The sequence below is a fragment of the Silurus meridionalis genome, chromosome 23 (assembly GCF_014805685.1).
Source record: "Silurus meridionalis isolate SWU-2019-XX chromosome 23, ASM1480568v1, whole genome shotgun sequence".
NCBI classification, from domain to species: domain Eukaryota; kingdom Metazoa; phylum Chordata; class Actinopteri; order Siluriformes; family Siluridae; genus Silurus; species Silurus meridionalis.
Genome location: NC_060906.1, coordinates 24719949 through 24826145, shown reverse-complemented (window position 1 = coordinate 24826145; position 106197 = coordinate 24719949). Strand labels below are relative to the sequence as shown.

The 106197-nt window shown below is 41.1% G+C and overlaps 6 protein-coding genes, 1 long non-coding RNA gene, 1 other non-coding gene and 1 gene segment (V, D, J or C); 5 read left to right on the top strand and 4 right to left on the bottom strand.

Moving 5' to 3' along the window:
• The first annotated feature begins 9651 nt into the window (after positions 1-9651).
• Positions 9652-10984, top strand: LOC124376712. Its single transcript, XM_046835926.1, has 3 exons — positions 9652-9807; positions 9907-10329; positions 10596-10984. The coding sequence occupies exons 1-3, from the start codon at positions 9756-9758 to the stop codon at positions 10799-10801; spliced, it is 681 nt and encodes a 226-aa protein (XP_046691882.1). The 5' UTR covers positions 9652-9755; the 3' UTR covers positions 10802-10984.
• Positions 10985-21941: 10957 nt separating this feature from the next.
• LOC124376635 lies at positions 21942-25398 on the top strand. 4 transcript variants are annotated; one of them, XM_046835841.1, is made up of 6 exons: positions 21942-22102; positions 22202-22528; positions 22680-22763; positions 22896-22997; positions 23117-23154; positions 25204-25398. In XM_046835841.1, exons 1-6 carry the CDS (start codon positions 22051-22053, stop codon positions 25285-25287), a joined length of 687 nt encoding a protein of 228 aa, XP_046691797.1. In that variant the 5' UTR covers positions 21942-22050; the 3' UTR covers positions 25288-25398. The 4 variants fall into 4 exon arrangements, with proteins under 4 accessions (XP_046691797.1, XP_046691799.1, XP_046691796.1 ...); XM_046835843.1 differs by lacking the exon at positions 22896-22997; XM_046835840.1 differs by lacking the exon at positions 25204-25398 and having other exon boundaries at positions 23117-23288.
• Positions 25399-31533: 6135 nt separating this feature from the next.
• trnag-ccc lies at positions 31534-31606 on the bottom strand. The gene has a single exon. It is a non-coding gene; the product is annotated as a tRNA-Gly (tRNA).
• Positions 31607-34791: 3185 nt separating this feature from the next.
• LOC124376645 lies at positions 34792-36017 on the top strand. The segment is given in 3 exon segments: positions 34792-34911; positions 35011-35359; positions 35774-36017. Coding segments are annotated over 3 exon segments (546 nt in total).
• Positions 36018-48395: 12378 nt separating this feature from the next.
• LOC124376627 lies at positions 48396-50218 on the bottom strand. Of its 2 annotated transcripts, none has more exons than XM_046835831.1 (4): positions 49908-50218; positions 49467-49793; positions 49007-49336; positions 48396-48856 (listed from the first exon to the last, which is right to left on the bottom strand). In XM_046835831.1, exons 1-4 carry the CDS (start codon positions 49945-49947, stop codon positions 48738-48740), a joined length of 816 nt encoding a protein of 271 aa, XP_046691787.1. In that variant the 5' UTR covers positions 49948-50218; the 3' UTR covers positions 48396-48737. The 2 variants fall into 2 exon arrangements, with proteins under 2 accessions (XP_046691787.1, XP_046691786.1); XM_046835830.1 differs by having other exon boundaries at positions 48995-49336; positions 49908-50216.
• Positions 50219-52700: 2482 nt separating this feature from the next.
• LOC124376658 lies at positions 52701-71543 on the top strand. Its single transcript, XR_006923876.1, has 3 exons — positions 52701-52818; positions 53784-53874; positions 71462-71543. It is a non-coding gene; the product is annotated as an uncharacterized LOC124376658 (long non-coding RNA).
• Positions 64382-65368, bottom strand: LOC124376642. Its single transcript, XM_046835847.1, has 4 exons — positions 65263-65368; positions 64822-65163; positions 64590-64676; positions 64382-64506 (listed from the first exon to the last, which is right to left on the bottom strand). The coding sequence occupies exons 1-4, from the start codon at positions 65312-65314 to the stop codon at positions 64382-64384; spliced, it is 606 nt and encodes a 201-aa protein (XP_046691803.1). The 5' UTR covers positions 65315-65368.
• Positions 71544-77331: 5788 nt separating the features above from the next.
• LOC124376639 lies at positions 77332-78660 on the bottom strand. Its single transcript, XM_046835845.1, has 4 exons — positions 78515-78660; positions 78074-78415; positions 77830-77922; positions 77332-77641 (listed from the first exon to the last, which is right to left on the bottom strand). Exons 1-4 carry the CDS (start codon positions 78564-78566, stop codon positions 77520-77522), a joined length of 609 nt encoding a protein of 202 aa, XP_046691801.1. The 5' UTR covers positions 78567-78660; the 3' UTR covers positions 77332-77519.
• A 13392-nt stretch (positions 78661-92052) lies between these two features.
• Positions 92053-99892, top strand: LOC124376603 (G-protein coupled receptor family C group 6 member A-like). Its single transcript, XM_046835773.1, has 7 exons — positions 92053-92308; positions 93276-93567; positions 95201-95681; positions 95790-95989; positions 96857-97063; positions 97650-97767; positions 97920-99892. Exons 1-7 carry the CDS (start codon positions 92118-92120, stop codon positions 99254-99256), a joined length of 2826 nt encoding a protein of 941 aa, XP_046691729.1. The 5' UTR covers positions 92053-92117; the 3' UTR covers positions 99257-99892.
• Positions 99893-106197: the final 6305 nt, after the last annotated feature.

Sequence of the window (106197 nt, the reverse complement as noted above, 5' to 3'; positions counted from 1 at the left end):
TTGATGTGGGCGGAGCATGAACTCTTAAAGGAACAGTCACGTGGGTTTAACATTAGCTTCTTTTTCTTGATGTCTTACTATAGAGAAAAACGTGTAAAAAGTGTGGTGTGTGTCTATATGTGTGTAAGAGCGTGTGCACGTGTGTGTGTGTATATATGAGCATGCATGTGAGCGGGGGGGGGGGTGTTTGCTGTCATTTGTATGTGCAGGAAAATTTCCATTGTATGATAAAGATCTCTGCTACTGGTGTGAATGTGCAGGTCACTACAACACACTCGTTACAGGAAATGAAAATTCCAATGCTAACACTCATTGTGTGGAGGTGATGAGCTGTATTCATTCTGGATTCTGCAGTTGAAATTCTTCTCATTATAGTCACTAATGAAGTTTGCATGAAGCAGGTCAGTGTGAGGTGCTGAAACACTCCGTCTCAGAAACTCAGAAACCACAATGCTGTTTTTATTAAACTGAAACACCTGCATATGAGAGACACTGCTGCAGCCACTAACACTTCTATTAATGTCTTAAGAACATTTTCACACTCGGCCTCAACTCTCGAGTCCAAACTCATGACTGCTTGTAGACTGGTTTGGGGGCGGAGCTTATAATAATAGGTTTATTAGTGCAGCATTTAAGGGTCATGTCATCATTAAAGAATACCATTACGAGGAGACCAAATGTTCTACTGTAAAGAGAGTTTAGATTCCAACGTGAACTTTAGAGATTGATGAATAAGTGTGGCGCGAGGGGTGGTGTGGGGGCCTAGGGGCGAGAGCAGAATGGCTCGTCACACCCAAGCTCAACTTTATATACTTAACCTACTCGACTATGCCACCTGGGAGGGTTACACCCAGGAATTAGAAGTAAACCCCAGAGTTTATTAGATCACACAAGTTCGATTCCCTTATTAATAAGTGTAGGCAGGAAACGTGGGCATCGTATAAAAAATACAAAAAGTTTATTGAAAACTTGACTTTAAAAAAATAAAACAGAAAATGTTCTCGCTGGTGAATACGGTCCGGTGACAATTACACAAATAACAAAAATAAACAGACACAAAATATTAAACAACAAATTTACACAATTTCCAAATAAGCCAAACAAAATAAAATCATTATATACAGGGCTGGGGTTACCCACCGGAGTGATCAGCACTAATCATCAAAAAGCACACTTCCACACACACACACACCTCACCGTGAACTCAGAGCACCCACTCATACACGTCAAAAGTGTCGCACGGCAAATGTAGAAATAGCACCACTAAAGACCTTTCACCCGTGGGACCCCAGCTCCTGAAAGCAACCAAAAGCAAAATAAATCTCAGACAAAGATGAAGGAAAAAGCGAATTAAGGTCACAATTCCACCGTAATTTGATGGATGATCACCAAAGCACAATATGATTCACCATATACACCGCTTAAAAGAAAAACAATGAAAAACTTTATTAAAAGTTTGAGGGAAGCAAAACTCAAAAGGAGCGGCCGCGTCGTCCTTAAGCCAGCCCCGATACGTGCACGTTGCTCGACCTCACAGTAGACCAGACAATACCGGTTAAAACAAATCACAAAATCCAAACGGCAGCAGCAGAATTCCCCTTTTAAATAGTTGTAAGCCGAGGTTGTTCACTCGGCGCGCAGCGAGGAAAAGTCGATTCGCCGCAATAATCACCCAGGACGAAAAAGGAGGATCCTATAATACAAACAATGATACAAGATATAAATGACACAAGTAATTGCGCAACTACATGCTGTAATTCCCCCTAACAAACAACTTACCAAACGCGGATAGATAAATTCCTGAGAATCAATTCACCGCTCAGGATACGCAGCCTTCAAATAACCTGCTGTTAAACTGAAGTTCAAGGACTGCACATTACTCATGCCACCTGACACGCGTTAAAGCTAAACATTGCTAAACAACTTCCTCATACCTGCAGGGAGGGCAATAAACAGATCCAAAACAGCACCCAACAAAGACACACACACTGAAAAGACAGGCTAAGGATACACAAATGAGCCATTAGTGCAATGAGCAAAGAAAAACTTATTAGCCAACACTACATACTAGCAGCACATACCTGAAATCACTTTAGCAACCGCAAAAGGGGAGGATACGGGCATGCCAGGCTCAAACCTGCCTGCTCGCTACTGATTGGTGGTCAGGAGTGTCAATCACCACCTGAACCTCATTCATTCTGTCACATAAGCATAATAATGTGAGCAACTTTACCAGGTGGCAGCTTGTGATGTCTTGAAAACTGGGTCAAAGCATCTCCGAAAAAGCAGGTTTTGTGGGGTGTTCCAGAATACAGAGGTAAGTATCAGGGTCTAAGAGAAAGAGAGGTCAGACCAGGCCACCTTCCTCCATGGAGGAATAGAGGAAGGTGGCCTAGTCTTAACAATCTTCATTTGGACGGTCAAGTGTGTAAGTCCACATTCTGCTTGAAAACTCCTGTTCATATGGATGTTACTTTCACATGTACCACCTACAAGGTATGAGAAAGTTTTGAGACCAATGCACCACAGATCCAGTTTCATTGCAGAATTTCTCTCCATCAGACGCCTTAAAACCTGGCAGTAGAACTCGTTATTGATGGTCTGGTCCCTGGGGATGAATTATAAATGCACAATAAATGAATGTGGAAAAAGGCGATGAAGATGCACTTGGTCAAGCTGCAGACCTGCCTCACCTTTTCGGTCGTGGAGATGATGTGTGAAGACTGTTGCTTCATCTCAGGGTCGTAGTCGTACACCCAAGTTTTGTCACTGGTCATCATCCTCAACATGAATGATGAGTTCTTGACAGACTTTGACTGTAGTGTTCACAATTCAACAAATTTTCAGGGATGGTTTGAGGACAATGACAAAGAGATTGAAGGTGATGAATCAGCCTTCAAATTCCCCAAATCACAAACAGCTGTGGGACATTCAGGTCCATCTAAGTAACATCTTTCATCTGCAGCTCAGATTTTGGTGTCAGATACAACAACACACTTTCAGAGTTCTTGTGGAGTCTGTAAGGATGGTCAGATCTCTCCATGAGGTCAGACCGAAAACTGCAATGCAACAAAACAATAAACATTCTAATATGAGGAGAGGATCTCTTTATTCTGAGGAGAAAAAGCCATCTGTTCAGCTGCCCTCTCACCCATCCTTAAATCCCCTCTTTCCCTTCTGGGGATATGGCCAGGTCATGGAAAGGTTATTTAGAAGTTCCCGGACTTCAAGCTACTATAATTGCATAATGTAATAATTACGTTTCAGGAATGTATGAATTTTACCTTTACATTTTTGGTATCATTTCAAAGGTTTCGGTGTGTCAGAGCGCAGGGTCAGCCATTATACGGCACCCCTGGAGCAAAGACGGTTAAGGGCCTTGCTCAAGGGCCCAAATGTGGCAGCTTGGTGATACCGAGGCATGAACCCCTGACCTTCGGGTCAGTAACCCAGAGCCTTAAACACTGAGCTCCCACTCCCCCTTTATAGAATATTAGTTTACAGTTTTATCCTCCGACTAAGATTTAGACTGGCGAGTTTGTGTCCGTGAGCAGGTTTATTTGGCCAATCACAAGGCTCTAAGTGACTTAGTCCATAATGAATGATTAATTGAAAAGACAGAATGCTTAAATAATCTATTAAAATTAAAGAAGACTTTTACAGCAGCACGAGAACTAACACACAGCAAACCCTCACCCACACCAGTGGATTCCGTCTGTGGGCCATTTGGTGGACACCCAACAAGTCCATGCTGTGACGGGGCAGAACTGTTTGGCAGCACAAGGAGAAACTACACAATATTAGCGTATGGATTTAAAGTTATGGCTAATTTGTGTGTATACAAATTAATGAGGAAATATTTGGAGATGCAGAAGTACGACATGAAATATCACTGAACATTAAAGTGCATCGCTTTAGTTAGAAATATATTTCTAAACCTCAGACGCCGTGTCCATTAACTTGAAAGTTGTAATATGTGTGGTAGTAGTGCAGGGGTGGCCCACCCGCGGCTCTCGAGCCACATGCGTCTTTGGCTGGTTTCATGCGGCTCTTACGTTCATATCGAAGTTTGTGTTTGTTTGTTTTTTAATGTGCGCGTTCGCTTCGCTTGAGTTCAATACGGTATTTTAAGACTTAAATGAGCTTGCCCCTACTGGGAAACTTTGCGGTATATCAGACCTGGGCAAACTACGGCCTCGCAGGCCACATCCGGCTTTTTGTACTTCCCTGTCCGGACCGCGTGAGGCCAATCATTAATTACAGGGATGCACCGGAACTTTTCGGCCGAAATACCTAAATCACCGAAACAGCACGGCAAAAACACAATTATAATGACGCAATAAAAAAGCGCAGCAGCACACGGTTATCTGGATGAGAGCAACATGTCTGCGGTGTGCGGAGAGCGATTTGCAGAACATGCAATGCTGAAATTTCAAGAGGGGGTGTATCTGCAAAGCGTTTCTACACGTCAGGTTTAATTTATCACCTGAAATCCAAACATCCCGATTGCCATTCTAAATATGAGAAGAACGCGGTGCAGAAAAGTCAATCCGAGCATGCGCACTCCGTCTGTAGAGGACGTTTTTGAAAAGGCGGGAAAGTTTTCCAGTAATGGTGCCAAGGCAAAAGGCATAACACAAAAAATTATGGATTTCATTGCCTTTTGAATTTAATTTTCATTTCGGTGCATCCCTAAAATATTATCGTTGGTGTGGCCCTCTGACACAATTCAGCTTTCTTATGTGGCCCCTTGTAAAATTAATTGCCCACCCCTGTGGTATATTCATCTCACACACACACACACACACACACACACACACACACACACACACACACACACACACACACACACACACACACACACACACACACACACACACACACACACACACACACACACACACACACACACACACACACACACACACACACACACACACACACACACACACACACACACACACACACACACACACACACACACACACACACACACACACACACACACACACACACACACACACACACACACACACACACACACACACACACACACACACACACACACACACACACACACACACACACACACACACACACACACACACACACACACACACACACACACACACACACACACACACACACACACACACACACACACACACACACACACACACACACACACACACACACACACACACACACACACACACACACACACACACACACACACACACACACACACACACACACACACACACACACACACACACACACACACACACACACACACACACACACACACACACACACACACACACACACACACACACACACACACACACACACACACACACACACACACACACACACACACACACACACACACACACACACACACACACACACACACACACACACACACACACACACACACACACACACACACACACACACACACACACACACACACACACACACACACACACTCACACACGGCAGTCTTTGGGTAAATAGAGTCCGAGGTGTGATTGGGGAGAAGCGTAGATGATCCGAGATGCGCTGAAAGGAAGCGCGTAGCCGGTGCAGGATATCGGGAGTCCGGATGAAACGGAACATAAAGAGTCCTACATGAAGCCATAAACACATGCAGTATGGGAAGTCCAACATAAACAATAACGAACAAGGAGTGAATGTGAGTGAGGGGTTTATGTAGGAGCGGGGTGGAGTGATGATGGGCTTCAGGTGTGCCTCGTTAACCCTGGAGCTTCAGAGAGAGTGGAGGCATGAGTGATGATGAGCTCCTGGTGTGCGTGGTTAAACCTGGAGCCCTATGGAGAGTGGAGGCATAGAGAGCCACCAAAGGGGCAGGTGGTTCCCTGACATTACCCCCCCCCCCCCTGAGGGGCGGCACCTGACGCCCCAAACCCACAGACGCTCGGAGGGCCAGGGCACTCAGAGGAGGATCCCGGTGTCCGTCCAGGGTCGAACGGGACCTGGTCAGAACCACTGCAGAACCGGAAAAGGCCAGGAAGGACCCGAGGCAGGGCGACAGCCCAGGGGAAGCGCAGGACCCAGAGGATGCCCATCCCGAAGGCACAGGACAGAACCATGCCTCCCATGGAGGTCCGAGACGGCGCATAGCTCATGGCGGAGGCCAGAATTGGAGCGAAAACCCTGGTGAAGATCGGAGCCAGGACGAAGGCCGGAGAAATGGTTCCAGCGGCGACCGGGGACGGAGAGCTGCCTGTAGCGGAGACCAGGGATGAAGGGACGTCTTCAGCGGAGCTAGGAGGCAGAGAGACAGCTCCAGCGTCAGATAGGGACCAAGCTGCGCCCGCAGCGGAGTCCCGAGGTTGAGCGACCTCCACAGCAGATACCCGAGACCAAGTGAGGCCCTAGGCGGCAATCAGGGCCGGATAGACGCCCAATGGGGAGGTCTGGATCGGAGCTACGTCCGTAGCGGAGATCGGAGTACTAGTGACGCACCCGGTGGAGACCGGAATTAGAAAAACGACCCCGGTGGTGTCCAGAGGCCAAGTGACGTCCACGGTGGAGTTCAGAGGTGGAACGCCGCCATCGGAGGAGCCCGGAGGCGAGACGTCGCCATCGGAGGAGCCCAGAGGCGAGACGTCGCCATCGAAGGAGCTCGGAGGCGAGACGTCGCCATCGAAGGAGTCCGGAGGCGAGACGTCGCCATCGGAGGAACCCTGAGGCGAGACGTCGTCGAAGGAGGAGCCCTGGGGCGAGACGTCGCCTTTCAGGATGCCCGGGAGCGAGGCGTCGTCAAAGGAGGAGCTCTGGGGTGAGACGTCGCCTTCCAGGAAGCTTGGGAGCGAGACGTCATCGAAGGAGGAGCTCTGGGGCGGGACGTCGCCTTCCAGGAAGCTCGGGAGCGAGACGTCATCGAAGGAGGAGCTCTGGGGCGAGACGTCGCCTTCCAGGAAGCTCGGGAGCGAGACGTCGTCAAAGGAGGAGCTCAGAGGCGTGACGTCGCCCTCGGAGTCGCACGGAGGCAAGACATCGCCATCAGAGGAGCTCGGAAGCGAGGCATGCTGGAGCTAAGAGGAGCTCTGGAGCTGGAGCTAAGAGGAGCTCTCGGAGGCATGCTGGAGCGGAGAGAAGCTCTTGGAGGCATGCTGGAGCTGAGAGGTGCTCTCAGGGACACACTGGAGCAGAGCTGGGCTCTCCTGGAGGTCCAGCAGCGGAGAGGAGCTCGCCTGGAGGTCCTGGAGCGGAGAGGAGCTCGCCTGGAGATCCTGGAGTGGAGCCGAGCTCTCTTCAGGATCCTGGAGCGGAAAGGAGCTGTCCCGGAAACTCTGGAGCGGAAAGGTGCTCTCGGGGACGCACTGGAGTGGAGCTGTGCTCTCTTGGAGGTCCTGAGGCAGAGCTGCGCTTTCCTGGATGACCTGGAACGGAGCTGAGCTCTCCTGGATGACCTGGACTGGAGCTGAGCTCTCCTGGAGGTCCTGGGGCAGAGCTGCGCTCTCCTGGATGACCTGGAACGGAGCTGAGCTCTCCTGGAGGTCCTGGGGCGGAGCTGTGCTCTCTTGAAGGTCTTGGAGCAGGCTGAGGATCTCCTGGAGACCTTGGGGCGGAGTGGAGCCCCCCTGAAGGGCCTGGAGCAGGGCGGAGATCTCATGGAGGTCCTGGAATGGAGCCGAGCCATTTTGAAGGGCCTGGTGTAGGGCCTGGAGCAGGGTGGAAATCCCCCGGAGGTCCTGGGATGGAGTGGCGTTCTCTGGGAAGCTCTGGGGCGGAACGGAGCTCTTCGGGAAACACTGGAGTGGAATCGTGCATCTGGTAGCGGGAGAGAGATGGTGGAGATCTGCGGTGACCATCCCTAGTTCCCGAGTGAGAAGTTGGATAAACCGGGTGCACGAGCCGAATTCGCCACCAGAGGCGCTCCACAACTCACTGGCCAGAGAAAGGGATTCTCCAGACAGCAGAGAAATGTGGAGTGCGATCTTGTCTGCTTCCTTGGGGTAAGAGGACGAATAAAAGTCCATATATCCACCGACGCTCTGTAGAAATCCGTCCCACTCAGCTCTGTCTCATCAAACATCACATGTTGCTTCTCCATCCGTGTCTTTTTCACTATTATTGCACTATAATACTGAATAATTTTATAATTAATGATTTAAAAACTTTATTCTATGTTTCATCAACCGGGTTCTCCCACTGCTCCCTCACCTCCTGAGAGTGTGACTTTACATTTTTTCTGGTTCCACCAGCAGAAAAGCTTTAATTCTATCTGGAAAATAAGTGAATTGTGACCCATTAAATTTCTTTTCATCAATAAGGGTTAAGATTGTATTTTGCTTATTGTGGAGCTCAACCTGATCCCAATGTTGACTAATGATTTCTACGGTTGTGCGACATTACCACTTTACCTCTATATTAGCAATCTTCAAACTAAATAGAAAGTGACAAGCAAAGACACAAATATTACCGACCTCACAATTTTATTATACATAGAGTTTTAAACCATGGAGCTCAACATCAGAAATAAAACTTTTTAATGTAAAACACAGAAACAAAAGAGAACTTACAATAAGCACAATTAACAACAACAAAATACAAAAGAAATTTGTTTGTTATTAAGTTGTTGTTTTGTTTCTTCTTGGGAAAAACTGTTTAGCTCAACATTGGATGTGGCACATTTTAAAAATACAAAACCCATTTCGAATTATAATAAACCAAACTTCCCACAAAATACACAACCAAAATACACAACCAAAATACACAACCAAAATCAAACCAAACGGCTCCTATATCTGGTGGCTCCTATATTTCTTTCTTTGGGTATTAAGTGTTTATTTTGCTGTTTTCTGTAAGAGACTTTTTGATATTTACTCTTGGCGTTATGCGGACGGCATTTTTAATTAAGTGCACGTGCCTCGTCAGTTTGCACTGCACATGCTGGAGAGAGGTAGGTGTTTGTGTGAGCTCTTCAATTAATGAGATAATTAAACTCCTTAAGTGTAAGTTTGATTTGATTTCACTTTGTGAACAGTTCTGTTCTACTGTATGTTTTATGTGCAAGTGGATTTAGAATGTGGGGATTTATCATGTGGGCCGTATGTATTCAGTGTTAATGTGCTTCTGAGTTGTTAGCCAGCTAACAAGTTTTGTACTATTACAGGGATACGTTGTCACATGGTGCCCACGAGTGATTTCTCCCTATTGACATTAATCCACAGGTATTTCTTTCTTGATCTCTTTTATTATTTTTCTATCATCTTTTGTAAGAATGTCTAGTGTTTAAATGTTAATGTATTTTGTTCAATTGTTGCATATGATGGTGTTTTCATTGCATATGCTGGAGAGAAGGAATACAATGTCACATGGTGCCCATGAGTGATTTCTCCTTATTGACATTAATCCACAGAGAGATGAGGAGTGTTGATTGGTGGGTGAAACTGCTAATAAACCTTCTCTGGTGAACTGAATGAAAGTGTCCTGAGCCTTTCTTGAACTCAACGCAGACAAGAGTAGCAGCGGTTAGCAGTAGACGGGCAACACTCACACGATTGATAAAGCTGTAGTAGATCATATCCGCATAGTCATGTGACTCGTCACAGCATCAGAAGAGACGAGAACACAAGGAGAGCTTCACATATCATTAGAGCGAATAAACCAATCAGATCAGTCCACAGCTTCAAATCATCCAATCAGGTGTGAGTGAGAGCTGCTTTTCTACTGAACACACAAGTTGATTTCCTCACTATCACTGTGTCTGAACAGGAACGATGATCTCACTCTTTGTGGCGCTTTACTCTCTGCTTTGTCTCTGCACAGCTGGTGAGAACATTTTCAAATCTTTCATTTCAAATAGTAATATTACATATTTACCTCATTTACTGACATCATTAACCATTAAATATCACACACTTTTTACAGTAAAAACATCTGACATCAAGGAGCTTCACGTGAGAACAGTAAAGAGTGGAGAAGATGTAACTATAGCGTGTGATCTCAGTCTGATCAGAGACAAAAGTAAAGTAGTCTGGTACAGACAGAGTTTTGGAAAAGTGCCTCATTATTTAGCAAAATATTACGGGATAAAAGGTTACAAATTTGCTGAAGGATTTAATAATAGTCGCTTTAGTTTTACTGTAAATGATCATCAGTTTGATCTCAACATTACGAACCTGAGAGAAGACGATGGAGGAGAATATTTCTGTGGTGAAATAGAGATATCACACTTTTATACAATAAAGTTCACATCTGGAACACGTCTGCAATTTGAAGGTAAACAGTTTGACTCTGATAAGCTGCTAATTCCAGATCAACACTTTAACCAGTATTATGTGTACATATGCAGTAAATGTTGAGGATTTCACTTTATTCATATTTACTATCATTTCTGTTCATCTGCTGCTTTTCTAATTGATTTATAAAGATAAAGAGATGAAACTCTGTCCTTCACCTGGACCAGAAATCAAAATCACAGGTTCTGTTATACAACAGGATTTAAACAACACCAGTGGTAAGAGTTTTAATCAAATTATTTTCTTTATGATTTCTAGAGCAATTTTCTTCTGGAGTTTAACATTGTTTTTATTATATATGTTTGTTTTCTTTTTTATTTAGAAGTTTAGTGTTCAGTGAACTCCATTATATATTTCAGCTCCTGAAATGTTTTAATAGAATGTTATTTTTCCATCCAGATTCCAGTTGTACTGATCAGATGCATGTGCTCTTCTTGCTCTCTATTGTTAGAGTTGGAGTTCTTGCCTTCATGATTATTATCTTTCCAATCCTCCTGATTGTTTGTAAATTCAGATCAAATTAGAAATTTAATATAGAAATAGAAGAAATAGTGAAATAAGGACAAAAGCATGTGTTGGATTCAGTTCATGATAATTGATGATGTTGGTTATATACTGGAATGATTTTGGTCTGACTGCAATGTGGAGATATTTACAGCTGTATGTAGAAAAAGATTAAAACAAATGCATTTAATAAAATTTAAATATAAAGTAAATGCACAATGCAGTTTTTCTCTTTATTTCTGAGATTTTATTGTATATACTTTAAAATGTAACTTTGTATTTTCCACATCACATAATGCACAAGTTTGAGACTCCAATGAGGTGTATTAATAATATCACACATATTTACTGACTATAACTGGGATAAATGTAATCACTTCTCTGGGTTTTGCTTCACCTGAACCCGAGTCCAGTCGAGCCCAAACCCCAAACAATCCCAGAATCATTCCTGGTACAGACTTAATTAACCACCTCAATTAATCAAATCTCCTTCTCAATCAATTCACACCAATAACTAATATAGAAACATTTTTTGTGCAACATAGAAATAAAATGTAAATTAAATGTACTTCCACCTGAGCAGCACACTGTAGTTTATCAACCAGGATGTGATTAAAGGAAGCGTAAGAACATGATGAAAACCTGCTGATATGCTGTAGACCAATTTCACAGTTTCTACCATACACTGACCGATCCAGTGCATAATGATGGTGAAGAGAACTTCACACTAAACAACATTTAGTAACCGACTCATCAGTGTTCCAACTTCTTGATCAAAGTAGGCATGACAGATCATAAAAGATCAGAAGTCCATTTAAGTTCTCAGTGTGAGACAATTCAGGGTTTGTAGGTCAAAAGTAATATTTTATAACCAATGTGTAATTGGGAGAAAATCCAGTGTGAATAAGAATGGAGAGATGTGTTCATATCTTTTCTTTCTGTTAAAGACTTAAGTTTCTGCATTCTGCATACTAACTGAGTTTAGTTTATTCACCTACTGGAGCATCCAACCAGTACGAGCAATAATCCAACATAGAGGTAACAACTGTCATGTTTCAGTGACACACACACACACACACACACACACACACACACACACACACAGAGATGTGAGATGGAAACTAGAAGATACATGTCTCAAACCAAACACCAGCGTGAGGCCATTAAGGGTTTTACCACATCAGAGGTGTGAAACTGCTGGACTCATAGACTGCAGCAGCACTTTGTCTAAATGTTCTGCATGAATAAGTTTGGACGTGTTTTCTACAGGATCGTCATTAAATGATTCATATCCACCAAAAGGTGTGAGATTATACTTTAAATAATAACAATTCTTGGACTGTTGAAGTGACACACAATAATTCAGTGAGATCTGATTTTTAAAACACTCAGTCTCAGAAAAGCAAAAACCACAATGTGTATTTTTATTAGACTGAAACACCTGCATGTGACAGAGTGCTGCTGCAGCCACTAACACTTCTACAAACGTGTTAAGAACCTTCTCATACTTGCCCTAAACCCTGGAGTTGCTTTTAGACTTGTTTATGAGTGGGGCTCATAATCACAGGTTTACTTTAACATAGAATAGTAGATCATTTCTTATTCATATTTAACAATAACAATAAACTCTGACTATTTATACTTGACGCCTCAGTGTTTTTACTTTACTTTATAAGTGAATGACTTATATCCTGTCACAGTCCCCCAAGAGAGACAATGTCTGCTGTTCTTACTATTTCCAGATGTGCTCTATGGACAGGTAGTTTGGGTGTGAATCTACATTACCTCGTATTGTATTACTCTGTATAGACACACTAGAGTAGAGGTACAGGATCTACAGGATTTAACATAGAATAGTAGATCATTTCTTATTAATATTTAACAATAACAATAAACTCTGAATATTTATACTTGATGTCTCACTGTTTTTACTTTACTTTATAAGTGAAAGGCTTATAAAATGGCTCCTGTCACAGTCCCCCAAGAGAGACAATGTCTGCTGTCCTTACCATTTCCAGATGTGCTGTATAGACAGGTAATTTGGGTGTGAATTTACATTACCTTTTATTGTATTACTCTGTATAGACACACAAGGTTAAAGGTGTCAGGGAACCACCACACACGTCTGCCTCCTACACTCACACAACTTCGCCCTCCTATTAATCACCTTCACCTGTTTCCAATCTACTCTTCCATTTATAAGGAGCCCAGTTCCACTCGCTCACCGTCCAATCTACGGTTTACACTGGCGATCATCCCTGGAGTACCCGCATTACGGATTATACCGACTCTCCGGTTTTTGCTTTTCCTCTGCCTTGTGTATTCAAACTAATAAAGTGCCTAACCATACTCTGGTTTCCAACTCTTGGTCCACGCGTGACAGGCGATCAGACCGGTACCGACCGTTTACCTCGATGGATCCACAGACGGGTTCCTCCTTGGATGTCATCAAGGAACTCATTGCCGCTGTCCGGGAGGCCCGCCAGGTTTCCCCTTCCACCTTCAGCGGCCTGATGGCTCTTCCGGGTTTATATTTCAGAGACGTGGCTGAGTGCAGTGGCTTCCTTATGCAAGTCAACCTCTATATAGAGAAGCAACAGCACAAGTTTACCACCGACCGATCCCAGATAGCATTCCTCATCTTCTTACTCACCGGGAGTAAGAAAGGGAGTAACAAAAAAAGCTCCTGTGTTATCGAATGAGTTTGTGTTGACACACAAAAACAATGTTTAGTACCCCGTCTTCCCATTACAGTGTCTCTGTGCATGCAGGTTCTTAAGGAACATCTACGAACATGCTTCTCCACCGGGTTTCCTCCTAAAAGTTGCAAGGGACTGTGTATATGTTAGTGTGTGTATGTTGTGTTTACCAGTAGTAGGGGTGTGGCTGCAATTTTTGTTGGGTTTGAGTTTATTTGCTGTTTGTTGAGGGACTTCAGGAAAGTGTCTTGTCTTTCTTTTTGTGTTAATTTTTGTAGGTAATTTAGATTTTGTATAAAGAGTGTTTCTGATTGTTATTTTGGCTTTGGTCCACCCTGAAGTACACAGTACATGGGAAATATTGAGATGCGACCTAGAGATCCACAGCCACTAAAACTCTCTGCTTCCTGCACCAGTCTTTTCCTCACACCTTCCAGCAGTAGTATTCCTACAAATTCATGCTGTTGTTAGATTGAGAGCAACAGTTTACATAAAAATACACACATTGGAAGTCTGTCAGCGATGGTATATAAGCCTGTAGATTTTGCCCCACAGGATGCATCATAGTCAAAAGCCCGCCCCCTTTTCTCCATTGCCGTAGATAGCAGAGGTATGTGGGTCTTTAGCTGTTTAGCTAGTTGTCTGCCTGTAGGTTTAATTTTGTGAATTTTGCGATTTTACTCGTTTAATGTAACATCAGATCACTGAGATCCCCAGCGTGATGTGCTGCTTACTCTCAGCTAAATTTAATGTTTTGTGCGTGGGGTATTGCAGGAGTTGGTTTTAGTTTAACAGGGAATACAGTTGTGTGTTTTAATGTGGTGTGTCTTCAGTGTGTACAAATAAATCATTAAATGAACTGAGGTTCCTCTATTGTGTAAACCTGCTTACTAAGTAGTGATGTATGGAATTCCACCATCAATTCATGGTTCAGAACAAATCCACTTTAATGAAAGCAAAACACCAATGATGACAATCTGTCACTCACAACATCTCAGCTCTTGGTTAGAGAAGGTGCTGCACGCTGAGCTGCACTTGTGCATGAGATCATCTGTGCTTTAACTCTCAATTTATCACAACCTGGTAGAAATATTTCTGTTTTCAAAACTGCATTGCCTCTGGATCCATGTTCAATGAAAGTGTGTGTTCTGGTTTTACTTCACTCATATTTAACTAAACTTGATTGGTTGGAGAGTTGATGTGGGCGGAGCATGAACTCTTAAAGGAACAGTCATGTGGGTTTAACATTAGCTTGTTCTTCTGAAAAAAAGTGTGAAAAAAGTGTGGTGTGTGTCTATATGTGTGTATGAGCGTGTGCACGTGTGTGTGTGTGTGTGTGTGTGTGTATGAGCATGCATGTGAGTGTGTGTGTGTGTGTGTGTGGGGGTGTTTGTGGTCCTCTTTATGTGCATGAAATTTTCCATTGTATGATAAAGATCTCTGCTACTGGTGTGAATGTGCAGGTCACTACAACACACTCGTTACAGGAAATGAAAAGTCCAAAGCTAACACTCATTGTGTGGAGGTGATGAACTGTATTCATTCTGGATTCTGCAGTTGAAATTCTTCTCATTATAGTCACTAATGAAGTTTGCATGAAGCAGGTCAGTGTGAGGTGCTGAAACACTCCGTCTCAGAAACTCAGAAACCACAATGCTGTTTTTATTAAACTGAAACACCTGCATATGAGAGACACTGCTGCAGCCACTAACACTTCTATTAATGTCTTAAGAACATTTTCACACTCAGCCTCAACTCTCAAGTCCAAACCTATAACCACTTGTAAACTGGTTAGGGGGTGGAGCTAATAATAATTTCTCACATGCAACATTGCTGAGGCTTTTTTTATAGATGTTTATAACTTTTTTTATTAGTGCAGCATTTAAGCTTCATGTCCTAATTAAAGAATACCGTGTTGAGGAGACCATATGAGATGTTCTATTGTCAAGAAATTTTAGATTCCTGCATAAAATGTAAAAATGTAAAGGTTGATGAATAAGCATAAGGATCTGAGCAAATTTAACCGGTGGCCGCTTGTGATGTCTTGAAAACTGGGTCACACCATTTCCCAAAAAGCAGGTTTTGTGGTGTGTTCCAGAATACAGAGGTAAGTATCAGGGTCTAATGAGATCAGAACAAACAGACTACACAGCTGGTGGTCAGAAAGCCCATGCTGTCAAAGTTCAGGTTATAGGATCCAAGGCAGATGCAAAAAGAGCAGGAAAGAAAAGCTGTGCAGAGTCATTTCAGGGAGCCGTTTCAGGGAGCCGTTTCAGGGAGCCGATTCCGCGGAGGGTGATGATGGCAAGCCGGAAGTCGGGGCGCGTTCAGCGCGAGCCAAGCCAAGCCGGAAACCGGAGGACATATTGTTCAGGTCAGAAACAAAAGAACAAACAAAACCAAGAATATGCTGGAGAGTGATCAGGGCAAGCCTAAAGACAATCTGGCACTGTCTGGAGGATTCAGGCATCCTTATAAGTGCCAGAAAATTAGACGCCATTTCTGTGAAGCTGGTTGGGAGGGGGCGTTTCCTCTGTGATTGAGGCGGTAATGCCTGAAGTGCTCAAGCGGGCTGACAGTACCCCCCTGTACAGGGCGGCCCCAAACGCCCCAACAGGCTGCCCCGAGTGGGCCCGATGAAAGCCAGCAATCAGGTCAGGTAAAGGTCATGACCTTTACCAACGAGCCTTGCCTTTTACTGGGCAGGATGCGGCCATGTTCCCTTTACCTCCGCAGTAGAGGCATAGACCTAGAGACCAACGTTTCTCCTTCTCAGCGGGGGTCAGGTGGTGGCGTCCTATCTCCATGGCTTGCGGCAGAGAGAAAGAACAGGTGCCACAACCCGAAACACAATGTGGGGAACCGCTCGCAGTTAAAGGACTGTGAGGATCTAGGCTCTGAGCGGGGTAACCACGCTCCCGGCGGCGTTCCTTTATGCGCCGATCGATGCGTGTCGCCAATGAGATCAGTGAATCCAGATCCTGGGGTGGATCACGAGCGGCAAGTTCGTACTTAACGGCAGAGGAGAGGCCCTGGAGGAAAGTATCATAAAGCGCAGTGCCAACCTATCCGCTGTCAGTGACCTGGGTCCGGAACTCAGTCGCGAACTCTGCAACAGAGCGATGTAATGGGAGCGGGCGGCATCTTGGCGTGGTGTAGATGTGCCGAAGACCTTCCGGAGTTCGGCAGAAAAGGCGGCAAACGATCTGCAGTAATGCCTGAAGTGCTCAAGCGGGCTGACACATGCTAACTCTCGTACACCACAGAAAGCTCCCACAATGGACATGTTAGTGTCTATTGAGGAATGGAGGAAGGTGGCCTGGTCTGAAGAATCATTATTTGGATGCCCAATTGTGTGGCATCACATTTTGCTTGCAAACTTTGCATCCTGCTGTTCTCTTTCAGGAACTCAAGCTGTGTCATCAAGGCTTTGAGAATGCTACCACGTTGTCCATGCTCTAAATCACGTGTGCAATCTGTTCAACGGAGAGGCGCGCCATCACCGCAGGGTGACATCACAACCAGGAAGCTATAAAACTCGGTGGAGCCGACGCTATCCTCAATTTGTTTAGGAAGCTCTCTCTGTGTGTGTGTGTGTAAGAGAAATAAGAAAGTCATAAAAAAAAGAAAAAAAATCTTATTTTTTCGGCTGCTCCCATTAGGGTTCACCACAGCGGATCATCTGTCTCCAAACTACTCTGTCATCTACATCTGCCTCTTTCAAACCAACTACCGGCATGTCTTCCCTCACCACATCCATAAACCTCCTAATTGGTCTTCGTCTTTTCCCTCTTCCTGGTGGCTCCATCCTCAGCATTCTTCTACCGATGTACCCCATGTCCCTCCTCTGCATATGTCCAAACCATCTCAATCGGGCTTCTCTCACTTTGTCCCCAAAACGTCCTACATGTGCTGTCCCTCTAATAAACGAATTTCTAATCCTGTCCATCCTCGTCACCACCAATGAAAATCTCAACATCTTCAGCTTTGCTACCTCCAGCTCCACCTCCTGTCTTTTAGTTAATCCCACTTTCTCTTAACCATACAAAATCGCAGGTCTCACCACAATCCTATAAACCTATGACCCTTTCACTTTTACAGATAATCTTCTATCACAAATCATTCTATTTTCTTCACTTCTTTATCACCCTATCCATTACTTTGCACTGTTGACCCCAGGTACCTAAACTCCTATTGTCCACAAACATCATAGTCCACGGAGACTCCGTCTGACTTCATCTGTCAACCTGTCCCTTACCACTGCAAACAAGAAATGTCTCAGAGCCGATACTTGATGCAGTCCAAGCTCCACCTTAAACCAGTCTGTCGTTCCTACTGCACACGTCACTGCTGTCACACTGGTCTCATACATGTCCTGCACCACCCTCACATCTGACACACCTGACATCCTCATACAATACTACAGCTCCTCTCTCTAGGTACCCTGTCGTACACTTTCTTTAGATCGACAAACACACTATACAACTTCTTCTAGCCTTCTCTCAGATAATGCATCTGTAGTGTTCTTCCTCTGCATTATACCATACTGTTGCTCACAGATGTTCACCACTTCTCTCAGCCTGGCTTCCACTATTCTTTCCCATAACTTAATGGTGTGACTAATCAACTTTATATCCCTTTTTACCTACTGCCACATCTCCTTTTATTCATCTCTCTGCCGATCCCAATACTGTTTCTCCAACCTCTTTCTCCTTATGCTCTCCCTCACTTCCTCATTTCACCACCATGTCTCTTTGTCTTCCTTTCTATTTCCAGATGTCACACCAAGTACCTTTCTAGCTGTTTACCTTATCACTTCTGCAGTAGTTGCCCAATCATCCAGCACCTCTTCACCAACACCGAGCCCCTGTCTGACCTCTTCCCTGAACCTCACACTACAGTCTTCCTCCTTACACCATCTTATTATTTTTTTTAGTCCTCACTCTCCTCCACTTCTTCTTCACCTCCAAAGCCATCCTATAGACCACCATTGGATGCTGTCTAGCTACACTGTCCTCTGCCAACACCTTACAGTCTCCAATCTCCTTCAAGTTGCATCTCCTACATAGAACATTGTCTACCTGTGTGCAACTTCCTCCACTCTTATACGTCATCCTATGCTCCTCCTTCTTCTTAAAATTTCATCCTTTTAGCAAAATCTACCACCATCTGCCCTTCCACATTTCTCTCCTTTAAACCGTACCTACTATCACCTCCTCATCACCTCTGTTCCTTTCACCAAAATGGCCCTTGATGTCTGCCCCAATCACCAATCAGTCTTTCCTAGGTTCACCCTCTACCATCATCTAACTTACTCCAGAATATTTTCTTCTCACAACCCAGTTAACTGCCTGGTTTGTTCAGTACTGGAGTTTCTACGTAAGCAATTCACCCCAGGGTTGTTTTCTTTCACCCTGAAAGGTTACGTGTCTGCTATCACGGCTTACTGTGCTATGCTTGCTGAGAAGTCGCTGGGCAAGCATTCCTTGGTGACACGTTTCCTTCATGGCACCCGGGAGGCTGATGCCTGGGATGTGACCCAGAGTGCCTGTGTGGGACCTGGCCATTGTGCTGGATGCTCTCTCTAACCCCCTCTGAGCCCTTGGAAGAGGTGGCTATTAGGAGCTACCCCAGACCCCAGGGGGTTGTCCCTAAAGTGCCCTCTGCTCCCCCACGATTCATGCTGCAGGCATCCTATCCTCCTCATTTCCAGGCCCCCAACCAGGAGAAACTAAACTGACTCTGTCTGGTGTGAGCACTGGACACATACATCCACAGTACAAAACTGTGGAGGAAGTCGGAGCAGCTATTTGTCTGCTAAGGTCCCCCCAAAAAGGGCTAACAAACAGACACTTCATCCTGCTATGAGTCCTCTGTTCTCCCTGCTTCTTTTGTGGTTAAAGCTCACTCTGCCCAGAGTGTGGCGGCCTCTACGGCTTGGTCCTCTGGAGTCCCTTTCTATGACATTCGCAATTCTGCCTTTCTTCAGATTTTATAGCCTTGACCTTAGAGCCACTCCTGGCTCCTCCGTCCTTCGGTTAAGCTGTGCCCATACACACTAGGCCGGGACTGGTCAGTATGGCGTGATTGGACACTTATTCCCAAAGCGTTGTAGATGCAGCTCGAGTTCCTGAAAGGGAACGTCTCTAGGTTACATATGTAACCCTGGTTCCCTGAGGGAACTAGACGCTGCGTCTCCAGGTGACACTCTCTGGACCCCTGCTTCCTTCCCTTTTCAGAAGCTATCATCAGCTCGACCGCATGCGCGTTTTAAAGTTTCCTGGTCATGAAATCACCCCGCCTGCATTGATGTCACACCTCACCGTTGGACAGACTGCACACGTGATTCAGAGTGTGGACAATGTGGAGTTATTCCGAAAGCATTGTTGACTCAGTGTATTGTTCCCTCAGGGAGCCAGGGTTACATAAATAACCTAGAGACATTCATATGGATGATGCTTTGTATGTTTGGATGTACCACCTATGAGTTAACAAAAAGTTTCGAGACCAGTGCACCACATATGCATTTTTAATGCACAATGCCATGAATGCGAAAAAGGACGAGCATGCACTTGCTCATGCTGTAGACCTGCCTCGCCTTTTTCAGTTGTGGAGATGATGGGCTCCTCCTCTGTGAAGACTGTTGCTTCATTTTCAATTTTTTTCTTCTTCACATACACATTCATCCAGAGTACGACAATGTAGGGATAAAAAAAATTAAGTAGATAAAGAAAAAAATATATATAAAGTAAATGAAGATATATGTATGTACAAATGAATTCCAGAAAGAGAATGATGAGTATGGCAGATATTGACAGAGTATACAATCTTCCTGGTCCGGCACCGAGTTCGGTAGATGTCCTGCAGGTTAGGGAGCAGATGGTACGTTTGGCTAAAAGCATCCCCCTCTAGAGGGTTCACCTGTCCTGCATGGTGCTGTTCCTGAACCTGGAATTGATGCTACCCATAAGAATGCTCTTAATAGTTCAAGTGTAAAAGGTCCTTAGCAACTGAGAGGGTAGTTGAACGTCCCTTAGGTGTCTGAGATGGTGCAGACACTGCCGGGCCCTTTTCACCAGGGTGTTGTTAGAAGACAGGTCCTGTGTGAAGTGAAGACATAGGTATTGGAAACTATCCACTCTCTTCACTGGGGTCCCATTGATGTTTAGCGGTTGGTATGACTTTCCTGCTTCATGATGAAGAACATTATCAACTCCTTAGTCTAGCTGACATTCAGGAGAAGATTGTTCTCCTGGCAGCATCTCTCCAGGTTTTTAATCTCCTGTAGGTAGGGCGTCTAATTGTTGTTGGAGATCAGGCCCACCACAACAGTGTCGTGAATAAACTTGATGATGGTAGTGGAGTTGGAAGTGGACACACAGTCATGTGTGTACAGGGAGAAACACAACCCTGAAAAGCTCCAGTGCTGAGGATAACAGTGGATGACGTGTATGCCCACCCATAGGAATTGTAGTCTGTCTGCCAGGAAGTTGTAGATCCATTGACACAGTGACAGATTAAGTCCCAGGACCTCCAATTTAGAGCATTTTTGCATAAATCCCTTTTCTGTAGTCCAGGTGGATCATCGTTGTGTGAAGAAGTTTCCCTCTCCGGTTCTCTGAACATGCGTGCCGCTGGCACTGCTAGCGTGGTTAGCTGCAGCCTTGAAGTGAGCATAAAAGGTTTTTAGCTTGTCTGGCAAGCTAAAAACCCATTCGGGAAGGTAATGTTTTATAACCTGTGATGGTTCTTAGTCCCTGCCACAGGCTCCCAGAGTCACCATGTTGAAACTGTGACTCTAGTTTCATCCCGTAGCGCTGTTTTACTTCCTTCACCGTTCTGCACACACTGTAAGATGCAGCCTTGTACTCGTCCATGTCCCCGTTGTCGAGCCCTGTGTTGTAGGCAGCAGAGGTATTTTAGAGCATCTCAAATAGTTTTATCCACCCACGGCTTCTGGTTGGAAAACGTTCTGATGGTATTTTTCTGTACCATATCATCTGCTAGTTTCCAGATTAATGCAACAACCGCTTTCATAAACATGTTAACTTCATCAGAGCTGCGCCTGAATATGTCCCAGTCTGCTTCATCTAAAGCATCCAGCAGAGCGGCCACCAATTGGTCAGTCCAGTGTGCGACCTCGCTCTGAACCGGAGCTTACTGTTATAGCCTTTGTTAATTCTATCTGGAAAATGTGTGAGCTGGGACCCATTCATTTTCTATCTATTCCTAATGGTTAACTTTGTATTTTGCTTATGAACAGACACAAGATCAGTGACCTCTGAACTGCCTTTGGGTACACAATCTGCTGAAAACTTCTTAGTGTAATCGTAAATAATACTAATGACCTTTTCCCCCTAAAAATCTAATATTTACCCTAAAACCCTCTATATAGGCTCACATAATTAATGTAACAAGGACACAAGGAGAGCTTCGCATATCTTTAGAGTGAATGGACCAATCAGATCAGTCCACAGCTTCAAATCATCCAATCAGGTGTGAGTGAGAGCTGCTTTTCTACTGAACACACAAGTTGATTTCCTCACTATCACTGTGTCTGAACAGGAACGATGATCTCACTCTTTGTGGCGCTTTACTCTCTGCTTTGTCTCTGCACAGCTGGTGAGAACATTTTCAAATCTTTCATTTCAAATAGTAATATTACATATTTACCTCATTTACTGACATCATTAACCATTAAATATCACACACTTTTTACAGTAAAAACATCTGACATCAAGGAGCTTCACGTGAGAACAGTAAAGAGTGGAGAAGATGTAATTATAGCGTGTGATCTCAGTCTGATCAGAGACAAAAGTAAAGTAGTCTGGTACAGACAGAGTTTTGGAAAAGTGCCTCAGTTTTTTGCAAAATATTACGGGACAAATAGTTACACATTTACTGATGGATTTAATGATAATCGTTTCGGTGTTACTGTAAATGAGCATCAGTTTGATCTTAACATTAAGAATCTGAGAGAAGATTTCTGTGGAGAAATGGAGAAAACTACAATAAAGTTCACATCTGGAGCACGTCTGCAATTTGAAGGTAAACAGTTTGACTCTGATAAGCTGCTAATTCCAGATCAACACTTTAACCAGTTTTATGTGTACATATGCAGTAAATGTTGAGGAATTTACTTTATTCATATTTACTATCATTTCTGTTCATCTGCTGCTTTTCTAATTGATTTATAAAGATAAAGAGATGAAACTCTGTCCTTCACCTGGACCAGGAAACAAAACCACAGGTTCTGTTACACACCAGAATTCAACCAGCAGAGGTGAATAACATAAATGTTTTATGAAATAATCTTATATTCCGTTTCTATAACAAAATTGTTCTTTTGTAATGACATTTCCCATTTAGAAATAATAATTTCATATTAATATATAAATGTTTTACCTTTTTATAGGAGGTGATTCTTGGGTGATTTACACTTTAACGACCTTCAGTATAATATCTGTTATTGTAATCATGGTTCTGGTTGGTGTTTTATTTAAAAGTCAAAGAAAAGGTTTGTTTAATTTTATTATTATTATTAGTTTTTATTATTATTATTTATAGAGTTAGTGTATACATTTCTCAAAAAATCAGAATCTTTTTACATGCTAACATTTGTGTTTTATTGTTCAGGTGCTTCATCACGAAAGCCTGAAATCAGCAGCAATCAGGTAATCCAGTCTTCTATTCACTGTGATTCTATTCTGATAAAGAAATCCACATCTGACCTACAATCCACAATGTACAGAGAATTTTACTAAACCATTTACTAAATATCAATGGACTCATTCTTTTTAGTCTTTAATCCACTCTGGTGTATAAACACCTTTTGTTCAAGATCCAAGAATCAAAGTTGCTTTATTGACATTGCAAAAATGGACATTTGTTGTGCCAAAATATAGAATATACAGAGACATAAAAGAAATAATTCAATCAGAAATAAGAATAAACTACACTAAAAATAAAGTATAATATAACTACAGTAACAATATAATACAAATGATAGGAATAGTACACATGGAATAGTAAGAATAAATAAGTAGTTTTAATAATAATAAAACAATAAATAAGTAAATGTATAAACGTGTGTGTGTGTGTGTGTGTGTGTGTGTGTGTGTGTGTGTGTGTGTGTGTTGCATATACTCTGTGCCCCCCAGTAGGTGGTGCAGTTTGTCAGGGACTAAGAGGAAGTTAAAATTGGGAATGATTTGGTTATTTTGGTGAAGAATCAGGTTTAAATGTGGTTGTATTTGGTGCATTCAGTGAGGAAGTGCAGTTCTGTCTGTGTTCAGTAAACACTGCTGGCAAAGTCTCTGCTCTTGGGGCAGACAGGACTGTGTCTGTCTCCAAGTCTGTCATGTCCACTGTGTCTGGACTTCATCAAGGTGTGTCTTAGTTTCAGATCAGACATGGTGCTCGGGTTCTCTGCCATGCTGTAGTGTCTGTTCAGAGCCACATAACACTTAATTCTACTCTGGATTTGGTTTGTGTTTCCCAGTAGCTCAGATACTTCACTTTCAGGGTTTGTGTCACTGGTTTGTGTCAGGGTTTCCTCTGATCCTGAGTCACTGGTGTGTTAGTGTGTGTTGGTGGTATGTGCGTGTGTGTTGATGGTGTGTGAGTGTATGTGTGTGTGTGTTAGTGAATATGACTGTGGGATATCTACCGTAATTCTGCTTGCATGCATTGTTGGTGGTGTTTCTGTGCACCTTTAGGATCATTTTGCAGAACTCCACAAGCAGGACCTCAATTGGATGTTGGTCTGGTAAAGATTTCATGTCAATAGCACCTTAGGAAATATATTTACTGAAAAAAATAGTGATGTGTTCAAAACTTGTTTTACCCGCTGTACTGTATATGTGTGTGTGCGTATTTAGTGTTCAGTTTTCATTTTTTTATGTCTGTTGCAGATGTTATGCAGTAACGTCTGTAGGTTACGACAGTAACCCTAGTTCCCCGAGAGAATAAGAAGCTGCGTCGTAACGCTTTGGGAACGCCCAAAGCATTAAGATGCAGCTCGAGTTCCCGAAGAGGAACGTCTCTAGGTTATGACCTTAACCCCAGTTCCCCGAGGGAACGAGACGCTGCGTCGTAACGCTTTGGGAACGCCCACAGCTTTACGACGCAGCGTCTCCTTCTCTCGGGTTCCCGAAGGGGAATTGTCTGATCTCATCCATCTGGTTACTGTGCTATGGGTGTCTGAGAGCTTCAACGTAGCTGCGTGGTGGTTGTCGGGTTTAAGTGCTGGCCAGTGGTGCCGGTGAGCTGGTGTGGTTGGCCGGACTGGACAGTGTTAAGAACTGTTTAAGAACAGATTAGTAAAATCAACAGTTATAGTTTGAAGTTGCAGGGTGGTTTATTCTGGGTTTATGATTTGTGTCCTTTAATCTTATTCCTATTTGTTTGTTTGAAATCCACTCTGTAATTATCTTGTAGAGTTTTCTTTCTCTGTCCCAGTTTTATTTTTTTTAATTCTTTGTCCTTCATGTGGTTAGGCTTTGTGTCTTCTTGGAGGTAATGTTCAAAATTTCCATATTATTTTTTGTCAAATTTACATCAGGAACTAATTCTTTAAATTAATTTTTTGAGATTGTATGGATATTAACTGTTTTATTAGAGTTTCTCAATTTAGAAATTTAGGAGCTCACCTTAAGCATGACATCACTCTCTGATCTCTCTCTCTCTCTCTCTCTCTCTCTCTTTCTTTCATTCTTTATCAGGCTGATGTTGCCCTGAACTATGCAGCTGTGAATTTTGCTAAGAAACCTTCATCCTCCAGAACATCCAGAAACATGAAGAAATAAAGATGTTCATTTACAAGTAAAATTAATAGATCCAAAGAAATTACTTTAGACTTGAAAAAAAAAGAAATTATTTTATAGTACAGAAGCGTCATATTTTAATCAGACAACATTTTTATTGCTGTAAGTTATTTACTTTTTTCATGTAATTATTTTCTTCACATGATGTCATAATGTTTTTGTGTGTAAACAACCTGTTGTATTTTTTCTTTCTAAAAGTTTTTCTGAATATTGTATAATTTCACATTTCTAAAATTGAAAGATAATATTTTTGTTCGATCCCAAAGAATAAACCACTTTACAATGATATAACTTGTTTAAACTTTGGTTTTGGGTGATTTTGTTTGGGAGTTTTATAAAGATGCCAAATCTCATGAGTTTTGTAATAACTTCAAATTAATTACACATTATTGTATCATGTACACCAATAAACATCTTCCATTTCCCACTTTTCTAGAAATACTAAAGGCTGTTAAGTGCTACAGGAGTAAATATAGAGAAAAAGCCTTTATTATCACATGTACAACATTTATTTCACTCTTTTCCCCAACACCCATCATCATCTGTGGAAAAGAACTGATCTAAACTGTTCACTTACTACAATTACTTATTATACTTCTATTATTATTATTATTATTATTATTATTATTATTATTATTATTATTATACTTCTATTATTATTATTATACTTCTATTATTATTAATATACTTCTTTTATTATTATTATTATTATTATTATTATACTTCTTGTTCTGGCTCCACCAGCTGTTTTTATTAATTTATCAGCATTTGCTGGTGAAAGAAAAGTAACAGAAAGTCGAGACCAGTGAAGTAAAACACTAAAGACCAAGTCAGGAAACTACTGAAGAGTCGCTGCCAGGAAAGAAATAATCATTAGCAATTCTACTATTTTAGCTTTTAATCAGCTGTTCCATGTGATTAAAAACATGTACCTGAGATTTAAGAAATAATTATTAGAGAGTATTTTAAAGCTAAACATTAATAGTAAATGATCAGATTCTCAGTGTGAAGCAGACCTGTGATTTTAAGCCCCGCCCCCAAACACGCCTAGAAGCAGTCATAAGACAGGACTTATGAGGGTTCAGGTCGAGTGTGAAAACATTTTGAACACATGTGTAGAAGTGTTAGTGGATGCAGCAGCACTCACTCACATACAGTTGTTTCAGTTTAATAAAAACAGCATTGTGGTTTGTGTGTGTGTTTTAGGAAACAACTCACACTGAATTATTTTACTGCACATCAACAGTCCAAATGTCTTCATGCTGGAATTTCCGTCTAAAATTCAACAGAGCAGAAGTTCATTAATAAAAATATCTTTAAAGTTTTATGTAGAATGTTGACAGCAGTATTTATGTGAACTGTGATAGAGACTGTGTTCTAACGGTGTGAGTTCTGTTTCCACTCTACATAATGACAGAGAAAGAATTAGTTTTATTTACAGTAGAATCACAACTTTTAGTAGATATGAATCATTTAATGACTCACCTGTATAAAATATATTCAAACTTAATCATGCAGAACATAAAAAGTGCTGCTGCAGTCTATGAGTCCAGCAGTTTCACACCTTTGATTTTGTAAAACCCTTAATGGCCTCACGCTGGTGTTTGGTTTGAGTCGTGTGTCTTAAAGTTTCCATCTCACACCACAGAGTGTATTTCAGTGCTAATGGAAACCCAGTGTGGTTTAAAGTGAGAGAAATAAAAATAAAGTGTCTAAATCTTTTTATCAGGGCTGTAAGTGATGTTGATTTCAAATATCTACTCATAAAGAACATTTGCTTATAATCTACTAATAAGAACATTTCTAGTTAAAGGTTCTGTTAATGACTCCTAATGCTCCACCCACTCTCAACCTTTCACCCAAAAACACAATTTAAAGGTAAACACAGTCTATTTTGTGCACAAGTCAAGTCAAATTTGGAACACATTTTACCAAGAGTTGGGATTTTTACAGACATTTCACATCAAGATTTTATCCACTGATGTTGTTATAGAAAGTGTCTCATGAACCTACACATCTGCATGAACACATAGTAGCTGTATCTTGGTGACCTCTGATTGTAAAATTATGGACAAACACACTTGTCAGAGTTTCCACCATAATGCAGGCACGAATGTCTGATCTGCAGCACCCTGCACTATGATTGTGCACCTCACCCAAAATAAATCCAGAATCAGTTCTGGCAGTGGACTGAAGTATGAGATCACACTAAGTGTGAAAACAGTCTTGAAGAAGTTTTACTGACTGCCTCAGCACTCTCTCACATTAAGCAGCAGTTTCACAGGAATAGAAATAACATTGTGGTTTCAGGTCACAGAGAGAGACTGAGTGTTTTAGCAGCAGCTCACACTGTCTTATTTTCCATCACTTCAACAGTCCAAATGTGCAGCTTACAATTTCACACTAAAACACAAATGTATGAAACTCATCAATGATAAAGTTCCTGAAAAATATCATGTAGAATTTTGGGATCAAAAGGACTCCAGTTGAGAGAGTGGACAGTTTCTGGTGTCTGCTATACTGGTTTACTGGTTTTCAAATCATTCACAATCTATCACTCACAACATCTCAGCTCTTGGTTAGAGAAGGTGCTGCACGCTGAGCTGCACTTGTGCATGAGATCAACTGTGCTTTAACTCTCAATTTATCACAACCTGGTAGAAATATTTCTGATTTCAAAACTGCATTGCCTCTGGATCCATGTTCAGTGGAAGTGTGTGTTCTGGTTTGAGCAGCTTTACATCACTCATATTTAACTCAACTTGATTGGTTGGAGTGTTGATGTGGGCGGAGCATGAACTCTGTGCCTTTAGGTCACGTGGGTTTAACAGTAGCTTGTTCTTCTTGATGTCTGATTATAGAGAAAAAAGTGTGAAAAAATGTTTGGGGTGTGTGGGAGGGGTGTTTGTGGTCATGTTCATGTGCATGAACTTTTCCATTGTATGATAAAGATCTCTGCTACTGGTGTGAATGTGCAGGTCACTACAACACACTCGTTACAGGAAATGAAAATTCCAATGCTAACACTCATTGTGTGGAGGTGGTGAACTGGATTCATTCTGGATTCTGCAGTTGAAATTCTTCTCATTATAGTCACTAATGAAGTTTGCATGAAGCAGGTCAGTGTGAGGTGCTGAAACACTCCGTCTCAGAAACTCAGAAACCACAATGCTGTTTTTATTAAACTGAAACACCTGCATATGAGAGACACTGCTGCAGCCACTAACACTTCTATTAATGTCTTAAGAACATTTTCACACTCGGCCTCAACTCTCGAGTCCAATCTCATGACTGTTTGTAGACTGGTTTGGGGCGGAGCTTATAATCATAGGTTTACTTTCTCACATGCAACATTTTTCTTATAGATGTTTATTACTTTTTTTTATTACTGCAGCACTCAAGCATCATGTGATCATTAAATAATACCATGTTGAGGAGACCAAATTAGATGTTTTATTGTTAAGGAAATTTTAGATTCCTGCATAAAATGTAAAGGTTGATGAATAAGCATAAGGATGTGAGCAAATTTACCAGGTGGCAGCTTGTGATGTCTTTAAAACTGGGTCAGAGAATCTCCCAAAAAGCAGGTTTTGTGGTGTGTTCCAGAATACAGAGGTAAGTATCATGGTGTAAGAGAATGAGATCAGAACACACAGACTACACAGCTGAGTGGTCAGAGAGCCCATGTTGACCCTTTTAGGAATGAAGGAAAGTGGTTTTATCTGAAGAATCATTATTAATTGGACGCCCAGTTGTGTGGCATCACATTCTGCTTGCAAACTTTGCATCCTGCTGTTCCCTTTTAGGAACTTAAGCTGTATCAACAAGGCTTTGGGAATGCTTGCACGTTGGCCACGCTCTAAATCACGTGTGCAATCTGTGACTAATCAACTTAATATCCCTCTTTACCTGCTGCCACCTCTCCTTGTATTACTGTTTACTTTTCTCATCTTTCTGCTGATCCCAATGTTGTTTTGCCAACCTCTTTCTCCTTATGCTTTCCAGCACTTCCTTATTCCACCACCACGTTTCTTTGTCTTCCTTTCTATTTCCAGATGTCACACCAAGTCTTCTAGTAGTTCCTAGAATAGCAAAGTCTAATAAAGGTGGTAGAACATTCTCACATTTAGCTCCTAAACTTTGGAATAGTCTTCCTGACAGTGTTCGGGGCTCAGACACACCCTCCCAGTTTAAATGCAGATTAAAAACTTATCTTTTTAGCAAAACCGAACACACATAACATATCATAACCTTGTGCACCAGTACATCTGATCACATACATATTATCAACTTGTGCTGTTAACATAATTAACAGCAGCTACTGCTTCTCTTTCTCTACCCATTCTAAGGCATCCTAAAGTTGCTCCAGCCCCAGTCACGTCCCACCTCATGAAGATTGTGGACCTTCAAAGAAGTAGATGCCCGCAAACATCCCATAACGTACCAGTGCCAATTGAATCCCACTTCATGTGGCATTTTGGACACTGGACCTCCTGGAGTGTTTAAAGGCTCTGGCATGGAGAAGCTGGTGTTGGATCTGATGATCACAAATGTTGAGCTATTTTATGAGTTGCTCAGTAGCTCCTAGTTTTATAACCACAAATGACTGTAAAAGACTGTAGAAAGAACATCACTCATAATCACACACTCCAGTGCTCATGTTAGTTCTCACTCTCCAGTGTTCTGTAGTGTTTAAAGACTATAATCACACTCTTAATCTCACCCAAATGAGGATGGGTTCCCCTTTTGAGTCTGGTTCCTCTCAAGGTTTTTTCCTCATAACATCGAAGGGAGTTTTTCCTTGCCACATTCGCTATGGCTGCTCATCGGGGATAAATGCACACCATTCACCTTAACTGTTAAATTCTGTTAAGCTGCTTTGAGACAATGTCTGTTGTGAAAAGCGCTATAGAAATAAACTTGACTTGACTTGACTCTTCACTACCACCGAGCCCCTGTCTGACCTCTTCCGTGAACCTCACACTAAAGTCTTCCTCTTTCCACCATCTTATTTTTTTTTCAGTCCTCACTCTCCTCCGCTTGTTTTTCACCTCCAAAGCCATCCTACAGACCACCATCCAATGCTGTCTAGCTACACTGTCCCCTGCCAACACCTTACAGTCTCCAATCTCTTTCAGGTTGCATCTCCTACATAGAACATTGTCCACCTTCTGTGCACCTTACTCCACTCTTATACATCATCTTATGTTCCTCCTTCTTCTTAAAATGTATTCACCACTGCCATTTCCATCCTTTTAGCAAAATCTACCACCATCTGCCATTCCACATTCCTCTCCTTAAGACCATACCTACTCATCACCTCCTCATCACCTCTGTTCCTTTCACCAACATGGCCATTGAGGTCTGTCCCAATCATCAATCGTTCTTTCCTAGCTACAACATCTACCACTTTATCTAACTCACTCCAGAATTTTCCTTCTCCTCCATCTCACAACCCACTACCAGGATGGATCTTCTCTCCCAGGCAGGGGGCACCCTGGTTTACCCCTGCCCATGGCCCCTGAGGGGGCACAGATCTTAGCTGCTGGTCTCTCTACCAAGGTAATGGAGACCATTCTCCAATTCAGAGCTCCCTTCACGAGGATGTCATATCCCGCTAAATGGCACCTGTTCTCAGCATGGTGCGAACCACCAATTGGACCCAATTAACTGACCAGTTGGTTCAGTACTGGAGTTTCTACAAGATCAGTTCACACCAGGGTTGTTTCCTTTTACCCAAAGGTTACGTGTCCGCTATCACGGCTTACTGTGCTCCGCTTGCTGAGGAGTCACTGGGCAAGCATTCCTTGGTGACACGTTTCCTGCATGGCACTCGGAAACTGAGGCCTGGGATGCGAACCAGAGTGATTGTGTCGGACCTGGCCATTGTGCTGGATGCTCTGTCTCAGCCCCCTCTGAGCTCTTGGCCGAGGTGGCCCTTAGGTATCTGTCAGTCAAGACTGCCTTTCTTTGGGCTATCTCTTTCCTAAAGAGGGTCGGGGACCTACAGGCTCTCTCCGACCTTTGGTTAAGCTGTGTCTATACAGACTAGGCAGGGACTGGTCAGTATGGCATAAACTTTCTTTCGGCTTCTCCCGTTAGGGGTCGCCACAGCGGATCCTCCGCACGTTTGATTTGGCACATGTTTTTATGCTGGATGCCCTTCCTAACGCAACCCTCCCCAATTCATCCGGGCTTGGGACCGGCACTGAGAGTGGCTGGGGATGGTTCCCTGACCGGGAATCGAACCCGGGTCGCAGCGGTGGGAGCGCTGCGTCTTAACCACTAGACCACCAGGGGACCTTTGGTCAGTAGTATGGCATAATTGGACACTTATTCCCAAAGCATTGTTGATGCAGCTCGAGTTCCTGAAAGGGAACATCTCTAGGTTACATATGTAACCCTGGTTCACTAAAAGAATGAGACGCTGCATCTCCAGGTAATACTCTCTGCATCCCTGCAGTGTTTCCTTCCCTTTTCAGAAGCTAATGTCGGCTCTACCGCATGCGCGTTTTAAAGTTTCGTGGTCATGACGTAACCCCCCTCGCATTGATGTCGCACCTGTGATCATTCCCAACGCGTTGTTGACGCAGTCTCTCATTCCCTCAGGGAACCAGGGTTAAATACATAACCTAGAGACATTCATATGGATGTTAATTTGTATGTTTGGATGTACCACCTACAAGGTAACAAAAAGTTTCGAGACCAGTGCACCACAGATGAATTTTCAATGCACAATGCCATGAATGTCGAAAAAGACGAGCATTCACTTGGTCAAGCTGTAAACATTCCTCATCTTTTTTCAGTTGTGGAGATGATGGGCTCTTCCACTGTGAAGACTGTTGCTTCATTTAAAAAAAAATGTTTTTTTCACATAGACATTCGTACAAAGTACGACATGCAGTGAAATGCTTTTTACGACTATCCAACATTTAAACATGAAAAATTGAAATATAATGTAGGGATAAAAAAAAAATAATTAAGTAGATAAATAAAAAAGTATAAAGTACAGAAAAATATATGTATGTACACATGAATTCCAGAAAGGAATGGATAAGTATGGCAGATATCAACGGAGTAGTGATTAAAGTAATTTAGTGTGATTTGTCCTTAAAGTGTCCATGTGCAGAATGGTGTGGTATAAAGTATAAAGTGACACTGTGCTGTGCAAGTCCAGAGTTGAAGTGACAGTCCAAAGCTAAGGTGTTAGGTGTAAGGGAAACCAGAACTAGTTCCTGGGTGTTTCCTGGTTTAGACACCAAAGCTCCTCCTTATTCTCTCTGTGTTTGCTTTCAAGGAATGGAACCCCTGAACATAACAGAGAAAAGAGTCAATTTTTGGGATGGCTGAGGTCCAATCTTTCTGGCAATAGTCCGGCACAGCGTGTGGTAAATGTCCTGCAGGTTAGGGAGCTCAGTGCAGATGGTACGTTTGGCTGAACGCACCCCCATCTGGAGGGCTTGCCTGTCCTGCATGGTGCTGTTCCAGAACCAGGAAGTGATGCTACCCATAAGAACGCTCTCAATAGTGCAAGTGTAAAAGGTCCTTTCTACTGGGGTCCCATTGATGTTTAGTGGTTGGTATGACTCTCCTGCTTCATGCGGATTCTAATTCCCTTTTCTGTAGTCCAGGTGGCTCATCGTTGTGTGAAGTTTCTCTCTCCGGCTATCTGAGCGTGCGTGCTCTTTGTGCCGCTAGCACCGCTAGCGTGGTTAGCTGCAGCCTTGAAGTGAGGTTAAAAGGTGTTTAGCTTGTCCTCCCTCTGAACCAGAGCTTCCTGTTTCAGCCTCAGTTTGTATACAGGCATGAGGAAAATGGCGGCATGGTCTGATTTCCCAAACGGTGGACGTGAGTGTGCGCTTGAGGTATGCCCTGTTAAAGTTCCCCACCACAATGAGCGCAGTGTCCCGATGCTGTGTTTGGTGTTGTGTTAGTGTCTCATGCAAGTCCCATATCGCAGTGTCTGTGTCTGCTTGAGGTGACATATAAATGGAACTGACTATGACTGAGCTAAAATCCCTAGGTAGATAGATGGGGCAACATTTTATGGTCAGTAATTCCAGATTTGGTGTGCAGGAACGTGAAAGAGAAGCAATGCTCGTGCTGTCAAAAATCCAATCAAATCAAATTTTATTTGTCAGATACACATACATAGAGAGTACAACACGCAGTGAAATGTCGCACCAGTGGTTGTTCACCATTAGACACACTCCACCTCCCCTGACTTCCACGACTCCATTGTGCTGTCCATGCGGTGAACCGATAAAAACTCGGCCAGCTTAATGGCGTGGTCTTGTACCGCTGGGTTCAGCCATGTCTCGGTGAAGCAGAAAAAGTTGCAGTCCCAAATGTCCCTCTGGAACTTGACCCTTGCCTTGAGGCTGTTAAGTTTGTTTTCCAGAGACTGGACATTGGCTAACAGGATACTAGGTAAGGGAGCGCACACGTCAGCCTGTTTTTGACACCTGCCCATTTCCCTCAGGGACACCGGTATGGGTCGTACCCTTTGTTCTTCCTCAGGATCTTGCTCTACCAGCATGGGTCCAGGTTTAAAAACAGCGAAAAATGAGTAGACTGTAGACCAATAAATATAAGAGAGGCTCTGTCATATGTATTGATGAACATTATTTATAAAGAGGTAGATGGTAGCGATGAAAATAAATATATAAAATAAACGAAAACAGACAAATTTTAGCCAGAGCATGTGTGACATTATTTCAGGGTTGTACACGTACACCCAAGTTTCATCACCAGTAATGATCCTCAACATGAAGGATGAGTTCTTGGTAGACTTTGACTGTAGTGTTCACAATTCAACACATTTTTCAGGGATGGTATGAGGACAGTGACAGGGTTTTAAGGTTAGGAAGAGACAAGTCTGATTAATGGAAGCAACAGCTTTCATCTAAAGCTTATATCTTGGTTTCAGATACAAGAGCACACATTCAGAGTTCTTGTGGAGATTTTTCATATTCAACACTCATAACATTTTATAATTAATGTTTTTAAGACTTTATTCTGTATCATCAACCGGGTTCTCCCACTGCTCCCTCACCTCCTGAGAGTGTGACTTTACATTTATTCTGGTTCCACCAGCAGAAAAGCTTTAATTCCATCTGGAAAATGTGTGAGCTGTGACCCATTCATTTTGTATCCCTTACTAAGGGTTAAGTTTGTATTTTGCTTATGTATAGACAGAAGATCGGTGACCTCTGAACTGCCTTTAAGTACACAATCAGTCTACTGAAAACTTCTTAGTGTCATCTTAGATAATACTAATGACCTTTTCCCCTAAAAGTCTAATTGTTACCCAAAAACCCTCTATACAAGCTCACATATTTAGTAGAGCTCTAGTAGATATTGGCATAGTCATGTGACTTATCACAGCATCAAAAGAGACAATAACACATGGAAAGTTTCACATATATTAGAGCGAATGAACCAATCAGATCAGTCCACAGCTTCAAATCATCCAATCAGGTGTGAGCGAGAGCTGCTTTTCTACTGAACACACAAGTTGATTTCCTCACTATCACTGTGTCTGAACAGGAACGATGATCTCACTCTTTGTGGCGCTTTACTCTCTGCTTTGTCTCTGCACAGCTGGTGAGAACATTTTCAAATCTTTCATTTCAAATAGTAATATCACATATTTACCTCATTTACTGACATCATTAACCATTAAATATCACACACTTTTTACAGTAAAAACATCTGACATCAAGGAGCTTCACGTGAAAACAGTAAAGAGTGGAGAAGATGTAACTATAGAGTGTAACATCACTATGATTACAGACAAAAGTAAAGTATCCTGGTACAGACAGAATTTTGGAAAAGTGCCTCAGTTTTTTGCTAAATATTACGGGACAAATTATTTCACATTTACTGATGGATTTAATGATAATCGCTTCAGTATTACTGTAAATGAGCAGCAGTTTAATCTCAACATTAAGAACCTGAGAGAAGATGATGGAGGAGAATATTTCTGTGGAGAAAATGATGGAACTACAATAAAGTTCACATCTGGAGAACGTCTGCAATTTGAAGGTAAACAGTTTGACTCTGATAAGCTGCTAATTCCAGATCAACACTTTAACCAGTATTATGTGTACATATGCAGTAAATGTTGAGGATTTCACTTTATTCATATTTACTATCATTTCTGTTCATCTGCTGCTTTTCCAATTGATTTTGAAGATAAAGAGATGAAACTCTGTCCTTCACCTGGACCAGAAATCAAGACCACAGATTCCTTTACAAACACATGTACAAACAGCATAATTGAACCAGGTAAGAGCTTTTAACAAATAATTTTCTTTCTGATTTTTATTATATTTTATGGAGTTTATTTCCAACTTTTTTTTAAAAGTTTTTTTTCTGTTAACATTTTTATATAATATATTTTATTTAGAAGTTTAGTGTTTAGTGAACTCCATTATATATTTCAGCTCCTGAAATGTTTTAATAGAATGTTATTTTTCCATCCAGATTCCAGTTGTACTGATCAGATGCATGTGCTCTTCTTGCTCTCTATTGTTAGAGTTGGAGTTCTTGCCTTCATGATTATTATCTTTCCAATCCTCCTGATTGTTTGTAAATTCAGATCAAATTAGAAATTTAATATAGAAATAGAAGAAATAGTGAAATAAGGACAAAACCATGTGTTGGATTCAGTTCATGATAATTGATGATGTTGGTTATATACTGGAATGATTTTGCTCTGACTGCAATGTGGAGATATTTACAGCTGTAAAATTCGAAAAAAATGCATTTAATGAAATTAAAATATAAAATAAACGCACAATGCAGTTTTTCTTTTTATTTTTGTATTTTATTGTATATACTTTCAAATGTAACTTTGTATTTTCCACATCACATAATGCACAAGTTTGAGACTCCAATGAGGTGTATTAATAATATCACACATATTTACTGACTATAACTGGGATAAATGTAATCACTGCTCTGGGTTTTGGTTCACCTGAACCCGAGTCCAGTCGAGCCCAAACCCCAAACAATCCCAGAATCATTCCTGGTACAGACTTAATTAACCACCTCAATTAATTCAGACCAATAACTAATATAGAAATCAAATAATTTCACAGTTTCTACCATACACTGACCGATCCAGTGCCTAATGATGGTGAAGAGAACTTCACACTAAACAACATTTAGTAACCGACTCATCAGTGTTACAACTTCTTGATCAAAGTAGACATGACAGATCATAAAAGATCAGAAGTCCATTTAAGTTCTCAGTGTGAGACAATTCAGGGTTTTAGGTCAAAAGTAATATTTTATAATCAATGCGATTTGTAATTGGGAGAAAATCCAGTGTGAATCAGAATGGAGAGATGTGTTCATATCTTTTCTTTCTATTGAAAGATTCAAGTTTCTGCATTCTGCATACTAACTGAGTTTAGTTCATTCACCTACTGGAACATCCAACCAGTACGAGCAATAATCCAACCTAGAGGTAACAAATGTCATGTTTCAGTGAACTCTGACACACACACACACACACACACACACACACACACACACACACACACACACACACACACACATTTTCTGGTGTGAGATGAGACACGTCTCAAAACAAACACCAGCGTGAGGCCATTAAGGGTTTTACAAAGGTGTGAAACTGCTGGACTCATAGACTGCAGCAGCACTTTGTCTAAACATGTTGCATGAATAAGTTTGGACGTGTTTTCTACAGGATCGTTATTAAATGATTCATATCTACCAAAAGGTGTGAGATTGTACTTTAAATAACACTAATTCTTGGACTTGACACAAAATAATTCAGTGGGAGCTGATTTTTAAAACACTCAAAAAATAAAAAAACGCAATGTGTGGTTTCAGGGCTAATGGAAACCCTATGTGGTTTAAAGTGAGAGAAAAAAGCATTTCATCATTTTTTATCATGGCTGTAAGTGATGTTAGACTTTTCTAGTTAATGGTTCAGTTTCTGAAGTGTGTTTAGGTTTAATGCTGTGAAACATACCAAGAGCTAGACATTTTGAATCAAGATTGCATCTATTGATGTTGGTATAGAACATGTGTGCATGAATACAGATGGACATTTCATGTAGCCAGCTTATAAGCAGAAACTACGTTTCCGAAGCAAGCAGAGTTTTTTGCAACCTACATTACTACCTCCATGCTCCCTGCCTTTTCCCCCCAGACCTGCACACTGAGGTGACCAGGTAATGGAATAACCCTTATTTGGCCTGCCTCCACAGCCCCATTTTCCCATATGCTAATGTAGTAGGGCTGAAGGGGCTGCAGTTGTGGAACGATGCCCTGGGTTGAAGAGACGCTGACTGGCTATCTCTCCCTGGGTGCTTCATCGAGCTAGGTGAGGGAATGCCTATGGGTAGTTACTGGATCCAAGAGCTGCATCGTGCTGCATCGTGCTACAGACCTGGCTCTCAGGGCCACAAAAGAGATCGCTAGTGACGAGTGTTATCTGCAACCCACATTGCTGCCTACATGCCGGGATCTGCCCGTTCTTTTTTTTACCTTTACCGAGGTGTCAAAGTCTTGGACAAAGCCGTTTTCGGCCCGTTCCTTGAAAAAAAAAGGTGTGTTTATGTGACGATTCACCGGGTTGTAGAGTTGTCTATCTCTCGCTGGGTGCTGTGTAATCCCTTAAAACCCTGGCGCTGCCCACCAAGTCCCTTCATACTACCTCGGTGCTGGTGGGCAAGGCCTTATGCCTCGGCAGGTCAAGCCACAGGCTGTTTGCACACAATGGCTGTGCTGAAGGCCTATCAGGCTGACCCGCTCTGGGAGCTAGACATGGGAGACACGTCGGGCAGTCAAGAAGCCAGAGCTTCACTGTGCGACAGATTTAGCCTCAGAGCATCTGAAGAGACTGCTACGGCCATTGGCCAGTCCATAGCCACTCTTGAGTCTACTGAAAGGCACCTGGTATCTCCCACTTGCTCTTGTGGGGCTGCTCGGTGGGCACAGCCCCAACCACAACCCTGCTCCTCCGGCATTGTGAGGTGCAAAAACCAGAGCATCATGACTTGCACTCCCCCCTGCTAGGGATCATGTGCAATGCTCAAGGCCGAAGTCCTGATACAGGATCATCTGGGAACTTCCTCAGAAAGGGACGCTGTGCACCTCAGTATACAGTGCCCATTCAGGGCATGGCCAGCTCCAGTGAATGCCATCCTTGTTCCACCCAGTACTGTGGCGGATGTGGAGGGTTCGCCACCTCGCAGGGGGCCCTTAGAGCTGCACCAGGGCATAAGCTCCTGCTCTAGGTATACCAGAGGTCAGTCTTGAGAGACTGATTCCTTTAAGAGACAATCTAGCAGCATGGAGGTTCTGCTAGACGTAGTGGCAGCATATATCCTAGGCCACTTAAATGATCCTCTCGAGAAAGGGCCGAGGCCCGGGGAATGGGGACTCCACACTGAGGTGGTGGAGCAGATTTGCGGGAGATTTTACAGAGCTTAGTTGAACCTGCTTGTGACTTGAGAGACACTGCACTGGACCACTTGGTACAGGTGTGGTCACCTTTCCCACTGTTGTGCTGATCCCAAGACAGATGGCATAAATAACATTGATTACCTCGTTATGATGGCACCTGTCAAGGTGTGAGTTATATTAGGCAGCAATTCAATTTTAAAAGTTGATGGTGCATAACCTTAAAAGAGCCAGATTGTGATGTCTAGATGATTGGGTCAGAGCATCTCCACAACAGCAGGAGGTTGTAAGGTGTTCCCAGAATGCAGTAGTAATCTATAATAGTAAGGCATCAGAACACACAGAGTATTACAGCAGAGAGATACTCTAAGTGCACAAGGTTCCCTGTGTGCCACCCAAAGCTGCAACTATTGACATGTTAGTGTCAGAAATCGACCATGAAGTAATGGAAGAAGGTTGCCTAGTCTGATTTCTTTGACATAATGTGAACAGTTGTGTAGGTGAGGGTGATGTTCTGCTTGTTCATGCAAACAGACTTGATGGATATTACACCCCTTAAGTTTGTTTGTAAATGAAAGTGCTTTTTTCAACAGGATACATTTACCTGCACAGCCACACCATGTTCAGAAAAAGTTCATTTATCTTCTTATTCTATCGGCTTCTCCCATTAGGGGTTGCCACAGCGGATCATCCTGCTCCATACCCCCCTGTCCTCTACATCTGCCTCTTTCAACCTAACTACCTGCATGTCTGTCATGCGAACAACGAGGCGGAAGCCGAAGTTGCAGCAAACAAAGAAAACTTTATTGAACCAAAAGAGCCAACACAGACCAAAAGAGGCGGAGCCAACGCGAACGCCTGCTGCGGGCAGGAAATATCTTGCGGCGCGCTCACTGCGCGAAATACAACAGCTCCGTGTCTATGAGTAAATCCAACATACCCGGATCCGTGAAACAAAGGAAGCGTAAATCCCAGGTGCGTCCAGAAAGAGGCGCGGGCTGCACGAAGACAGCGAGAGAGAGACGGTAAGTAGCGGGGATGAACCCGAGCGAACACACGTCCCAAAAGAGCAAACAGGAACACCACCGGCATACATCCACGTCAGACCCTGAGCAACATACAATAAAGGACCCCAAGTGTGTGTGCAGTGAGTGTTCTTATAGGCGGTGAGGTTAGTGTGTAGATCAAAGACAGGTGTGGATTGTCAGTGCGAAGGAAAGAAGCTCCTTGTGGGCGGGGCGCGCACGCGAGAAGGAGCAGGGCATTCTCCGAAGCACTGAGGTTGACAGCCACCGAAGGGGGCATGGCGGGGGGATTCCTGACAATGTCTTACCTCACCACATTCATAAACCTCCTCCTTGGCCCTCCTTTTTTCTGCCTTCCTGGTGGCTCCATCCTTAGCATTCTCCTGCTGATATACCCCATGTCCCTCCTCTGCACATATCCAAACCATCTCAATTGTGCCTCCCTCACCTTGTCTCCAAAACATCCTACATGCACTGTCCCTCTAATAAACTCATTTCTAATCCTGTCCATCATCGTCACTCCCAACAAACACCTCAACATCTTTAGCTCTGCTACCTCCAGCTCCACCTCCTGTCGTTTAGTCAATGCCACTGTCTCTAAAACATACAACATCGCAGTTCTCACCACAGTCCTATAAACTTTCCTTTTCACTCTTGCAGATACAGTTCTTTTAAAAATTACTCCTGCCACTCCACCCTGCCTGGACTCTTTTCTTCACTTCTCTAACACACTCTCCATCAGTGTTGGGCAGTAACGCGTTACCGGTAACGCGTTATTTTTGACAGTAACTAATACTGTAACGCGTTACTTTTAAAAATAAAGTAACTCCGTTACCGTTACCATATGGTGCGTTACCCGTTACTTTTTTAAATTTATTAATTTCGGCTGAAGTGTAGACTACAGCCTAACCTGCTTACAGCAGCGTCGCATTGTATGATTGGTGGATGAACCACTGTAAACAGGAAGAAGACGCATTGTAGGATTGGTGGATGAAAAACTGTAAACACGAAGAAGACGCACTGTGGGCGTGTCTCTGTTTATTCAGGTCTGTGCGGCAGTAATGGCGAGTCGAGGCGAGAGCAAGCAAGTTTCTCAAAGTGGAAATATGCTCATTATTTCACTTTCGTTGAGTATAAAGACAAAAACTGTCAAATGTAAACTGTGTCTTTCTGGTTTTAAGCTCGTATCTACTGCGATAAACAGCAACTCCAATCTGCCGATGCTCCTTCAGAATCTACATGCCTCGACGAAGCTAGAAGCTAGAAGCTAACCTGGTGTTCTGTTTTCATACTTCAGCTGTGAAAGGAACATTTTTAAGAGCTCAACACAACACCAGAAGCCACTTTAGTTTTTGATTGTGAATATATTATTCAGCTTGTTTTGTTATTTATTTCAGAAATCCTTGTGATATATTCAGTGTGTGCTGGTCTGACTTTAATAAAATAGTGTTTCAAAATTACTGTGTGTTTAAGTCAGTTTTGTGTTTGTATAGACCATAACGCATAAAAGGGCATTAATGGGAACATTAAAGAAGGTTCTTTAAAAAAGTAACTAAAAAGTTACTTTTAACAGTAACGCGTTACTTTTTGGTGTAAATAATCAACAAAGTAACGGAGTTACTTTTTGAATGAAGTAACGAGTAACTGTAACTAGTTAGTATTTTTTAGTAACGAGCACAACACTGCTCTCCATTACTTTGCACTGTTGACCCCAGGTACCTGAACTCCTCCACCTTCACCACTTCTCCTCCCTGCAACTGCACCACTCCACTGCCCTCCCACTCATTCACACACATGTACTCTGTCTAAATCCTACTGACTTTCATTCCCATACTCTACAACGCATACCTTCAGCTTTCCTGGCTCTTCTCAACCTGCTGCCTACTTTCACCACAAATCACAATATCATCTGCAAACTTCATAGTCCACGGAGACTCCTGTCTGACCTTGTCCGTCAACCTGTACATCACCACTGCAAACAGGAAAGGGCTCAGAGCCGATCCTTGATGCAGTCCAACCTCCACCTTGAACCAGTCTGTCGTTCCTACTGCAACCTTCTCTCTTTCTCATTTTCCTAATTCATAAGCTGCTCAAAATACTCCCTCCACCTTCTCAACACACTCTCCTCACTAGTCAACACATTTCATCTACATTTTTTATTGCTCTAACTTGCAGCACATCCCAGCTCGGTCCTTCTGCCTGACCAATTGGTACAAATCCTTTTCTTCATCCTTAGTGTCCAACTTGTCATACAGCTCCTTATATGCCGTTTCCTTTGCTTTACCCACATCCCTCTTCACCTGCTGCCACAACCCCTTGTTTTCCTGCCTACTTTTCTTATCTCTCTGTTGACCCCAATCATCCAGCACTTCTTCACCACCACCGAGCTCCTGTCTGACCTCTTCCCTGAATCTCATACTACAGTCTACCTCCTTCAGTTTTCACCATTTTATTCTTCTTTCAGTCCTTAATCTCCTCCTCCTCTTCCTCACCTCCAAAGCCATCCTACAGACCACCATCTGATGCTGTCTAGGTACACTGTCCTCTGCCAACACCTTACAGTCTCCAATCTCCTTCAGGTTGCATCTCCTACATAGAACATAGTCCACCTGTGTGCACCTTCCTCCACTTATATACATCACTCTATGCTCCTCCTTAAAATAAGTATTTACCACTGCCATTTCAATCTGTTTAGCGAAATATCCCACCATCTGCCCTTTCACATTTCTCTCCTTAAAGCCATACCTACCAATCACCTCCTCATCACCTGTGTTCCCTTCACCTACATGCCTATTAAAGTCTGCCTCAATCACCAATCTTTTATTACTAGGTACACTATCCACCAGAACTCACTCCAGAACTTTTCCTTCTCCTCCATCTCACAACCCACTTGTGAAGCATAAGCACTGAGGGCATTCATCATTACCCCTTCAACTTCCAGCTTCACGTTTATCACCCTATCAGAAATTATTTTTACCTCCACTACACTCTTACTGTACTCTTCCTTCAGAATCACCCCTACACCATTTCTCTTTCCATCCACACCATGATAGAACAGTTTAAACCTCCACCTCCAATGTTCCTGGCCTTACTCCCTTTCCACTTGGACCCTGAACACACAACATATCTACTTTTCTCTGCTCCATCATATCAGCTCCGTCTCTCCCTTTACCAGTCATATTACCAACATTTAAATTGCCAACCCGAACCCCAACTCTCCTACATTTCTCCTTTCCCTGCTGTGTATGTAGACATCTTCCTCCTCTCCTCCTTCTCTTTTCGCCAACAGTAGTCTGATTTCCATTGCTATCCTGTTGACTAACGATACCTGTGGCGGTCATTGGTAACCCGGGCCTCGAACGATCTGGTATGGAATTTAGTTTTGTGATCTGCATCTGATTTGGCACATGTTTTACACTGGATGCCCTTCATAACACAAACCTTGCCATTTATCCCGGCTTAGGGCCCGCACTAAGAGTTGTGAGAAAAAATGATGAGGACAACGAAGATCGTAATGAAGAAGTTTATAACAGCATAGCAGTGACAAAATACATGAAGCACTTTGGGTTCATCGGAGTCAGAAAGAACCCAGAGCAAACTCTGCCCAGATATTTTATATTGTTCTTCCCTTTGAAGTATAGACCGGAGTTATCCTTTAAATGTAAATTTTATGTAGGCCGGCACCTTTGCTGGTGCCAGCCCCCCCAGCAGGTCAGGATAGGGTATTTTTTTAATGATAATCACGGTCTCAGACACCTTTTGATTAGAGATGGTGCTTGATGGCTTGCTGTCTCTCCCAGACTGATTCAATCAAGACTATGATTTGGATTGATACAACTGAAATTCTATGTCAAACTACATAAATACTTTTGTGAAATTTAAGCCATTTTGCAGATGAGCTTATTTTGATATAGCGTAGGGTGGAATCTTGGTTGAGGCAGTCTGTAATTCTTAGTCCCCCCTTTGATGCTTTTGGCCCTAAAGCATCACATCCACTCCCTTTACACAGATTACACCTCCTGTCTTAGGCAGGTGCCCAGGAGCGGTGAAGCCCTACCGTAGGTTGTCCTCCAGCAGTTAACTCTACTCTTTACAGTGGTATTGTTGGTGTTACTTATGGTAGAAATAACCCACAATTTCACCTTGAGAGATTGGTTCAACATAGTTAGCACATACACATTGAATAATCTAATGACTAAACAATTGTTGCACTAGCTCAGCGGTTTCTATCGACATACGAGCTTAGACCTTTTTCTCTTATCTTAGCTCGTCAGCAGTCACTTTAAAACATGTCTAATAGGACAAAACTTAGCTAGATCATTATCCAATTGTAGTTTAAATCTCCAACATAAGATTACTGATTATGGTTAACATTTACAGCTCTGAATGCTACAATTCTACCCCAAATCCAGTCTTATGCAACAATTTTTAACTACTTTAGTGTAAATGTATTACAGTGCATTAACAACTACAGCATCACGATGCCTGCAGTAGTGTAAATGAATACACAACAGTAGAAACTTTAGCTACATTAGCCTAAATGCACTTGAGCACATTAACAACTGTTCAACAACAGCTAAATTCACATTAGTCTTACATCTATGTTTGTTACACGTGTAACTTATAGCATATGTTTCCATAAGAACAACTGCAGGGACTATAATTTTAACAATATAAAATTTATTTCAAAGTTGCTTTAAACAAACTACTTGGACATCACAGGAATCTTTGTCAGAACCCAAAGGCATAAAATGCTGTAAGTCGTTAACCAAGGCAACATTAGCAGAGTTTTTACTCTTAGGGTTCAGCTAACCATTTTACTACAGACCCCATAGCCTTATTGAATACTGCTGTGAGTTTACATAAAGTTTCTTTTAGATGCACAGTTACCTGATCTGGTTTATCAGAATGCATATTTCTGCACCGAAGGAAATAGGGTGGTGGACGTCCCTTTCCTAAAGACCAGCATTTGTGGACTACGTGGCCAATCTTGTGGCAACAGGAACAAAATTTACTTTATTTATGATCAACTTCAATTGCTCACATTCTTCCGTGGCCTTAAAATCTGGCTTCTCAACACCTAGTGCTGATACAGGATGAGCCGTCTTTGAACTAGAATTACTACTGTAAAACTGTATCATCTTAGTAATAATGTCATTGTATTCAGATAAATGTGTCACATGCATTGCTATAGCAGAATGGGTGAGGGGATCACACTTTTTAATCAAGGCAGATTCAATACTGACATCATTCTGAGTAATATCAGGATTCCACTGAAAGTTTCAAAGGCATCAAATAATCCCTCAGAAAATGCCACTGGGTGCTCCCCTTTTCGCATGTGAATGTCAGTTATTTTATCCCAGTTAACTGACATCAGCCCTAGCACTTCAAGCAGTGCCTGTTTCCTCTCAAACATATTTGCAGTTCTGTCCTTTACTTTCTTAGGGTCCCTGGTGGTCCAGTGGTTAGGATGCAGCGCTCTCACCGCTACGGCCCGGGTTCGATTCCTGGTCAGGGAACCAACCCCAGCCACTCTTAGTGCCGGTCCCAAGCCTAGATAAATGGGGAGGGTTGTGTTAGGAAGGGCAGCCAGGTAAAAACATGTGCTAAATCAAACATGGGGATGATCCGCTGTGCCGACCCCTAATGGGAGAAGCCGAAAGAAAGTTGTTTTTGTCCTTTACTTTCTTAGTTAAGGCTCCAGACAAAGTGTCAGTGCAAACAAAGAGTTAACAAAATGCATGTGTCACCATCTGTACATTTGTAAATGTCGGCATATCGTTCCAGGTTTTTCAGAAAATCTAATGGATCCTGTATAACAATATATAACAACAATATTCTTAATTACGGTTTCTAGTTCATTGGGGCTAAACCCTCTGACCAGAGTGGAACCATTGGCTCCTCCCCTCCTTCATTAGCTCTCACAGTCGTAGTGACGTGAATTGGTGCTACTGGAATTCTAACTGTATAGTCAAAGCATTCACTATTGAGTAACTAAGACTCTCTTTCCAAACCCTCATTACCGTCTTTCTGCAAATTTAATATTCCTGGAACTCGGTTACACAATGCAAAATCTACCAACCTTTTACTGGAATTGTCCTAAGTTCTGCCATTTTTTATCAGAAACTGACAGGCCGCATTAGACTCCTCCAAATCATTAAACAAGGATTCAACAGATGATTTTAGCATACTGTTGTTAGTTTTCAGAAATGCGATCTCTTTCTGCATTCTGTCCTTTTCTTCTTTCCATATTGTAATACTGACTTGGTAATTTTTTGTATAAATGTCTCCGATACTGACTCTAGAATGAAGCTGCTTATTTCCAGCCTCAAGCTCATCTAGCTTCCTCCTGGTTACCTTATAGGAGGCAAAAACTCCCTGAAGGGCATTTGCAATTTTTCCTTGTTTGTTCCTAGGCATCTTTGGATAACTTTCAAACTTAGAAACAGCCCACTCATACGGCTTATCACCAACCTTCTCTATTCCAACAAACATCCCTTGTAAGCCATGTTTAGTGATGTAGCGAATTTAGCTCGCAAAGAAAGGTAAATATTTATAGTAATTATAAATATTTAAGTTAAGTAGAATTGACGGTAATGGAATTAACATTACACTTATTTGTCTGTTTGTCCGCCAAACAGGCAGTATAATTTTATATTAATTCTATAAAAGAGGTATCTCCCTGGCCAAGAAAGACGTAACCCCCTTTTACTTTATACCGTAAATTAAATTAAAAGAGCATGTAGTTCAGACCGGATGTAGCAGGTACTTTGCATTTGCGAACGTACTCAAGAGACAATCACTTGTGAAAAATATGGCGTTTAATAAATGAGACAGACACACATAGAACTAGCTACACGAACAAACCAAGAAATAAAGAAAACAAAAATAAAATAAACAAAGGTTAAAACTAGGAAAGGAGGAAGAGAAAGAAAAAGAAGAAAGAGAGAACGAAAGAAAAGGGATGGAAATGCTCAAGCTTCAAAATTAAGCACACCCTAACTGGGAAATCGTCACAGGAATTCAAATTCACCTTAAGATTCACTAAGACTTAAAATATGCATCTAAATTCGTTGGTAAAGGAAACGGTTACTTGCATTGGCTTGTTGCACAAGAGTCCGGATGCGAAAAGGAAATCTTTGAAGAGCCAGTTAGGGTGGGGTCAGATGTTCTTCCAGGTTCTCCTGAAGATCAGAGCGGTGGTTGTTCTTGGAAGTGAAGCTTGCCGGAAGATCCTGAATAAAGAGGGAGTCGTTTCCAAGCTGTTTCGTACGTCTGACCAACGATTGGTGGTATTCGTGACATTTTAAAGGTCTCGAACTCCACCCATCTTTGGGGGGACGGCCAATACTAAGGGTTGAGATTTTGGAGGGAAAAACTTCCCTTTGTTTCATGTGTTTGTGGGCATGGTTTGGATTATAGAACTTTAAAGTTTTATCTGAAGTATATAAAGACGGTATGGTGACTTTCGTGATCCAATAAAATGTACCATTGTTTAAAAAGTAAGTTACAGGTAATTTTGTGGTCATTTGGATACTAAACACGAGAGGATCGATGGCATAATGGCAGCGGTACATTACATACATAGATCAGTAGTCAAAGTGTAACTAATGTTACTACAACATTATGTTCTGATAAAAGAATGAAAACACAAAACAAAATGCACTTTCATTAGGAAAGTGAAGAGCAGATAATTTTGTATAAATCAGTGTATATCAGGCCTTAAAAGGACATACAGCATTAGAACAGGTATACATTAACGTGCTGGGACCAGTAATTAACGTATAACGGATGTTAGTACAATGTCGTATTCTGATCAAACACTTTAACCAGTATTATGTGTACATATGCAGTAAATGTTGAGGATTTCACATTATTCACATTTACAATGATTTCTGTTTATTTTAGGGAATTTGCCAAGACGGATTTGCAGAGATGAAACTTTGTCCTACAGATGGACCAGAAAAGAGGAACTTGGGTTCCCCTTCGAAACTTGAGCTGCATCAGAAACGCTTTGGGAACACCTCCGCGTTGTCCACGCTCTGAATCACGTGTGTAATCTGTCCAATGGAAAGCGTGGTGTCACCGGCGGGGTGATGGCTTGACTAGGAAGCTTAAAAGCACATGGAGTGAAACCACCACTGTTGTTCAGGAAACGCTCTGTGTGTGTTTGCCCAGTAAGGTAGTAGAGTCTATCCTTCTTTTATGCATGAAAGAGACCAAGAAGACGAAGCACTGCTTTCGTCTCTGTGTTCCTCCTTGCCCCCACTATATCACAGGGGGATATGCACAAGCTATGTGTTGCTTGTCTGTGAGCAGAGCATGCTAGGTCGGTTTTCGAGGGAGCCGACTGTGCAGATTGCGCTCGCATGACAGTGAAGGGCACTCTTTGGGGAGGGTGCTCCCGCTTCTCATGGTTCTGGCCCTGCTTTAGCCGCAGATCAACGTTCAAGGACCTGTTCAAGAAGGGGATGGAGATTGGCTCATCCTTTTTGTCTCTCTCACCTGCCCGGTCCAGCGCCCGAATGCATTTTTATTTAGATGCAACATCAAAAATATTCCAGGCAGTTAAAATTTGCATGCATTAAAATGCATTTTAGAAGCATTCACACAATATAATTCTTTTATTACAAATCATACACTTATTCACAAACATTTACTATAATAAACAGTTTCTGTTACATATGATCCAATACATTGAAATTAGAATTTTTTTTTTTTTAATAAAGGTAACTTAAAAGGATTTATCTCTGCATTATACATTCCTTTTATATTTTGTTTAAATAAATAATATAGTTTGACAGTAGAAAAATCTCATTCCATGTACAGTCTCGATAAGCAATGAGCAGTGATGGATTCATGTGATGGGTTTGTGTCTAAAAATGATTTGAGTCATTGTAAGTAGATAAGATACTGAGCTCAAATACCACAAGACTGTAATTAACACTCATACATTCTTTACTTTCATCTTAATTTTACAAATATAAGGATTACTGTAAAGATAATGAGCATAAGGGTAAAAACTCCAACTCTAATAATGGAGAGCAGCAAGAACACATGCATCTGATCAGTACTTCTGTAACCTGCACAGGAGAATAAAGTGATTTTAAAGAAGTCAGATCTGAACTTTATAAAGACACACACAGGAAACAGATCAAATCTTATACATTTCATTAATATTACAGTAAATTAAAATGTAAAACTGACAGTAAAATTCACACCTGCTTCTTTAACTTCAGTTCCATTCCCAAAGAGGATTTGTCCACACGCAGCCACAGCACAGTAGAACGTTCCCTTATCAGAGGTCTGGAGCTTCCTCTTGGGGAGAGTGTAGACACAGCTCTGTGGAGGAGAACCAGCCTCAGAGTTCTTCTTACACTCATCACTGCCGTCTCCATGAGTGTAAACGATTCCTGGAGGAGATTCTCCTGAGTCGTGTCTGAACCAGTACACACTCTGGTCTCCACAGCTTGAAGTAAACTCTTGTACTGAACACTGGAGTGTGAGCGAGTCTCCGTTCTCCATCAGCGTTACAGTCGGAGGAAGTCGTTTCATCTCCTCAGCTTTAACATCAATTAGTAAAAATAATACTATAAATAAACAGTGGTGTGAAATTCGAGAGAATTCTAGATAAAGTGTTGATCTGGAATGAGTTTGAGTTCAGGAGCAGGTTATCAGAGTAAAACTGTTTACCTTCAACAATCAAAAGGGTTCCAGATCCAAAGATTTGTGAAGATTTCAGCACTTCTGCACAGAAATATGTTCCTGTATCCTCTTCTTTCAGGTCTTTAATGGTAAGAATAAACTGATTTTTATCACTAATACTGAAGCGTCCATCTGTAAATCCTTCACTGTATCTGAATGTGCTCTGAGCTCGTCTCACTACAATCTGAGGAACTTTTCCAAAATCCTGTTTATACCAAATTAAATCATTATCACCGGACAAGTCACATTTTATAATAACACTTTCTCCAAACTTTTTTTTCTGCACCTGAAGCTCCTTGATGTTAGAAGGTTTCACTAAAACAAAACCGAACATCTGCATGTCAGTAATAAAAACAAATATATACTGAAATAATTTATTATTTTTAATTTAAATGTATTTTATATAAAAATATACAAAATCTAACTGACCTGATGTAAAGAGACAAAGAGCTACAAAGAGTGAAATCATTGTTCCTGTTCAGATGAAGTGATAGTGAGGGAGTGAACTCGTGTGTGCAGTGTAAAAGCAGATTCAGACTCACCTCTGATTGGATGCTTTGAAACTGGGGTCTGATTTGATTGGTACAGCAGTTCCTGTCACTATAATTGCAATAAGCATCACACCCATATATGGGTTTTCCTCCTCACTGTGGCCACAAAGACAGAAGTGTCAGTAGACAAGTTAGAGTTTCAATTTCCTTTCACTGGAAGGATTGGTGGAAGAGAACTAAAATATTCTAAGTAAAAGTACTATAATGTAGATAAAGTTACATTAAAATGAACTGGCTACAAAATCTACAAGTAAAATTAAAAAGTAGCTCATTTACAAATCCCTCACAGTAAAAGTGCTATCTAGACTATACTTATGAACATGACTATAAAAAAAACGAATTAAAAATATATAATCTTATCTTGCTAATGCTTTTGTAGCTACATAAATGCTAATCCCCAAAGCCACTCCAAATCAAACTGATCAAACTGATCAAACTCTTCATGTCACCCAAATGAGGGTGGGTTCCCCTCTGGTTCCTCTTAAGGTTTCTTCCTCATTACATCTAAGGGAGTTTTTCCTTGCCACAGTCTCCACGGCTGCTCATCAGGGATAAATGCACACCATTCATCTTCACTGTTGATTTCTGTAAAGCTGCTTTGAGACAATGTCTGTTGTGAAAAGCGCTATACAAATAAACCTGACTTGACTTGACTCCCAAAAATCTAGTGAATAGCCATACACGAAGAGTAGGGCTTATTGAAATCGAAAGATGAAATTAAACAGAAATGTGACATTCAACACACACACAAGGGTGGGTTAAAGAGTTATATTTATATTAAGTTTGTAATCTTGCGTACCGGTGTAGATGTATTCATTGCTACAGCCTCAAAGCACTTTTGTACGTCTGCTAAATGTCGTCGTTTGTTTGTTGAAGAATTAAAAGATTGAATGACTCATAACTTTCTATTATTAAATTCGGATAGGACAAAAATTTTGCAAAGATTTTGCAGGTTGAAATGCTGGAGCTTCTGTGTACTGGCTTCTGGGCAATGACATGATGACATGTTTCTTAGCTTAGCATATCAATTTGGTTGGCAAGTTGCTCTAAAATAACTCCCAGGTCTTTTACTGTTCAACTAGTAGTTACAGAACATCCTTCATTTAGAAGCTGCTGGTGTCTCTGGCAGGAAGACATTGGGAAGGCCATGTCAAAATCTGGAGGATGTTCTGCAGAGAAAGCTGCCTTGTTGGTGTCCAGCTGGAGCTCAGGGCAAACCTTTGCTTTCACTTCCTCTCCAGACTTCCTCTACACAGTGTGAAAAGGAGAACAGCTGATCAAATTTGTCTGGCAAACAGAAAATAGATGGGACACCTTCCTGCTGGTGTAGTTGTAAGATTGTAGTTTTAGTAAAAAGTAATTTTAATAAAGAGAGAGTGAAATTTTAATCCAAAGTCATGAATGTGAAAACAGGCAGTGGTCATGTGATCTACAAACAACACAAAACAATGCAAAGTGAGAACAAGTTAAACAAAACAAGCTCTAAAAGAGAATAAGTGAACACAGCTCAAACAGCTCAGTAAGGGCAGACAGAAAAACACTGGATCGTTGCTTCAAAAAAACAAAAGACACACCAAGGTGTAAATACACAGTCAAGCAAACGACAAAATAAAAAAAACATGCAGGTTATAAGTTCACGTGAGAAACACAACCGATGACGAGAGCAAAACAAAACATGTGGTAATCGAAACACAACATAAACACATTACTTTCAGTTTCCATTTCCATGATGGTCTTAATGACTTTAATGATCCATTCAGCTACACTTTCATGTGTCTTGATTACTGCAATCACCAACACAACACAAAATGTGTCTCCTGCTGGCATACACTAATATAAATCATATATGAGGATGCCGTCGTGTTTACAAGTATAACTCTGTAATAACACACTGCATATGTGCTGAAAACAAAGAAACATTAGTAAATTAGTAAATAAATAAATATCATAGTGTCCTTTATAGATTAAACCTGCTTGCTCAGTGGTGATGTATGGATGCCACCATCAGTTCATGGCATTATTACCAACCCATTTTTTTTAAAGCAAGTTCCCAATGATGAGCCCTGATCCAGAATAAGGCCAGAATCAGTCCTAGGTGTAAACTGAAGCATTAAAGCCAAGTGTATCAACACCAATGTAAAAAAGGGTTTTTTTGCAGCCTCAGCACTTATTCACATTAAGCAGAAGTGTCAGATAAGGAGAAATAGCATTGTGGTTTCAAGCCGCAGAGACAGACAGATTGTCTTTTTACCAGCAGCTTGCATTTATTATCAGTATTTTATATTACTTCAACAGTCCAAATGTGCAGGTTAGAATTTCACACTAAAACACAAATGTACGAAGCCCATCAATGATAAAGTTTCTGAAAAATATCATGTAGAATGTTGTGGGCATGATTTATTCAAACAGGCCTCAAAAATCTAAAATGCATGTGTGTGTGTGTGTGTGTGTGTGTGTGTGTGTGTGTGTGTGTGTGTGAACATGTGAATTCATGACTGTGAAACATGTTTAATAAAGAAACTATTGTGAATGTGCTGGATACAACAACACACTCATTATACATATTTGCTTGCATTTTGCTAGCGTTCATTGTGTGAAGGCGTGGTCTTATCTGACATGTTTTTCTGCAGTGTGAGATGGAAACAAGAGACACACGTCTGAAAACAAATGTGAGGCCATTTAGGGTTTTACCACATCAAAGGTACTGAAACTACTGGACGTGTAGACGGCAGCAGCAGCACTTTGTCTACAGTTTTTGAATGTAATAAGTTTGGACTTGTTTTATACAGGTAAGTCATTAAACGGTTCATATCTAGCAAAAGGTGTGAGATTCTTCAAAAAATTATACAAATTCTTTCTCTTTTATTATGTCTTTTAGGGTGGACACAGGCCTCACACAGACAGAATGCAGTCTTTAGAATAGTTTATATAAACAGTGCTATCAACATGTGACATATTGGAGATATTTATGTTTTTATGTTTTTTTTTATGTTTTACTTTTGTGTTTTAGCCTGGGATTATAACATAAAACATTTGGACAAATTAAGTGACCCAAAATAAGTCAGTGTGAGCTGCTTGACAAAGCACTTAGTCTCAAAAACTAAGAAACCACAATATATATATATATATATATATATATATATATATATATATATATATATATATATATATTTTTTTTTTTTTTTTTACTGAAACAGCTGCATATGAGAGAGAGGGGGAAGCAGGAGAGAGGGGAGAGAGAGAGGGGAGAGAGAGAGAGAGAGAGGAGAGAGAGAGAGAGAGAGGGGAGAGGGGAGAGAGAGAGAGCAGGAGAGAGGGGAGAAGAGAGAGAGAGAGAGAGGGGAGAAGAGAGAGAGAGAGAGTGAGAGAGAGAGCAAGAGAAAGAGAGGGGAGAGAGAGGGGAGGGATAGAGGGAGAGAGAGAGAGGGGGGGAGACAGAGAGAGAGAGAGAGAGAGAGAGAGAGACAGAGAGAGAGACAGAGAGAGAGAGAGAGAGAGAGAGAGCTGATGCTGCCACTAACACTTCCACAAATGTGTTAAAAACTTTTCACATTTCCACACTGAACTCTCTCATGAATCCACTTTAATAACTGCTTTTAAACTTGTTTGGGGCAAAACTCAAAATCACAGGATTGCAGAGGAATTCATTTTGGTCCATGTATTGGTTATTTTATTCCACACATCAGTTATGGGTATGCAGCTTTGCTAGAGATTTACTGTATTATTATATATTTTTTTAAATCTTGGCTACCAGCACTCAGGAGCAAGTCATCATACCTGGAAACGTTCTGGTGGAAGAAGATTTCAGCCACAGTCTGACATGAGACACGCCTATTTTTCAATGTGTAAGTACAAACTCATTACTCATCACTCATTACTCATTAACATTGCTCTGGTTCTAGCAAAGTGAGGTTTTATTTATCAATAATAAACTCTGTCTCTTCCACTGACTCATCAACTCTTTCCCAAACATCACCAAACATGAAACCTAAAGTGTACCGGCCTTACTGGCTCCCTCACTCAGCTCACACACACTCACACAATGATCACTACATGATATTGGTGTGTTTAGCGTTGATGAAAGCAGAAAATCCTACAACCATCAGCCATAACATTAAAACCACTAAGAGGTGAACAGCATTGTTTCCTGTACGCAGCATTATCTGGCCTTGACCAAAATGAGTCAGAAAACACAGAGCATCACAGCTTCCTGTGTATAGAGCTTGTAAGTGCAGAAAAAGTATGTCTTTTATTTATTTATTTATTTTTTCTGTTTTTGGTATGCATTTCCGGATATGTTGGTCGCACAGGTGTAGGTGGGTATTTATGTAATCAGTGCTCCTGTTTAAAGTTACTGCATAGGGAGGGGGTGAGCCAGGGGAACGCTTACTGTCTGTTGACCGTTTTATTAATTCTCAACGGGTCTACAATTTCAAGTGTTTTTCTCTGATGGATTTTATTCAACCGAACATGAATAAATCTACATGGTTTTAAATGCTGAGAAACCAAACGTGTCACAGAGTTTGTCCTGCTGCTTAGCCTCTTAGCGGCTATAGAGCTATATAGATGCAGAGTGTTTAAAGAGCCCGCGCTGACTCCTGTACAACACCCACAGCAATGGGGAAAGTGGCCTGGTTTGATGGATCAGGGTTTTCCATTTGTTTTGTTTTTTTTTTTTTTTATATAATGTGGATTGCTTGGTCTGTGGGCATGGCTTCCCTGGGGAATAGTTAGCACCACATGCACTATGTAAAGAAGAGAGTTTAAAAAAGAGCTGGTGGAGGAAATGTAATACCCTGGATGGAGATCTGTGGGGAGAACTAGGGTCTTCGTAATTATTGGATGTTACTTTGATTTTCTGAATAGACCACCTACCTAAACCAGGTTAAATGCCCTTATGGTAAAGGTATTCCTGAATTGGCATTTATCAGCAGGATCATGCACTCTACACATCAACACTGCAACACACTGCCAAGTTTGCTTAAAATGTGTTTAAATAGCAATAACAATGGACATGAAACTGAAAATGGTTGCTGTTTTTATTTTTTGAATAACATTTTATTATTTATTAAATTATTTTATTAGTTTATTAACAATTAAGTTTGATTGATGGGAAGATGGTTATTTATGGTAGTATAGGAAGGCTAGGCAGCTCCAGTGTAAGCATAAAGATAATAAATTTAATAATAAAACATCTAAAAGCAAATCCATCCAAAGTTATAAGCTGTAGTATTGTTAGCAGGCAGCAGGAGGGGCCCAAATGCAAGACGCCGACGCAGTTCAGGAAAACTGTTTCTAATGGGAACTACCAGTAGGAGAGTTAAACAGTTCCGATTCTAGACAGCAGCAATGCAGAACAGAACAAAATCAAAGCAGGAAAACAGTCCAAAGGTCAATACACAGAAAATAGAGCAATGCAGGACAGGAGATACACAGATTCCAAGAAAAGAGTCCACGATAGGACTGAAAAAAACAAAAATGCAGAATGCAACTGGAGTATAATTAAACACTCTTTAATGAATTGACTAGAGAAAAGAAATAGGCATCCAAAAACTTATGAGCACAGGCAACAGGGCACTGTAGGGGAGGAAACAAAAACAATAAACAGTCCAGGGTCTGAAAACAGGCAAAATGAGCAATGCAAGCAGAGACAAAACTAAATCCAAAAACAGTTCTAGTTCAATACCAGAAAACAGTATAATGCAGGCAGAGGCTAAATTTAATCCAAGAATTCAAAATATCCAGCACACCATACAGAGAAATATACAGTAGGTCAGAGCAAAAGTCAAACCAAAAGAGAGTTCAAAATCCAAACTAGGAGAGCAGGGCAGAACAGGGATCAGAAAGAGGAGTCAGGAACAGGAAACTAGAGCAGGTGGAATGGCAAAACTTATCTCAAGGACTCAAGGAGCCCATGCATCCAATATCTCATTGATAGGTGTTAATGTTTAACACTAGAATAAATGAAAAGGTAGAATAGTAACCATGACAAACTATATATAATTCTAAAGGTCTAAGCCTCGTATAACGAATGTATTTGCTGTGTTGTATTTTAGATGTATTTTTTTGTTTATGTGGTAGTTCTTCGGGGGTGTTTGTATATTCGGAATAACCTTCTCATTAAAAACCACAGCTTGGTGGTAAAAAAAGAACAAGCAAATATGTCTGGTAAAATATAGTATTCCAAAACAAATAAGGCCACCCACTAAAAAACAAGTCAGAGGGGGAATCTTGGGCCTGAGCATCCACTCTCTCTGTGGGTGTGGTGGTGAAGTTTGCAATGCACCACCTATTCCGCGAACCCTGAACGTCAAGTCAAGTCAAGTTTATTTGTATAGCGCTTTTCACAACAGACATTGTCTCAAAGCAGCTTTACAGAAATCAACAGTGAAGGTGAATGGTGTGCATTTATCCCTGATGAGCAAGCCGTGGCGACTGTGGCAAGGAAAAACTCCCTTAGATGTTATGAGGAAGAAACCTTGAGAGGAACCAGACTCAAAAGGGGAACCCATCCTCATTTGGGTGACATCAAGAGTTTGATCATAAATCTTTCAACAATACAGAACACTGGAGAGTGAGAACTAACATGATTACTGGAGTATAAGATTATAAGTAAATGTTCTTTCTACAGTCTTTGTTATAAAAGTAAGAGCTACTGAGGAGCAACATTTGTGATCATCACAGATCCAGCATCAGCTTCTCCATGCCAGAGCCTTTAAAAACTCCAGGCGGTCCAATGTCAAACTCCACACATGCAGTGGGATCCAATTGGCACTGGTACGTCTCTAGATGGTTCAGGATGTTTGCGAGTTCGGCATCTACTTCTTTAAAGTCCATAATCTTCATGACGTGGGATGTGACTGAAGCTGGCCAAACCTCAGGAAGCCTTAGCGTAGCTGGTGTATTAACAGCACAAGTTGATAATGTGATGTGATCAGATGTTCTGGAACACAAGGTTATGATGTGAGACTTATGTTATGTGTAAGCTTTGCTAAAAAGAATGTTTTTAATCTGCACTCAAACTGGGAGAGTGTGTCTGAACCCCGAACACTGTCAGGAAGACTATTCCAGAGTTTAGGAGCTAAATGTGAAAATGCTCTACCACCTTTAGTGGACTTTGCTATTCTAGGAACTACTAGAAGCCCAGAGTTTTGAGATCTCAGGGAGCGTGACGGATTGTAGTGTGTTAGAAGACTGGAGAGAAACATGGGAGCCAAACCATTTAGTGCTTTATAAGTGAGTAGTAGTAGTTTGTAGTCTATTCAAAACTTAACCGGAAGCCAATGTAGGGACGATAAGATTGGGGTTATGTGGTCATATTTTCTCTTATTTCCTTAACACACTCAGTTATCCGAGGTAATTGAGCTGTATCGCCTGGTTTAGATGAGATATATAGCTGAGTATCATCAGCATAACAATGGAAGCTAATTCCATGCCTTCTAATAATATTCCCTAAGGGAAGCATATATATTGTGAAGGGCAGGGGTCCTAGAACTGAATCTTGTGGCACGCCATAGTTCACCAGCATTAGCCTGGATAGCTCTCCATTTAAATCTACGAAATGGTAACGATCGGACAGGTAGGATTTAAACCAGCTTAATGCCTGTCCCTGAATGCCAATGTAATTCTGTAAGTGATCTAGGAGGAGATCTATAGTGTCGAACGCAGCACTGAGATCTAGTAAAACTAACAGCAAGATGTAGCCTTGGTCTAAAGCTAAAAACAGGTCATTAGTGATTTTAACTAGAGCAATTTCTGTGCTATGATGGGGCCTAAAACCTGACTGAAACTCTTCATAACTTGGCAGCGAGAATCTTTTCTAAAATCCTTGACATAAATGGCAGATTTGAAATTAGTCTGTAAATCGATAGCATGTTTGGATCCAGATTAGGTTTTTTAATGAGGGGCTTAATAACTGCTATCTTGAGGGATTTAGGGACATGACCTAAAGATAATGAGGAGTTAATTATATTCAGAAGAGGCTCACCAGCTGTATATAACACTTCCTTTAGTAGATTTGTTGGAATTGGATCTAACTGACATGTTGTTGATTTAGCTTTGATAATAACATCATACAGCTCTTCCTGTCCTATACATAAAACAGTGGAGTTGTGGAGTTGAAGGTGACACTGTGTCAGGAGATGGTTTCAAAGGATGAACTGCCACAATTGTTTTTCTAATGTTATCTATTTTTCCAGTGAAGAAATTCATAAAGTCTTCACTACTAAACTGTGATGGAACACAATTTTCAGAGCCCTGATTTGTAGTTAGTTTAGCTACTGTAGTAAAAAGGAACCTGGGATTGTTTTTGTTATTTTCTATGAGTTTGCTCAGGTGTTCAGCTCTAGCAGCTTTTAGCGCCTGTCTGTAGCTGAGCATACTGTCTTTATACGCGATTCTAAATACCTCCAATTTAGTTTTCCTCCATTTTCTCTCCAGATTACGGGCTGTTCTCTTGAGGGCATGCGTATGAGTATTATACCAAGGTGCAGGTGCTTGTTCTCTAACCTTTTTTAACCAGATCGGGGCAACGGTGTCTAATGTGCTAGTGAGGATAAGGTCTATGTTGTTAGCCATTTCATCAAGATTATTAGCAGTTATGGGTTTAGTGTGAAATTGAGATAAATCAGGCAGGTTATTTTTGAATCTGTCCTCAGTGGTTGGAACAATAGTCCTACCAGGTCGATAGCGTGGTGCAACACGGCTAATCTGCTCTACCGGTAGTGTGTACAGTATAAGATAATGGTCTGTGATGTCATCACTCTGAGGTAAAATATCTATATCAGTGACGTCTGCTCCGTGGGATATTATTAAGTCTAGTGTGTGGTTAAAGCGATGAGTTGGTCTGGTGACGTTTTGTTTAACCCCAAAAGAGTTTAATAAGTCAACAAATGATAATCCTAGAGCATCGTTTACATCATCTAAATGAATATTAAAATCTCCTACAAGCAGCACTTTATCAAAATCGATCAAGAGGTCTGATAGAAAACAAGCAAACTCTTGAAGAAAATCAGCGTAGGGTCCTGGGGGTCTGTACACGGTGACCAGAGCGAATTTTCGATGTATGTCTGAAAGTACAATTTTTAAGACGAGCACTTTAAATGATTTAAAGCTGAATCCTAACATCTGACTAACATTAAGAGAGGCACTATAAATGGTAGCTACACCTCCCCCACGATCAGACTGACGGGGCTCATGCTTATAAACATATCCTGATGGTGTCGACTCGTTTAGACCCATATAATCACCTGGTTTAATCCAGGTCTCAGTGAGACAGAGTGCTGAGAGATTATTATCTGTGATCATCTCATTTATAATCAGTGCTTTGGGTGCAAGTGATCTAATGTTTAAAAGACCAAACTTTAGAACTTTGTTGTGATTGTTTATCTGGCATTTTTCAGTTTTAACTGTAATAAGATTATTTCTGGATCTTGTGTATTTAATTCTTGGTTTTACTACACGAGGAATAGATATGGTTTCTATAAACTGGGCTGTGTGTGAACTTGTATGTTGTCTGTTGTATTCGTGTCCTCATAGTTGAAGATTTCCTGATGTCTTACCAGTCAGATGGTGTGAAGTATCCTAGAGATGTTATCTGATAGCACTGCTGCTCCAACTGTGCTGGGGTGCAGGCCATCAGTGCTACCACAATCCCAGAAAATCCTGACAGAGTTTACGCAAGTGAAGAAGTTTTCATGCTTCACGCTTTTACTGCTTCACTCTCCTACATTCAGCACCTTTTATCTGAAGGTCATAATCCCCACCACAACAAGCTGCCACTCCTGGGCCCCTTAACAAGGCCCCTTACCCTGTAGCTGCTCAGTTGTATGAATGAGATAACTGTGAGTCACTCTGGATAGAGGCATTTGCCAAATGCCGTAAATTGCTCTGGATAAATCTCTTCCTTCTTCATTTTAACACTGTACCAGATATTGGACCAGGAGTTATATATATTAATTTGCAAAAATATAAATAAATAAATATATAGAGGTGAAAATAAACCCTTTAGAGAAACACACGTTTATTTACAATGTCCTTTCTTTACTCAGATATAATAAATAAATAAACTCCACTAAAAAGGCCTTTTTTGTTTATTTAATATTTATATTTACATAGTTACTGTTTCATTTATACAAGATCATCATTAGATATTAGATTAGCCACTTTTATATCTATTAAGATAAGATAAGATAAACCTTTATTCTATTGGTGTACAATCCACTCACCTTTCGTCGTTTTTAAACCCAGACACATGCTGGCCGAGCAAGATCCTGAGGAAGAACAAGGACGCGACCCGTACCAGTGTCCGCAAGGGAAACGAGCCGGAGTCAGGACGCTTTAGATGCTGAGACTGGGACATGTTCAGGCGCAGCTCTGATGTCAACATGTTTACGGAAGTGGTTGTGGGATTCATCGGGAAACTGTGATACGGTGCAGAAAACCACCATCAGAACGTTTCGCAACCAGAAGCTGGGGGGATAAAACCATCCACGATGCTCTGAGAGCCCTCTCCGGTGCCTACAACACGGGGCCTGCCCCTGGGGACATGGACGAGTACAAGGCTGGGCCTTTAATTGTATGCAGAGCGGTGAAGGAAGCAAATCGGCACTACGGGAGGAAACTTGAGTTTAAACATGGTGGCTCTAGGAGCCTGTGGCAGGGATTAAGAAACATCACCGACTATAGAACACCATCTTCTAGAATGGGGAATGCGTTCGCTTCTCTGGCAGACGAGCTAAACATCTTTTACGCTCGCTTCGAGGCTGCAGTTAACCATGCTAGCGGCACTAGCTCCACAGACAGCATGCATGCCAAGAAAGCCGGAGAGGTACACATGTTCACCATCTCGGAGCAGGAAGGCAGCAGGACCAGATGGCATCACAGGTCGGGTTCTGAAAGCCTGCACTGACCTGCTAGCACCGGTGTTCACCGAGATATTCAACCATTCAGTCTGTTGTCCACTCATGTTTCAAACAGTCCACCATTGTTCCTGTCCCGAAGAAGCCCCAGCCCACCTGCCTCAATGACTACCGCCCGGTAGCCCTGACCTGAAGTGTTTTGAGAGACTGGTCAGAGACTTCATCACTGCTACATTACCAGACACACTGGATTCTCTACAGTTTGCGTACTGTCAGAACCGTTCTACTGAGGACGCCATCGCAACTCTTCTACACACAACGATGAGCCACCTGGACTACAGAAAAGGGAATTATGCAAATATGCTGTTTATGGACTACAGTTCAGCGTTCAACACCATAATTCCCTCCATGCTCACCTCTACGTTGAAGGTTCTGGGACTTGATTTCTGTGAAGCTGCTTTGAGACAATGTCTGTTGTGAAAAGCGCTATAGAAATAAACTTGACTTGACTTGACTTGACTTGACTCAGCCTGCCGCTGTGTCAATGGATCTGCAACTTTCTGATAGACAGACCACAAGCCGTACGGGTGGGCAAACACACCAAATCCACCCTCACCTTCAGCACTGGAGCTCCCCAGGGTTGTGTTCTGAGCCTTCCGCTGTACTCACTGTACATGTATGACTGTGTGGCCACTTCCAACTCTACCACAAACATCAAGTTAAAAACCTGGAGAAATGGTGCCAGAAGAACAACCTTCTCCTGAACATCAGCAAGACTAAGGAGTTGTTAGTGGACTTTAGCACGAAGCAGGAGCAGTCATACCAACTGCTAAACAGCAACGGATCTCCAGTGGAGAAAGTGAACAGTTTCCAGTACCTAGGTGTTTACAACACACAGGACCTGTCTTGGTCCTGTCACATCAACACCCTGGTGAAGTAGGCCCAGCAGTGTCTGTACCATCTGAGACGCTTAAGGGACTTTAAACTTTCCTCTCACGTGCTAAAGACTTTCTACACCTACACCATTGAGAGCGTCCTGATGGGTAGCATCACTTCCTGGTTTGGGAACAGCACCATGCAGGACAGGCAAGCTCTCCAGAGGGTGGTGCAGTCAGCTGAACGTACCATCCACACTGAGCTCCCTGACCTGCAGGACATCTATAGCACGAGGTGCAGGACCAGGGCCAGGAAGATTGTGAAGGACCTCAGCCATTCAAACAATGGACTCTTTTCTTAGTTGCGTTCAGGAAACACCCAGGATCTAGTACAGGACCTCTCTCTCCATCTTCACTTTTTCAGAACAACTTTTAACTTTTTTTGACACTTTAACAACGGACTGTCACTTTACCTGTCACTTTAACTCTGGACTTGCACAGCACTGTGCCATTTTATACCACACTATACTGCACACAGACACTTTAAGGAGAAGTAACCGTTTTACCAACCAGTCTAAATGCGTGATTAAGCTTGAGCCCCTTTATTTTGAGGATTTTAAAGATTAAGCTTGTCATTCCTTTTCTCTCTTTTCCTCTCTTTTCTCTTTTTCCTCCCCCCCCCTCCTTTTACCTATTCTTACTTATAAATATTTCCCCTTTCGCGAGTTAAATTCGCTACACTATATAAAATATAAAATATATAAAGATATTTGAAAATATGTGTGTGTATATATATATATATATATATATATATATATATATATATATATATATATATATATATATATAGAGGGGTATGACAGTAAAAATTAAAGTGATAATCATTATTGCATTGCATTGGCAACTCAACCTGGGAAATGGTATCTCAGTGTTTAAGTCTATATGGACCCCAGTAGGTCTCATGTGGGCTTTCTGTGGCCAAGCCCATGGTTGTGTCTCTCAAGCTGCAGTGGCTGTTGATCCAATGCTGGGGAAGAAATCACTCAGAAACCAGGGTGCAGCTGTTTGAATCTCAACTAAAGTGTATAGATGTGAACTTAACCATGAAATCCAACTTCCCTTGGACTAAAAGAATTCTGGGATTCTGGAAATCTCCCATGTAGAAAAGTCCAGGGAATCACGGTTATCTGGCTCTTTAGTGGCCCTTGTTGCCAGTTTGGAGATGCTCTGACCCAGTCGTATAGGGCAATTCAGGTATGACATAGATATAAAAAAAAGGCTAGCACAGGAAGCTCCAGTTCAGATAGAGTTGCAAGCTGGACAGAACAATAGGTGCCCACTCTGCAAGGTGCCCTAGATGACACAGACTGGGACATGTTCACATCTATTTATGATTATTTACAAAAGTAGTTGTGGGCCCTAAAAGTGATGAAGGATACATACACCTACATTCTACATAATCACCCTCAGAACCTTTTCCAACCAGAGGCCATGTGTGGATAAACAGTCAATGATAGTTTAAGATCTCACAGCATTGTAAGTAAGCATGGATATGTACACGGCTACATGCTAAAGGTTAAGGTCCTTGCTCAGGAGCTCAGTTTAATGGTGCTGGGATTTGACGTCATGACAAGAAGTCCAATTTCAGTGTCCAATTGACACTTCTCTGACAGATGTGCTGAACATTTTCTATGCTAACTTTAAGGCACAGCAGAGCACTAACGGTGTTAGCATTGCTAATGGACCAACTAGTGCTAACAGTGCTAGCACAAGAAACAGCACTGATTTTGATGGCGTAAATTACAGTTTTGTTGAGTGTTATTCACTGCTCCAGTCTCATGACCATTTCCCTTCATAAGTGAACATACAATAGGAAGCACCATGGCAAGCTAAAAGCTTCCACACACAATGCAGACCTGACCAGGGTTCAGATGAAGCTAACCTCAGACTATCATGTTCATGATAGTTCTAGTCAGTAAATCAGTAAGTATAATGCATGTTTATAAATTTTAACGTGTAAGCATTTGCAGAAATATTAAGGGTCTTGATGTGTTGATAATCTAGTGGTTAGCTGTATAGTGCCCCACTGTGGAGTAAATAAATAATTGTAGTTTCAGGAATAAAACGTACACGCACACACTGTAAAAATACAAAGGTCATATTTTAGGCCTAATTTAACGATATATACATGTGTGATTTAAAAGGATATTAATGACTAAAGAGGAACCAGGTTAATTTGTACATTTCTTTTACATCATTTACAGTGTGTCTACATTAGTACATAGTCAGTGACATAATTTTTTGTTTGTTTGTTTGTTTGTTTGTATGTAATATGACTAATATGCTTCCCTGGACTTTCAAACATTTGCAATATCTGATATGAAAAATATGATGTTACCTTTGAAGTTCTAAAGAAAAATTTGAGAAATAAAGAACATGACAACCGCAGTGTACATTCACTTTAGATTTTAATGGAATGAAAAGCATTTTATGTATAGTTCCATTTACAAGAATGTAATTGCATGTAAATACCTGTTACAGTTAGAATAAAATCATTCCAACATACAGCAAATATAAGCAATTAGCTCAAGATAATTTCAATACATTTTTTTAAGATTCTAATTTGATCTGAATTTGCAAACAATCAGTAGGATTGGAAATATAATTAACATAAAGGCAAGAACTCCAACTCTAACAATGGAGAGCAAGAAGAGCACATGCATCTGATCAGTACAACTGGAATCTGGATGGAAAAAGATTCTATTAAAACATGTCAGGAGCTGAAATATCAATTTCAATATTGTAATTATTAACAAAAACTGTTACCACTGCAGCTGTTTGTACACTGAGGTGTAACAAAACCCAAGTTCGTTTTTCCTGGTCCAGATGCAAAATGGTGTTTCATCGCCTCATCTTTACAAATCCATTGGAAAAGCACCAAATAAGCAGAGATGATAGTAAATATGAATATAGTGAATTGTTCAACATTTACTGCATCAGTAATCATAATATTGGTGTTGATTTGGAATTAGCAGGTAATCAGAATCCAACAGTTTACCTTCAAATTGCAGACGTGCTCCTAATGTAAATGTTAATTTGTTTCCTTCAATTTCTCCACAGAAATAATCTCCTTTATCATCTTCTTTCATGTTGTTAATATAGAGATCAAACTGATAGTCACTTACAGTAATATTGAAGCGGCTGGCATTAAGCCTTTCATCAAACTTGTAAGTATTTTGCCCGTAATATCTTGCGAAAAACTGCGGCACTTTTCCAAAACCCTGTCTGTACCAGGCTGCTTTACTTTTGTCTTTGAACATGCTGATGTTACACTCTATAGTTACATTTCCTTCACGCTTTAATGTTTTCACTTGAAGCTCCATCATGTCAGACATTTTTACTGTAAAAAGTGTGTGATATTTAATGGTTAATGATGTCAGTAAATGAGGTAAATATGTAATATTACTATTTGAAATGAAAGATTTGAAAATGTTCTCACCAGCTGTGCAGAGACAAAGCAGAGAGTAAAGCGCCACAAAGAGTGAGATCATCGTTCCTGTTCAGACACAGTGATAGTGAGGAAATCAACTCGTGTGTTCAGTAGAAAAGCAGCTCTCACTCACACCTGATTGGATTATTTGAAGCTGTGGACTGATCTGATTGGTCCATTAGGTGTAATGAGATGTGAAGATCACAGTGAATGTTTGTCTATTCTGATGCTGTGATGTGACACATGAATCACTTATGATCTACTGGAGCTCTTTTAGCCCTGTGTGCTAGAACATTGCTGATAGAAGAAGTGTAATAAAAGCTAATAGGTCAGCAGTGCTGATGGAATAATGTATAATCCAGCTATCTCAGAGGGGAACACTGAAGAGTTTCAGTATGGTCCTTTCCCAAATAATTTTCCTAAGGTAGAAATTGAATTGAGTGAAGTTATTTTTTTCTTTTTTGAAGATAGTATAAATGTTTTTTTTTTTTTTTTAAGATGTAATTCATGTAATTGTGTCGTGTTTATTTTTAACTGCAAAAAATTTATGATTTCTGAAGTGTTTGCTGCTTACCATCATTTGGTTTAATCAGACTCTTGAAACAAGCATAGTATGAATCTGAATGGTGAATAATATCGAAGGCGTTGCCATTGAGTGCATATAATTGTCTTGTTCAGTCATAATACATAAAACAGCATTGGTTTTCTTGTTGTCAGTACTGCTGCCTATTTGTATTGCTTCTCCTAGTCCCTGTGTATTTTTTCCTATTAAACTTGTTGGTCGTGGACAAGTAAAGTTCTAGCTGAAACTCCACACCCTGTACCTAAAAGTCCCTACATCTGGCATAAACTCCTTTCTTTTTCTCAAATAGTTTGAAAATGAAATGTCTTCCCTTTTGCAATTACATGAAAGATAAGTATAACTTAAAAAATTTGAATTCCCATCAGTTGCATCCACTTTCCATCAAAACAAGTTTAGCAGATTTCCAGTTTCACCCCTGGGCCACTTTAACATAGTTGTTGTATTTTAGCTTCCCTTTCAGTAACTTGAGCTGCATCAACTGCCAGGGACCCTAGGAGCTAATGGATCTAAGGACCATTATCTCCAATAGGAGGGCATTGGGCAGGAAACCTTGACGGTTTAGGGGACTCCCTGGGGGTGCCGAGCAAGGACGGGTGCTCGTTACCTTTGCCACATGTGGTGTTTTAGGCCGCAGTGATCTTCAGCTAGTACCTCCCTCCATTTCTGCCCGGGAACCTAGCGGATTGGGGGGCTCAGTGCCTCACAGGAGGCCTATAGGACGAGAGGTTGGTTCCCTTTAGAGATTATCTGGCAGCCTGGAAACACCTTCTGGACATATCTCAAAGAGTCCTGTGCATTATAGAAAGAGGCTACTGGATTCAGTTCTGGTTTCATTCCAGGTCAAATCCCCCCCCGTGTCAAATGGGGTGTGTCCCACTCTGGTGTGACTCGAGCAGGCTCTGGTCATGAAACAAGAAGTAAAGATTCTCTTAGAGAAGGAGGCCATCGAGGTGGTCCCTTCCCCTAACAGAGTTTCTGGGTTCTACAGCCAGTACTTCATAGTTCCCAAGAAGGATAGGGGCTGCGTCCCACTTTAGATACGTTGTCAAGTCAAGTCAAGTTTATTTTTATAGTGCTTTTCACAATGGACGTTGTTTCAAAGCAGCTTTACAGAATTTAAGAGTTAAGGTGAACGATGTGTATTTATCTCTGATGAGCAGCCATGGTGACTCTGGCAAGGAAAATCTCCCCTTTAGATATTATGAGGAAGAAACCAGGAGAGGAACCAGGCTCAAAAAGGAAACCCATCCACATTTGGGTGATTTTCATTCTTTAAAACAAAACAGAACACTGGAGAGTGAGAACTAACATGAGTAATGTCTTGTCTACAGTCTTGTACAGTCAGTTGAGGTTATGGACGCAAGAGCTACTAAGCAACTCATAAAATAGCTCAACATCTTATATCATTATAGATCCAACACCAGCTTCTCCATGCCAGAGCCTTTAAACTCAAGGAAGTCCAATTTCCAAACTATACATGAAGTGCCTCGGGGTAGGTAGAGAGAGAGAAGCAGTGGAGAGAAATTAGCATAGCTGCTGTTTATGATATTAAGTTGATAATATGCATGTGATCAGATGTACTGGAGCACAAGGTTAAACTGGGAAAGTGTGTCTGAGCCCCAAACACTGTTAGGAAATCTATTCCAAAGTTTAGATGCTAAATGTGAGAGTGCTCTACCACATTTAGTGGACTTTGTTTTTCTAGAAACTACAAGGAGTCCAGAGTTTTGAGATCTCAAGGAGCATGACGGATTGTAGCGTGTTAGAAGACTGGATAGATACATGGGAGTCAAACCATTTAGTGTTTTGTAAGTAAGTATTAGTAGTTTGTAGTGGTGTTGATTCAAAACTTAACAGGTAGGGAGTGTAGGGATTATAAGATTGGCATTATATTGTAATATTTTCTCAACCTTTTGAGAACTCTGACTGCTGCAGATTTTGAAAAAACTGTAGCGTGTTTATTAATGATGCAGGACAACCACTCAGTAGTCCAGTCTGGAGGTCATGAATGCATGAACGAGCTGAGGCCTCAGGTGCAACCCAGAGTGCCTTTATGGGACCTAACCCTAACCCTAACCCTGACCATTTCCTCTTTGAAGAGGTTTGGGGAGCTTCAGGCCCTTTACATGGCCCAACTCTCTTCTGGACTTTTCTTCAGGCATGTCCTGCTATTGTCCATATAAAAATAGGTTTCCTGCCAATAAGCAGCCCCTCAGTAGATGGATTGTGGATGCTATCCACTCCTCTTATAAGCCCTCTGGTCTCCCTGCTCCTTTTGAGATCAGAGCACACTCCATCAGAGTAGTGCACTCTAAGGCTTTGTCCTCTGGAGTATCTCTCCAAGACATTTCCATCAGGGAACCAGGGGTACATACGTAACCCAGAGACCTTGATTCCATGCTTGGTTTAGGAACAAACAGGAAAATGTACCTCTTGCCATACCACACACATTTTCAAAAACACTTTTCCTCATAAGTTTTTGTGGGACTGACTAAAACAACTTATTTAGCAGAATCTGCTGGTGTATAAAAAAGAACAGAACAGATAACAAGAACACTATAGCCCAGGTCAGGAATGTGATCTTTTATTTTAGCATTTGATAAGCTGCTTACTGTAGAACATTAATGTGATTTAACAATATTTAGAAAATACCAATATTACAAATGTATTTTTCTTGTTAAACATTAATATAAAATTATATGTTCCTTTGTAAAAAACTTTTATTAAAAACCCTGCAACAAGCAAGCAGTAAATTGAATGGACTCATTAGAGAGTTTAGGCTTAGTGTTAAAACATTTTTAACACATTTGAAAACGTGTTAGCGGCTGCAGCTTTACTCTCTATCATATGCAGTTGCTTCAGTTTAATAAAAATAGCATTGTGGTTTTAGCCAGCAGCTCACACTAACTTATTTCGGGTCACTTCAACAGTCCAAATGTCTTTAGGTTAAAGTTTAAGACTTAAACAAAAAGAGCTGAAGTCCATTAATATAAATAATTCTAAAAAATATAGAATTTTAATAAAACTAATTATTAAAACTGTACTAGAGACTGTCCTCTATCTGTGTGAGGCATGTATTCACCCTAAAGGACATAAAAGAGAAATTATTTGTATTATTTTAAGTATAATCTCACACCATTTCATCGAAAGGAACCATTTAAGGACTATCCTGTATAAAACAAATCCAAACTGATTCACACATAACATATAGAAAAAAGTACTTTTGCAGTCGATGAGTCCTCAGGGCTTTGGCCTGGCTGCTCCTGTTAGGGGTTGCCACAGCAGATCATTCATCTCCATACCATTCTGTCTTCTAAATCTGCCACTTTTAAACCAACCAACCAAGTCTTCCCTCAGCACATCCATAAACCTCCTGCTGGGTCATCCTCTATTCCTTCTTCCTGGTTACTCCATACTAAGCATTCTTTTAGCGATATACCCCATGTCCCTCCTCTGCACATTTCCAAACCATCTCAGTTGCACCTCCCTCACATTGTCTCCAAAACGTCCTGAATGCCTCTAAACTTCCCCTCTTCTCCAGCACGTACCTCCACCTCTCCAAGCTCGTCTTAACCTGCTCCCTACTCTCACTACAGATCACAATATCATACATGAAGACTCCTGTCTGAACTCGTCCATCAACCTGTCCATCACCACTGCAAACAGGAAAGGGCTCAGAGCGGATCTTTGATGCAATCCAACCTCCACCTTGAACCAGTCTGTCGTTCCTACTGCACACTTCACTGCTGTCACACTGTCCTCATACAAGTCCTGCACCACCCTCACATACTTCTCTGACACACAACTGACTTCCTCATACAGTACCACAACTCCTCTCTCCACCCTGTTGTACGCTTTCTCTAGAGCCACAAACACAAAATGCAACTCCTTCTGACCTTCTCTATACTTCTCTATAAACATTCTCAAAGCAAATAATGCGTCTGTGGTGATCTTCTTCGGCATGAAACCATACTGTTGTTTAGAGATGGTCAACTCTTCTCTCAGCCTGGCTTCCACTACTGCTGATCAACTTTATAGCCTTGTAGTTACTGCCAGTCTTCACATCTTCCTTCTTAAAATCCTGTACCAGCACATTCCTCAGGCATCATCTCACCTTCCAGAATTGTGTTAAACAATCTTGTTAAAAACTCCACCGCCATCTCTCCTAAACATCACGCTTCTACTGGTATCTGGTTACTGAAATAGGTTTAATTTTGTTGTAATGGTCAAAGCCTAACTATTTGCAAATACAAATAATTTACCATAAAGATTAAATATGTTTTCACATTAACATGCAACTGTTTGTGTAAATCTCATGACATGTTTATGCCTAAATTAGGGGGCATTGTACAACCCAAACAGCAACTTGATCCATTTGATTCCCCTGGCTATATATGGCTAAATCCTCAGTGGAAAATCAACAAACCCCTGTCCAGTGCCTTTTCAGATTTAGCCAAGGGGAGTGCAAAACCTTCTTGATTTACATTTTCAGCAGAAAGTGGCCCACAGAGAGTCTTATTTTTAACCACAACATTTAGGAAAACCTCTAAATATTACTGTTCTGTATTGCCTGCAACACCAGCAGTTGATCAGTGTGGACTCTCACTACAACAGTTTAAAAATTATATATACAGCAATGCTGCTGTATGCAAAGAAATATTATCTAGCAACAGGATGTCATGAGTGATGACATTTGTTCATCCCATATCAATCCCATAAACTGAAAATGCTACTTCTTAAACCTCAAACTTTACCCTGCTCTTCTTCACTCCAAGCAAACAAATCCACACAGCCCCTTCTGTTCCAGTACAGTAAGGCACACTGCTTGGATGGTGTTTGAAAACATGATAGCTACATCTGGCCTAAAATTAGTGACTGCTATCGGTAAACATCCATTGACCACCTGCATATACACAGAGTTGATAAACCCATCAAACCCTCAGTTATCCCTGAATCTGATTAAAAGAATTTAGTGCACTCAACACCAGTAGGGATTCAAACAGAGTTGGACAATGTTTTCCAAAGAGCTCTTGGTAGCACCAACCAGGCACACAAGCTACCAGGAGAATTCCTCGAGTGCCCTGTATTGTGTATGTGTGTATTAATTTGTAACTCCAAATATCTAATATATGGAGTTAGAAACTCATTCATTTATACCATCTAACCTATGTTTATTAAACAAGAAACTAAAATAGCACTAATAGGTACACCAGTGATGAATCAGATTGGGCCCAGTTTTTGCCATGGGCAGAGTATGCCAAAACTTACTGCGTCACTCAGCCACTCAACTGATCCCATTCCAATGTGTCCTTTGATAGACTCCAGCTCCCAGCACACACTTTTATATTCACAATTACATTCTCAACTTGTGGCCTTTTCAAAGTTTAAAAATAACTTTGATTTATTCAGCTCAATGTGCAGTAGTTGTTTTTTTCTGTCATTTATCAAGCATTAGTATTCTGTTTGCTAATTTTATACAGTGTATGCATTGTTTTGTATTTTAACCTGCCCCACATTATTCTGTTTGTTGATTGCCTGACCATCAGCCTGTTTACTGATTCTGATCCTGTACTTCTGCCTACATGTTTATTAAATCTGTCTAAATCTTTATTTGTTTCTTTGCAGCATTCAAAGCATGGAGTATTCACTGCAGAAATGGCAACTACTGGAACCACAATATAAACAGACTTTGACTCAGGGGCAGTCATGTCGGTATGGTGTGTCTTTTATAAAATGTATCTAGCAGATATGGATTTTATGTTTGGGTTAAGAAGTTTCTATTAATTCTTATATTGTCTAACAAACCTGGTCTAAAGTAAAAAAATCTGGCAATTGAAATCCTATACATGTCATATAATAGTCATATCAGTCCTTCATGTTAGGTTTTGTCTGCAGTATTTCTTTGCTTTTCTCAAGCAATCATGATATGCACAAACATACATCTAAATAAAAAAATGTCGAAAAAAATCAAGCATTACTCTGCCCCTGCCTCTTTGACAGAACAAGAAAAACTTTCCACTAGTTAAAGCAAAATTCAATATCTATATTTCAGTAACCCCCATTTCTGTCCAAGGTATTGGTCTTGTAAATTCCCTTGCTCCTCACAGTACCAGAAAGTCTGTTCAGGCTTCACTCCTGCACCTGTGAGGCTAAAATTATCTACTTGCAAGTGAGAGAACACAGATGTAAAGGGTGTGTGTCGGGAGGTGGATAAACAGAGAGGCTAGAAGGGCTTAGCTCCTCCCAGATAACCACCAAATATTCCTCAGCCAGCTGGACCACCTTACCCAGAGATTGAATATCTCAGCACCATCAAACAGCTACCAGGGCTGCATCTGTTTTTCTTCTCCAGCATGCCCTGAAACACCTTATGGACCTTGGCCCAATCTTGGAACATGCTGTTGCTCCTGGGTCTGCTGAATAGTGGCGAAGGGTTTTGATACATTTGTTCAGCAGAAAGAACTCTATGGCAGCTTTCTTTATTTCTACCTAGGTGTTGTCACTAGCATAGGGAGCTTGGAGTAAATGAAATGCATACAAAAGCTTAGCAAACAAAATGAAGGCTTTGTTTATAAACACAACATTTTATTGATTTTTTTTTATTCCCACATTTCCATACACAAACACACATTGGCATGTCGGTCCTTACACTCTTACCTTTGCTCACGTATCCTTATCACACCCTCTGACAACAATTCCTGGCCACATATAGACTTCTTTATTTTCATGTATTATTTATAAACAATGTACAGTGTGATTTGATTGCAAGCGAGGACTCTAGCAAGACTAGCTGATAGCTAACTATAAGCAGTGCTAAAATATTACAATAGTCAGCTAATAAAAGTGGATCATCTTTCCTAGACTTATCAATGTATTCTAATATAGGAAAAAGTGTAACATAGTCAGATCAACATTATAAAATCTCCCCAGTAACCGTCAGCCAATATAAATGCTCTAAAAAACATATTAAAAACTGCCAAACAACACCACAGTGCAAAAAAGGAAACAAAAATACCAAATACTATGATCCCAGACAAGCGTGAGTCTGTAATGACCTAGTGTATGCATAGGATGCACAACATGAGTAAAGGGATGGGTTTGTTTGTGGGAGGTGTTTTGAGAATGTATCTTGTAGCCTGAATGGGCCACCACTTTTGTATGATTCATAGTTACTTTCTCCTAATTGAGCCAGGAACTGTTTGGCAAGAAGACATCACACTACTTGTCATTTTGGTTGTAGTCATGGAGTAAATCAATATACTGTCAATGTAGGCTAAATAACATAACTTTGATTTAACACTGGAATGCTGAGGTGCTACAGAACCCAAAAAGATTAACCAGGCATACCTAATTTTCATATTTAGTGATGAATAGGTTAAACAAGTTGTACAGCTGAAGCTTTGTGAATAATGAGTTATACCTTTCGGGTGTTGCCAGGATGAGTGCCAATGAATACCATTACATAATGGTGCATTGTTTGATATGTAATACAGGCCATTCCCTTTTTAAAAGGAAACATATACTTTGCAAAGTTCTTATTAGAACAAAGATACTTAATTGTGTGCAAACAGGCATAAGTATTTAAGCACATGTTACTGGCAGAATTGAATTTTGAATGTGAAAGGTGTGGGAGTTCGAGTCCATAGCACAGTGTACAGTGGAAAAGTCTAAGGCTGTGTTTACATGCAATCTCCGTGACCCGATCAAGAAGATCGGATTATCAGTGAATTAGCACAACGCACTTTACTCTCTATCTGGATAACCAATCCGATCTGTCTTTCCCATGCAATATTTAAATAAGTCTGAAGAAGATGGCTCTGGTGCAAAATCGACCTGAAGTGAAGGGTTTTGTTTTAAAAACTATTTTCATTGATGGGACGTTTTAAAAATCCCGCAAAATGAGGAGGATGAGCAGGCTGCAGTTAATAATAAAGTGGATAGATTTCATTGTGAAAACGGTAAAAAGAAACATAGGATATCAGAACATTGTCAGTTAAATTGTGTGTTCTTTACAGAGAATGAGTGGTTCTGCAACTTTCAGGTGTACGATGTACTCCACCCTCGATTATACCCCAAAACCACACAGCTGCATGCAGCAGAATAGAAAGGGCAGGGTTTTGTGTGACGTCAACCTGCAAATGCAAACACTGTGACACTAATTTACACTGAGATCCGGTCACAATCTGTCCTCAATTACCTCTGGACCAGGACACGCTGATCGGATAACATTCTGATCGAAAGAGCATTTACACTTGTCTTTTCAATGTGTATGAGGACAGCATCCAGATAAAGTTTGCTTGTTATTGTCAAGTGTAAGGGCAGCTTAAGTTGTGCTTTTAACTGACATTCAGCTGGCATTGTTAGGATCGCTTCAAATAACTAAATCTTGGTACTTCTTAGGTTTGTTTTCAACAAAACCTGGTGTTCCCTTTCAGAAACTCAAGCTGTGCCAACATCGTTTTGGCAACTTTTGCCATAAGGCTTACGACTAAGCAGGTCAAGCCACCGCTGCCTACACACTATGCTGGCGCTACAGGCTGCTGGACTAGTGACGACTGGCCTGTTCGCCGACTCTGTGAATACAGTAGTCGACAGATTCCAGGAGGCTAAGAAACAGGTGTTTTAGCGGCATTTTAGCATTTCCTCCAACATTGCTCTTATGGGGTTGATCGGTGGGTAGAGCCCCAAGTACAACTCAGCACTTCCTGTCATCAGGAGGTACAAAAACAGAGCGTCGCTACTCTCAGTCCCCCTGCAAGGTCCTGATATAGGACATTCTGGGGATCCGGCCGGGAAAAAGCATGGTGCACCTCATTACATGGTGCTTGCCCCACCCCGGCACCCCCAGGGACCTGGTCCGTCAACCCTGCCACTTTCAGTGCTTCAGGACATTGCCAGCTACAGCGAACACTCCAATCCAGAACTCCCTCTATGTGGAGGTTGTATGCCGCAAGATAGCGGCTGTTCAGTGAATAGTGCGGTCAGCACCTATTGGATCCAGTTAACTGCCCGGTTGGTGTAGTTGGTGCAGTTCACCAAAGGGTTGGCTCCCTCCACCCTCAAAGTCTATGCGTCCGCATTTCAGCGTATCATTTTCCCGTGGCGGGGCAATCACTGGGCAGAGACCCGGTAGTGACGTGTTTTCTCTGCGACCTAGAGTGCCTGTGTGGGACTTCGCCATTGTGTTGTAGGCTCTATCCGAGCCCCCCCTTCGAGCCATTGGCTGAGGCATCTTGGAGGCTTCTCACAGTCAAGACTGTGTTCTTCCTGGAATAGGAACATGTACCCTAGAACAAGTTACCTCAGTCATCCCATGACCTGTCAGGCTCCAGGCATTCTATCCTCCTCCTTTTCATGCCCCAGACCAGGAAAAGCTGAAATGGCTGTGTCTGGTGTGAGCACTGGACACTTACATCCACAGGACAGTTTTATTGAGGAATTTGGAACAATTGCATCCTCCTACGAGTCCTCTGGTCGCCACGCTTCCTTCGGGGTCAGAGTGCCCAGAATGTGGCAGCCAATAAGGCTTGGTCCTCTGGAGTTTCGCAGCATGACATCTGCAACACTGCGGGCTGGTCTACTCTGCTGACTTTTGTAAGGTTTTTTAACCTTGACCTCAGTGCCTCTCCTGGCCCTTCTGTCCTTTGACCTAGCTGTGCCCCCACTGGTCAGTATGGCGGTATTGGACTTTAATTCCAAAGAATAATTGACTCTACGAGACGCTACGTCTCCATGCCACACTCCCGGCATCCCTGCAGCGCTACCTTCTCCTTACAGAGGCTACCATTGGCTTCACTACATACGCTTTTTGTTTTTGCTGTTTTGCTGTGCTTTAATTTGGATGGATTACATATGGGATTCAGAGCATGTACAACGCAGAAGTGTTACCAAAGCGTTGTTGAAGCAGGGTCTTATTCCCTCAGTAAACCAGGGTTACATACGTAACCTGAAGAAAGTCTATATCATGTGTGGAAGCATGCATGATCTTTGTGCTAAAGTTTGCCATGATACTTCATGTTCTGTCTCCAGCAGCTATTTTTAATTTGTTTAACAGGAAGGACAAAATAGGAAGTAAGCAAAAGTGGTGAGGATTTTTTTAACTATGAAAACTTGATAAGATTTTACTTTACAACAACCAAGATGCAAAGTGTACATATTATGATTTTTTTTCCATTTTTTATTTTATTTACTATCTATCAGATCCACACATTGCATGATAAACTTTCTAATGACAATAATATAAAATGTTATTTCATGACATTAACAGATTTTGACCTGTAAAATATTTTACTAGTCATGTTATTAAAGATCTGCATTTATTGTTTTCACTGTTTCCATGATGATTAAACAATTCAACATCACATTGTGGTCAAGGGTCAATGTGAAAAATAGTCGTATTTAGTGTATAGTAGAGTGGTGGAGCTAGTGAAGTGAGTACACTTTTTTCATGTTTAACAATGTTGGGGAAAGAGTTGTTATTGTCATTGGAATCAAAACGCTTTTGCTGGGGCTGAAGCGAAGTTACTTTAACGAGGTCACCTTTGTGGTGCAAGTGCTTGTACTGGGGTCACTGAAAAAATATGCATGTCTCAGGTCAGTCCCTGTAGCTGAAATCTTTGTGCGTCGGAACAGCTCTTTATTTGCCCATATTGCTCCATAATGACATGATGCTTGAGTGCTGACCACAAATGAAATTAATAAAAAATAATAACAAGGTTTCAGAGTGAGAAAACGTTCTTAACACATTTGTAGAAGTGTTGGTGACTGCAGCAGGGCTCTCTCACTCACACACGCAATTAGTGTAATTTAATAAATATAGCATTGTGTTTTTTTCTCTGACTGACTTATTTTGGTCAACAGTCCAAATGACTTAAAATCTCAGTCTAAATACAAACAAACTGAAGTCCACAAATAAAAATATGTAATGTATAATATTGATAGCACTATTGATTCAAACTCTGCTAGAAACCGTGCTTAATCTGTCTGAGGCCTTTTTTTAAACAAAAGGACAACACAACAGAAAAGGAATTGGTATTAAAATATAATCATTTAAGACTAAACTATTTAAACCAAACCCAAACTTAATCATCCAAAACATTTAGACAGTTTAAGATTCCAGCAGTTTCAGAGATGTCTCTTTAGCCACATCGTTATTTTTATTTCTATTATTAATAGAAGTAGCAGCAATAGTAGTAGTACTGTGTTATTCTATTTCTTATTTCATTTATTATGTATGAATACTTTGTGGGGACCTGTGACTGCAACTGATTCCTCTACCTTGTGGGGTGAATATTGACACGTCCTGCGACCAGGAATAACTCTCGGCTTGGCGGTGGTTGAGTTTGACTGGACTTTTGTGGACTACTATAGTCAGTTAATATGTGTGATATGATTAATACACCTCATTGGACTTTCTAACTTGTGCATTATTTGGTGTGAAAAACACAAAGTAAAGGGAAAATAGAAATAATAAAGAGGAGAACTGCATTGTGAATTGACTTTAGATTTTAATTTCATTTAATGCATTTTTTTTTTATTTAAATACAGCTGTAAATATATGGTCATTAAATTTAACCCAAACTTAATCCAGTACATGAGCAACATAATCAATGAACTTGAACTAAATCCAATACATTATTTTATCCTTATCTCACTATTTCTTCAATCTGTATTTAAACATTTTTTAAAACTTTGATTTACAAACGATCAGGAGGATTGGAAAGATAATAATCATGAAGGCAAGAACTCCAACTCTAACAATAGAGAGCAAGAAGAGCACATGCATCTGATCAGTACAACTGGAATCTGGATGGAAAAATAACATTCTATTAAAACATTTCAGGAGCTGAAATATATAATGGAGTTCACTGAACACTAAACTTCTAAATAAAATATTATATAAAATATTAATAGAAAAACACCTTTAAAAAAAACTTTGGATTTAAAATCCATAAAATGTTATTAAAATCAATTATTTGATAAAAAGCTCTTACCTGTTTCAATTATGCTGTTTGTACATGGGTTTGTAACAGAACCTGTGATCTTGATTTCTGGTCCAGGTGAAGGACAGAGTTTCATCTCTTTATCTTTACAAATCCATTAAAAAAGCAGCAGATGAACAGAAATGATAGTAAATATGAATAAAGTGAAATCCTCAACATTTACTGCATATGTACACATAATACTGGTTAAAGTGTTGATCTGGAATTAGCAGCTTATCAGAGTCAAACTGTTTACCTTCAAATTGCAGACGTGTTCCAGATGTGAACTTTATTGTAGTTCCCTCCATTTCTCCACAGAAATATTCTCCTTCATCATCTTCTCTCAGGTTCATAATGTTGAGATCAAACTGATGCTCATTTACAGTAAAATTGAAGCGATTATCATTAAATCCATCAGTAAATGTGTAGCTATTTGTCCCGTAACGTTTTGCAAAAAAAAGAGGCACTTTTTCAAAACTCTGTCTGTACCAGACTACTTTACTTTTGTCTGCGATCAGACTGAGATCACACGCTATAGTTACATCTTCTCCACTCTTTACTGTTCTCACGTGAAGCTCCTTGATGTCAGATGTTTTTACTGTAAAAAGTGTGTGATATTTAATGGTTAATGATGTCAGTAAATGAGGTAAATATGTAATATTACTATTTGAAATGAAAGATTTGAAAATGTTCTCACCAGCTGTGCAGAGACAAAGCAGAGAGTAAAGCGCCACAAAGAGTGAGATCATCGTTCCTGTTCAGACACAGTGATAGTGAGGAAATCAACTTGTGTGTTCAGTAGAAAAGCAGCTCTCACTCACACCTGATTGGATGATTTGAAGCTGTGGACTGATTTGATTGGTCCATTAGCTGCAGTGAAATGTGAAGCTCGCAGTGAAATCTTGCCTATTCTGATGCTATGATGAGTCACATGACTTTGCTGATATGATCTACTAAAATGTGATTAAGGTAATGGTTCGGCTATAGGCAAGCAGCATGAAAGAGGCAAAATAGGAATGTGAACTTGAAACAAAACCAATGACTTGTTCATTGTAGGACTCAAGGAATTTCTTTGAAAAGACAATATGGAAACTAAGTGGTATATATTAGAACGCAAACAAAAACAAACCTGTGACACAGGTCAAAACCAAAGCACATGGTTACATATTCGCAGAAGTAAGCATTTGTGCAAATGAGCCAGTATGCGCTATGAAAGCTTCATGCTGACACCAAAAATAGCAAGCGGGGTACTCTGATATGACACCCCTAAAACAAACAAAAAATCCTTTCCTCCAGGAGCTTTCTCATGAGCCCTGGCATGATTGACCGCTCCCCCCCAGCAGGAACATTGCTCTTGTTGTCCTTGCTAATCACAGTAGAACTAGACAAGTTATTTAACCAGAAACAATTTTTTCTCTACACACCTTAAGGTCTAAACATGTGATGAACCCAGCAGAGAGACTGTGCAGACCTCAGCAGAGAGACTGTGAAAGCTTTACCATTTTAAACGGACCTTTTTTTTTTTTTTTTTTTTGCTACCAAGCACAAGAATGCCTGATGTCCCAAAACCATTGAAGATTCATCTCATGAAAAGTTTATAACTTCTTTAATCTACAGTATATTCCAAATCCTCCCTGACTGTCCACACCTACATCACTCAGCCACACCACAACTAAGGGTACGCAGAAACACATCCCACTAACACCAAACTGACCACCCACATCAATCCACACCTGGTTTTGCAATTACAATAAAATTTAGACCTCTTAAAATCCTAAACTAAGCCTGATCATACTTTCCATACTTTCTGCACCAATTTTGCCTTCTTTCCCTAAACAATAAATGTTGATGTTTTAAGTCCGTTTAAAGCTTACCATTCAAACTGACACAAACCAAAGCCTCCTTCTGTCAGGATCTCCTGCGCACACTGTGCGCACTTCCTGTTTCGCAGCACGCACTTCCGGTTCCGCGGTGAGCACTTCCAGGTCGGCGGCCATCTTGCTGTTTTTCCCGCGCCTCCCGGTATATAAGGAGAATCAAGACTTTAGCTCCTGGCCAGATTATTTTACCGGCTTCCTTGCCCTTGAGAATACTCTTGCCACCCTGCCTGCCCTGGTTCCTGATCCTGATCCTGATCCCTGTTCTGCTCTGCCTATTTACCTGGCTTAGATTCTGGACTGTTTTTTTTGGTTTGTGTTTTTGCTCTGCCCTGTTTTGCCTAGTTTGCCAGTTTATGGATTTTTGCACTGTTTTTTTTTTGGTTTTGCTTCCCTGTATTGCCCTCTGCTATACTATATATATTAAACTCAGTTTTTTTTTCCATAACCTTGTATGCATCCTGCATTTGGGTCCTCCCATCCAGTCACTCTGCACCTACCGTTGCACCCGTGCTCCTGACACCTTGATTGAGAATAACTTTAGCTAGTATCCAGTTTTGCCTCTATTGCTGGGATCTTAATTAATCAAATAGACTCCATCCATCTGATCCTACACAGCATACAACACTTACATTAACAACTTCATCATTTTACACTAGATTTAAATAAAAAATAATATTATTTTACTTTCTTATAAACCATTTACTGTAAGTAATTACATTGAGGTGTCAAGGATAAATATTCAGAGTTTCTTATTGATAAACATTAATATATATTCTTTTGCGTTAAAGTAAACCTGTGATTTTAAGCCCCACCCCAAACAAGCCTAAAAGCAGTCATAAGTGTGGACTCAAGGTTTCAGGCCAAGTGTGAAAATGTTTTTAACACTTTTGTAGAAGTGTCATTGGCTGCAGCATGCAGTGGTTTCGGTCTAATAAATATATATTGTGGTATTGTGTAATTTCACAGCCCAATAATTGATATTATTTAAAGTACAATCTCACATCTTTTGGTAGTTTGGAATCATTTAATACCTAAATTGTAAGAAGTCCAAACTCTTCTTGCAAAATGTTTTTTTTTAAGTGCTGCTGTAGTCTATGAGTCCTTCAGTTACTGCACTCTTGTTGTGGTTAAACCCTTAATGGCCTCATGCTGGTGGTTTGAGAGGTGCAGCTTGTAGTTTCTATCTAATACCAGAGAGTGACAGTGTTAATGGAAACACAAAGTGGTTTCAAGTGAGAGAGATGAACTAATGAGTGAAATTCTTTCTAATCAGGGCTGAAAGAGATGTTAGACTTTATAAATCTAGTGATTAATTCTAGTGATTTCTAGTTGAAGGTTCAGATACTAAAGTGTGCTTAGGTTTAATGGTGTAAAATCATAAAAGCTCAGAGATACATTTCACTACAGTAAAACTTAGGGTTAGTGTGCTGGGAACGTTTACAACACTGTATAATGAGTGTGTTGAAATGACCAAAACATTCACACCAGGAGCGAAGTTCTTCATTAATACAACATACATCATGCAGATGCACTGGGACACATCATCAATGATGTATCCTGAGGTCATTGGGTGTTTTCAGGTCTTTCAACATCAGACACCCTCGTCCAGGCGACCCAGCCGGGGTTGATCAGACTCTAGCCTGTGTCCCAGTAGCAATTGCCCACAGCTCTGCCCTCTTAATCCAAAGCCATCTAGTGTCTATCTCTGTTCAGACATTTGAACCATCACCCCAGCTTGATTACGGGGCATTGGTCCTGGAAACAAATGAAAACCAGTCCAGGTTTCCCTCCCGCCCCTGGCTGTCAGAGCCACCCACCTGCAGGTAAGGAGACATAGACACTGGGCGATAAGAAGTAGGAGAGGGATGGGTTTGAGCCTGCTGACTGGCAATTGGTTTCGGGGGGATCGCCATGGACTCTGATGTGGTGGTCAGTAACACAGAAGCACCTCAGGGGACTGTCCTTTCTCCATTTCTGTTCACTCTGTACACATCAGATTTCCAATACAACTTTCCAATATACGGTCCTTCCACCTGCAGAAGTTCTCTGATCACTCTGAAGTGGTGAGTTATATTAGGGATGGACAGGGCTCAGTGTATAGAGGACTTCTAGACAGCTTTGTGGAGTGGTGCATTAGGAACTACAGTGAGGAAAATAAGTATTTGAACACCCTGCTATTTTGCAAGTTCTCCCACTTAGAAATCATGGAGGGGTCTGAAATTGTCATCGTAGGTGCATGTCCACTGTGAGAGACATAATCTAAAAAAAAAATCCAGAAATCACAATGTATGATTTTTTTTACTATTTATTTGTATGATACAGCTGCAAATAAGTATTTGAACACCTGTCTATCAGCTAGAATTCTGACCCTCAAAGACCTGTTAGTCTGCCTTTAAAATGTCCACCTCCACTACATTTATTATCCTAAATTAGATGCACCTGTTTGAGGTCGTTAGCTGCATGAAGACACCTGTCCACCCCATACAATCAGTAAGAATCCAACTACTAACAAGGCCAAGACCAAAGAGCTGTCCAAAGACACTAGAGACAAAATTGTACACCTCCACAAGGCTGGAAAGGGCTACGGGGAAATTGCCAAGCAGCTTGGTGAAAAAAGGTCCACTGTTGGAGCAATCATTAGAAAATGGAAGAAGCTTAACATGACTGTCAATCTCCCTCAGACTGGGGCTCCATGCAAGATCTCACCTCGTGGGGTCTCAATGATCCTAAGGAAGGTGAAAAATCAGCCCAGAACTACATGGGAGGAGCTGGTCAATGACCTGAAAAGAGCTGGGACCACCGTTTCCAAGGTTACTGTTGGTAATACACTAATTTTGGAAAACAACCTTCTTCCCTCAGTTAGAGCATTGAAGATGGGTCGAGGCTGGGTCTTCCAACATGACAATGACCCGAAGCACACAGCCAGGATAACCAAGGAGTGGCTCTGTAAGAAGCATATCAAGGTTCTGGCGTGGCCTAGCCAGTCTCCAGACCTAAACCCAATAGAGAATCTTTGGAGGGAGCTCAAACTCCGTGTTTCTCAGTGACAGGCCAGAAACCTGACTGATCTAGAGAAGATCTGTGTGGAGGAGTGGGCCAAAATCCCTCCTGCAGTGTGTGCAAACCTGGTGAAAAACTACAGGAAACGTTTGACCTCTGTAATTGCAAACAAAGGCTCCTGTATCAAATATTAACATTGACTTTCTCAGGTGTTCAAATACTTATTTGCAGCTGTATCATACAAATAAATAGTTAAAAAATCATAAGTTTGTGATTTCTGGATTTTTTTTTTAGATTATGTCTCTCACAGTGGACATGCACCTACGATGACAATTTCAGACCCTCCATGATTTCTAAGTGGGAGAACTTGCAAAATAGCAGAGTGTTCAAATACTTATTTTCCTCACTGTATCTAGTCCTGAACATTATAAAAACCAAGGTTATTGTAGTGGACTTAAAGAAGTATAAAACTTTGATTAAACCCGTTACCATCATGGGTGAGGAGGTTGGGGTTGTGGAAAACTACAAAGCACTTGGATGTTCACTTGAACAGCAGATTAGCCTGGAGGACTAACACCGATGCTGTGTCTAAGAAGGGGTTGAGCAAACTTTATTACCTGAGGAAACTCAGATTCTTTAATGTATGCAGCAGGATGCTTTAAATCCTTTATCAGTCTGTTGTGGGAAGTGCTATTTATAGTGCTGTGGTCTGTTGGGGGAGCAGCATCAGTGCCAAGGATGCAGGCAAAATCAATAAAATCATCTGCACGGCTGAATACATAATCAGACACAAGCTGGACAGATTGGGGACTGTGAGGGACAACAGGTCACTGAACAAACTCCTGTCAATCATGAAAAATCCATCCCACCCACTACATGATACATCAGAGGCAGTGTAGTTCATTCTCCAACAGACTGTTTTGGATTTATCATTACAAAGAGCGATTCAGGAAATCATTCCTACCGTAGGCAATTGCAGTGTGCAATGACTCACCTCGATGTAACAGATGATAACAGCAACTTATATTCATATCCCATTATTCATTATTACTTTACACACACACACACACACACACACACACACACACACACACATACACTAACAATTAGCACATTTCATTTCTTTTCTTTTCTTTCTTTTTAAATTGCTGATTTGGACTCTTTTTTTATGTAGCATCATCTGCAATATTTGTATTTATTTATACAAGTTATAATTATTTAATTACATTCTGCTTTTTTTCTCCCCAACTGCTGTTTGTGTAACCCACTGCTGCTGTAATGCAATAATTTCCCTCACGGGATCAATAAAGTATATCCAAGTCTAAGTCTAAGTCTGAATTAATGATTGTAATCAGCAAACCTCCCACAATATCTCTAAAGGCCACCAGAGGGAGACAGAGATTTTCCTTTTAGTGGTAGTCTGCACAATCTGCGAGTGACTGCTTACAGACAGTTCAAAGGTTTAGTCTTGATCTTAAACCTTGTTGAGGGCTGTACAGAGACTAAGCACTTGACTGAAGGCTTTTGTGACTGAAACACTATTTTTCTGGACTGTGATTTATCAAGTGCAATAAGATTTTCAGATTGTGTAAAAATGTTTTCAAAAAGATTACAACCAGACTGAACACATTGTAATCGAAATGTGCTAAAGCTTCAAAAATGTTCATTTAAAATGATAAATTCTCACAAATTAATTCAAAATGCAGTTTTAGGGGAAAAAAAACTAACAACTAATTACCTACTTTTATTTCCATTCACAGACTGGTTTATTACGAATCTACTCACTTATGCAAGTATAATCAAGCCTGATATCAGCATAAAAGCAGGAACAGGAGCTTCTGTGACCTCTACATTATAAAAAATCACAATCAGGATAAATCCCCAGTGAACTTGACCATGGCGTTGTTGCTGGTGCCAGATGAGCTGGTTTGGGGAGTCCAAATAATAGTTGCTTAAACAGAATGGTGTAAAATGAATCGCAAAATAGATCCGAAAATAATATAAAAAATTTCAATTTTAATATTAGAAGAAGTTAATTCCTTCTGTCCTGCCTGAGATCCTCCAGCACTGCTCGACTGGTACCACCTACTCTCTTATGAACTGCTTGGTTTTAGTGAATCAAACACATTGAGTGCAACCAGCCTGATCACTGATCACAAACAAATGACTTGATCCGGCTCTTTTAACGAAGCAAAGCATTTGTATAAATATCCATGTAAATATATTCTTTACTGGTATAATATTCTGTAGTTCTCATTTTCTCTGAGATGTTTTACTGATTCAATTATACATTAATCTTTGAAACGGAGCCACTGATTTTCAAGATGGATTGTTACCAGATATGCTGCGTTGAACAGCTTAATGTTGTCATGGTATGTGAGGAAGCCAGTTGTGTTTTTACTTGTTAGACAGGAATCTTGTATGGAATGCAGTATGATTAGATAATATCAGATGCGTGTTTGCAGATTAGACTGATCTTCGTCTGACCAATCACATGACTATAAGAATAAAAATGTATTAAAAAATGAATCTATTTATATGAGATGCAAGACATAAGTGATTTCTCCCAAATCTCCTGATGGCAAATAAACACCAGTCCTCAATGACTCCTGTCTTTACCCAACTGTTTTGTGTGTTTTTGTTGTTTATGGATCTAATGCTCTAGTTCAGGGGTCACCAACCTTTTTAAAACTGAGAGCTACTTCTTGGGAACCGATTAATGTGACGGGCTACCAGTTTGATACACACATCAGAAATAACAAATTTGCTCATTTTACTTTTAATTATATGTTATTATTAATAATTAATGATATTTATCTAGGGTAAATATCAGATTACTTTGCTCTTATTCCATTTTATAAAAAATATTTTAAACTTTAAATAACTTTAAAATATTTTGCTCTCCATCAAAATATCTCCAGTCAAACACCAGACGTCTCACAGCTTCATCATGAAGCTCTTCAGAAACTCTCCCTCAGTAAATAAGCGGCTGATGTGACTCTGATTTCTCCTCTGTTATCACACCAGCTTCACTTTGTGATTTTGCTCTGGTGAAAAACATCTGCTGAAATGTCAGATTCTTCTTTAACTCTTCTACTTTCTGGATCTTCTGCTCTGCATTCAGGTTCCCCTTCAGGAACTCGAGCTGCGTCGAAACGCTATGGGAACGCCCCTGCGTGACCACGCTCTGAACCACGTGTGAAATCTAGCCAATAGGCAAGCCGTGGCGTCATAGACAGGCGACGTCGCGTAAACCAGGAAGCTACAAGATGGCTGTGCGGTGGTAGCGACATTAGCTTCTGCTCGTTCAGGTAAGCGCTTTGAGTGTGTTATCTGTGCAGTCATGAGCTTTTATGCAGGCAAAATTCCGTCTGCGTGTCTCCTGCTTGCCCGATTCATTTCGGGGGTGACACGCAGCCGATGTGTTGTTTGCTTAGCTTAGGAGCGTGCTTAGTCGGCTCTCGAGGGTATCGGTTGTTAGCATTTTAGCCATGCGGCTATGCGCTCCCGGCTGCGAGGCGAGCTCCGTTCCCGGGATTGCGCTGCTTGGAAACGGTTCTTCCCCCGGTGCGTTCGTGGTGCTCCGTATTCTTCCTCCGAGGTGGGAGAATTTCAGAGAGCGCCTCCGAGGTGAGCGCTCTTCTTGCGGCTTTGGCTCTCGATGGTATCGGCTGTTAGCATTTAGCCGTGTGGCTATGCGCTCCCGGCTGCTAGCCGAGCTCCCGTTCCCCGGGGAGAGCGCTCGTTTGGTATCGGTTCTTTTCCCGGTGTGTGTGACGCGGTGCTCCGTATTCTTCCTCCGAGGTGGGAGAATTTCAGAGAGCGCTCTCCGAGGTGAGCGCTCTCCCTCGAGGCTTTGGCTCTCGATGGTATCGGCTGTTAGCTTTTAGCCGTGTGGCTATGCGCTCCCGGCTGCTAGCCGAGCTCCCGTTCCCCGGGGAGAGCGCTCGTTTGGTATCAGTTCTTTTCCCGGTGTGTGTGACGCGGTGCTCCGTATTTCTTCCTCCGAGGTGGAATGACTTTCGGGACATTAGGGGAAGCATGCCTGGCGGCTGCTTCTTCTCCCGGTGCGGGCGGCGCAGCATTACATGTCTCTCTCTCCGAGGAGGTTGAGCTGGTGGATGCTGGCGAGCCTGCGGACTCCTCACAGCCTGTGCTGTATATGGAGCTCCTTGTGGTCGTGGCACGGGCCGGTCCGAGCTGGATTAGCTTGGCCGGTCGTGTGGCGGAGCAGCGCGCCAGTGAGCTGGTTGTGCGTTTCCTGCACTGTGTCACAGCCTCAGCGCCTCCCCTGATCTGCGCACCGAGGTGTCTGGGTCCTGGGAGGCCCGTGGGCCGCATGCTTTTCCGATGTTCTTCGCCAGCGCGAATGTTATTGGAGCTGCGTGGCGCGGCTACGGGACGTTGCCGCTTGTGGTAGAGACGCTAGCTAGCTATCTCTCCCCGAGTGTTGCGTCTGTGACGGCTATCGGTTTGCCTACGAAGCGCCGCTTGGCTCTGGTGGGTAGCGCTGCGCGGCAGGTCAGGCTACAGGTTGCTTCCACACGATGAGTGTGTTGCAGGCATACCAGGCTGGCCTGCTATGGGGGATGATGCGAGCTTCCTTCTGAGCGTCATGGTGTCCCTCCTGGCCTGACCTGGTGACGCTGTGGGTAAGGGTGATTGCTGGCGGGTTCAGGAGGCCGCGGTGGCGTTTCAGTGGTAGTTCCTCGCTGCTCCGATGGGGCTGCTCAGCGGCAGCCGCGCCCTGGTACGTCCAGGCACAGCGAGATAGCCCGGTGAGAGAGTGTTGCCACCCGACTCCGCGGGGCGGTCCTAGGGGCCCCTGGCGACTCTCTAGGCCCGAGGAGGGGCTGGACGGCCTGAGGGTCGTCCTCGCCTCTGGTGAACGGGCTGTGGTGCGTAGGCCTGATGGCTTGCATCTTGGAGGGCGGTGCGCACCTCATGCTACGGTGCTCGTCCCTCCCTGGCACCGCCGGGAGGCCGGTCTGTCCGCCCTGCCACAGGGTATTCAGGACGCTGCCTCCCTCTAGCGGTTAACTCCCTTTTTTCCGCTCGACAGTTCGTTGCGGATGAGTCATCCGCCGCCTCTCAGGGGGCTTCAACGGCCGCAGTATGCTGCTCCTGCCGTTCGGGTTCAGGAGGACTGTCTGTTAGCCCTGCCACGGGTCGTGTTCAGGGCGCAGCTTCTCCAGCGGTTTGCTCCCCGTATTCCGCCCGTATGATCGCTGCGGACGGGGGATTCCGCCGCCTCTCAGGAGGTGTGGTCGGCTGCAGAGCACCGCTCCAGCTGCTCTGAGTGGGTCGGGGCCAGCCCGAGGTTGGTTCTCCCTGTGGAGACTTTCTGTCAGTCTTAGGGCTGCCTGGAGTCTCTCGGGGGTCCTGCGTACTGTGAAGAAGGGTTGCGCGATTCGGTTCGCATCTTCTCCTCCCCGGCTCGACAGGGTGTGTCCCGCCCTGGCGGGACCCGTGCAGGCTTTGGTCCTGGAACAGGAAGTGCGCACACTCCTGGGGAAAGGGGCCATCGAGGTGGTTCCCCCCCTCAGTTTGCGAGTCAGGCTGCTACAGCCCGTGCTTCGTTGTTCCGAAGAAGGACGGTGGGTTGCGTGATCACCATGACTTGGACCCAGATGACTGCCCGGTCGGTTCAGTTCTGGTGTTTTTGCAGGTACAGTTTGCCGCAGGGTTAACCCCTTCGACCCTGAGGGTTTCCGTGTTCGCTGGGTAGGTCCCATTGGTGACACGTTTCCTCCGCGGCGCCCGGAGGCTGTGGCCCGGGTCACGACTCGGAGTGCCTGTCTCTGACTTGGCAGTTGCCTCGTCCCACCTGGAGTTGCCCCCTGGCGTGCCCAGAGTGTTCTTACACGAGGCCGGGTGCTCCCACACGATGTGTCGTGTTACAGGCATTCTGCCCTCCTCTGTTATAGCCCCCGACCAGGGGTTACGAGACCCGGCTGTGTCCAGTGCGAGCACTGGGTGCTTATCTCCACAGGACGAGTCCTTGGAGGTGGTTGGTGCAGTTGTTCGGCTGCGAGTCCTGGTCCCCGCTCCGATCGCGGTCAGGGCTCGCCCCGCCGGAGTGTGGCAGCCTCTGCGGCCGGGTGCACATGAGTGTCACTCCGGGACGTCTGTGACGCTGCGGGTTGGTCCACCCTGCTGACCTTTGTCAGGTTCTATGGCCTCGACCTCAGAGCCACCCCGGGCTCCTCTGTCCTACGTGCTGGTGCCGAGGCCCTCACTCTTTGGCAGGGTCTGGTCAGTGTGGCGTGATTGGACACTCGTTCCCATAGCGTTTCGACGCAGCTCGAGTTCCTGAAGGGGAACGTCTCAAGGTTACAAACGTAACCCTAGTTCCCCGAGGGAACGAGACGCTGCGTCTCCGTGCCACACTCCCTGCATCCCTGCGGCGCTTACCTTCTCTCTTTGCAGAAGCTAATGTCGCTACCACCGCACAGCCATCTTGTAGCTTCCTGGTTTACGCGACGTCGCCTGTCTATGACGTCACGGCTCGCCTATTGGCTAGATTTCACACGTGGTTCAGAGCGTGGTCACGCAGGGGCGTTCCCATAGCGTTTTGACGCAGCGTCTCGTTCCCTCGGGGAACTAGGGTTACGTTCGTAACCTTGAGACGTTTTTCAGCTTCTCCTGATGTTTTTTAGAATCCACTTTTCTCTTCGCCACTGTGAGGCGCTGTTTCACAATAACTGTACAAAAGGGTTAAATACATCAACAGAAGCTCGACTTGATTGACGCTGGAATGTTTCCAGGTAGTCTAGTGTTCGGTAAGGCAGCTGAAGCGCTGCATTATGGGATGTGTAGTTTGTGTTTTTAGCGCTTCATATCGAAGGGACATTAATAACAATAATAACAGATCTTTATAAAATCATCTCTCGGGCGGATGTAATTGTACGTCGGCCGGATTTGGTCCGCGGGCCTTGAGTTTGACACCCCTGATCTATGTGAAGACACTGGTCATGTTAATAATTTCTCACAATAATTTAACAATGAAGAAGACAGTTATTTTTAGAAAAGGCTCACGGGCGACTCATGTGGTCCTTGCGGGGGACCTGGTGCCCTGGGGAGCGCCATGATGGAGACCCCTGCTCTAGTTAATGTTAATGTTTTTGTTGTTTGTTGATCCAATGGTCTTGTTAATGTGAACATGTTATAGGAGTCTAACACAAAATTTCTTCTTTGAGGACAATAAAGTTTTATTTCATTTCATTTCATTTCTCAGTTGGATCAGATTCAACTGTACCATTGCTGCTGACTGCAACGAGCCCCATGGAAATGGTATTACCTGGACATTTATGATAATGTATATCGGTTGAATGGAATGCAAACAAGCAGTGTTGGGCAGTAACGCGTTACTTTTTACAGTAACTAATACTGTAACGCGTTACTTTTAAAAATAAAGTAACTCCGTTACCGTTACCGTATGGTGCGTTACCCGTTATTTTTTTAAATGAATTAATTTGAAGTGTAGACTACAGTCCAACCTGTTTACAGCAGCGACGCATTGTAGGATTGGTGGATGAACCACTGTAAACAGGAAGAAGACGCACTGTGGCCATGTCTCTGTTTATTCAGGTCTGTGCGGCAGTAATGGCGAGTCGAGGTGAGAGCAAGACGAGTTTCTCAAAGTGGAAATATGCTCATTATTTCACTTTAGTTGAGCATAAAGACAAAAACTTTTTAGTCAAATGTAAGCTGTGTCTTTCTGGTTCGAAGCTCGTATCTACTGCGATAAACAGCAACTCCAATCTGTTGAAGCTTCTCCAGGACCTCCATGCCTGAGGAGCTAGTAGCTAGATGCTAACCCGGCATTCTGTTTTCATACTTCAGCTGTGAAAGGAACATGTTTAAGAGCTCAACACAACAGCAGAAGCCACTTTAGTTTTTGATTGTGAATCTATTATTCAGCTTGTTTTGTTATTTATTTCAGAAATCCTTGTGATATATTCAGTTTGTGCTGCTCTGACTTCAATAAAATATTAAAAAATTACTTTGTGTTTAAGTCAGATTTGTGTTTGTATAAACCATAACGCATAAAAGGGCATTAATGGGAACATTAAAGAAGGTTCTTTAAAAAAGAAACTAAATAGTTACTTTTAACAGTAACGCATTAGTTTTTGGTGTAAATAATCAACAAAGTAACTGAGTTACTTTTTGAATGAAGTAACGAGTAACTGTAACTAGTTACTATTTTTTAGTAACGAGCACAACACTGCAAACAAGTGTACACCACCTGCAACCCAGAGCTTAATGGACTTTAATAAGATGCCTAAAATTATCATTCACAAAGATTGCTAGATTTGGGACAATTCTTGTGTCCAACAGTCAAACACTGGGTAAAACATTGAATGTGATATATTTCAAACTCTGGGTTACATCAGATTTGCCTGTAAATCAGCAAAGTTAACTACAAATAAACAAAATCTCTTAAACTTCTTTAAAAAAAATTGCAACAGACTGCAATTTTTTCTACTGATTAATGTTTCGTCAATAATCATTTTTATTCAGCCATGGATTTGACCAAGGACTACTGACAGATTTTTTATTGCCTAAAAAACAAATAGTATACAGTACTTCCTGCTGGATGTACTGCTGTATTTATACCATTTCCCTATTTTAGATACAGCTTTATAGTACATATTTTGCTGCTAATTTAGACAACATAATCTACACATCGCCTGGCAGAATAAGAGGGTCGTCTAATTTCTTTGAAATCATCATGGCAATTCTGATAAAGTCTCTATCACTCCCTTTCCAGAGGTAAAAACCAAACAGAAAGTAAGATTTGATCTTTTCTTAGAGATAGAAGTTGTTTTTAGCTATTTAATCAGACTTCACCAACCTGGTGAACGGGCTCTGTTGTTGGCTCAGTGCCAGCAGATCATTAACTGAGCAGTCACATTTTGGAAAGTAAAGCAAGTTTTGGACAGATAGCTATCCCAGGTGGTGAAAGTGGAGGAACCCTTTATGTCGAACATCATTCAGAAGTTGTGCATTTAAAATTTTAACAACAAAAAATGTGTTTGGACATGCTCACCTGATTCCAACATTTTAGGAAGACATTGAGCACTGGCAAGGATCTAGCGTTACAATCTTTTGTGTTCAGGGTTTTAACAGTCCCAGGGCACAGATGAGGTACCTGTCAAATAATTTGTTCTGAAAAAAGTTTTATGTTACAGACTAGAAACCGAATATGTTTCTCTTCCTTCTGTTTAAAAGCCACAACGTCATGCAATTGTGTTAAAATTGTGTATCCCAAACAGGTTTTTCCTGTTATCTTACACACGTCATGTGGTAAAGAAGAAGAAAAAGATTTCCCACAGAATCTCATTCTGTTTGACTACAGGAGAAATCTCAGACAGCACCAGGGTCAAACAATGTCAGTTCCTTTTTTGCGTTTACAACATGAATTCTCATTTCTATCTCCTCATGTTAGGAGTAATTCTGATTTCTGGTCCGTTGGTGTTCTGTGATGTTTCATCATCTCTCTGGGGAGCTTATTTACCCGGGGATATCGTCATCGGGATTCTGAGCTCAGTTCACTCAAACTTCACACAGTTTAATGCTTCAAATCGTCCGCACATACAATGTGACAGGTGAGTTTTCATAAAGTTTTTTATTCATATTTAAACTGTACTAGAACTTTTAGAAAAAATTCTGTTTGACCCCATAAAGAAATCTGAAATATGGATATATATGCAAAGCACTTGTATTACATACATGTTTATGTTTGGTTTTCACAGATATAGAAATATATGTAAGATACTTGTGTATATATACAGTATATATATATATATATATAAATATAATTTAAATGTCTTAAATATGTGAAATACATAAATGGCAAATAATCACAAAATAAGGGTAATGTTTCAATAGTTTAAGTTAAATGTTCATTGTAATTACACAACAGAATCAACATTAAAATTAAGTTATTTTAAAAGTATTTTACACTAGAAAATTAAGTGTCTTTCAAGTTAATTAATTCAATTCTCAGGTTTTTTTTCCAGAGCTCTATTTTGCTGTTTAATGACAAACACAAATGCATTATGCATTGGGCAGATCGACATCAACAGTAGAGAGACCTATAGATAAGCACATGTGTGACCTTTCTAGGAGTGTATCAGTGTTGAATAGTCCCATTAGCAAACTCTACATTAACATCTACGTGACACTTGTTTCACATATGAAATAAATCCATAACAACAATAGGTATCTCATATATTATGTTGTACTTTAATGTATTGTGAATGTTGTTTCACCTATATTTTAAAGTAATCTATCCTACATATTTAAAGAAACATTAGATAGTAAGTATAAAAACCTCCACATTTTCCACATTGTACAAATACTTCATTATATATGTCTCAAGCAAACAATAGAACTACAAATATGTACACATTCACATATATTAACATATCACATATATCTTTATATATATATATATATATATATATATATATATATATATATATATATATATATATATATATATATGGCCATATATTAGATTTCTGTATTGGACAAACTCACATTTTAATTTGCTCCTATTGTCTTTTTCAGCTTTAATCTAATATCTTTTGTACAGTCTTTGGCGATAATCCACACCATTGAAACAATCAACAACTCAAGTCTTTTGCCTGGAGTTCGGCTCGGATATCTAATGTGTGACCCATGTGCATTTGCATCCAAAGCACTGCATTGTGTGGAGCATATGCTTGCGGTTAATGGATCACTTCCTGTTCTTTCTGACTACTCAAATTTCAGTTCACCTGTAAAGGCATTTTTAGGGGAAAGATACTCTGAATTATCCATTCCTGTCGCTAAGATGCTCAGTCTCTACATGATTCCTCAGGTAATGATTGTACATAATAGTGATATTCTCCTGTTTGAGTGGTCTTATATATACTTTAAATCATAAATCTTTCTTGAACTTTTGAATTTAAAGGTTAAATCAGGTGATATCATTTTAACATTTAACTTTTTTTTTTTTCATTTATTATGTACTTTTAATGATTTTTTATAATTTTTTTTGCTTTGACCATGTGTGGATTAGTGGTTACAGGGAGAGATATATGTTATAGCAGGTATAACAGTTATTCACTTGATCTGATGCACAAATGAGTTTCCCGAAGTATAAAATAGCAGCAAAAAAGTTACAGCTTTTGTGGACTGTTGCTGTTGCGAGATGCTGGAGACTCCTTCCATAAATGCTAAATGCTAAATGTACAATATATGTGTGCATTATAGTATAAATATTTTATTTGCTCAATGTACTAATATAAGAATTGCTGAAAATTGACCAGTCAAATCTGCAATTAAAGTGCAGTGCTGTGAACTACAGAATATATTTATAGTAGTTTTTTTTCTTTACGTCTGCTCTTTCAGCTAGTGGCCATTCTTCATGATACATGACCACGATCATAGGCTAGTAGCAGGTCATTAACCGCTTTAACCAGCTCCGTCTCGGTGCTATGATGGACCCAGGGCCGGCGCTAGCTATAGGCAGAGCAGGCAACTGCTTAACCTTAACAAACCTATACACTAGTTCACCAATCAAGACAGGCAGCGTAAGACAAGACTTTTTGTCCATTGAATATAAAATACCTGTCACTCACCTGAAGCGGAAACCAGTTAATATCATCATTTAAATGTGTTGATGAACAATTTTTCTGTGTACTGACCTGATGGTGCCAAAACGAATGCACATTCAAGCAGCTCATCATCATGTATTTTTGATTATAAGTATAATTAAAATAATCGGAGACTGATTCTGCTGATTCGCAACAGCGACATTTAAAGATGGATCATTATTTGCAGACAGTTTATTTTGAGTTCTGCGTTAAGAATTTTAATTTGCGTCTTGCATGATGTTTTAAATCTGAACTGATCTACTGCACAGTGACATTTCATCTGGAGCTGACTTTCCAAATATAAAAGAGAAAGTAAAAGTTTGGAAATTAAAACAGCAATCGCAGTGAGTTGGCAAGGCCAAAGAATATTAATAATAAGAAGAGGAAGAAGAGCTGGTCCTAATGACCATTTATATTTTTTCTTTTTCCTTTTTTGTGTTGACCTTCATTAAAGTTTCTTTAATATGCACATTGAAGGAAATATATAAAAGTACTGATAACAGGTTTTGTATATAAAGAGGTTAGAAATGATATTAGATTTAAGTGCTTTTTATTTATTCTGAAAGGTAAAAGGCAGGAGGCTAAAATATAAATCTTGCTTAGTTCCTCCAAACGTCTAGAACTGCCCCGATGGACCCTAAATTCTGAGATTATTTATATGTAGATATGAGCATAATTGTGGTGATAAAACACTCTGGGGTCTTGGAAATAAAAAGAAGATGTGATATTGACCTCTAGTTGGACAGCTGACAGTGGTTAAGTTTTTATTTAGGTTTCTGGTAACAGAGTTTTAATTTGTACTGAAAATAGTTTGTTTGTTTCATATGTTCATATTTGTGTCTTATCTTTTCACAGATCAGTTGCACTTCTTCTGCACCCATTCTGAGTGACAAGTTACGTTACCCATCTTTCTTTCGAGTTATCCCAAGTGATATATACCAGACACAGGCACTGGCAAAGCTCATGAGGCACTTCTCTTGGAACTGGGTTGGAGTAGTGACTCTAGATGATGACTATGGAAATGCAGCACTTGAGAACTTTCTACTGGCTGCAGATAAAGTGAAAGTGTGTGTGGAGTATAAAGAGGTGTTACCAACCATTCAAGGAATTGAGCAGAACATGAAGAACGTGGTTAATCGCATTCAATCATCTAGTGCCAGGGTTGTACTGCTCATTTTAAGAGCTGAAGTGGTGGAGATTCTCTTTAAAGAAGTGATTAATAGGAACATTAGTCGTATCTGGATAGCCAGTGATGCCTGGTCTATGGCAGGCTCCTTAATGAAGATGAACGACATAAACAAAGTAGGAGACATCTTAGGTTTTACATTTGTCACAGGTGAGATTCCAGGCTTTAAAGATTATCTTCAGAACTTGAAGCCAAGCCCAGGAGCATGGAATGACTTCATCAGCGAGTACAAGCAAATGATATTCAACTGCATTCCAGGTCAAAATTCTGAGAACACAACTCCATCTTGTAATCTGAACTCTCAGGAGAGTAACAATGACTACCTGATCAATTCTGTGGATCTTACAGCTACATTCAGTCAGAGAGTTGCTGTCTATGCCATTGCTCATGCCATCAAGAAAGTTCTTAAATGTAACAACACTGACTGTCCTGAAGATACCAACTTTCCACTAGAGAAGGTAAGATCAAGCCTAGTAGTGAGCTGTTATTGTGAAATACTGAGCTATATTGTACAATATATGGATAAAAGTGTTGACTTTTCCAGACATATATGTTTTTTCCTTAACTGTTACATCGTTGGAGGCCCACAATTGTATAGGACTTTGGCTGTCCTTACGGCCTCCTCAACCTACATCAGTACATTTACATTTACATTTCTGCCATTTGGCAGACGCCCTTATCCAGAGCGACTGACATTTATTACATTCATACAACTGAGCAGCTTTTGGGTTTAGTGCTTTGCTCAGGGTCCAAAAGTGGCAACTTTGTGTGGCTAGGATTTAAACTTATGATCTTTGGATCCAAAGTCCAATGCAAATCTCCTCAAAAACTATTGGAACATTTTTCCAGAAGAGTGGAGCTTATTATAACAGCATATGGGGACTAAATGTGGAAAGGGGATGCTCAATAAAGACATGGTCAGGTGTCCACAAATTTCTTGCAATAAAGTGTAAATTAAAACAGTTTTCAAATTAACATTGTCATTTATATGTTCCAGGAGATAAACTCTGTCATTTCCTTTAAAGTCTCTCCTTTAGCCTTTCTTTCTTGAAATGAATAAAAATGCACAACTGAATTTTTAAAAAGTCAGAAAAAAGTTACTGCTTTATGTCTGACTGTGTTCCATTATACCGGAGACTCCGTCAATAAATGATAAATGTAAACTTCTGACAGCAATTGTGTGCATTAATATAAACATTTTATTTGACTTTATATAATATTCTTTATGTCCGAGTTGCTGCTATACAAAATTTAATCAAGAATTAAACAGTTATTTATAAATTTTTGTTTGTTTGTTTGTTTTTTTTATACCTCCACATTTTCAGCTAGTGGCCATTCTTTGGAAAATAAACTTCACCTTGGACAACCAGACATATTCTTTCAATAAAGATGGTGATTTCGACACTGGCTATGATCTCATAATGTGGAAAAATGTCAGCGATCGACGAGTACCCAGCGTGGTGGGGAAATTCCTCATTAGCAAGAAGGATGTGGACGTCTATGAAAACAATATACCATGGACCAACAACACGGTAGGATCAAACTGAATGTTATGTTTAGAAATCTTTGAAATTTGGGCCAGTTTACTTTTAATACATTTCATAATATACAATTATATTATATACAAACTGTAGCTTCAGACTTTTCAGAATGTTGAACAGTCCAGAATAGTGCAAAGATCTATACAGTTCTCATAGCTATTATAGCATGTATTTGCTGTAAAACCCAATCAAGTGAAAAATAAACTCCAGACAAATGCATATGTTAGTGATATTTCTCTAAGTAAGGAACTATTAAAAAAAAGTCAAGGACCAAGCAAAAAAAACAAGATTGCGTAATTAACACAAACCACAAATAAGTCAAGACTTAATGAATGAATGTGGCTAAGAGTTAATTTAATTAATATGATTAATTCTAAATGGCCTGGAGAATCTTTAGATATGCACTTTTTGTGGAAACTAACACTGATTTGAGTGAACAGATCACACTGTAAAGCATGGTGGTGGTGGTATATTGCTGTGGGGATGGTCTCAGGATCATGATTATTTATATATGACACAAAATATTGAACTTTGTGAATATTTGAAACAAAAAAAAAAAACATTTGTTCACATCTAGGTGCCCTTGTCAAGATGTTCAGAGACGTGTCCTCCTGGCACAGAAAAAAGTGTGTCCGATATTCTCTGTTGCTATAATTGCACTTTTTGTAATGAAGGGTACTTTTCTAACATGACAGGTGAGTTGAATAATTGTAGCCTGAGGTTTGGCATTGAAATTCTGAAACCATTTGCTCTGTAATAAATCATATCGGAAATTGCAATTACAAATAAGAACATTGTTTTTAGATAACAACATTTATCCACATTTTTATGGTTTTCCTGTTCACAGATCAAGAAAAGTGTGAAAAATGTCCAAATGGTTATACTTCTAATCCAGGGTCATCAGCATGTCAGCAGTGGAACATTTGGTTTTTGAAATGGTCGGACTCGTATTCCATTGTGGTGATGATCGGAACAGGAATCGGAATACTGCTGCTGATCTTCTCTTTTATCTTTTTCATTTTACACAGAAGCAATCCCACCATCAAATACACTTTAATATATTCTTGTATTATGAAATTCGGCATTTTTGTGACCTTCGGAGGCGTGATCATGTTTTTAGGCAAACCATGCACCGAACATTGTGTGACGCAACAGGCTATGTACAGTCTCGGATTCACGCTGTGCGTGTCCTGCATTCTGACCAAAGCTTTCCACACCTTCCTAGCCTCTGTGGCCTACGATCCACACACACGGCACAAGCTGCAAAAGATTGATAAGCCGTTTGCCATCATTGGCTTCCTCACTGCCGTTCAGGGTTTCATTTGCATCTTTTGGTTTGTGTTTGATCGCCCAGGTGTTCAGGAGCTTAAATCCAATTCTCTGAACCTTACCATGAACCTTCTGTGCACCCAAGGTTCATCAATGATCAGCTTTTGGGTGATGCATGCATACATCGCACTTCTAGCTTTAGTTTGTTTTCTGTTGGCTTTCAAAGGCAAAGATGGAGAAACCGAGCCTATAGTTTTTAGCATGCTCATCCATCTGTTTGCTTGGTTTTGCTTTATTCCGGTCTTTATCACACAACATGAACTTCGGCCTATTATCCAAATCTCAGCTATCATGGTCTCCAATTACGGTGTCATCTTCTGCCACTTCACGCCAAAGTGGTTTATAATTATGTCAGAAAAACTGGAACATAAAAATAAAAATTCATTAAGGGTAATACGCAGAAGGTCAACAAACACGGTTTCACATTCAGAAGTAGGTTTTGGTTCCTTTAGGGATTCCTCTCGAACACTTTCAGATTCTGAAGATGTTGGAATATCTGGTAGAGATAATGGTCTAAATATAGGCTCAGAGGACTCAATAATAATAACCAGCACATCATCATCAGAGCAGATCACTGTTGCAGAAGATAAAATGCCAGATCCTGATAATGTACTGAATCCAGATGATTCAGAGGATTCAATCATAATATCAATCAAAAGATCAACACTATCCAACATTCAAGACAATCACATACCCTGCTTGGTTAATGGAGTAAATAGAGACTATTCAGAGGAATCTACATCATCATCAATAATAAATTCAGAACAGTTCCCTACTAGAGACTTTGAAATACCATTCTGGCATCAGAGACAGTATATTTTCTCCATTAGACGTCGAAGAACAAAGAGTTTCTAACGCACACTGTGGAACTTGTATAATTATCATGTATTATCTACTCTTGCATTTTAAAGGGAAAATCCAGTGTTAATAATTAGGATTATATTGTATTGATTATGGGTGTCTGTATCAGACCACAATGCTGTTTGACTTTCTGCTTATATTCTATGGTGCGGTGAGATTTAGACCTTTAGACTTCATCTCTCGTTTCATTGTCTGTCTTGTAGTTCTGTGAACATGGCAAGGTATCATCTATAGTCACCAATATAGCATGTGTCTTCATATTCGCTTTTAACATGTCCACAAGTAATAAAAAAATCCAGAGAAAAATTATCCAAGTCAACAAAGAAACAATTTCAGAACAAGTTCATTGATGATGATGAGGATTGTGTAGAGTAGATCGCCTCATTATTTTGAAGCTCTGGAGCATTTCTGTAAGGAAGAATGGAATAAAATGTAAGTAAAGATCTGCCACATTGGTAGACTCCAAGCAAAACGTGTTTAATTTTAGGGGTTTTCTTTTGGTTTTTACAATAAAATGTTCCCCTTTGTTTTTCACTTAAATTCTGTCTGTTTATAAATCACATTATACAAAAAATTCAGGTTAATTTAGCTGATGATATTGAGCTAATAAAAGTGAGAAATATTATTTAACATTTAAAAAAGAATGAATTTTTTTGTAAAATAAAAACTAATTTATAAATCTTATTTAATATTGAATTGTGCTTGTTTTTCTGGCCATCTCCGCCCGGGGAATCGCTGCAAGTGGTGGGGACCCGCTACCTCTCAGGAGGCCTCGACGGCTGCGGGGCATCACTCCAGCCGCTGAGTACAATAGAGGTGGGCTACGCGATTAAATTCGGGTCCCTCCTGCCCTGTTCAATGGGATGTGTCGCTGGCAGGCTCTGGTCCATCCAGGCCATCGAGGTGGTAAGGACGGCGGATTGAGGCTGATCCTAGATCTACGCTTGTTGAACAGCTCGCGCATGAGGCTCTGGTTCAGGATGCTTACCCTCAAGAGGTTGTGTCACAGATTAAGTCCGAGGACTGGTTTGTCACGATAGATCTAAGGAACGCCTATTTCCACATAGCTGTCCTTCCTGCTCACAGGAGGTTCCTGATGTTTGCTTTCGGGGACGAAGCTTACCAATACGGTCCTCCCCTTCGGCCTAGCACTCTCTCCCTGCACCTTCACAAGCTTAATCAGAGCTTCAAGTGGTCGGCCTTCGAGATATCATTCTCACCTGCATGAAGGAGCTGGGGTTAAGACTGAACGCAGGAAAGTGTGCTTTCTCCGTTGCAGAGAACCACCTTCTTGTGCGGGTGAGGGACTCAACCGTGTTGCAGGCAGATTTCCCCTGCCCGGATCACAGCCATTCTCACAGCAGTTGGGAGAGTGAAAGAAGACCAACCACTCACTGTGGGGCAGTTACAGAGGCTGCTGGGTCTCATGGCAGTAGCATCCAATGTGCAGCCCACTCCCTACTATCAAGGTTTCAAGGCAAGCTCTTCAAACCTTAGATATATGGATGATACACACGAGTTCCTGTCTTGGAAGCGCCTTGTCATCACGTAATGCTAACAACAGACGCATTCCTCATGGGGTGGGGAGTGGTCATGAGTGGCTGCTCCGCCCAAGGTCGGTGGGATAAGCTACATCGTTCATGGCACATAAACTGCCTGAAGATTATGGCTGTGCTTATGGCACTTCAACACTTCCTCCGAGACCTAAGAGGTCACCATGTGCTGGTCTGTGTGGACAACACGTCGTTGGTGTCATGCATCAACCGTCAGGGGAGTCTTCGGTCTCGACCCCTGTACAGGCTGGCACACCGGATCCTCCTGTGGTCCGTAGGGATACTCCTCTCACTGAGAGCCATTCACATCCCGGGCTGGTTGAATTGGCGAGCAGACGCCCTTTCGAGGCAAGGGCCGAGGCCCGGGGAACGAAGGCTCCACCCCGAGGTGGTGGAGCAGGTATGGCAGAGATTTTACAGAGCCCAGGTAGATTTGTTTGCGACTCGAGAGACCTCGCACTGTCCCCTCTGGTTCTCTCTCTCTCACTTGCCCCCACTAGGGCTGGAAGCCATAGTGCAGACATGGCCGAGGCTTCATCTGTACGTCTTTCCTTCCTGACACAATTTTGCTGTATTTCATAAAAAAATAAAGGTAGTAAGCTAGTGTTATAAATATTACAAATTAATTAAGCTACATACACACTAGGGATGAGCGAGTACAGCATCATCTGTATCTGTTAACCATATGAATTTTCTGTATCCGTATCTGTATTGTGATCAAAACCATTGATCTAGAGCTTAATCCTGATGCTGTCCTGTAAATATTTTTCTAATCAGCAATAAATATAACAATTTCTGATCAACCCATATCAATTGCATGCTTAAAATAACATACCGATTAAAGCCCCGCCCATTTCAAGACAAGCCCCGCCTACCTCCGGGTTAGGCCCCACCCACTCCGAGTACAGATACAGATACGGATAATTCATATGGTTTACAGATACAGATACAGATACAGCTGTACTCGCTCATCCCTAGTTACAACACAAATTCAAAAGTAACACCACAAAATTTAAAAAGTAAAAGAGGCGGAATTTTGGGCTTCAGTCTACACTCTATAGAAAGGTGTCCAGGTGATGTTTATTCTGCACCACCTATCATTTTAAACCTTTTATTTCCAGCCAGTAGCACTATGAAAGCAAAATGATGGATGGAAAATGTAGCCAATAAGTGCAGGATTCTAACGATATATGGGATTTTTTTCCCCACGTGAGGGTCTTAGTTTTATTACTCTTTACAAACTCTTACTGGTCAAACAGAGGAGCATGTGCACAGTTATGGACAGGGATTTGATGTAGCTCTCAGTTCTGCACAAACAGCTGCTAACTGGGTTTTTTTACCAAAAAAAAAAGAAAACAAAGAAAAAAATGGACAGTCAAATAAGTTGTTTCATCAGAGATTTGCACAAAGCAGCGATGAGGAAAATATTCTTGGAGGCGAAGTAACAACAGAGACTTGAAGATCTGCATGGAGATTGAAAATCTGAGCCTATTTTACATCTGTAAGTTACAATATATCTCCCTTTACAGTTTTATATGATTATATGATTTATGTTTATTTAATGTTTGTTTTTATAAGAGAAATGTTTGGAAATTAAATGTGTGTGTGTGTGTGTGTGTGTGTGTGTGTGTGTGTGTGTGTGTATTGTTGAGATTGGAATGGTCTTGTCTGTAAAACAAGAGCTTGTCTGGCTACCTGGTTATCAACATGAATTTCAACTCAATATCAATAGTCAAACATGTAGAACAAAAGTCTTTACTGGTCAGCAGGTCATTTCTATGCCAACTGTATGAATAGAGTCTGAATGAACACCTGAGTTTAGCAGGTGTCTCTCAAACAGGGGGAGGAGAAAAGGATCAGACATAGTCTCAGATAAATGTTTGTTGGAATCAAATTTTTCATGATATCATCATTAATTTTCAATATAAACTCATGACACATGTGGTGTTTAACTTTTCTTTTCTGGATTGCTCCAGGACTGATTTCATGAATTTATATATGAAGAAAAAAAAATCAATTCAGAAAATGTATATTCACTGTACTTTATTATCTATAACTTTCTATAACATTATCTTTTTGAGCAATATCAATTTTGAACAATACAGTATAGCTCAAAGAGTCTTCTTTTTAAAGATGTTTAAATTGTGTATGTAGCCTAGTTTTATCAGGAACTGTTAACATTTAAATTTAGGTAGGGCATTTCAGCTGAGTCCCAAAATCCGTGATGAAGCCTAACAGGTTAAAAGTGAGGTTTGCAGAGGGGAGGCAGCCGATTGGCTAGTAAAAGTTTAGTGTAATTTCAGTGAATTCTGATTGGCTAGAACAATTTTGGCACCATTTCTGTAGAACTGCTGCTCTTTGTTCTCATCAGGAAGTGGTCTATTGCTCTGCTAGTGAACTCATAGTTCAGATCGGGCAAAAGCACATAAACTAAAGATCACAGCTGCATGAAGCAGTTGTTTATTAACAGGTAAGCAAAGACCAACATTCTCACTAAGTTGATTTATAACAATGATGCACTAAGAGCAACTGTTTTTATTTACCTTTGCATCTGGTGCAACTTTTACTGTTTTGCCTGAGGGAGGGAGATTATTAACTCAAAGTCAAAGTGCAGGAAAACATGCATTATATTTATATGTCAGGTCTAAAATAGCCCAAAATGTCCCAAAAGTCTCCATATATACAGCAAATGATCACATTTATATTAGATATGTATATTTTTGTTAAGCTTTAAAGATGCTTTTGGCAGAAGAAAAATAGTTTCATTTTCATTACTTAAGCTGTTGCAAATTAAAAATAATGACGTGTAAAACCAGATGTCTTAAAGTGAGTCATCACAGGTGAGAGATTACTCTATATACTGTATTATCACATACAGAAAGATTTCTATAGAAACTTTTAATATATAAAAAAGTAGGATTTACCCATAATATAGAGACTTTACTTTATATTTTATACAGTATGTAGTATGTATAATATGTTGGGCCTTTTTTAAGCATAAAGGAGATGTGCAGACCTGCAGTAACTACAGGGGAATGACGTTGATCAGTCACACCATGAAGTTATGGGAAAGAGTAGTGGAAGCCAGGCTGAGAGAAGAGGTGACCATCTGTGAGCAACAGTATGGTTTCATGCCGAGGAAGAGCACCATAGATGCATTATTTGCTTTGAGAATGTTGATGGAGAAGTATAGAGAAGGTCAGAAGGAGTCGCATTGTGTGTTTGTGGATTTAGAGAAAGCGTATGACAGGGTGGAGAGAGGAGTTGAGGTGTTGTATGAGGAAGTCTGGTGTGGCAGAGATGTATGTGAGGGTGGTGCAGGACATGTATGAGGACAGTGTGACAGCAGTGAAGTGTGCAGTAGGAACGACAGACTGGTTTAAGGTGGAGGTTAGACTGCATCAAGGATCAGCTCTAAACCCTTTCCTGTTTGCAGTGGTGATGGACAATTTGACAGACGAGGTCAGACAGGAGTCTCCGTGGACTAAGATGTTTGCAGATGATATAGTGATTAGTGGTGAGAGTAGGGAGCAGGTTGAGAAAAGCCTGAAGAGGTGGAGGTACACGCTGGAGAGAAGAGGAATAAAAGTCAGTAGCAGTAAGGAGGTAGCAGAGCTGAAGATGTTGAGATGTTCGTTGGGAGTGACGACGATGGACAGGATTAGAAATGAATTTATTAGTGGGACAGCTCATGTAGGACGTTTTGGAGACAAGGTGAGGGAGGTGAGATTGAGATTTGTACATGTGCAGAGGAGGGACATGGGGTATATCAGTAGGAGAATGCTGAGGATGGAGACACCAGGAAAAGAAAAGAGGAAGACCAAGGAGGAGGTTTATGGATGTGGTGAAGGAAGACATGCAGGTAGTTGGTTTGAAAGAGGCAGATGTAGAGGACAGGAGGGTATGGAGACGAATAATCCATTATGGAGACCCCTAATGGGAGAAGCCAAGAAGTATGTTGGGCCCTATGTCAGCTATTCCAAATTACATAATGCCACAGTTATAGGGAATGTAGGAAGTAAACAGGAAATAACTTTTTAATGGACAGAAGAATTAATTTGGGGTGTTAAATAATCTTAACACATCACATTATAAAAGTGAGAGTAAGGAATCACACAAGGTGGGCAATAAGTACATTCTTTTAGCATCCCAATGTATTGTACTGCATATACGCTGCTGTGTTTGCCTGATGCAAGTAACTTTTGCGTATTGCTATTATCGTAGATCGAAGAATTGTAAGTCAACTATTGTAACTCAGGGACTTAGTAGCCCAGTTCAGACCTTTCAGCAATTAAAAGCATTTGGCACAAAATGAAACAAAAATATGACAAAAATACTGTATAATGCTGTATCATACAGAAATGGGACAACATTCCTTCACAAAAACTCCAGTAACTGATTTCCTCAGTTTTCAGATGAATACAGACTATTGCTAACGTCAAGTCAACTAGACTTTATTATTATTTTAACCTTATACGGTGCAGTACACTTTTAACTCTACTGTTAAGTTGATGCTACACAGTGATAAACAAGGCCCTGTCCCAATATTTATATTCATTTAATGTAGTTGCACATTTTGAACACCAGAGGTCTCAATCACAGCCTGTATTTCTTATTTTTATGTTCTAATTTGTTTTATTATTTGAGAAAACAATGTGACGAGCATACACTGCTAAATTAGTGTATAATGTGAAGATGAATTATAATTATAATTAAAAAATAAAATAATAATAATAATAATAACAGAAAAATGAACATATTATATAAGAATAAATGTAAATGTGGATTCAGGCAGAGAATTTAATGCCATGTTCAGCTTTGTTTTGTTCTGTACAGTGACGTGGTTGACGTGCTTGTGGTGTAACTCTATTTTTCTTTTTTAACAGTCAACATGGTAAATAAAGAACAATTTCTGGAGAAGCACAGGGATGAAATTATACAAAAGACCAGAAATCCAATTGAGCTGGCTGATACTTTGCGGGCAAAACGCTACATAACCAAAGAAATGTACGAGAACATCAAAACAGAGAAAACAAAACAAGACAAAATGCGTGAAATTTATTCCAACCTGAATTCCAAAAAGCACTTTAACTGGACATATGATTGCTTGATGAAGCACGAGTCAGGTCTGCTGAAAGAACTGGGTGAGATCTCATGCATTTAATTCATTACATTAATAATCATTTCTCTAAGTTTAAAGGTTTGTTATAGTTTTACTTTTATATTGATTTCATACAGAACAGAGAGACAACGAGGCTGACGCACCACAAAGTAAGTTTCTATAGTACTTCTCTATATTCAGAATTGTAGATTTGAGATTTAATGGGTTTAATAAATAAACAGAGAAAACATGGTGCTTGTGATGTCAAAAAGAGGTGTGAG

Coding starts and splice junctions, on each gene's coding strand:
- LOC124376627 (XM_046835830.1), bottom strand. CDS start 49,947: ATGATTTCACTCTTTGTAGCTCTTTGTCTCTTTACATCAG. Junction 49,794..49,907: donor TCTTTGTCTCTTTACATCAG/GTCAGTTAGATT, acceptor GTTTTGTTTTAG/TGAAACCTTCTAACATCAAG. Junction 49,337..49,466: donor AACCCTTTTGATTGTTGAAG/GTAAACAGTTTT, acceptor TTGATGTTAAAG/CTGAGGAGATGAAACGACTT.
- LOC124376635 (XM_046835840.1), top strand. CDS start 22,051: ATGATCTCACTCTTTGTGGCGCTTTACTCTCTGCTTTGTCTCTGCACA. Junction 22,529..22,679: donor AGCACGTCTGCAATTTGAAG/GTAAACAGTTTG, acceptor TGATTTATAAAG/ATAAAGAGATGAAACTCTGT. Junction 22,764..22,895: donor CCAGAATTCAACCAGCAGAG/GTGAATAACATA, acceptor ACCTTTTTATAG/GAGGTGATTCTTGGGTGATT.
- LOC124376639 (XM_046835845.1), bottom strand. CDS start 78,566: ATGATCTCACTCTTTGTGGCGCTTTACTCTCTGCTTTGTCTCTGCACA. Junction 78,416..78,514: donor GCTTTGTCTCTGCACAGCTG/GTGAGAACATTT, acceptor CACTTTTTACAG/TAAAAACATCTGACATCAAG. Junction 77,642..77,829: donor AAACAGCATAATTGAAACAG/GTAAGAGCTTTT, acceptor TTTTCCATCCAG/ATTCCAGTTGTACTGATCAG.
- LOC124376712 (XM_046835926.1), top strand. CDS start 9,756: ATGATCTCACTCTTTGTGGCGCTTTACTCTCTGCTTTGTCTCTGCACA. Junction 9,808..9,906: donor GCTTTGTCTCTGCACAGCTG/GTGAGAACATTT, acceptor CACTTTTTACAG/TAAAAACATCTGACATCAAG. Junction 10,330..10,595: donor GTATTATGTGTACATATGCA/GTAAATGTTGAG, acceptor TTTCTTTTTTAT/TTAGAAGTTTAGTGTTCAGT.
- LOC124376642 (XM_046835847.1), bottom strand. CDS start 65,314: ATGATCTCACTCTTTGTGGCGCTTTACTCTCTGCTTTGTCTCTGCACA. Junction 65,164..65,262: donor GCTTTGTCTCTGCACAGCTG/GTGAGAACATTT, acceptor CACTTTTTACAG/TAAAAATGTCTGACATGATG. Junction 64,677..64,821: donor AGCACGTCTGCAATTTGAAG/GTAAACTGTTGG, acceptor GGATTTGTAAAG/ATGAGGCGATGAAACACCAT.
- LOC124376603 (XM_046835773.1), top strand. CDS start 92,118: ATGAATTCTCATTTCTATCTCCTCATGTTAGGAGTAATTCTGATTTCT. Junction 93,568..95,200: donor GTCTCTACATGATTCCTCAG/GTAATGATTGTA, acceptor ATCTTTTCACAG/ATCAGTTGCACTTCTTCTGC. Junction 95,990..96,856: donor CCAACTTTCCACTAGAGAAG/GTAAGATCAAGC, acceptor CCACATTTTCAG/CTAGTGGCCATTCTTTGGAA.